Genomic DNA, 110,904 nt, shown 5'->3' with positions numbered 1-110,904 from the left:
TCTTCTTTTTTCTCTCTCATTCCTTTCCTATCTGTTCTTCCCCTGCTCCTTCCTCCACCTCCCATTTGTCACTCTGTCTATCCCTTTATCTTTTTTACTCTCTATCTTTTCTCCGTCTGTCTCTCTCTCTATTCATCTCTCTATCGGTCTTTCTTCACCTCTCTTTCTTCAACCTTTTTCTCCCTCTCTTTTGTTCTAAACCACTCTTTACCCCATTCTTCCTTTCTTTCTCATCTTTTCTCCTTTTGTCTCTTCACTTTCTCCACCTCCTGTTTTTCATCCTCTCTCTTTCTCCATCATTCTCTCTATCCACCTTTCATATTCTCCCCTTTCTTTTTTCTCTCTTGTTTCTTTTCTGCCTTTTCTTCGACCTGCTCCTCTCTCCACGCCCCCTTTGTCACTTTGTCTCTCTGTCGTTTCTCTTTCTGTCTCTCTGCCTTTCCATCTGTTTCTCCACCTTCCTTTCATCATCCTGTTTCTCTCTCCTTTTCTTTTTCTTTCTCCATCACTTTTTATCCCCATTTTCCCTCTCTTACTCTTTTCATTCTGTGTCTCTCTCCCTTTCTCTCTCTCTACCTGCTGTTTTTCACTTCTCTCGCCATCATTCTCTCTATCCCCCTTTCTCATTCTCCCTCCTTTATTCTCTCAATTCTCTTTTCTGTCTTTTCTTCCCCTGCCTTGTGTCACCTCCTCTTTCTCGCTCTGTCTTTCTCTCTCCATCTATCTCTCTGTACTTCTCTCAAGCAAACTCTTTCTCCCTTTCTTTTACTCTTTCATTGTACATCACTCTATTCTTTTCTCTTTCACCCCCTCTCTCTGATTCTCTCTCTTTATCCCTCTTCCTTTCACTCTTTCTCCACTTCCCCTCTTTTTCATGTCTCTCCTTCTCCATCTCTCTCTATCCCCATTCTTCCTTTCTCTGTGTACCCCTCTTTCTACACCTTCTTTTCACCCCCTCTTTCTCCATAATTCTCTTCATACCCCTTTCTGTCTTTTTTCTCTTTTTAATCTTTCTCTCAATCTCTTTACTCTCTCTCCATATTTTCATCCCTTTCTCTTTCTCCATCACTCCAATCTATCTCATTCTCTTCTTCTTCTCCTTTTTGCTTTCTCCACCTCCTTTTCTTTGCCCTCTCCCTCCATTTCTCTCTCTCTCCCCATTACACTCTATCCTTTTTCTTCAGTGTCCCTCTCTCTATTTTTCCTTTCTATCTTTTCTCCCCCTTTCTGTCTCTCTCGGTATTCCTCTCTTTCTACACCTTCTTTTCCACCACCTCTTTCTCCATCATTCTCTGGATCCCGTTTTCTGTCTTTTTTTCTCTTTTCAATCTTTCTCTCAACCCCCTTTCTTCACTCTTTCTTCTTGTCTCTCTCTCTCTCCATCTTTTTATCGCTTGTTCTCTTTCTCATCACTGTTTTTCATCACTTTTGCTTTGTGCTCTTCTCTTTTTTACTCTTTTTTCTTCACCTCCCCTCTCTTTCTTTTCCTCCTTTTATTCACCCTCTTTCTCCTTTTTCCTTTGTCTCCTTCTTTCTCTTTCTGTCCCTCTCTTACTCAATTTCTTTCTCTATCATTCTCCACCCCCACTCTCCTGCTTTCTTTCTCTCTTCTCCCGCTGTATGCTCTCTTTCTCCATCACTCACTCTCTCTATCGCTCTATCTTTCTTTCGCTTTCTCCTCCTCTTTTTCTCCTTTTTGCTCTTTCTCCACCTCTTTTTCTCCACTCTCTCCCTCCATTTCTTTCTCTCTCTCTCTTTACACTCTATCATATTTCCTCAGTCTCCCTGTTTTTCCTTTCTATATTTTCTCCCTCTTTTTGTCTCTCTCTGTATCCCTCTCCCTTTGTCTCTTTTTCCACCTCCTTTTGTTTGCCCCATCTCTCTCTCTCTCCCTTCATCACTGTTTGCTGACCCTCTTTCCCATCCCCTTCTCTCTATCTCTCCCTGTATCCCACCCCTTTTACTTTCTCCTCCTCCTGTTTATCACTCCCTCTCTCCATTTCCGTACTGTTGGCTGTATTTTTGGATTAGGGCGGGTTTTTGTTTGCATTACAATGTGAAGTCAAGGATAAAGTGGGTGCCGAGCCTGTGTAAATTAAGGGCGTGCAGAACGAGCGCAAGTGCAAGGACACCGCACTGAGAAAGTGTGCATAATATAAATTCGTGTCATATATGTTTGGTGCAATAATACATTTTGCATGCATATCTCTAACTCAGCCTGCACTGAAAAAAGTGATGTACTGAATGTGTTTCATTTCCACAGGAATGAAATACATCAACACTGTTACTGCCAAACAGTAGTAAACTGACAAAATTGTGTTGATTTCATTCATGTGGAAATGATGCACAGCACTGTGTAAATGTCAGAGACCACCCTTTGGTTTATTTCATTTCCAGTCAAAACAGCCATTAAGTACATTGGCATTTAATATTTAGGAGATATTTCTGAGGAGATTAGATATAAGATAATCCACTTGCATAAGGAAGGAGAAAGTCAAAGGAAAACAAGTGAAAAGACAAAAAAATAGATGTAGAAAAGCTACAGAGAAAATGGGACTAACAACTGAAAGACCTGGTAGACACCAAAACTGCCCCCATCAGATAAACAGCACTTAAAGCTTTCATCTTTGAGAGAGAGGAGAAAATCAAGCTGCTTCAGATCTGAAAACATCCATAGTGAGATGACAACTCAGCGCTATGGGTCTGAAAGGATGTGTAGCTGTCAAGAAGACCTTACTGAGAAAACGAAAAAGACAAAAACAGAAGAAAAAGTGTTTGGAATGTGAGAAGTAGAAAATCCAACCAACTTGTAGGAAGTAGTCTAAAATATACCAAGTTAGACACTCACAATCCTGAAAATGTGGTGATATATTTGATTGTTGAGGCTGTACCCATCCAGGGTGTATCCTGCCTTCCACCCAATGACTGCTTGGATAGGCCCCAGCTCCCCCCGCGACCCAGAAGGATAAGCGGCTTAGAAAATGTGTGTGTGTGTGTGTGTGTGTGTGTGTGTGTGTGTGCGTGTGCATGCGTTTGTGTGTGTTGAGGCTGTGTAATTTTCTCATAAATATCTGTTTCTGTTTTTCTTCTGACATTAAAGCTTGTACTTAATGATAATTCTAACCGTAAATGTAATAAATGAATGGTGGTCTAAGTTTTTCACAGCGCTGTATGTTTAAATTAAGTAACTATAATGCATCACTCTTTTCATTGTGCTCAACTACTAATAGATGTGTTTCCTAAAACTTCTATTTGCCACATGTTACATATACTGTGCATGGTTGAGTCAGTGCCATGAGATCGAGCTCATATTTGACTGCTGTCTCATTGTCTCACACTCCTCTTGGTGAACAGTGTTTATCGTTTTCTAGAATAGTTACAGGTATTTGTGCAAAATGCCAAAGTTTGATGTCTAAAGCTGAACATTTTTGACAGAGTTCTGTAAGTATGTGAAGAACTGTTGTAATTTTTCTAAGCCATTGGTGTCTTACCACATTTTTAAATAAAGCATGCATGTCTTGTGACGTTAGATGTGGTCAGAAGGTCTGCTTTTTGGCCCTGCTATCAGACAGTAACATTGGAGTGATTTGTTCACTCCTTGAAACCATGTCCTTATAGAAGCGCATCAGTTTCAACATTAAAAGGAAAATGTCATATGTAAAACCTGGTCCTTATTATGTATGTTTGCATTTAAATTTCCCACTCATATATGCAACGTTGAGCTCAAAATGGAAATTCAAATTCAGTACTGAAATTTTTATTTGCCATTTGGTAAATTAGTACTGACATTTCATTTCCACAAAGTAAAAATGTGTTTCCACAACTGCATATATATGCCAAATATGATTATGCAATGTTGTTAATAATTCAAATGTAATTTATATGCATTTTCACCGTCTAATAATGCATTTAAATTGCAAAGTCAAAGAGAAGTTCATTTCACCAAGCAAAATGCTGTTGGCCCTGCCCTGACGGGATGAATGACCGGTTGGGAAGTCTATGGCGCGCCCTCTAGTTTTGACACTGATGTGGCGCCATAGAAGTCCATGAAAATGAAAATGCAATCTGGTTGAATGTATTTTCAAAGGCATTTTGACACCGAATAAGCGCAGTAGGTGAGAATATATGATTGCAAAGAGGTTCTCTTTAATAATGCAATTCAAATGCATTAGTGAGTTAAAATGCATATTGGATAAATTACATTTTAATTATCATTTTGACACCATTGTTGCATAATCACATTCAGCACAAATATGCAGTTCTGGAAATAAATTTTAATTTAAATAAAGCTTTTCATAAAGCATTGAAATCTGTGCAAATTAAATATCAATACTAATATATGTATACTTGCCAAATGGCAAAATAAAATCGCAAAACTGAATTTGAATTTTCGAATTTTCTTCGCTTATACGAGTGGAAAATTTAAATGCAAACATAAAAATGCATCATGTTTATAATAATAAGTAAAAATAAGATGTACTTTTAAACATACGAGCCACTGCTCTGAGTCTTAGAAACGCCTTTTCTTAAAAGCTAGCACCTGAATGTCCTTTTTTATCATGGTCTCTTGTGTTTTTAGGCTTTCCATTTTGCCCCCTTTAGCTTTTATCATGTCTGACATTATGCTGATGAAAGTACACTGCGATGAAAGCAGGTCTGGAAAGAGAAAGTGAGGGAAAGCACCCATTTTATTTAATTATAGTATTATCCCTTGTTATCTCTTTATTCGGTAGTGTAATGTGAGGTGTGAGGTGGTGGGAGGGTGTTGAGGGGGGGGTATGAGGGGAATGCTGATTTGAAGAGAGGAAGGGTCGAGCTAAGAGAATAAGTACAGGCTATTCTCGAGCTCAGCATCAGCCGTCTGATCATCCTGGCCTGCTTTGGTCACTTTCTTCGGAAGCTTTGAACGAGGCATAAGTCTCTTGCCAGTCTGAAAGAGAAGTTACAGTCTTTTAAAGGGACAGTATGACGAAAAATAACACCTACACAGTTTTTATCTTTCCCAAAATGTAGTCGTCTAAGACATTTGTTGATGTTGTTGTTAGTGCAAAGAAAACAGATGCATTTTGATATTCCCGTTACATTCTATAGGAAACACGCTTTTCAGTGATATATGACATCATATTTGGGAGAAATATGGACGGAGATAAGCCTACATTAAAACTGGTAACATTTTAAACATACTGTTAAGACGGAAGTGGACACAAATTGGCAAAACATAGACATTTCGCTTGAGTTTGGACAATTTAAAAGAAGTAAAAGATATAATTTATCCAAAAATATGATAAATGAATGATGGGATCCACAATTGTTATTATGTTTGCCTTAAACTTGATATTTCTGTTGACAAATAAATCTTCTACTATCTACTACTGTATGCTATATTGAGGTATTTCACACTGTTGCACTCTAGCACACTGAGGGAAACAGCTGGAGGTTAAATATTACATCTGTATGTAATATGTAGAAGAGGCAGGGAGTTTTGTCAGACAGAGCTCTGTGTGTAATTAGAGTGATATATGTATGATTAGTGTGGGCTCACTGGCTTTTTAATGTCAGCCATGGCTCTGTGCATCATCTTTCTCTGGCGCTCCTCCTGGGCGAGCTTCTGTAGGTGCGCTCTCTCCTCCCTTTCTCTGGAACACGAGAAAAAGCATCCAGAAACCTCTACATAGGCCTATAGTCATTAGGCTATGGTCTCACTTATTATGTATTAGACTAAGAGTCTGGTTTTAGTTAGTTTTTGTCTTTCATATCCTGCTGAATGTGATTTATACTGATAGAAGCACTGACTTGAAATCAGAACTCTTGTTATAAGAAGCTTGGTTATATAACACTATATCACATTAGAATAAAAACAAATAAACACGAGTACTTTAAAACGTATAACTTTTTTGCTTTTTTGAAAAAATATTAAAAATTAAAAAATGTCGGTTAGAAGAATACAGTTTGAAGAACACAGGCCTGGTTCTTGCCTTTTCGATGCACTCCAGCCATTGCATGCATTCGCATTTGTTAAATTAGGTGCTTACATATATATCTATATGGGACATGTAATTATTACATATAGGTATTCACAATTTACACATATCTAATACACACACACATACACACACATACATATGTATGTATGTATGTATGTATGTATGTATGTATGAAGGAATTTGAAATCTAAAAAAAGGCCTGTTTTCCTTTACATTGTGTGTACATTTCATGAACAATGGATCAAAAGAAAAGGCCCAAAATGACTTGGAAGAAAGTCTGATTCCACTGACTCACATTAAAAGTAAAGTACGTATATATGTATGTATGTATGTATATATTTTCGGTATGTATGAGTTCACATTCTGACACTGTATAAAAACAGGTATGTTTGTGTGTGTGTTTCCTGTGTGCTCTAACCGTATTCTCCTCTCTTTGGCTTGTGCTCTCTCCACTGACATCACTTTGTCTCTTGGCAGTGTCTCGGCACGCTCCAGCAGCTCGCCCAGCCGCCACTCAATGGTTGTCAGCATTTGGAGTGTGCTCTGACCCCCATCACTCAGGCCCAAACAACTCCTGTACACCTCCGACACCTTCTTCCTCAACTTCTCCAACATTAGGTCCTAGAGAGAGAGAGAGAGAGAGAGAGAGAGAGAGAGAGAGAGAGAGAGAGAACGAGAGAGAGAGAGAGAACGAGAGAGAGTGAGAGAAAGAGAGAGAACCTGCTTCACTAACCTCAACTTCACTATTAGCCTTCACTTCTGACTGTGATAGTGTTGAGGCACTGCCCCCTAGTGGAGCCAAATATGTAGGACATTCTTCTGTGCTTGCTTCTTACTTACGTATAAAATCATTATTAAGATTTTATTGCATACATATACATATATATATATATATATATATGAGTGTGTGTGTGTGTGTGTGTGTGTATATGTATATATTAATGTATACATCTGTTTGTCTGCCCTGTGATTGACTGGCAACCTGTCAAACACAGTGTTTCCTGCCTTCTGCCCAGTGAACACTGGGATAGACTCCAGCAACCCAGAAGGAAGAGCGGCTTAGAAAATGTGTGTGTGTGTGTGTGTGTGTGTGTGTGTGTGTGTGTGTGTGTGCAAGTGTCTGCTTGTTAAATCACCATATATCATTAGAATAGATGCAAAAAAACATCTCTGCTGCCCAAAACTTCTGCACAGTGCTGTACATGTCCGTGTGTTTCACCTGGTCCTTCGCCTTGTACTCGCCAAACGAGAAGAGTCTAGATTTGAGCTTCAGATCTTCTGTTGTCTCTTTCTCTCTCTGGATGGTATGAGTGAAGATGTCGACCTGCTGAGCCAACTGAGCTATCTCCTGCTCCCTACACACACGCGCACAGACACACACACACACACACACACACACACACACACACACACACACACACACACACACACACACACACACACACACACACACCTCCTAGTGTAAAATACACAGTCAAAGACTTTACTGTTCTGTGGTGAAGGGTGTGGAAGTAGTTGCACTGATTTAACATGCAGCCAGACTCATTATAACAAATTACAGAAATAAGCATGTAGGAACTCCTCCTGACTTTACTGGAGCAATAAATCATTAAGAACATCTGTGAGCCCTGATTATAATTCAGTTTTTCTCACGTTCTCTTGCATGTGTTAGTAATTCTTACATTCTCTTGCATCTATTGTTCATGTTAATGCAGAACTCGTCCAGATCCTCATCCATCTCAGCTGTGTTTTGGATCTGAATCACGCTCTGAATCTGCAACTCCTCTAAAAGGTCCAGCAGCTGCTGGCTGTCCGTGAAGTATATCTCAGGATCCTACACACAAATACACCACAGACTTGCATAGTATAATAAAAAAATAGTAATAAAACGTTTTTCTTTTTTGTTGTTTTTCTTTTTTTTTTTACATAATTTGAAAACACCGCCTGCTTTTCAAAGTCAAACTGGTCAAACTTTCGTGAAGAATATGATGGTCCAAAATGTACATCTTGTTAAACTTCTATTCAAAGTGTCTTGTAAAGTTACTTTTTTGGTTATAAGAGGTTTTGGTCTGGCAGGGAAGATATGCATGTTGTTACTATTTAATTAAAGGGCCCATATAATGGAAAAACTAAGTTTACTCACTTTTTAAAAAATAGAATTTCTTGTAGTATGTAAACATTAGCAAAGTTTCAGAAAGTACCCAGTTCCCAGTTCATGCACTAGATATCTAAACTAAGCTTCCCAGTTTGAATTCATTGTTTGTGTGATGTCACAAAACCAACATTTACATAATCCAGGCCTATCCAGCCTACAGCAGTTTAGCCCTGCCAACTCATACTGAAGTGTTTCAGCCCAGCAGCCCAGATGAGTTCAATACAGGGCAACCAATGGGAACAGAGCTTATTAACGTATATCAGTCTTAACAGCACAGCAACAACAACAGTCTGTGAAGAAATCAGTCAGTCAGTAAATTGCAGACAGGCAATGTACTAAACACAGTCCTCTTTTTTTATTAAGATGAAAAATGCTAGTGGCCACTGTGTGAGTGGACTAGACCTGTTGTTAGCATGGCACCTATTCATTTTAAATAGACGCGTTTGGTCTGGTGTAGTTATTATGAGAGGAAGAAATGAAACAGAGCTGGAGTCTGACCTCATAGTCCTCCAGGTTCTCCATCACTTCTTCATCCAGTTTAGGCTTCCACTTCCTGCTGGGACAAGATCAGTCAGTTTAAAAAGCCCTTTTGGAACTGGATTAGTTTTATCTTCGACTGTATCTTGGACTGGGGTTTTATTCCAGTATGAATCTGCAGTGTGTGTAGTTTTACAGTCTGACAGTAATAATTGTGCAGTGATTTTAATCCAGTACGAATCTTCAGTGTGTGTAGTTTTTACAGTCTGACATGTGAATCTGCATTGTTGTTATTGTTATTGAATGTGTCCTGTGGTGTGATGCTGATGTGTGCATCCAGGCTATGACCTCACAAATTCTGTGGGAAAATTTAGGAAAATTAAACAGATACTTTATCCCACTTGATATGTACATATTACAGAAAGTCCTCTGGTGAACTAATCCAGCTCTCACAGTGTTAAAGACAGACGGCATTACAGAGACAAATAGGTATAGAATAAGAGATGTGTGTGACATCGCAATTAGTTTGCATTTACGGTTTGATGCTCTCCTTGGTGGTTATATTCTGTCCTTGGGCCTGGGTCCTTGTGGTGGTCAGTGGCTGATTGGACACAATGTCTTGGCCTGTGAGGGTTTAATCCATAGAAGTCTAGAGTTATTACAGTTGTTTCACTACACTATTTAAACAAAATTACATAATTAGACAAGCAATTAATAACATTTGCATTAAATGTACATTCTTTGAGTCTGGACTTTGGATTTTAATTGTTTGTTTTGATTAATTTCTTGTTAGCGTCAGCAATAATTGCACCAAAGGCTGATAATGAAACAAAATGTAAGAACTTAAAAGAGGGTTTCATGGTGTATACCATGGGGCATCTAGAAGGCCTTCATTTTCAGCCATTGTTTGCACAGAGAACGCTAAACTGAGCCTCCAGGAAAGTCTGTGAAACTCTGAACCTTCTCAGTTCATCGTCATGGTTCATCATAATGCTTAAATAATGTTTTTGGACAATGTACTGAAATGTTCCATAAATCACTGAGCTTTGTAGTCTTGTGTTACAGCAGAATCTATGGTGCTGCTGAATGTAGTATGTGTAATGTAGAGTTTCAGTGGTTTGGGGTTTGGTGGTCTGTTGCACTAGAATGGCACCATGAGTCCTTGTACACTGAGGAAGTGGACATACATCTGGCTGGTTGGACAGTCTGTGCTTGCTGAGTAGTGGTGTGCAGAGCCAATTTGCTTTCTTTGGCAGCTGCCTTGATCTTCTCAGCTGTCTCCTTTCGGATTCGCTGCTTCTCCTGCCACTCAGGAGGTGATAGCTTTAGCAGAAAGTCACAGTACATGCTGTACTCCTTCAGGACCTCCTCTTTCTTGGAGATGTCACTGGGGACACATTGCATAATCTCATTAAAAGTGCTGGTTCTCTTGTGTATTGTATTAAAATTCATTGTTGTTCCAGTTAAGAAATGAAAAGAAAATATCCTTTCTATTACTAATGTCAGTGAGCTAAAGTTTAAAGGGCCTATGTTTAATTTTATTTTTTTTCAAACCAATGTTTATGTACAACAGCCCTAATTCCTTTTTCATACAGCCATTTTCTGACTTCACTTTATTCCTTGGAATTCAACAGGCTGCTTTACTGTAAATGACCCTTGTTCTAAATGGCTGCTCAGTATTATGCAGGAAATATAAAGAATAAACTGTTAAATATAAATGCCAGCCACTCCTTTTGGACATGTGAATTCCTTGAAATGGAATAGTACTTTTGCTTCCTGACAGCCAGGAACAGCACAACGTTCAATTACTTTTTTCCACATTATCCACTCCAGTAACTCTGTTACAGACTGTCTGCAATGACAACATGCCTTAACGCTTGAATGTGAAAAAGCAGCGATGAACGTCCATGTGTAAATGTGTTCATGGTTGTGACACCACAACAAATACAAAATGGGCCATTTTTGCTGATTAGTTTCCATATTTGGACTGTATGGACTGGGGAGTGAATAGTTTTGAAAATTTCACAATGCTTACATACTGTATGAAAGTCTTGTCTTATTTCAAACAAAAAAGCTTTAAACCTAAAAGTATTTACTGTGACACTATGGCAGCAAACTATGTGTTTGAAGTTAGCAAGGAATTGCTAAGAAATTATTATTGTGATTTATGGGCTGTTTATGTTAAGCTATATGGTATGAAATATCAAAGCAGCAGGATTGCTAGTGCTGCTTGACCCCTCACAGTGTCCACTGCTAGGTTGACAGTGATGAATTGCTGTGTGGCCACTGAATTGCCAGGTTACCTTTTAACTGCCGTTATTTTGCCATGGATTTGCTTGATCTCTGTCATTTTCTCCAGTTTGGCTTTGACCTCGTCTTCAGCACTGCAACATCAAATTGTTTAATTGTTAAAAAAAAACCCTCGACAGTCAACATTCGCAATTATTTCCTTTCAAAGTCTTTTCTGAGTTTATTAGGTACACCTAACTTGTACTTAGCATAGCAGTGACACTGGCATGGCAGTGGCTTTAAAGCAATAAGCCACAATAGGCCTTGTGATACTGTGACTTTCTCATGTTATTAGACAAAATGGTAACACTTTACATTAAGGGTCGCTAATCAATCATTAAATATATATTAATCTATTAGTATATATTAACTATTAGTTTCCCATTATTTAGTTATTAGTTAACTCATCATTAAGCATTAGCTATTACTTAGTAATTGATTAAGCACTTATCAATTAGTAATTAGGTACACTGTTAGTTGATAAGTTAGTTTGTCATTAGTTTGTGGCTTACTTACTCGTTATCTGTGTGATAATTGCTGCTTATTACATTGTTAATTAACTAATAAGTATTTTTCTTCATATAAAGAAGTAACGCGATAACTTTCTAGCACTTATGTGTTAATCCCGCTAATTATCTGTTAATTAACTTTCCATCACCTCCATATATTCAGTTGCTTCACTTTTCTCACTTTGGTTCTTGTTCATTAAAGATGCTTATGGTCACATCTGACCGTAAGATGAGCGCACACAAATTCATGGACGGTTTTGTTATTCATCACGTTCATCTTGGCATATCTGTACTCATATCTGGTAGGAGTGCATGTAAATTTGCATAAATACTGAATATGTGGCTAATTAACCAAAACTATTATCAACATAATCTGTAATTGCAAAAATAAGAACAATAGAAAATTTCAATAAACTAATTTGTGTGCATGACAGTCCAGTACAAAAGTGGATGTACTTACTTTACATGCACATTGATATAAACAAGTGCTGCAACTATTTCATGTTCCATTTAAAGACACATTACACTGTGCTTTTGTTTCATACTACTGACTCACAAACACAGCTTCGGTCATACACTACAATAATACAGCGTTTATTTTAGGGAATTAATTACACTAAACAATCACTCTACTATGTTAACAACACTGAGTATTTTGTTTTATTTCACATTTTATTTTTTTCCAGTTGTTTTCATTTTAATACCATTAAGTTTGGTCAGCAGTGGAGGAGTGCACTCACTGCTGGACATCAAACTCCACCCACGAGCACGGCCCTTAGCTTTCATGCCAAACACTGCCGTTTTATTGGCTGGCTACTGAAACATCTGCATGAATTAGTGTGTGCTTCATGTAAATGATATGTAAATGAGGTGCTGGTCGGCTGGTTTCATGCACTGAAGCTGATTTATCATTTATGCTCAAATCTCCACTTGTTTCCACATCGTACAAAATTGTTATGAATCAGACGCAGAGCAGTTCATACCTTATAAAAGGCAAAAAAAGGTGTTCTTTTTTTTAAACTAACTTATCAACTAACAGTGTACTTAATTACTAATTGATAAGTGCTTAATCAATTACTAAGTAATAGCTAATGCTTAATGATGAGTTAACTAATAACTAAATAATGGGAAACTAATAGTTGATTATTATATATTTAATGATTGATTAGCGACCCTTAATGTAAAGTGTTACCGACAAAATAATATATGACAGACAATTTTCGGTGAAATATTTAAGTTCTGATTAGTGATCATTGCAATAAACAATTCTTTCACCAAGAATTGAGGTTTGTTTAGATTATGCACTTGATGCTGACCAGGAACTGCTGAGAGACTTTCGGTTATTGTAAACTACAGTCATTTAATTAACTTTTAAAAAAAGTCATATAATTAAAATTTCATAATAAAGGAGTGTTTCATTGAGAATTCTTTGCTTCGTTTTGTAGTTTTTTCTCACTGAATTACTACCTCAACAACAATGCTCATTTCCAATAGCATCTCAGTGTGACTTCCTATATTGTATTAGAGACAAGCTAACAGTGCCACGCATTTGTTTTCCCACACTGAGGTAAGTACTGTTAAAAATCTATCAAAAACTTGGGCATTAGAAACATGTAAGATGTTCAAGTGACATATTATTTACTTTTTTCTCAGTAATAGTAAATACAACTCAAAGCCTAACACAGAATATTAATGGAGCAGCATTTTAGCCTGTTTAGCCTGCTTTATCTTAGCAAGTTGTTAAGAAAACATGTCGCCAGCCCCTCAGTTTAAACAAAACCATGTTTTTACTTTAACGGTACACTCAGTGGTCCATATGAGTAGCGTACAGTCATATGCAAAAGTTTGGGCACCTAAATGAAAATAAGTGAACACGTCCTCTACAGAGAACACACTGCACATTTTAATACACAATTACTATTTATTTACTAAATATAACATATTAAAAAGAAATACAACACAAAAATGTGGCCTGTGCCAAAGTTCTAGCACATTTCATATTTTAATTTCTTCTTATAAATGAAAATTGTACATTGAATAACATTGAAAAATTCCATATTCATGTTCTCTGTAACTTATTTTCACAATCAACAATACAAACCATTAAAAGGTTCTGTTGGTTGTGTTTTCCTGATGGGTTGATTTCACATTGTAAAAGGTTCTAATGGTTTAACGTGTTTTGAGACTGATTCTAGATGCATTTGATAACTGCCAACAGTAAACTGGTTGTCTGTAATGGTAACCATTAGGCTACTTCCTGTTAGAAAGCAAAACCATCTGGTTTCAATCCTAATGGTTCTAATAGTCTTTTCTCAGCAGGGTTGACAGGGTGTTCAAACTTTTGCATATGACTTGTGATTTGCCTCAGTAATACAGAGTTTCGCTGCTGAGAGTCGTAGATGTGCGTATATTGAACATTTTACAAGGTTTCAGCCGCAGCTCAGCCAGTCTGCTAGGTTGAAAACGGACCGCCACCCAAAAATATCTGACCAAGAGCAGCTCTATGGTCAGAACCTGAGCACCGATGAAGGGTGAGAGGATGACTAAGATAAACTGTGTATCAACAGATGAGCTACAATACACCAGCAACTGCTGAGCTACAAGGTAGGGGTTTAAAACAAAGCGGCCAACAAGATGTAGAAACCCTAACAACACTGCTGTGCCTGATACACTTATTACAGCACATTACAACACACGCTACCACATCAGTGTCACTGCTGTGCTGAGAATGATCCACCACCCAAGCATTACATGTCAGTGGTGGTCCACTGGTGACCCATTTGCACTGAGTAGAGGGGGGCTGACAAATTGTGCAGCAACAGATGGACTACAGTCTGTAACTGTAAATCTTTAGAGTGCACCTTTATGGTACACACTTAAGGGTTCTTTAGTACAGAAAATGGTTCTGTATAGAACCATGAACACTTAAAGAACCCTTTCCAAGATTAAAGGGTTGTTTGCAATGTGAATCGTTCTTCAGATTGATGGAGAATGTGCTGTAGATGGTTCTATATCAAACCTTTTTCAAAAGTGTTCTATATAGCACTAAAAAGTATTATTATAATGTCAGGCTTGTTACAAAAGAGGAGCCCCTTTTGATGCTATATAGAACCCTTTTCAAAAAAGTTAGAAATAGAACCATCTACAGCACATAAAAGGTAAACAGTAAAAGGTAGAGGTGCCTAATAAATTGGCAATTCAGTGAATATTATTTGCTCATGCCAGAAAGAAAGATCTTCCATAGGATTCCAACTGAACTAGAGCTCATAGGATACATACATTTTTATGGACTGCTCCAAATTCCTGTCACACTCCTTGAGGAACTCATCAAACTTGCATATATCTTCGTCCAGAAGCTTCTCAGCCAGGGTCAGCCTCTTGTCCTCCAAGGCTGCTTCCTCCATCAGCGCCTCAACGGTTTCTTGCTTCGCATCCAGAGACAACTGAGGAGAGAAAGAAAGAGAGGAAAGCTGAGGCACCGATCTCTTCACAACATGACAGGAGAAGATCAATAAGGAAGACTGGAAACAGGTTTGTGGTGATTGTCAGTTGGTCAGAAGGTCAGAGAGAGATGGTGAAGGATTGAGATTGCATTTATATTTGTAGTTCATTTGTCATTGTCCTTAAGTATCATGCTGCATTTACATGTTGGCGTTAATGTTGTTGTGCACCTCATAGCAGACTCACTGTTGTGCACCTCATAGCAGACTCACTGTTGTTTCTAATCAAGTGTTTTCATTGAAATTTGGGTTTTGTTGTACATGAATAACTAGAACCACTGGGTGCTTGTGTTCCCAAAAAAATCTGGTTTATTCCACCATTTCAGCTGACTCTCAGTTGGTGAAACTTTTTTATGGTGGTGGGAGATATTCCCTCGTGGCTCCACTGAAAAAAATAGAATATTTGGTTTGTTGTCAACCATCTACTACAAACACGTAAATGCAGCATTCACAGTTTACATGTCTTTGTCAATGTAGCAAACAGTGGTGATCTGCGACAATCAGTTTGGGCCATAAATGTCAAAACTCTGTCAAAACAAGAAAAAAAAAAAAACACCTCTATAATAATGCTAATCTCTGCTAGCACCCTTATGGGATGTATGTTATGTTAGTGCTAATCTGTTTGTGAGTTCAGATCATGCCTTGAACATGGTGGTGGTAGTCTGAGGGAAGACTGATTGAGGGAGGGGGGAGAACTCTGAGAACTTGGACTGGAGTTCTCGGCAGCCTCTGCCTGTAGCTAGAAGGCCAGACCTCCCTTATAGCTGTAGTAGGACTGATGTAGGACTGAGGAACAAGGAGGAGATGGGGTGGCAGTGGGGATTGCGAACACTTAACGGAAGGTGAGCATGTGAATTTTTAGGGCATTAGATTGGAAGAGGGCGGCACAGTGGCACAGTGGGTAGCGCTGTCGCCTCACAGCAAGTAGGGCCTGGGTTCGATTCCCGGCCGGGTGACCAGGGTCGTTTCTGTGTGGAGTTTGCGTGTTCTCCCCGTGTCTGCGTGGGTTTCCTCTGGGTACTCCGGTTTCCTTCCACAGTCCAAAAACATGCAGTCAGGCCAATTGGACGTGCTAAATTGCCCCTAGGCGTGAGTGTGAGTGTGTGTGTGAATGTGTATGTCTGTCTGTCTGCCCTGTGATGGACTGGCGACCTGTCCAGGGTGTATCCTGCCTTCCACCCAGTGACAGCTGGGATAGGCTCCAGCACCCCACCGCGACCCAGAAGGATAAGTGGTTTAGATGATGGATGGATGGATGGATGGATAGATTGGAAGAAGGAAAGGTTTCTCCCCCAAACTTCAGTAATAATGTAACTACAATTAGTTCTAAGCTTCATATGATTCATAGGACCTTTCTAGATTAAACATGGACATGCTGCGTGGCAGCGAGGGCATGGTCAAGCACTGTCTGCCTGGGAGAGGTAACCAAAGTGGGAAAGCTCCAGAGGGAAAGAGACAACTCTGCAGTACTGATGAGCTGTCACCTCAAGCCTGGCGTTCTTTTGTTTTGATAATTTTTTTGAGAGAAAGAGTAAAAGATCTCTGCCCATTGGCACCACCTCCTCTGTACTCCACCTGCTTACACCCCCCAGGGTATCACAGGCTGAATTCACTGTTAGTTTCTACTTATGCAGGTATTTAATATAACGTGTAAGGCCTTCAGTTCAGCTCATGAAGTCCTAACCAATCAGAGAGCTTGCATGGCTGTATCTACCTAGATACCACAGAGAAAACAACCCTGATTGGATAATTTTCTGTTAGTTGTTTAACCCCTTGGTTTCCAACCAAATCTAACCAATGAAATAAGAGTATTACTAATAATACCTGCAGAGTTTCAATTTAACATGCATGATGATTACAATAAAAAATGATATTTCATTGTATTTTTATATAAATCATTAGGCCTTCTTTGAAAGAAGAGGCCGTTTTTGAATTTTAAGTGCCTGGAGTGAGCACAGTATGTCCACATGAAGGTCCAGCGAGACAGCTCAGAACACATTAGTCATGCTGCTAGCCACTTTGTGGATTGATGCCTTTGACTGATCCACTACCTTTAAGCGTCTACATATTCATCACGTGTTTATTTTTATTGGAAGGGAAACAACCAGACAACAACATCCAGCTCGGCCGGTTCAGCTGCTTTTATGAGGTAGCGGAAAGAAATAAGGAGAACATGTAGCCAGAATGTGGCCTTTTAAAGAGGCCCAAACAAAAACTGTTTTGTCAGAGATTGGTAATAGGTCAGACACACGATTAGCTCAGGGAAACTTTGGGCAAACATAAATGGAGAAAGGGGTGTGTGGAGAACGAGTGCTCTGTAGAAAACATGTTCCCTCCTGGAGAAAAATGAACAACATGACGATAGGGCACCTCCATGTTTCCTATTACTTCATCTCCTGTTTTATAAAACCTAATGATTTTATTCAATCAATGCTGAAACACAGTGTCTGTCAGGTTACACAAACCACAAGACTCAAATAAAGGCTCCTGAATGGCTCTTAGTTTGGATATATGGTCCTAGGAAAAACCTTTAAAGGGGAATTGCACCAATTTTTCAGAGCAGCTGAATAATTCAGAGTCATTCAGAGTGACTTGATGCAAAATGTGCCATTCTAGAGAGACTAACTGAGACAAAACACAGTGGGAGCGATAGAAACCAGATGTCCTAAGCATTTAATGCCTTTAAAAGGTTATAATTACACCGCAGATGACTGAGACATTGTTTACGAGAGTTTTGAGATAAGGTTCAGGCAAAAAATGTTTTTTATGTGTATTCATGCCGAAGAGGTACTTGCAGGGCTTTAAAAGGTGAAATAGTACCCCACTATGTTATCATTATCAACTTCTATAATGCATTTACTCTGCATAGTAAAATGTTCACTGTAGAGTCTTACCTTCAGCTGAAACATCTCTCTTTGGTTTGCAATGTAGTCATTGAAGCTCGTCTTGTCACTGTGGTCTGAAGAGAAGGGGAAGAGATTAAGGAAACATTTAGGTATGTGGGAAGTGATGGTGCTGATGGTGCTATATATATATATATATATATATATATATATATATATATATATATATATATATATATATATATATATATATATTTGCCTTGTTTGGAAATTTTATGAGGAATCGACCAAAAGAAATGGGCCAAAATTTCTGCTTCCATTGGCTTACATTAAAAGTAATTTATGTTTTTTACTTCTCTTGTAAAGTTATCATTTTAGAGATATGAAGTATATATATATATATATATATATATATATATATATATATATATATATACATGTGTGTGTGTGTGTGTGTGTGTGGGTGTGTGTAATGTATGTGATGTTTTAAAATACATGTGCTAAACATATATGAATGAGCAGTTTTTCAATATTTGAATATATGCCAACATATATATTTGATTACGTTGCATATGTGAAAGGACTGAACATTAATATAGTTTGAGCCTGCTTGTTTTAGGGAGGAGCTCTCATTAATACTTTATGTTTTCTTCATATATTTTCACAATCTGCGCTAAGTTAACAGTGCATTTTCATTACAGCAAGTCAAACGGCTTTGGCAATCTGTTGGCTGCTTTTTGGCTCTAAAACACAAACATGCTTGGCTTCTTGGTTTCTGAGTGACGTAATATTTTTTTTCAAACTTAGAAAATTCAGCTAATGAAATAAAGTCCCACACTTCGAATACATTAGCCGTAGCTTTCAACCATTACATCTCCCGCTCAGTGTACATTCTCAACATGTAGACTTTCTGTGGTTGTAGCTCAGCTCCTTTGCATAAAGTTTGTCCAGAATGAGAGAGCAGAGAAAGACTGTATGTGTGCGTTTGTGTGTGTGTGTGTGTCAGTAGTTTGGTGTGATAGTTATGTGTGTATATTTTCATTTCTCCCCATTTTATAGCACATTATGACACATTCTGTTTCATGTAAATTGTCCAAAACATTCAAACGTGCATGTTTAATATTGAACATGAGATCTAAGATAAGAAGATTTGGCCAAAAATAACATTTGCTTCTTCAGTTTTGCAGCCGAAAATGTGAACTGCCTTTAGCTTAGCACTAACTTAGTAGTAGAGCACCATAGGTATGCTAGCAGAAATTAGCCACCGTGTCATTGAGGTTGGTTTCCCAGATTTTGGCCAAATTATGACTAGTGAATAGTCAGAGAGCACTTTATAGATATTTTCACAATGGAGTTTGCATGGAGTTTGCAAACTGCTAACCTGTTACACTTCAATTATATATCAGCTGCATTAGCCTTGTGTGCCAAACTAAAGAAGCAAACATCTGTTCAACTACATTCATTGTAAAGGGGACATTCAGTAAATTGGAATTTCTCAGTCCTGATTCAGGTCATCAGGTTATTATCAGGCTCATCATAAGCTTTGAAAGAAACACATTTATGAAGAGCACACGGTGCCTTCACAAAAGATCAGATCCACGCAGCCAGTCTTTCAGCTGCTCCTTTCAGCACAGCAGTTAGGAGCTCTGGTTAAGCATTTACACTAACTTAGCAGCTTTTGGTTCCCCATCACTGTGTTGTTGTTTACTCACAATGTCTAAACACTTTTCTCAAGTTAGGGTCTCTCTGCAGTGGTTTATCCTCCTGGCTCGTGCAGGTAGTCTCCTCATCCTCCACCCACCGTCTCAGCTCCTGCTGAATGCTCTGACACTTGGCTCTAACGCGGCCCTTATAAGTCATCTTCTCATGTGGCTTCATTGTCTGCTCCTGACTTCGCTCCTGGGGCAGAACAAGTGGACAGTAATGGAGGAATGCACAAATATTTTTTACTTCTTAAGAATATGGGTAAAAAAATAAAATTAATGGCACAAAGTTTCATAAACAAAAAAACAAGTTATTTCATGTAGTAAACCCTAGTGATGAAACATAATGCAATAATAATAATAATAATAATAATAATAATAATGGTGCATCATAATAAAGCCATCTATAGGAACTTATTGTACTGCTATTATTATTATTAGTAGTAGTAGTAGTAGTAGTAATGTTAGTAGTCGTAGTATTTATATCAGTAGTAGTAGTATTAGTAGTAGTAATATTAGTAGTAGTAGTAGTATTGATATTAGTAGTAGTAGTAGTAGTAGTAGTAGTAGTAACAGCAGCAGTAATGGTAATCATAATAAAAGTATATTTGTAGAAGTAGTACAGGTGGTAGTAGTATTTATCATCATCGGTAAATATGGTCAATACTTAAGGGAAATTCCACCAATTTTTCCAATTTTTTTCATAATTTAATCCTTGATATGTAGACAACATCATTCGTGCTTTGATGTGAAATGATTCATTGTAGAAACTTACAGACTCAGATTTCTTTACAGTGACGCTGATGGGAACCAGGGGTTACAATGGCTACAACACAAATATAGCCATTTTATTTACTATTCAAAACCACCAGTGAACCTGTACATGTCTTCTGAGTTTTGTATATCGCTGCTGTCAGATCAAAACCTTGTATCTCCATTTTTCTCATTTCTCAGGTTTTGGCATAATTGGTCTGGTTCCATTGACTTACATTAAAAGTAAAGCATGTTTTTTCCTTCTCCTGTGAAGTTATCATTATGGAGATACAAGGTTTTGCTCTGAAAACAGCGATATAATGTTGATAATTGTGAAATAGTAAATCTAAAAAATATGCTTTCTTTGGGGACTATTTTGCCTTATAACACGCTGCACGTACCTCTCCACCATGAATGGTTAAAAAATACATTTTTGCCCAAAAGCTCATCTCAGACGTTTCAGACGTCTGGTTCCTATCTCCTTCACTGTGAACATTTCTGACTTGGTAAGTTTCTCTAGGACAGAGCATTTCACACCAAACCACTCTGAATGACTCTGTTTACATATTGATGTAATATGTAAATATACATAATATTACATATGAACCATTTATATGCAGAAATTTTGAAAAATCAGTGGAATTCCCCTTTAAGCCAAAGTAACGAAAATGTTCAACATAAACACGTTAGATAGAATATAGCCAAAAACTAGCATGCATTGCAGTGAGCGGTATGTGTTCTGACCAGCCTCCTTCTCTCCTCCTCCTGCTTCCTGAGCTGAAAGATGTCGATGGCGGGCAGCTTGAAGGGGTTCCTCCTGAAGGGTGGAACATCACTCTGCGGCTTTACCTCTGCATTTAATAAGGCTTACGGTTACAGGGATGTCAGAGGCCTTATCTCTTTAAGCTTTAATGCTTTTGCATTTTTATTATGCAGTCTGACCACATTTCCTGAGAACAATGAAATTAAGCAAAGAAGTTTCACATGGCCACCCGTTCTGTCTGATGAACTTTCATATGGACGTGAAATAGTCTGTTAAAACATTACCTGACTGAGGTGGCTGGGGGTTGAAGCCAAAGCTGGAAGTTTCAGTAAGCCTGAAAGCTGCCCGGTTCACTGTGGAGTACAATCACATACGGCTCATACAGGCTAATTCATCTATTCTAAGTCTCTGAAATAGTACTAGCCACATTCTGTTCTGGCTGGTTAGCACAGCTCATCCTTTTATATAATGTAATATAGAGAAATTTCTGTTGTGTTTTGCTGTTTTTGAACCATGGCAAGATCTCTCTGACCTCTCTTCTGGTCTCTAGAGTAAGGAGCAGAGGGTAAGAGGCACTATTGCCCCCCTCCACACACACACACACACACAAGCATACAGCAAATAAATAACTAAGTGCAATGACACCCACATAAGCCTTTAATGACAAGTGACATAAACCTGCATAAGTCTTTACTAAGGCTTTCTCCAACCAGCTGTGGTTGTTTTAAAGGCTACTTTTGTCCATTCTGATGTAATTTCATTTCAGCAAGTGTTATGATAACTAATGCATGTTGGAATAAGCCTTCATTAACCATGACTGTGAACAATTATGGTTTTGTAAGTTTCTCCAAAATGGTACATTTTACATCAAACCACTCTGAATGACATTCTTAATGATTTATTAATAAAAATTGGCGGAATTCTCCTTCAAAGGGACCTAATCTTTATTGAATATTACATTGCAGTGCTAAGCATGATGTTTTATCTTTTTATGCCCCACGTTTTGTGCATTAAACTACATTAAAGACATCTTATGCAAATACTTATTCATATATTAATAAGTATTACTATTACTAATTGCATTCTTCAGTTTAATTTCATTCTTTTGTGTTGGTCCAGCTTCTGTACTTCCTTGTAGTTGCTCATAACCTAAGGGACCAGCATAAGAAGAATAACAAGCTTTAGCTCCTATGCTGACAGATGTTGGATGTACTAAGGTTCCACTGCACTTCTATAAGGAAGCTGAGCAGTTTTTGGACTGGATACTTTGGTTCTCAGGTTGTTTTGCTGGGCGCTACTTTTACTTCTACTTGAGTCATTATTCAATTGAAGTAAAAGCAAAGCGTTTACCTGTGTGTGACCTCATCATCGCTGTCCTGATGAAGATCTATCGGCACTTCTGACACTTTTGTTGATATCCTGAGTACTGAGGGAAAGTAAAAAAACAACTTTACCCGATTTGCAGCCAACTATACCTACATAACTACAGATGACGCCAAAGCTTAAATTGTGTTTTCAGCTTCATTTATATTTGACTTCATATCTTTTTGAGGGTCTTCTTTTGAGGGTCTTCTTTCTGACAAATTTTATAAAATCATAGAGACATTGTGATACAAAGAATAAAAACGTTCCAAATCTGAGTCTCCACCTCAGACCTGCTTATTATGACATCATTTATGGAATCTCAGTCAAAACAGGCTTACAGAAACGTCATAAAGTGAATTAAGCCCCGCCCCCAGCGCTAGAATTTGCATTTCAGGCATCACATTATACGTCAAGCCCCGCCCTAGTCCTAGAATTGGCCTGTTGGAATGTTTTGTGCTTTAAGTTCCACTTCTTGCGCTAAAGTTTACTACAGAAACGTCTTAATGTGCATTAAGCCCCTCCCTCTGTCCTGGGATTGGCTGGTAGGATCCTGTCTCCTGCGCTAGAATTGGCTAGTATTTCTTACTCACGTCAGTCTGCTTAGAGTTAATCACTAGCCATTCCTAGCGCAGGAGGCGGGGCTTGCCGGAAAACGGGTGGGAAATGAATTACATCGCTGTCAAAACTCCACGCAAAGGGGATTTAAACAGGTGTTCTGTTTTTTGTTTTTGAGACACAGAGCTGCTCATTCATCACTCATTATCAGAACTACAGCAACAACAACAACAACAACAACAACAACAACAACTGTGTTAACTCTTTTACCTGCATGTACTAGAGTGTTTATTGTTTTCAGTAAATGTAGTGCTGGGTGGCTGCAGTGCAGACCCCTTGTCCCCCTCCTCCCCTCCCTCCTCTCCCTGAAGCTGTTTGCTGAACTCTGGACCAAGTACAGGCCTGCTTGTTGACCAAAATATGTGCAAAAAGGTTCGAGAGGACAGAGAGGGAACTGTTTAACGGTTGCCCTTTCAACTTGACAAGATGTTTTCGTGGACTAAGTACACTTTAAACACCAGGAAAAGGTAATAATAATAATAATAATAATAATAATAATAATAATAAACTACAGGTGACTTCAAATCCTTTGAGTGTAATTAATATTTTATTTAATGTATTATTTTGCAATGTAACATATTTGGCACTTATAAAATCATACAGACCTTATGAAACAAATGATAAATACTTCCCAAATTGCATTTTATTCCTCAGATGTTCCTCAATTTGTTATAATTATATATAGAGACACATAAAATGTAATAAGTAAAAAAAAAAAATCAGTTATAGTAAATACAAAAATAATTTAAAAAGTTGAGTTATTATTAATAATAATGTTGCTATATTATTGTTTCAAATTATTGTAATTTAAAACAATAATATAGCACAGTAGTAATTTGAAATAATCATAATAATAATAATAATAATAATAATAATAATAATATTGTATTATTGTTGCTAGTTGTAATACAACTGTAACAACAGAAGAATAGCAACAATAACAGCAATAATACTGATATTACTACTGCTACTAATAATACTTACAACAATATAATATAATATAATATAATATTTTTATTGATGGTGTGGGTGGTGACTGTTTTAGTAATATCAGTATTACAGCTGTTATTGTTGCTATTCTTGTGTTGTTACAGTATTATTACAACTAGTAACAATAATAATAATAAAAATAATGCCTATTAATAATCATAATGTGTGGCTGCTATGAAGTCTATGAATATTATTATATATCTATTTAAACCCAAGGCATTAACTGAGATAGTAATAAGCTAAATATATACAAAATCATAATTTATACAGTATGTTCTATAGGGAGGTGTCTGTCCCAAACCCCAACCCCTAAATTTACACTTGTATAAATGATAGTTACAATTTTTGTAATTTTTTCCAATGTTGTTTTAAAACATCTTTTAGATTTCTTTTAATGTGAAAGATTAAGAGTTAAGATTTTCGTGAGATTAATAAAAAAAATCCTGTTCCTCGTGTTCATGTCATGCACATAAAGAGTTTTACTGCATAGACAGAGTGTTATTTTAGCCACGCCCCTGCATTTTAGAGCAGGAAGTGAGACTGCATCCCTGTCCCTCATGGCCACATGGAGTTAGATCCCATTGATTTGAAGTGTCCCAAAGTCTGAAAATCAGTGTGTAACATTGTCGTATTGGAAGATATGTAGAATTGTCAGTACTGAAACACATACTTAAGTGTTTTAATAAACAATATTACGACTGTTCAATGTTGTGTTTGCTAGTCATGTACTGGCTAGTGTTTTGTTTGGAATGTGCGATTATTTGTTTTAATAAAACATAATTAATTTTGTAGGGTCACTGAAAGCAAATCGATTTTAATCATTCCAGCCAGTTAAAAGTCAGAACCAGTTCAGTAGAATGATCCTCATATTCATTTTTTGCTTGGTGCTCAGTGGAGATGCTATAAAAACCTTCACACGTTGTTGATAACTTTACTACAATAGGGAATAACATCACTTTCCACCATGACAGCTCTGACATGCTGGAAAAGGAAAGTGGCTATTGTAAGTGATATTGAGTATTATCATGCAGTCGTTGAGTTTGACCAGATAAGTAGTTCTAGTGATATTCCAGCACTACTGTAAATGACCTTGTTTGTTTTCATTCTAAATCCCATGGTCAGTGGCACTGGCCTTAAGGCAGCTTTTGGCAACTTTGCATTTGTTGTTCATCATCATGGCTGTGTTCCAGAACTCACGTCCTCATACAAAAGTTCAGTCAACAATCTTGAGAAACTCTCTGGGGTCCCTGTATTCAGTGTTCAGCAGTAAAGTGCTGTTAAAAATAGTGCTGATTTCCAGGAATCATCTACAGTTTAATCAGAGATTCTTGGCCGATGGATGAATAGATCACACACACACACACACACACACACACACACACACTAGCACACATGACCCAGTCAACTCGTTAGGGGAAGTGGGCGAAAGGCTGCATGATAATCCATTAAAGAGGATGACACTCTGGCCCGTTACAGAGACACGCTAAGCTGTCTAAGACTGTATTAAACAGAGGGGCTCTGAGCGGCGGGCTGCATCAGCAGGAGCCATGCTGTGATTTCAGTACGCTTCTGTGTTCAAAAAACATATTACATAACAGTCTCAGCGCAGGTTTAACCTGGTTTGCTTTCCTGTGTTTAGATTTGGCCTTTTACGCCACTGGAGGAGGTCCTGGTCAATGAGAGTATTAAAAGGAGGAGAAAAACATCAGCAGTGGGCCCGCTGGGATGGGTATTACAGAAGTAGGATGAGGTGCACTTGACCCCCCTTTTCTAAAATTAGATCATGTGTATCGTACTGTAAAGCTGCATCAAGTGCAAAACAAGACCTGATTCTGTTGTGAGTCCAGCTCTCCTTCACTAACTCAACACAAACCCCTGTACTGGTCCAGATGAACTCAGTTAGGTAAAGCAGATTTTTACCATTTTTTGCATAATTAAATGGTTAAGGTGTAAACAAAGTCAATCATCTAGAGTCAGAATAGAGTCAGATGACTGAAGTGTTTAAAGCCTCTAAAAGCTCCCATAAACATTAGTACATAAAATTGTTATCAGTATGCTGCCTGATGCCTAAGATGACAGTTTTGAGATAAGCTTTTATTCTAAAATGCATTTTTTAAAGCCATTCATGGCAGAGAGGCACGCACACTCTTCATTTATCACTTTTTCACTGTTGAATTTTATTCATTTATCACACTTATCACTGTTTTACCGTCATCAAAACTCAGAAGACACATGTAGGTTTACTGGTCATTGTGGATAATGAATAAATGGGTAAACTTGTGTTGTAGACATTGTGACTCCTGGTTCCCATCACCACCACTGTAAAGAAAAGAGTCGGTAAATTTCATTTTCTATAATGCACCATTTCACATTAAACCACTCTGAATGACTTTACATCTCAAGGATGTACTAATTTAGAAATAAAAAAATGGTGAAATTTCCCTTTAAAGTAAAGTTTGATAAACATCTAATTTACACAGTTTCTCCCTTTTACCCCAAATCAGCCAAGACATGTTTTGTGATTTAGTTTTAGCACTGGAGCTGCGAGGCTAATGTAGCTAACAAGTTCTAAATATTAGTACATTGTTTATATTTAACCTGTCCAGGGTGTATCCTGCCTTCCACCTGATGACCCAGTAGGATAAGCGGTTTAGATGATGTGTGTGTGTGTGTGTGTTTATATTTATACAACAGTTAGTTCTGACCACACAAGCTGATTGGTTGAGAGGCGTTCTAACCGTGCTGATATTTCGCCATAACATCATGTTTTTTTTTCACAAACACTGTATCACTCCACTGAGATGCTGTTGCTAAGCAACGACTTTGACAGCTGCAGGAGCCGCTCACGCCATTTAAACGTTTTTACTTCTTACTTTGCCACAAACATAAAATGGATACTTTTAAGATCACACTTGATCTACAGCCGATTTGGTCAGACTCTGAAGATGAGACTACACTAAATTCCCAAACCGTCATCACCACTGAGCAAGCTTTTCAGTCAGCAGCTGACAGAAGAACACCTAAACAATCTGGAATTAGCCAGAAATGAACCAAATACCATTCGCCAAACAAAATGGGCTGTAAGATGCTTTACAGACTGGCTGGAACAAAACAACATTAATACTGATCTAGCAAAATTGAACAAAACTGAGCTAAACTTGATATTGTGGCAGTTTTATGGCTCAGCCCGTACTTCAAAAGGCGAGGCTTACAGCATACTGTCCAGTGAGTGAGCGGAGTTCGTTATTCTGACGTAGCAACAGGCTGCTTGTAAAGGAACTATAATTTGGCGGAAGGAACTGCTAACTCGCCTTCGGCTTGTGCCTGTGTCCAAATCACAGCCGTTATGTTATTTTGCGATAACACACTCCCTCTTGTGTTCTATTGCTTAAAAATAAAATGCAGCACTTTTGTCAGTGTAAAAACAAAAGGAACAGTCACTGTGACACTTGGATTTTGTCCCTATTCTTGTCCATTTGTCCATGGTTTGAGGCAGTGTTACAGGCAGAGTTTCATTTTGGAGGGCTTGATTGCAGGTTGAGGGGGCCAGCAAGGAGGCATTGTGTCCCAAGATGACAACCTCCAATTATGCATTTTAGCAAGCTAAGTTTTAAAGACAATACATAATAGCTGGTCTAACATTTCATTACATAGATACTATAACAACGGGCATACCACTGTGGGTAAAATTCAATCAAGGTTCTACCTTTACTGCACTAGGTTTAGATGTTTGAGGCAAATTGTTGAAAACTGTGATTTCTTACTGTTTTTTCACAATATTTAACTTGGTTTCTTGACTACTGTCAACCTTACTGCTCACCTAGCTCGTTACTGGCCTGCACTTATGAGCCCATCTCTGCTTGTTCCCACAATCTACAGAAACAGCTGAGCAGGGTGATGATCTGTGTACATGTTGGAGTGTGCCTTAATGTAGAGTTGATTTAAAGGGCACAAAACAAATTTCCCTCACTTTTTACCCCAATTTGAATTCATTGTTTCTGTGATGTCAAGCCTGCAGCAGTTTAGTTCCATTCTTTCATACTGAAGTTGTAATGAGCGTTTCAGCTCTGAGTGATGTTTAAATGAGGCAGCTAATCACAACAGAGCTCCTGCACATATACCACACCTAAAGCCACAGTAACAAAAACAGCCTGTTTAATTCTAACAAATAAAGAGAGGTCAGAAGATAAAACCACATAAACAACACAAATGTTATGTGTGGACCACAAAGGAAAAAAAGTAGTACAAAAAAGGTAGGATACGGCCCTTTAAAACTGCGGTGTTACTGATGGAAATGTTACCATGGTAACATTATGGTGACAGCAGCTGCTGAAAACTGATGATGATCAAAGGAAAGTTTTGGAGGTCATTATAAGGGGACATTTATTTAACTGCTTAAATGGCCAGGGCCCACTAGTGGGCCCAAAGCTTTAATACATGCTTTTGTAACCTAGGAAAAGTTCAACCAGTTTGTATTTAAGACCCTATAGTTACTGAATAATAAGCCTTAGTATGTAATAAGCCTGGGGTTTTAAGGGGTTTTGGTGCAAATGAAGGCAAGAACTTGTATTAATAAATTCTATTAATAATATTTTAGAACATTTCATTGGGAATCAGAGTTTTTTTGAGCAATCAGAAATCTACAAGGCCCCCCTGTAACGACACCTCTGGTTTGAGACAAGTGCCAGTGATTTAGGCGTGCGGTTTGCACAGTACTAATTGTTGGCTTAGACCCATAAGGCTTACATTACTTGTTCGCTACATTAGCCTCCAGTGCTAAACTAAAGAAGCAAACTTCAGATACCAAACATGTCTTAGCTGATCAGCTAACTTTAAATCAAATCAAATTAAATCAAGCTTTAATGGTCACACAGCCATACACAGTATAACGTGCAGTGAAATGCTTATACGACTGTCAGTTGCCATTAAAAACGTATATAATAGAAAAATACGAGATATGAATATTAATCCCTTAACATTCCAGGCCTATTACATACTAAGGCTTATTATTCAGTAACTACAGGGACTTCATTGCAAACTAATGGAGCTTGGTAAGGAGTTAAAAAGGAAAGAAAAGTATAAAATATAAAAAAGATAGTGATGTAATAAAATACAATATTAGAAATATTTATCAAAAGAGTGCATATTGTGTATGTTGGGTTTAAGGGTGTTGTGCTGTAGTCCAGTTTCTGCCATTTGTGCAGTAGTCTCTACATAGTCTGGTAAGAAAGAAACTGTGTAAATCTGATTTGTCATTAAACTATTCCTTTACACTGTGAACTTCTGCGTTTAGTACAGTTCCACTGTGAGTTGAAGTGCTGGTTATTTGCATGTGCCACACACAGAGAAAGAAGCCTCATAACATCTCTGTGGTTTTTTGATTCGGTAGAAGAAAATGACCGACTCGTTTCTCCTTTCATTCCAGCATGTTTGTCCACATGGTACATTTGCCTGGAAACGGAGACTGCTTCCAGCGCTGACCAAACTCACTTGGCTCCCTAAAAGGGCCTTGATTAAATGGATCTGGTTTGGGAGAGCAGCAGTGGAAAGTTGGGAGAACAGTTGATCTCAGGAGCTGAGCACTAACACCACGGCTCCCAATTGCTTCACATAAATTTGCACTGCATTCAAAACTGAAGCTGACTTTCAAATTGCTTGTTGAGAGCTCACATTAATCAAAACAGACAACTTACATTCTTTGTTTTATGATTTAACTGAAAACTGTTCCATTCAGAGCTCCCTTAATTCACAGTTACCCAACCTTTAGCTCTGCTGTTTATCACAGATCTAAACAGATGGGCAAATGCTGTATTTCATACTCATGTAGTAAATCACTCTTGCTGAGTGGAGATTTGATCAGCCTGAATCAGCCTGAAATGGAGAGAGCTGTTAACTTGAGGAAAATGAATTGCATAATGTCCTCATTAACATTACAGTGGATGCCTATTATTGCAGCTTATTCTTCCCCTTTTCTGTTTCTGACAGCAGTATGTCAACATTTAGACTTAGTATCTTGAAAATATAACTTAGTCTCTAAATTTTTTGACTTATTATGCAAAAATAATAATTACTTACTTTCTTGAAATTTAATAATGCCATAAAATGGTTTTATATAATACCATAAAGTGTTATTTGGCTTGTAACAATAGTGGAACCCTTTTTGGTGCTATATGGAACCCTTTTCAAAAAGGTTCTATATAGAACCATCTACAGCACATTTTCCATCAACCTGAAAAACACTTTCATGGTGCAAAGAACCCTTTAATCATGTGTATAGTTCTTTAAGTGTCTGTGGTTCTATATACTAAAGAACGCTTGAAGAACCATCTTTTTCAAGATTGGCATATGTCAATTTTTTTCTTGATAATTCAAAATCCTGAGAAAATAAGTAATAAGTTAAAGATACTTAAAAAGAGTCAATATTTTGTAAGTCATTATTTTGAGATTCTAATTCAATACAAAGTCAGTAATTCAAGAAAATAAACCATGAGTTTTAGTCATGAAATCAGCATTTTGAGAAACTAAGTTATTATTTTGAGGCATTCTTTCACAGCAAGAAGGGCCTGGGTTCGACTCCCCGGCCGGGCGACCAGGGTCCAGGGTCCAGGGTGTGGAGTTTGCATGTTTTCCCAGTGTCTATGTGGGTTTCCTCCCCCAGTCCAAAGACAAGCAGTCAGGTGAATTGGAGATGCTAAATTGGCCCTAGGTGTGAATGTATAAGTCTGTGTATCTGCCCTGTGATGGACTGGCAGCCTTTCCAGGATGTTTCCAGGGGTTTCCAGGGTGTTTCCTTCCACCCAAAGACTGCTGGGATAGGCTCCAGCACCCCCCACGACCCAGGAGGATAAGCAGCTTAGAAAATCTGTGTGTGTGTCGTTAATTCAAGACACTAAGTCAATATTCTTAGCAAGTAAATCCTTCATTATAAATACTACAGCAATGTTTTGAGAAAATAAGTCATTAATTGAAGATACTATTTCACTATTTCAAGAAATTAAATCATTATTTCGAGATACTCAAGATTTCAAGAAAACAAGTAATTAATTTGAGATACTATATTATTATTTAAAGATAGTAAAGCAACATTTTGAGAAAATTAGTGATTACGTCAAGATATTAAGTCAAACGTGTGACATGCTCCCATAAGCAGAAAAAGAGAAAAATAAATAACATGGAAGATTTTTTCCTCTACTGAGCAGGAATGGGCTTCTACACATCCTGCTCATGAATCTGCATGCACATATTAAATATCCAGCTGTCAATATTTATAAAACACTTAATTTTAACAACTTAAATCCCACTTAATAATGATACTCATACTTTGGAGTAGAACAGCAGTCTAATTAATATGATTACATGTCAGAAACAGCTCAATCCCTAAATCCTACAGCGTCTGTTATTGCTAGTAGTTCTTTCACAAGCATTTTTATGGAGGGTTCAGAGACATCTGGCTTCAGTCCTTAGCGTAAGCCAAGTGATAGTTTAAAAGAGATGAGGTCATCCATTAGGCCGTGCATTAGTTCTCTTAAACTTTTTCTTTGGTATTTGGCTCCATGACTTTATCATAGGATAGCTGTGTTCATTAACTCATTCACTGTTCACTACAGTACAAGAGCACAAGTGCGTTTCATTCTTTAGTGTCACAAAAATATATATTTAGTTTTTCCACTCTTTGCCATTATTACAGCTTCCATTCTTTTGGGGAACTGCTTTCAGTGTTTCACTTTGTGTTGTCTTTCATTCTTTTATTTTTCCAAAAGTTCCTACTAAAATTCTGAATTTTACTCTCAGAAATATAAGGGATAATGCAGACACTCTCCCTGTAAACCAGGCCTAAATTTGCACATTTGGTGCATTATGTTGCTAACTGGATGCTAGGTGGTTGCTGTGGTATCACAGGTGTTGCTATGTGGCTGCGGTGTTGTTGCTAAGAGGTTGCTAGGTGGTAGCTATGGTGTTCTTATGGTATCCCAAGTGGTTGCTATGGTGTTGCTATATGGTTACTAGGTGGCTGCAAATGGTGTTGCTGTGGTTGCTAGGTGTTTGAAAAGTGGTTGCTATGCTGTTGCTTGGTGGTTGCTAGGGTATCCCAGGTGGTTGCTATGGTGTTGGTAAATGTTGTTAAGTAGTTGCTATGGTGTTGCTAAGTGGTTTCTATGGCATTCCAGGTGGTTGCTATGATGTTGCTATCTGGTTGCTATGGTGTTACTAGCCAGTTGCTAGGTGGTTGCTATGGTGTTGCTATGCTATCCTAGGTGGTTGCCATGGTGTTGCTATGTGATTTGTAGGTGGTTACTATCATGCTGCTAAGTGGATGCTAGGTGGTTGCTGTGGTGTTGCTATGGTATCCCAGGTGGTTGCTATGATGTTGTTATGTGGTTGCTAGGTGGCTGCTGTGGTGTTGCTAAAGGGTTGCTAGGTCATTGATATGGTGTTGCTATGGTATCAGAAGTGGTTGCTGTGGGGTTGCTATGCGGTTGCTAGGTGGTGGCTAGATGGTTGTTATGGTGTTGCTAAGTGGTTGCTAGGTATTTGCATTTTATTCTGCCTCAGGTGGGGGTATCTCAACAACTGAGGCCTTTTTTGGGAATTTGTTCCTCATACTGTGGGTAAAGCAGTTAGACAAAGACCTTTCCCCAAAGTGAATTTGAGTATTTATGTTACCCCCAATGAATAGAATAACAACGTGCATTTTCAGGAACCCCCAGAATTTAGATTTTGAGACATGCTGGGCGTCCAATAGGTTAAGTAGGAGGTCCTGGACCCCCTACTTTACACATTGATCTTATATCTAATCCCCTTACAGATATCTACAAAAAAGTGAATAACTTGTACTTAATGGCCAGTTTGACTGGAAAGTAAAAAATGAAGGGTAGTATTTGACTTTTTCACAGTACTGTACCTCACCAGTTGGCTTCCATCAACTCCACACCATCAGCCATAACTTTTGCACAGGAAATACATTTTATATTTTCGTTATTATTATTTTCTATATGTTATATTCAGCACATAAACCGTAATTGTGCATTAAAATGTGCTCTTTACAAAGCATTTGTACAGAGCCCTGCTGGTGACATCCTGTATAAATAAAAATAATGTGTGACTTCAGTAAGGCTATGAGATGAAATAATTGAGCCTTGATCACAGCTTAATAAGGCATGATCTCGTTCCTACACCTTACTAAGTTGTGACCACGACTTAGTTATCTCGTTCCCATGCCTTACTAAGTCGTGGCCACGCATTACTTTTATTTATACAGGACGTCACCAGCAGGGCTCTGTAAATTTGTCTTATTTTCTCTTAGAAAATCTACAAAAACGTGGGTGCACGAACTTTTGCATACGACTGCATGTCACTGCTTCAGGGCCTGATCTGGCAACCACTGCACTTTATATAAATAAAACTGAACTGAGCCGAAAAGATCTGAGTCACTCCAGTTTGCATTTGTTCTGCACTGACATGTTTGGCAAAGCTCGTGCCAGGCAAAAGCCCAAATGCTTTCCACTGCTGCGAAGAAAGTGTTAGCATGTGGCTCCGCGCTCATGGGGGACTGTTCAGAGTCCAGCCCCCCCAGCAGGAACACACCAATCCCGGCTAGAGAAGCAGGCGAGCCTTCCCCAGCTCTGCCTCTTATAAGGCCAGTCATGTGACAGCCCTGTAGTAATGCTGCCGCACGCGCTGGAGCTATGAGTAGTCTCGCGCTCACGGCTTTGCAATGAGAAGCTCGTCTCAAGGGCAAAGCCACGTCACTTTACTCACTGCAATAGTTTGGCCGAGAGAAAAGGGACCGGACAGCAGCAACAACTGATACACAGGATTTGAGGTGAGTCTGATCACGTGGGACTTGTTTTATTCATGTGTGCAGTTTGTAAGAGGCTGAGGTTGGTTTCCTATTCGCCACCTTCTTCGAATTTTCCCGTTCCACCTTAAATGGTGCTGCAGTTACATTCTGAGGCGCCAGAATGTAACTGCTGCACCATTTAAGGTGGAACGGGAAAATTCGAACAAGAAGCTGGCGAATAAAAAGCTGACTTTTTCCACCTTAAATGGTGCAGCACGACAATATAACAGCTGTATCATTTAAGGTGGAACGGGAACATTCAAACAAGAAGCTGGCAATTTTTTCTATTACAACAGGCAGCAGTGCAAAAGGCCAGGTGTGGCATTTGCATCCATAGTGTTACATTTGCTTCATTGAACAAATACAGCCCTGCGTTGGCACCTGTTGTACTGCATTAACAATGCAGTAATGGAGATTTTGCTAGGCCATGTGCAAGAAGAACACAGAGAGCTTCGGGGGAGTGTTCTGTGATCGAGGAGCATTAAGTCATGGGACGGATTTGGCCCAAGAACACACAACCATATGATAGTACTCATCGCTGTCCGCACACATGTTGACAGTGCTTTGCAAGTTTATTCTCGGTCGTGCAACGCGGAGGGAAACAGTAGGGGGCGCTCGTCTCAACTTTCTAATAAGCGTTCTGCACCTCTAGTTCTGAATCCTGCTCTCTGAGCCCTTGTACTGCACTCTTTGGTGTTTTTTTCTGTCCTGCTACCCCTATTTTAACCTCATGAAGGGCTTGTGAAGGAGATGTTGAGTTAAATAAGGCAGGAAAGCACTAAAATGTGCAGCCCGTGGTCTAGACCTGTTCCTGGAGGCCCACTGTCTTGGGCATTTTAGTGCTTTGCCTACTTTAACACATTTTAAATAATTCTATGCAAGGTTCGGTGGTTCTTCTCCATGATGGAAAACCTGATGTGTATTTACCTTTTTATCAATTGTGCTATACAGCACCGATGGGAGCTCCACTGTTGTTACAAATTTTGTTGATACTATATAGAACCCTTTTTGCTACGAGTGTAATTAATGCTAAAGACCTGTAGGAGAAAGATAGAAGCACTATAGCCACATTTGTGCCTGTTTCATGCAGACTTGGGCTCAGCTTACAATTAGACTTACATGCTTAACAGCAGTCAAATAAATGATTCGTCAGAGATTTTAATCAAGTTCATGTAGGCCAGGACACTTTCATGTGGTAAAGATGTTTACTTCTGGCAGCACTTTTGTCCAGTGGTTACTGAAGGCCTTACTGTTAACATTTCCAGAACTAGAACAATGCTCCTTTCACTGATTTTTCATGTTGCAGATGCTGTAGTTGATAAGCTACAGTAAATGTGCTTTATATGAAAGATTACATAACGATAACCAGCCAGACTCTGGATTTAAATGTAAAATCAGTCAGGTAATGATGCTGGTTCCTTTGATTCATGCATAGTCCCACAAAATAGTGTCATTTTATGACCTGTTCTGGCAGTTGTCCTAGTTTCCTATTGTTCATCTGTTTTCTATCATGCGTAGCACTCAAAGACTATTTGTGTATATACAGTGCTATCTTTAGTTATCATAGTTAACTGCACCACACACATTGGCTTGCAACAGTGCCATAACAGATTTTATCACTTGTTTTGGTTGCCATATGGGCAGCTTTTACAGTGAACTGCTCACCATGTGCAAGTGAGGTTGTGTCTTGCAACATCTAGATAGATGGATAGTTAGATAGAAGATAGATAAAAAGATTGAAAAAGTAATGCTTCATTCAAACGTGTACATCATTTCCACATGAATGTATGTATATATATATATATATATATATATATATATTACTATTACTATATTACTATATATTATTACTATATTAATATATATTATATTAAAATTAATATCAATACTTTTTCATAAATTATTACTAATGTATAATTTATTGGGACACTTCTGGAAGAACAGGCTCAATTCAACAGTTCAACAATAAGCAAAACTAAACCGAAAAAGTAAATCGTTCTGAATTCATTCGTTTTTTGTCTCCAGACACACTCAAGGAACGGATTCATTTGTGACGGACAGCCAAGCACGGGACGGGGTTTTCTGGACAGGTGGTGACCAGGAATGGTGGATCACTTGCTAGTGAATGAAGAAACCTTCCTTCCTTACAGTCGCTCCTTGACTGCCCACCACCACCGGTCGGATATGGTGACAGACGAGGGGGTTTACCAGGTGCTGCCTTCTCCTTTCTCAGAGGACGAGCTCAGTGACTCGTCCAGTTCGTGTTGTTGCTCTAGTCCTGAGTCCCAGGTGTTGGGCTCCAGCTGTAGCAGTGCCAGCTCCAGTGGTGAAAGCCAAGATGGTCTCCTAGATTTCCTGATCTCTCAGTCTACCCTAAGCCAAACATCTCCTTCTACGACCATAACTCCTGCCATGGTCCCTCCAGTTCTGCCCATGGGTCTGGCGTGGGAGTCTCGTAGGGACCGGGCTACCAAAGAGGAATGCTTCGAGTTCCCAATATTTCCTGGAGATCTGGAGGACCATGCTGGACTGCTGTTTCAACCCACATTGGAGGAGATCGAGGAGTTTCTTGAGGAGAACATGGAAGTCATAGCCTTGAAGGAAAAAGCAAGTGATGGGACATTGACTAGCACTACTGAACAGGTATCCTCGTCAGAATCGCAGGCGCAAAGCTTAGACCAAACAGTGCCTGTTTTCCGCGTAACAGCTGACCCTGAAACTAAAAGTGCCCATTCCTCACTGGGACCCACCACAGATGCTCAAAATGGGGTGAAAAAGGAGGAATCCTCTGAGAAGGCTTCAGTGGTGGAGAATTCAGGGGTGCCGGTCATCCTGCAAATCCAGCCCATTCAGATCAAGCAGGAGCCAGCTCAAAACACAGCGCCTACAACGCAGCCACCTGCCTCAGACATCAAAATCGCCCAGCTGCTTGTCAACATCCAGGGCCAGACGTTCGCTTTGGTTCCTCATGTCATGCCACCAGCTAGCCCTAGCAGTACATCTTCGAAGTTCGTCCGTATAGCTCCAGTACCCATTGCAGCCAAACCTGCAGAACTTGGGGAGAACGGAGCTGCTGGAGTCCATGGGGCAGAGCTCCTAGTTGGGGGTCAGAAATTCCAGAAGAACTCAGTGGCTGATCTCATCAAAATGCACAAGTGCACTTTTCCAGGCTGTGCCAAGATGTACACCAAGAGCAGCCACCTGAAGGCCCATTTGAGGAGGCATACAGGCGAAAAGCCCTTCGCTTGCACCTGGCCAGGCTGTGTCTGGAGGTAAGTTTTGGGGGACAGATGATACATCCTGTTCTACCGGTTATGTCAGTCATGCATAGAACTACAGTTACAGTTGCAGTCTCTTAGAAACCTCTAAAGCCCCCCATGGTGTTCAGTTTTGTTTTGTTATTTCTGACATGTAGCTCGCTGAACCCAGCATAGAAATTCTGTGCAGATTCTAAACTTTCAATACACACCACATTTGTATTTGTAAAAAAGATATTGTTATGTCTTTTTCTGCAGAAAGAGCATAATCCAGCCTGTCAATACATAATATAAATCAAATGTAAATGTAATTTGTTATATTATATACATAAGTAATAATTCAGTTATGTAATTAAGCATTTTACATTTATATATATATATATATATATATATATATATATATATATATACATATATATATATATATATATATATACAAAAGGTAAGAATTTTAGTCTATTAAGTGTGGAAAAGATTTGGTTACTGAAACAGCTGCACAATATATCACTTGTTAATCACTATGAACCAATCTAACTGAAGATAACTGTCCCAACCCAAATGCAACTGCAGCTGCCAAGATCTATACAAACTTGATTGCAGGCTAAAAAAAGCCCCACTGTAGCCTAACAATGTTCTGGCCCAACTTGATTGCAGCCAAACAGAATTCTGTCTGAACCTGATTTCAGTTTGACATTTTTACTTGTGAATTTTATTATTTTGTTATGTTATGGTACTAAATGAACTTCATACATGGTGTGCTTGACCAGGCGAGGAATCTAACCCCAGTCTGCGGTATTACCCACTACATTATACCAACTGCTAAAAGATAATGGGACTGAGCAGGCATGCTAGCACATACCTCATAAACCACTAATTTGGGTTTGTAGTGTGCAAAAAAAGGTTTTGCTTACTTCTTTTTGAGCTTGAGAAGCGCAATGATGGTTTATGAACAAGGTATATCACAATTGCAATATGTAGCAATATAATTGCATTTGTCCATGTCATGCAGTTACCATAACCTGTTTTGGGTTATGGTGTTATAAATGGCTGTGTAGACCCAAACACCCAGGTTAACTGTCAAGGTCTAAGTGCTTAGTTAGGGGCTCCTGAGCTGATAAGTGACTGACCGTTGCGAAAGCAGTGAGGCAGATCACTATCTCTGTTGACCATTCATGAATGAACTTCAAACAGGGGTCAGCAGGGTGCTTGAATGAAATGTCAGAGAAAGTCACAAAGTGAATTTCAAGCTGTATGTGTTTAAGTGTTATCTAACATTTTGCCAACATTTTGACTGATGGCTTTGACAAATTTGGGTTTTGCTGGTAAGACTAAAGGGATGATGAGTCTGTTGAAAGGAATATCATCTTTAATGGAAGCTATATGCCGTTTGCACTTTGCAATTTGGTCTCGTTTTTGTGTTATCTCTGTTGTTTGGAGATTAGATAACGCCTTTGAAGAGATGTCAGACTTTGCCCCATTGCCGCCACTTTTATTTGCTTTCAGTTTATATTGTGCCTTACATGACTGTAGTGGGACATAACTTGCAAAGCCAATTTCTCAATCTCTTTCAAAATGAAGTCTGCTGAGATAACATTGCTGTCTGTCAACATCTAATTGAGGTTTGACTGAATAAGGTTATCAGAGGATGAGATGAGGGCTTTTTAGTTTCTGCTAATGAGATTTTTCAGTGAAGTTAATAACCAGATTAACAAACAAATGGTTTGATGTAGACATACTGATTAAAAACCTATGCTGTCAGGCAGTCTTACATGCTTAATTTCCCCAAAATATCTGAACTTAAGACTGTCTAACGCCGCTTAAAAGGCATTAGAGCCATAATTCTCTGAGACATGTCCCAAATTTGAGCTATGCTCAGGGTCTAAGTCCCTCACTGAGTCAACAGGGTCGTCAATGATCCACCCTAGCTTGTCTGGTCTCAAGTCAAGCAGCACTTTCTCTGGCCCATGGTGCCGATCCACGTAGCCTCTGTTACACAGTTATTATTCAATACAAGAACAAACAATATCCATTGCCCCAAAGAAGGCCTCTAGTCCAGTGTGATAAGATTGGCACTGTGCTTATCACTGCCCTAGCTTGGCCTTGCTACTGAATAGCAGTTTTTTCTGCCAGTGCTTGGCCTTCAGTTGGTTGTGTTTCAAACCAAGGCCTACTGGACACTGGGCAAACCGACCGTAGCCTTACAAAATTCTGTCTGAACCCAACTATTGCCCAACAAAATTCTGTCTCAAGGTGACTGTAACCCCACAAAATTCTGTCTGAACTTGACCGTAGGTCGACAAAATTCCGTCTGAACGTAGCCAACAAAATTTTCTCTGAACCCGACTGTATCCCAACAAACTTCTGTCTGACAGTATCCCAACAAAATTCTGTCTGACTGTAGCCCAACAAAATTCTGCCTGAGCCTGACTGTAGGCAGTAAAATTCTGCCAAAGCCCGACTTTAGCCCATCAAAATTCTGTTTAAGCCCCACTGTAGCCCAACAAAATTCTGTTTGACTGCAGCCCAACAAATTCTGTCTGAACCCGACTATAGCCCGACTAAATTCTGTCTGACTTTAGCCAACAAAATTTGGTCTGACTGCAACCCCACAAAATTCTGTCTGAGCCTGACTGTAGCCCAACAAAATTCTTTCTGAACGTAGCAAACAAAAGTCTGTCTGAATGTAGCCCAACAAAATTCTGTCTGAGCCTGACTGTAGCTAACAAAATTCTGTCTGACTGTAGCCAACAAAATTCGGTCTGACTGTAGCCAACAAAATTCGGTCTGACTGTAACCCCACAAAATTCTGTCTGACCCCGACTCTAGCACAGCAAAATTCTGTTTAAGTCCGACTGCAGCCAACAAACTTCTGTCTTAACCTGAGTGTAGCCAAAAAAAATTCTGTTTGAGCCCGACTGTTTCTTGACAAAATTCTGTCACAGTCTGTCTGTATCCTGACGATATTGTATTCCAACCTGAGAGCACCCGGACAAAATTCTGTCCCAACCCGACTGTAGCCCAGCACAATTTTGGCCCAGTTTAACTGTTGCCAAAAAAAAAACAAAAACTGACCACTACTAACCAGTGACTAAATCCAACTCAACATTTCTAACCATTTGAGTTACCTTATAGCAACAACAATAGCCTCATCAGAGCATCGATACACAAAATAAAAATTAGTCTGAGCTGTGCAAAATTACAATTAACAAATTTATTTATCAGTTAACGCTATCAAACAACAGCCCAAAAAGTTTTAGTCGGAATAACCTTTTCGCAATGCGTTGTCCTCATTTTGGCCTCAGTGGACTTCACTGCCAAAAGCACGAATGACTCTGGAGTGCCAGATTAAAGTTTGCATCAATAAAAGTAGAGCTGAAGAATAAAGTATGTGAAAAAGTAAAGGGGAGCAAATGCAGGCCACAGTCATTCAAAGGTAGGAGACATGAAATCTGAACCCAAACTGAGCCCAACAAATATTTGAGAAATGATGTCCGAACCCAACCAAATTGCACAAATATTTCAAGCTCTTTCAGGAACTGGAGGAAAAGAGAGAAAAGAAAGAATGCTCTGCTTTCTGGCTGCTCGGCAGTTCTGCTTGCGAGTTTAGCATTCCTTTGGTTTTCCTCAAAGAAAAGAATCCTTTAATTAAGATACTCGCCACCGACATAGTCGCAGCCCTTTCAAGTACTCAGTGTTGACAGATTCAATATCAGCCTGAATCAGAAATGCCAAAGTGATTAACTGTATAGTCATACGTGTTTGTACATGCACTTTCACCTATAATCTTCACTCTTCATATGCCTGCGAAGTGCAAACCTGTATAACAAGTCGTGTGTGAGCAGATTGCACTTGTAGTAGCGCAAACCAGCATAGACGCGTATCAAATTTGAAAATGGGTGGAAAATATTACCACGTGTGCAGCATGCACAGTTTACAATACAAACAGATAGCCGTGCACTGTATTTCCAGAAAGAAATAAGTCTTCCCTGTTAGAAAACACAGACGCTGTGCAGGCTGCACTTAAAATTGTGTAAGCTGTTATTCTGACATTAAATGCTGTGTAATTGACACTTGTGTAATTAAATGTAATGATTCTTGTGGAATTCTGTTGAAACTACAAGCTTTTTGCTGATACAATTCCAAAATATGACTGAAGTAAATACAAAAGTATGTGGAAGTATGGGCACCCTGGTCACATGACATGTTTTTGCTTTTCTGAGCCACAGTAAGTAAACAGATACTTTACAGGAAACTTTTTTTCCTGCAAATTTATGAATATAACTATTAGAACGTAAATTGTACCAAGACTTGTTTGTTGATACGTATTCAGACAAATATGAAAATGTGCAGAAGTGTGTTCGCTGTTATTTTCATTTGGAAAATCAACAAAACATGCAATTTGATCAGCTGTTCCCAACATTTTGCATACAACTGAATGTATATGCATGTGAATACATGAGTGTGTTTAGTTTACCAGGCTGCACCATATGGACATAATATTATATAGCTGCATAAAGTGATTGCGGTGTGCTTTGTGATATACTTTTCATAATGGTGAAATGGTGACACAGTTAATGACTGGCCTGCAGTATTTTGACCATTACATACACTGCTTTGTCAGTGATCACAGCACATAGTTTAAGAAAGGTGATTGGGTAGAGGCTCATTTGCATATTCCATTTTTAATGCAGTAGATTTGTTTTCATTTGACGGATTATGCCTACATTCATTTTGCATTTGTGAGAAACATTATAGTCTATAGCTCTGCAGTTTAGGAAGTGAGTGAACGTGACCCCAGGTTAAACTAGGAGTGAAGTTCAACAGTAAACAGCTTGTTAAACTTGCCCGAAGTGTGTTCAGCATTTCTACAGTAGCAGCAGTAACAAGAGGACCTTTAGCACACAGTGGATCAAAGGGGGGTAAATTATGCTCTCTGTCAGATCCAATCAGCAATTCCATGGAAATATACCAATAATAAAGCCTGTTACTGTATTATAGATGTATAAAATACAAGTTTATCCCAGCATAGTCAATCAAGCACTTAGCAAAGCTCTGTAAAACCGTGTGTGAGATAATCTGTCAGCGTTAGTGCGTGTGAGCAGGTTTGGGTTCGGTTTCAAATTTAGCAGTATCCATGGGGCCTGGTCAATTTCATATCCGTACAGACCTTTAATCAGTATTGCAAAGGCCAGTATCACGCAAATGGCTAACAAATGATATGTTGCACAGCCTTAGTATAGTGATTAGATTACAGCTGGTGTTAAAGAGCTTGCCTGAACATAGCTCAGTGTGTGAACTTTGAAGGCTAAGCAGCTGAGGCCAGGGGTCTACCCCGCCGGCGCACACACACGCACACACGCGCACACACACACACACACACACACACACACACACACACAGCACTCTCAAACACACAAGCAATTTCCTTTTCAAAATGCAACATTTTCCCCAATGAAAATATATTCACTATATATCACAAAAAAGACCACCTTTCATTGAATTACTTTCCAATCAAAGTGGCCATTAAGTGCAAGTTATTCTCTTTCAGCATCAGAAAAAAAGTATAAAACATATTTATCAGAAACAGCAGCCTCAACAACTAAACATAATATCAAAATCTTCATTCTTTAGTTTTATTACAGCTTCAGTTCTTTTCAGCAGACTTATGTTCAGTTTTTCAGAGAAATCTGTAGGGATATTTTTCCAATATCCAAAGTTCAGTCCTAGAAGTTGGTTGTGATCCAAGTAAACCCAAATACATTTAGTGATGCTGAGATCTGGACATATGAGGTTCATAGCATAGTTAAACACTTGCTACTCCTCTTAACATACCTTTAGGGAGATACAAGTGACCATTTTCTGTAATATATTTTCAGCTTATTACTTTTTATATGGGTTGGTTACTGTTGCCACCGTCATTACACCACACCTTTTCTATAGAGAATGAGACCAGCTTGTTCACTTAAAGCCTTCAAAGTATTTAAGCTTCCGGGTTATTTGCGTCACTCAGACTCATACATTTTGCTTTTTGCCCTGCAGTTAGTTGGCTCTACAAGCAGGCGTGTCCCTGTTTGCCATCAGCAACAGCACTGTTCCTGTCTAAGCTTGTTGGCAAAGCGATAGTGAGAGAAAAGGTGAAGAGAAGGAGGAGAGTAGTTTGTTCTCATTACATTTGCAGCAGGAGATAGTACCCAGCCCGAAACCTAAAGTGAACTATAGAGAGAGGGGAAGAAAGTCTGCCATTACTCAACACTCCTGTTTTTAACCCAAATGTACACAACCCCTTAAACGCAGGTCAGAGGGAAACTAGTGTTTAAAGACTGTGTGAACTTGCTAATCATTTGCACCTTTCAGCTTGATGTATGTAAATTATTAAGGAGTCACTGATATAGTATTTCTAGGGCCATAATGATGACCTTGTTACCTTGTTGTGGCCATTATCAATACCATTAACTTATAATTTTACATTTCCACTTTAAAACAGGTTCATACAATAATTCATATATGCAGTGAGTGTATGGCAGGTTAAAACTACATAAAAAATAACTAGACAAACTGAAAGTCATAAATTACATTGGTATTGGTAATTGGTATATGGAATCCTTGAATTCATAACCAGACACTGGGTTTCTTCACTGATGTTGCTCTGCCAGGCCTTTACTGCAGCTGTCTTTAATTCTTGCTTGTTGTTAGGGCCTTTTACCTACAGTTTTGCCTTCAGTAAATGAAATACATAGTCAATTAGATTGAGGTCAGGTGACTGATGTAGCCATTGCAGAACAATCCACTTCTTTGCATTAAAAAAGTCTTGGGTTATTTTTGCATCTGCATACATGCCTGTGCCATAACACTACCTCCACTATGTTTAGCAGTTGAGGCAGATATGCTTTGGGTATGCTTTACCATGCTCTTCACCTCTTATCTTTCGGATACAAGTTGATCTTTAATAATGAGGGAATAATGCACACCTGACCATAGAACAGCTGAGCACTTACTTTTGATCCCCTAAAAATGAGGAGATCATGTATGAAAATGGATGCAATGGATGAAGGTCCTGCACCATTCATCCAACTCACTGTATGAAGAGTTTCATTCTAAAATGCAGTATATCCATTTGTAATAATATTGGATAAAATAAAGTTTGAAAAGAATAACACATTTTTTTATTTTTCGAATAAAGTTGGTATTAGTCATAGTATAGCAGTAACATTTCTTGTATGTGTAAAGCCCATTCCCAACAGCAATAAATGTGCACCCCTAGTAATTACTCCTATTCTTTTCAGACTGTAATTTCACTATGTGTGACAATTTGTTGTTTCATAGGTTTGATTCCTGAGGCTAGTGTAAGATATGACTGTGTGAAATGATCGTTTGTCTTACATAATTAGCATAAGAATAAGACTGGGGAATATGACAGTGTTTTTCATTATTGTGATAAATTACACCACTTTGCATTGCGTCACATTATGCCTTTCTTAGCATATTTTATGTAAAGAACACCAACTGCATGTTTGCATGTTAGTGTAGTATGCAAAATGTTCAATAACTGTATTCTTTATTTTTAAAAGCATTTTTTTTTAATGTGGCTCTACTGAGGATTTTTCTGTTTAAACTTTAAAAAACTTAAATATGATGCTTGAAATTAAATGAAAAATGTATTGAAGTATTATATTGTTATATTTTTTGCCGTATTGCTCCTCTGAAATGAATGAATTGGGCTGCTTATTATTTTCACTTAGGTAAATTGGACTGCCCCTCTGAGCCAGCACTAACATTTTAAAGGTTTTAAAGGTCTGTGTGCTAAAGAAATGGGTCATTCACTGAGGCTTTGAGGCTAGCCTATGGCAGAAAGCCTCTGGTGCTCACTGGCAAAGACAGCGAGCGCCTGACAGGTTTAACCGACACTGCATGTGCTCTGTGTCAGGGAACGGTCAGCCAATGCCACTTTGAGCAGATGACAGATCCAGGGGCTGCAGTAACAGCCAGATAGCATTCCTTTTGCCTCAGCGGTTTGAGGACTTTCGTTTTTCATTCTTTTTCATTTTCTTTCTTTCACTTTTGCAAAGTCTACTTTCACTACATTAATTCAGTTCTTCCTTTTTTCATTGCTTTCATTTAAAGGCTCATAATTCTATTCATTTTTACACTATTAGAAAATACCCACTGCCCTTAATATTGTGTGAACGTTTCATGATGAAGAGACCAATAGAAATAGTCCAAGATTGATAGGGATCATGCTACATTGATGTACAAAGCACACTTTGAGCTGGTTTCTTAAACACGGATGAAGCTTGGTTTTTTGCTAAATATCAATGCTAATAGTGATTCACCAATGACAAAAACCCTATTAGTCAAGGATTAAGCTTATTCTGGGGCTGGGAAACTGGCCTTACAGGTTTATTTATAGCCCAGATTGCATTACTTTGAAATGAGGTTGCTGAAGTCTTCACACTGAATTGAGATTCACTGGTTCACTGTGGTGGTGATAGGAATAAAAAATGGCTGTTTTTATTCTCCTTTTCCATTTCTGGCAGAAGTATATCAAAGGTTTGACTTATTATCTAAAATGTTTAACTTAATATGTTGAAATAACTTATTTTCTTGAAATATTTACTTTTTTGAAGTCAATTGGGATACGTGACATTGATACACAAATCACACCTAAGGCTGGTTTCTAAACATGGATTAAGCCTAATTTTGGTCTAAATAGTAATATTAATAGTGATTCACCATTGAAAAAGCCCTTTTAGTCTAGGCTTAGGCATAATCTGGGGCTGAATCTGGCCCTATGGGTATTTTATACTGCTAATCAACAAGGCTGATTTGTAACCCAGATTGCATTAACCCGAAATTAGTTGAAGTGTTCACACTGAATGGTCTGATTTGATTTTGTAATCAAATTGAATTGAAAGAATCCCAAAAAAAATGAATTGAGACAGCACATGCTGAGTGATTGCCATGTATGTGTGTGTGTCGTCCTGGCAGGTTCTCGCGATCGGACGAGCTGTCGCGCCACAGACGCTCTCACTCTGGAGTGAAGCCATACCAGTGTCCTGTCTGTGAGAAGAAATTTGCCCGCAGCGATCACCTGTCCAAACACATCAAAGTCCATCGCTTTCCAAGAAGCAGCAGGACGGCACGCTCTTCATACTGACCCCGCATAACCCCCAACACCAGGGGCATGGAGAGAGAGAGAGAGAGAGAGGGAGAGAGAGAGAGAGAGAGAGAGAGAGAGAGAGAGAGAGGAAGAGAGAGCACACAGAGTTATGAGTGAGGAAATATGTAAGAGTGACCATGTAAGAAAGGAAAGGAGAAAAGACCATAGAAAGGGAGGAAACTGGGTGACTTCTTGAAAGAGTATGTGTGCAGGAGCATGAGAAGAGAATTCTCAGTTGTGGTACTGTGATAATTTATTGGTTAAAGCTGAGAGGAACTGAAGAAGAGCGTACAAAACTGTTACTTGACACAACATCTTCAATGATGTCCTAAGCTTCTCTTAGATTGTATTTTTGTAGGGGGTTCCATGCTAGTTTTCTATTCTCTTTTTATGAACAAAGAGTTGCATTATGTTTTATGCAAAGTATTTTTTCTACTCGTGAGGTATGAACTGTTGTTGATGTCTCTGCCTATCTCTAAAAGCATCAACATTCCTTATCTATTACCATTATCATTATGCCTCTTCTTTTGCCAAGGTGAGTTATTGTGTAGTTCTGCAAAACCAAAAAGAAAACCTGGGTTGGTTTGAACTACTGATCATAGTCAGGACTGTGTCGTTTATAAGCTATTAGCAAACATGGAGCTAATTCACCCACCTTTTACTGCTCGTAAAACTGTGATAAGCTTCAACTCTGTGATCAAACGGGTTCGGAAAATTCATTATAGTCCTCAGAGTTTAAGAGGAATTCCACTGATTTTTCAACATTTCTGCGTAATTAAATTGTTACGATGTAAACAAAGTCATTCAGTGTGGTTTGGTGTGAAGTGCTCTGTTCTAGAGAAACTTACTGAGTCATAATTGTTCACAGTGGTGGTGACAGGAGCCAAAATGACCTGTTTTTTCTGTCCTTTTCTGTTTCTGGCTGAAATATGTCAACATTTTGGTCTTATTATCTCAAACTTTTTACTTACTATATTGAAATTAATTTGGGTCTCATTTGCCAATATTAATTGGGTCTCATTTGCCAATATCTTCCTACATTTTTCTTAAATTTGTTCTTGAGAAAGGTCCTCAGAAAAAGTCTACGTCAGATTCATGACGTGTTCTTAAACCGCAGAATTGTTCACACTTTTGTACCCTTGAGTGTGTGTAGATTCTGTTCTTACCTAAGAACAAATCCCAAATAAGAAACACTGGTGAATGTCTTTGTGAAAACTTAAGTGGGATTTAAGAAGAGATTTCTTCTTAAGAACGTTTCGTGAATGAGCCCATTTTCTTCTTTTGAAATTTTGACCTCATTATCTCTAAATTATGACTTATGTTCTCAAAAATTTGACATAGCATCTTGAATAATTAATCATTTTTAAAAATAATGTCTCAAAAAATGCAAGATTAAATGATGTAAGCAAAGTCATTTAGAGTGGTTTCATGCACAACTTTTTTCTCTTTTCTGTTTGTCAAAATTTTGACTTATGTCGAAGTAATAAATCTTTGACTTTTAGTATCTCAAAATAGTGACTTTTTTCTCAAAATATTGGCTTATTACAAAATAATAACGTTTTCTCAAAATTTTCACTATGTTGAGATAATGACTTCTTTGTGTAAATTTTGACTTAGTCTTGCATTTTTTAAAAATAGTTTCTCTAAATATTCATAACTAAACAGTTAAGATTCAACCCTATTTTACCGTTATCAGCATTACAGATACAAACTCTAAAGACACATTTAGGTTCACTGTTTTTTTTTTTTCATTGTAGACATTTTGACCCCTGGTAAGTTTCTCTACGATGCATCAACCCACTCTGAAAGACTTTGTTTACAGCCTCAAATGTTTAATTATGCAGAAATGCAGAAAAATCAATGGAATTAAATGCAGCAAAAGTCAAACACGCACAGTCATCGTTGTCTGTTGGCTAATATGTGAACCAGCTGGCCTTCTGATCAGTATTGAAGAAGTTTTATTTTTCATATTTTAAAAAACCTTAGTCTGTTTTATCACAATCGTTTAATTTCTGTACTTTCTTCTTTTTGTCTTCCTGTTCGGCTCTTTCTCCTGAAAACGAAGCTATTCAAGTATCAAAAAATGTGATGTATCTGTTGAGCCTTTATGTTGGACTTATTGTTTTGGGGCCAAGATATAAGTTCAGGCACTTATGGTTGTAAAATGCATTACAACAGGAATAGAACTGTTTGTTTGTTGTTCAGAATGGAGAAAATAATCAGTGTCGGTTAATAAGATTATCCTTTCTGTATGGAATGTCTATGCATTATGTCATGGTGTTCTTATATAACCGTCTGAGCAGCCTTGCACTTGGAGGTATTCACCTTCCCTGGGACAACAATGCCTATCCACACTCACGCATACACAAGATCAGGCTGGAGCGCTTCATCTCTGACCTTGGGTTCATCTCAGATATCAGACTTTCACTGTTGTGCCATAATGTGTCATAGTGGCAAATCTGGACAACAGGAAGTGGAAATATAAGGTGCTAATCTGTTTAACCTCAACCATAGCCTGCTCCATGAGGACTGGTTCTTCTGGACAAACTCTTCACCTTTGGGAAATGTAGACTGGGAAACACCTGGAGTTCAAGCTGGACATTCACAATGGGAACTCTGCTCATGGTCACAGCTGGACTAACGATATGATACGCTGACCATATCTACACTTGAGGAATGTGTGAAACGGCCAGCGAATGCTGCTGACACGAGAGCGTTTTGTTTTGAGCAAATCGATGTTTTCTGCAGCATTACTTCTGCAGCTTGATGAAGCGTTTTGGGGAGAATTTCACAGCTGCCTTTGGAAATGCAGCCTGTTTGCCAAAATAAAGCCTGAGAACGAAAGAGACACATCAGAACCACAATTTAGTTTGATTAAGAGTTCAGCAGTCAATAGGTATTTGTGTGCTAGAGGTTGCCGGTAGTAACTTAATGACAATGGAAGTCCAAATAATTACCCGTTTTTTCTTTCTCCTTTTCGTTTTTGGCAGAAGTATATCAAAATTTTGACTTGGCATCTCAAAATGCTGACTTATTTTATACATATTTTGACTTACTTTATTGAAATAATGACTTGTTTTCTCAAATTTCTCACAATTTTAAATTAATGACTTCCTTTAATTTTTGACTTTATGACTTAATTTTCTCAAATATTTTATTTACTCTGTAGAAATATTGAAAATTTTGCTTTATTGAAAGTTCAACATACTGTTTTAAAACAATGAGTTATTACATTTCAAAGAAAATTTGTCATTATTTGGGGAAAATAAGTCATTATTTCAAGACACTATGTCAAATTTTTTACATACTGCTGCCAGACACAAAGAAAGAGACACGGTTTTTTCTCCTCTATTTGGCAGGAGAGGGCTTACATACACGAAAGATTATGATACTGCCCATCAAAAGTGTAAATATTTGTGATGCAAGCTTGGGAATAATGCCAATGCCCACGCTTTTTATTCCCCTGCCAGAACTCAAACCTTTCAGATGTTAAAACCCCCTTTGGGCCAAAAGACTTTCAATATTTGCTTTTAACAACAGCTAAGCCTGCTCTTCATACCAAGGAAGAGACTCTGATAGCAAGTTCATAGCTGTTTTATGGCAACAAAACTTTACACAGGATGGTAAGGCATAGAAATATGTCCCCAAACTTTTGACGGGCAGTTTATATTCAACTGTCTGGTCAATACTCATGAAAGGAGCAGATAACGGCCGAACCACCTGTATTTCTAGATAGAATGAGCCTAAGAAACTGATAACAGATAACTGATAGTGCTGCTAATGTGCTAGAAGCACATAGCCTATCCAGAATAAACAGTATTTACAGTCAGCTATGCTGATCCTATGCAGCTGTTATGGGCAGAAACCTCTTGCACTTGTCATGCAGACAGCAAAGGAAGGCCCAAAGAGGGGATCCAGTCTTTGAATGGCCTCTTACATGCTAATTTGTTACGCTAGCACTAGTATAGTTCAGATACTGAATGCTAGCTGATTAGCAAACACTATGAATTGTGTTGATGTGGTTGCTATTATCTTACCACAGGCCAAGCACATGTGGTTTATTGTTTAGAATTCCCTTAAGTGTGCACATCAGGGTTTATGAAGACATAATGCCTGTAAAATTATAGATAATTAGGTCAGGCATGCTGAATGTCTCTCTGAACCACACTTATTGTTACGTTCATCAGGTGTCTCACAGTTACTTTCTCTTTGTGCCTGACAGACGGCGAACCTGAGGTAGTGTACTGATAGTGGTGCATTCCTTCCGATCAGTATGACAATGATTTCATTTATGGCCATCAATGAATGTATGTAAATGGAGTTTCACCAGAAAAGGGTCAGATGTGATTCTGTACATTTCCCCAGTAAAATTGTAAACATAATGTACATAAAAGCAATTCAATATGTATATTGTATTATATATATATATATATAAATATAAATATATTTTCCTGTTCTTCATGAGATGCATTTACAAATAAAATGGAAAAGAGAACTTTTATGAAGTTTGAGAAGCAGCTTCTTATTTCACCGTAAAATAAATATTAATCCAAGTGAATATCAGTCACTCTTAAAGAAATGGTTCACCAATCAAATTTACACAATTTTCTCCCTATTCAAAATGTAATCGATCGACCAAGTAGTGTTTGATGTCTGAAGTTTGCTTCTTTACATTTACACTGTAGCTACAAGGCTAATGTTGCTTACAAGTAATGCAAGTCTATATCACCTAAAAGACTATCTGCTATATTAGTCTCAGTGCAAAACTAAAGATGCAAACTTTTGGGGTATGGGGGAAGTTGTAAATTATAAATTTGAGGTTTTGGTCAAGTGTTCTTTTAGGAACTTAAATCAATCTAAATTAAATGTCACATAGTTGATTATAGGTATTCTGAGTGAAGCCCCTTTATGCATTCAAGTCAGCCTTAGTCACAAACATTGCACACTAAAGAGAATTATCAGTGAGCCACGATCCCCAGTAACTCATTTCCGGACTGCAGAACTAATCGAAAGAGTTTTAACATGGGGAGGTGGGTAATGTAATTATCATTATGGTTTGTTTTAATTATTAGTTAAATGAACTATAAAATAACCCCAGATTGTAGTAATCCTATGCAATAGAATGAACTGTACAACCTGATTTATAAACATTACAGACGTCCTGTGGTAAAATTACATTACTCCACCTCCCCATATAAAACTAATCCCATCCAAATAGTACTTAAGATCAACCTTAAATCTGAACTAGAAATGATTTTCAGTGCTGAATCAACATTGATATTGCAATTCAGTCCATGACTGGGCTAAATCCATGTCCAGGAACCTGGAGATTCATAGAGAATGCTTTATTAGGGGTTTATGCTTCACTCTCTATGCAGTATTCTTACATCTTTGGGGTCAATTTGACCCCATTCAATGTTTAACGTCTCTAAATAAATGATTGATGTTAATTTTTGCTTCAATTTTAACGACTTTTTCTAATTTAATGGGGATTTCAATGAGCTGTCCACATTTTGTATGCGCCAACATTCTTTCGGGTCAATTTGACCCCAGGCTGTTTTAGCTGTATAAAACATAAGAAATATAACATTTTAAACACACTTGTTTTAGATGATATTACTGTCACTACTGCATGCAATTTTATAATCTTCAAAAAACTTCCGTCTGGTTTAGGACCATAACCTAATATAACTACACCTGTAGTAGTGCAAGAACCACTGAAAGTTCACACACTATGGGGGAGGGGAATCATAATTCCCACCAGAACATTGATCTTTCCTGTAGCTTTAGATTGCTGGGGTCCCAAGGATAAACATGCTAGTAAACTTCATAATAACAGGATGGTTAATAAAGTCTTGAAGGGCCTATATTTCTCGTATTTTTTTTTACCTGATGTGCAATTATGACATTTGTGTGGGTTTATGTTCCAAAACAGTCACCATTCTTTTGTACATTTTCCAACCTTTCTTTATCTCTGTTTTTATTGCTGTGCTAAGGTTGATTTATGTAAAGGAGCTCTGTTCTGATTTATTGCCCTGTTTTGTGGCTCATTCAAAAAGTAGTCTGAGACACTCAGCAGGAATGGGTGGGGCTAAATTGCTGTGGGTGAATAAGTCGGTATGCAATTGCTTTAGTTTTTGTGAAATCACAAGAAAAATTCATTCAAAATAAGCTGTTTAGTTTCCATATAAGAACTGAGGAATGAGCCGTATGATTTGAAACTTTAACAGTGTTTACATACTACATCAAACTTTTATATAAAAAATGTAAGGACAATTTAATGACAATAGTGATTTAACAATGTAATCATTAAATAATGCACATATATTTACCACATCAGTTCAATGTATGTTGTTCATGCTGAATGTGCTGAGTCACGGTGCGTTAGGAGAGTTAGACAGAGAGAGTGTGAGAGAGCCACACGGCTGGGTGCTGCGGCCAACTGTGCTGATTTATGCAGCTTTCAATCACAAGCACATGTGTCCGCCATGGAGATGAGAGGGTTAGGGCGAGTAGATGAGGATGCACTTCATCTTAATGACCATCTGCTGGACAGCCTGGTAGCTGGACCATCTTCCACCCTCCAGGCCAAACACAGGCCTCTGCTAATCAGCTAGCTTCACCTAGTTTAGTCTAGCGGTTCCAGACATGATCTTGTAACAAGAACGTCTGGGGACATCAGTGAGAAGGTTTGGGGTAAATGTGGGTAATGTAGACATATTAGGGTTGTGAAGGTGGAGCCCTATAAGTAAGTAGTGATGGTGCGATAGTCAACATTGTCCGACAGACAAAGCCTTTTGCTAACCCATGGGCATAAGGTAAGTTAGCATGGCTGAAAGGTCCCCCAAAACTTAGATGTATGTGCCCATATTGACTGTTTGTAGTAGATTCCACATTACATTTGCTTAAGACAACTAGCTAGAAATTTCTAAACCAATCCTAAACCTTATGACAGCAGAGCTGAAAGTAGAGGGCAATGGTGGTGTCCAATGGACACCAAGCCCGTCGTTAGCCCATGGATGTAATGTAGGTTAGCATGGCTGAAAAGTCCCCCATGAAAACTTCAAATAAGCATGTAGATGTGCGGAGAACATACTACATGTGGTAAATACACACATTACAATTCTTGCAAGGGAAAAACAGTTACAACAGTAATGTAAAATATCAGGGGTGCGCTATTAATCTACTCACCCTGCAGAGTTGAGATCCATGCCTAATATAACACACTTGATCCACCTAATCAAGAAAGTCAACATTTGAACATTAGAGGTGGGTTGTTTAAGTAAGAGTTGGAACTGAACTTTGTAGGAATGTAAATCTCCTGTTGTAGAGATTGGCAGATGACTTAGGTGAAGATCACCTTGGACATTTTTGATATCTAGGTTTTCCTGATGGCACAGTTGATTTGGCAGCGGATTACACTTGCTGATAAGTCAGAGGTTTGGAGACGAGCTTTACTGCAAGAGCGTCTAGTCCAATATTGAGAAAATTACATGTGGCTCAATCGAGTTTGCTCTGCTGGCCCTGGTGCTTGGCACGACTGTGTGCCAGAAAGTTGTCAGGTTTATTTTTGGAGGATGGGCTATTGTTGGCCAGAGAGGTTGTACGAGCAGTTGGTGTGGAGGTAACGCTGGGTCGTTCTCATGGTAAGATAGAGATAGAGAGCAGGAGGAATAAGAGTAGTGTGATTAAATCACAAAGAAGTTGTTTATGGCAATATTAGATGCTAAGCAAAATAGAGTTCCTTTTAATCTGTGAACCACGTCAGCTCTCAGATGTTGGTCAACGTCTGTTCTCAGCATTACCATTAAATTCACATCTGGTTATTAGTTAATGAACAGAAAATAGATTTTAGTGTGAAAAAAATGCTTAGAATTTATTCAAGTCGAATGTGTACATATTTCCACATGAATAAAGTATACCATTTCCTGATCTATAAGATGCAAGTAGGTTTGTCATTGCGCACAATAACATGAAGTTTGGTCATGCTTAATTACTATAGTGTCGTGAAAAGTATTTGCTCCCCTCCTGATTCCCTCTGTTTTTGCATATTTGTCACAGCAAACGGTTTCAAATCTTCATACAAGAAAGAACATGAATTAATATGAAACAGTTCTGAAATCATCGTTTCATTTATTGAAGGAAAAAAGTTTTTCAACAAATACATCATCTATGTGAAAAAGTATTTGCCCCTCTAAAACTGTGGAGAAATTCTGGCCCACTGTTCATTGCAGAACTGCTGTAATTCATCCATTTTGGAGGGCTTTTAAGCATAAACTGCTCATTTAAGGTCCAACCACAGCGCCCCAATGCGGTTCAAGGCAGAGCTTTGACTAGGCCATTCCAAAACCTTAACTTTGTTTCTTTTGAGCTATTCAGATGCTCACGTTCTTGTGCAGCAAGATTATGTTTCTGCATAACCCAACTGGGCTTTTTTGGGGGGAGTTTTGCAACAGGTTTTCCTGTTTAGAGTTCAGATTTCCAACAATTATAGCAAGTCGCCAAATTTATCTTAAACAATTAAATGTGAAAAATATGCTAGAGTAGATGGAATCAGAAGGAGGTGAATACTTTTTCACAGCACTGGAAGTCTTTCACCTTATATGCTTATATACTTGGTTAGACAACTCATTGGCATACTGCAGTATCACTAGTGCAAAGACTTACATTGCAATAATGGTTAACAAGTTATATATTGTGTAACCCTAACGTGTGCACGTACACCGAGTTATATCGACAAATTAATCTGCAATCGAGTGGTGTTTGAAATTGAGAAATACAGCTCTCAGTTTGTACAGCTGATGAAGTATTTACAAGTGCAGAACTCAGGATTCTAGACGATAGACGAGTTTAGCAGATGTGACACATAATACGAGTGAAAAATTCTATCATATTTGGAGACAATTTAGTAGGCCTGTGCACATTGGTGATTAATCCAGTTACAATTAATCAATTAATTAATTAATTAATCCAGTTACAACTCCCAATGATACTAAATTGACACTAATTATTGATTTACTTTGGGCAAACCACAATAAGAGAGCTGTTTTCTTACATGTAAACATAAGTGAAATTTTAAACATTGGGTTATGTGACATCCTACATGAATTCCACGTTTATTGTACCTAACATAGATGAGACTGTTCTAGATCATGGATGTCAAACTCAACCACTAAAATGGCCATATTAAAAAATCATATTAAAAAGTCCACTGAGCAAAAAAAGGTCAATGTTTTTATATGAATTTTAAATAACATTTTTAAGTAACATTGTTTTTTTCAAATTATGCCAAAATACCAACAGCAAAATATAAGCACTTCTAGTGGACAAATAAATCAAATAAACAATATATATATATATATATATATATATATATATATATATATACACACACACACACAAATACGTTGCAGTGCATGCTGGGGATTGTAGTGCAGCTCATTGTGAAATGGGGTAATATAAATAGAAAATTTGTATAATTTCACAAAACACATAGGCGAGGAGATGGTGAAGGGCTAAGCTAAGCTAAGCTAAGCAGACACAAACTCTCAGACGGTAAAGTTTGTGTGACATTTGCAGTTCTGTTCTTTCTTACTAGATTGATTACAGGTGAAGATGGCATGTTATTGATGATCAAGTCAGCTATATAAATTATTAAAGCTTTAATTTTGTTATTCCGTTCACTTGTTTTCCTAGCTTGACTTTTCAAACCATCCTTAGTAGTGCAGGCTGAAGCTCAGCTGCAGCACGCTGAGTGTTTCTATGACAGAACCTACAGTTGCAGCCCTCACATTCAAATAAAGCTGAAATTACACTACAACCACAACTTTTACTAAACTGCCCTTTATTATGTCCTTTTATTTGACAAAGTTTAAGACTCGATTCACATGATCCTACTGTGTTTACTTCTGCAACCGCTTCCGTGTAGGGATGGGCAAAAATTACAGGATGAGACAGTCACAAGCAAAGAAAAACCTGCCCAACCTGATCTAATCATTTTCTGCAGCTATTCTCTACACGGTTATCTACATAAGAGTGACTGTCACAGGTCTACACTGAAGGAAGCAAACTTGAAAGATAGGTTTGCTCAGGCCGCTGGTGCTGGCACCCGTTAAACTCTCTGATGGGAACGACTGTGAACACAAAGGGGCAGTTGTTAGCTGCGAGGCTTTGTTTTTTCAGCAACAGATAATAGATTGTTGTGCGAAAAGAATACAAGAAGTAAAGCCAGTCAGAACAAGAAAACCTCAGCTGTTACATGTGGTTCTTTGGGAATGATGAAAGTAAACATGATCACATGATCACACAAACTGCTCGTTCAGGATTGTTGCACATGATGAGCTTGTTTGAGAACAAGCTGTGCTACACTTTTGCTCTAGTGAAATACAAATGCAAGAGATGGCACCCAGAGAAAGTGGTACTAGCAAGAGCGCTAGCTATCATTAGAAAGTGTGGAGTGACAGTTGGAGAGGGCAGTGGGGGAACCTTGGCACTAAACATTGCCAAAGGTTACTGCTAAAGTCTTACCACCTTGTGTGTGTGTGTGTGTGTGTGTGTGTGTTTGTGTGTTTACATCATCCATTAGAAATAGATGGCAATAGCACACATTATGCAATAGCCCTGATTAGGTGAGGATGCCAGGTAACATTGCACAACACAGTGTCACCAGCGCTCATTAAAGTGCACAATTTACAGTGACAAGTGGAATGTACTGTGCCTTGAATTACAGGGTGTCCCCAAAAAATTGACATCATTTTGTAGTCTTATAACAGCCAATTCTCCCTCAAATGATCTCAAATTTTAACAAAATGTGTAAAAACTAACCAAGTTTAATTTTTAATGTTTTTTTTCAGGTTGAAAAATGGCGTTCACTAAAAATGAAAAGGCATTTTGTGTGTTAGAATATGCTCGAACACAGTTAAACAAGAGTGCACAGCGTGCATTTTCGAGAAAATTCAATAAAAATGCACCAACTGGAAAGCAGATTTGGACATCGCACAAAAAATTCAAAGAGGAAGGCTGTCTGTGCAGGGCAAAGGGATCTGGACAACCACCAATATCAGAAGATATTACATTTGGGAAGCTTTGTGAAATTGGTTACAAAATCTACGTCCCTCTGAATTTCTTCTTTGAATTTTGATAAATAAATCTTGTATTGTTCTACATGAAGCCTATTTAATTCCGTTTGCCTAGGACATGTAGTTGCTCAGATATTCACATCTCAAATGATGTCAATTTTTTTGGAACACCCTGTACATTGCAACATTTTATTAAGGCCAAATTGTTTTAAAGGTCTTAGTAACCCAGAATGTTGAGGAGGTTTGGCTTCACATTTTGCCAAAGTAGCTATGAGAACTATGAAGTAGCAACGTGTTAGCAACTTCACTGACTCAGTGAAGAACAATGTTGAAAGTAACATAGTACAGAGTAGTGTGATTACTTTTTCTTTTAACAAAGTAGTGCAACACATTACAGTTTAAATTCTCGTATTCACATTACAGTTACTGAACTATTGGAGAATTCCACTGATATTTCACCAATTCTGCGTAATTCAGTTGTTAACATGTGAAGTCATTCAGAGTGGTTTGGTGTGAAATGCAGCATTCTAGAGAAACTTGCCCACTCAGAATTGATCACAGTGATGTGATAGGAACCAGACGTCCAAAGCATTTAAGGTCTCTAAAACACACGCTTTAAGTACATGCATGGTGGAGAGGTACACACAGGCCACTGCTGGGCAAAATTTTTTTTTTTATATTTACTATTATTTTACCATCATCAACATTACATATAAATGTAAAGGTTTACTAGTCATTTTGGATAGTAAATAAAATATCTATATTTGTGTTCTAGACATTACAATCCCTGGTTCCTATCACCATCGCTGTAAAGAAATCTACATTCTCTACATTGAATCTTTTCACATCACACCACTCTGAATGGCATTCTTTACATCTCAACAAGTAAATTATGCAAACATTTTGAAAAATCTGTCATATTCTCCTTACATATGTGTCTCTGTATGACAACAATATCAATTATGTGCTAGTACATCATTGAAAAGGGTTCTGTATAGCACCAAAAAGGGTTCTTCAATCATTACAAGCTTGAAATCATGACAATAGCAGAACCCTTTTTGTGACTATATAGAACCATATATAGAACCCCCAAAAAGCCCAAAAAGCACTAACACTAACATTTAACACTAAACAGAGCGTTACTCATCTTAAATTGGCTATAAAACAATATGCCCATAAATGTTGCGTAATCCTTTGCTGCACATTATAAATAGCTTAAGCAAATAAGAATGTAGAAATTAGGGCTGTTACAGCTGTTAGAATTAATGTGTTAATAACATGTTAACAAGAACATTTTTTTTATGCTGTTAAGATATTTTTCTAGCTTGACCATCCATAGTAGTGCAAGCTGAAGCCCACTTGCAGCATGCTGTGTGTTTCTGTGAAAGAATCAAAGCTTGTAGGCCTTACATTCAAATCCAGCTTTTAATGGCTTTTAAAGTAATACTCTCAGCACTTTAGCAGATGGTGATATGGAGCCTCCATTATAAGAATAATCTATGAGCTGTATGAACAGAAGCAAGACGCTACAAGAGGAGGAGTTGGAACCATCGACTGTATATATGTTAAATATGATATATACATTGATTGTTTGGAACATGCAACCACTGTTGCTCTCACTGGATGTTGGTGATGAAAGTTGCATGTAGTTTTCACATGTCAGCAGCAGACATTGGCTCTGAAACCAGCTGTATAATAGATTCTAAGGCTTCTAGAACCAGTTACTTCACTGCTCTTAAAATTTACCCTGGGGAAATTTGGTATTGCCAAGCATTCCATCAATTATCACTTATTCTTAGTAAAAATACAGAGCTTGCACACAACCATCTTTCTGTTGTTCAGATAAGTGTATCATTTCTGTTGTAAGACATTGGCAGGTTTCCAGCCTAGAGATGTAGACATGCAATAAAGCAATTTGAATATGAAGCATTACTAACGCAGCAGATGATTCTAATAGGACCAAAATATTTTCTGTCATGCTTTGATGCTTAAAACCTCAAAAAAGCACGTTTGCTGCATGTCTTTCATTATTTTTGGAAGAACATGAACATGCCAAGACCTAAATGCTTTTTCCATGTGTGAGAAATGAACATAATACCATTCTCCAGGCAGATTATTAACAGGCCAAACTGCTCCAGGCCTGTTTGCATAAACTCACAAACACTGTGGTTAAGATATTTTCAAACCTATAAAAAAATATGCTGAGGGTCACATGACAGGCAAACGTTAAACGGAAGAGGCCCAGAATATAGAAATATTCCAAGCAGTTTGGTCTGGCTTAAAGAAAACCCACAGGGCCTTATATAATAATGTACACAGATTCCTGGAGGCTGTTGTTTAAGTGTTCATTATTATGAGAAATGCTGGACATAAAAACGACACCTTGAAAAAAAACTACTGGAACAAAGGTGTACATACAGTTGCATGCTGTTAAACCAACTGCTTTGTTATATGGAGTGACGTGTGTGATGATAATTGCTCACTATTTGTTCATTTAAAGGAATGTGACGTCGAGGAACTGGCACCAACCAAGCCCGACTGGCACCTCACCTCATGAAAAACCAGGGGTGCACAAAGTTTTTTTCTTGGGGGTCCAAAGTGCATTAACTGTGGTCAAAATGACAAAACAATATACAAACAAAGAAGGTAGGCAACTTCCAAATCAGTAAATGCTCCAAAAACACATTTTAAAAGGAAAATAGGAATTGAATAAGTTACAGTTGTTTTAAAGGTATAGCACAAAAATATATTTATTCACATTGGGTGGGGGGTGGGTGGTTAGGGTAGCTTTTTGTTGACCTAATAAAACATCCTGATGGGCAAACTTTAGCCTGTGGACCATAATTTTGGCAGCCCTGATCAATACCAGATCAAGATGTGGCTGTAGACTTTATTAGCAATAAAAAGAAATCCAGAAGACAAAAAAACTAACCTAATTTGAGCCCATCTTTGTTCATATCAGATTCTCCTCTCTAGACTGAACAACCACTGGCCTAATTCAATTTGCTCATGTGGCCAAAGACAAACAGTAAACTGCAGATGTTCAGCCACAGGTGCCCAATGCCGGCCCAAAGCTGGCCCTTCGGCTGATGTGTGAGGGCCTGAAGAGAACAGGACCAATAACGCAAGCCTTCCAACCACAGCAATGTTACATGTACCAGCTGAAGCCTGTTACAGTTCACAACTGTTTCCTTTCAGATCTGTGAAACTGCTAATGCAGAGTTCAGTTCTGGTAGAATCACGTTTCTAAGACATTAACTAGTTGGATGAGGTGGTGGTAGATTAGGCTTCGAACTTTCTGAAGGAAAATGGATTTTCAGGAGAAGACCACCACTAAGATATGCAATACTTTGCAAAAGTCTAAGGCGTCTGAGAAATGTCAGGCCATTTATATGAGCCATAAGCATTTATTTTAAATAAATATATAAATAATAGAAATATAAACATTGGAATAAATACAAATGAACAACACATTGTCACTTTGTGGTTGTGAGTGTGTTAGCTTAACAATTTCCAAAGCTCTCCTCAAAGCAGTGCAGTATTTACAGTTATCATTCAATTAAATCATGAATTATGAATAAATTATAAACTTAAATCAGGTGCTGCTGAGGGAATTTTAAAAATTCATGCAATGGCTGGAGCACAGCATGAAGTCAGGAACCAAACTTATGTCCTTCTAACTGTACTCTTCTAACCTACATATCATCTTTTTCCAAAGAAAAATAAGCACAATTTCCAAAGTACTAACTTTACAAGAGAACACAAAAAAGTTCTTTGATTTTAATAAACGTTGAAGAGATTTTATTCCAAACAATTATGGATCATTTCTTTCGGTCTGTTCATCATGAAATTCTCACACAGTTTAAAGGACTGCTGCCATGTTCAGATGATGTAGAAAAACTAAAAATTGAGGAAAATGGAGACACCTGTGTTTTTTTGTACTTTAAAACTAACTTTTTTCTTCAAAAACTCTTGTTACATTTTACTGTAACAATCAGGTTTATTCTTATGTTCTGTAGTGTTTCTACATGCAAAAACACATTTACTGCCCAGATAAATAGTTTTAATCAGTGTTCTTGGCTGCGTAAGACTCTTGCACAGCACTGCATGTAGTACCACTCTTAGCAAACATGACGGCCTAACTGCACAGTATTACTCTCATTGCCTTTTGACCTTCTCTTGTTGACAGTATTCCCCAGTGCCAGCTGATCTCAGCAGACTTTAAAGGCTAAACCAAACTGAAAAGAGTTCAAACAAGTCTTTCATCAGCTTATGATAGACTGTGAACTGTGAATGTTAATCAAAATAGCACTTTTTTGATGATCCACGTTGGATGCTTATTTCATACTAAACTTACTAAACCTAACACTCACACAAACTCAAATGATATACAATACATACATGGGACTGCACACATATAGACCACATAACATTACATAATCATTAAGGGTAAAAACGCAACAAAGCCATTAGCTTATTTCCATTGTGGTCCTCACAAATTGTTTATCAGCTATTTCTTTGAAGCATATTTAAAACTACTGTATTCCACCAAACTGACTCTTTTCTCTTTTGCTCTTTTCGGGATTGGGAAGTAACTGTTTTTCCCTTTCAGTAAACTTTGCAGCATTTTGCTCATTTTAGAAGCAGGTAATGGGACACAGCAGGGTAACACAGCAACCAAGATGGGGTTCAGTCCCCTTAATTAACATCTTGGACCCCCTAAATGTCTCAAAATCAAAATTCTGGGTGGGTCCCTGAAAATTAAATTTGTTATGATGTTATGTTGTCCATTGGTGTAAAACAGACGCTCAAATACAAATTCAGGATAAGCTCATTGTTTAGCTACTTCACTCACAAGCAGTGAGCTTCTGTCTTCAGTATCCTTAACTAACTAGAGGTGCAGCACTGGTCTGCCTCAGGGTGGCGCTGTTGCAAATAGGTTCACCCAGTTGGACGTTCATAGCCTAGCATCTGTAACTATGCCCTGATACCCCTGAAAACCATTACATAAATCTGAAAACTTGCCCAATTTCCCAAGAGTTTGGTGGAAAGAGAGAATTGTCCTTTCCCAAACTAGAAAAGAGCATTTCCAGAAGAAGAATTGTTAAAAGAAATGTTTTGCTGCCACTAAAGCAAGGATTAGTGCTGCTATGGCAAGTGAGTTAGCAGTTAGCCAACATGGGACCCCCTGAATACCAGAGGGCATTTCACACAGTGGTAGCAACTAATTCAAAAGAAGAAAACAGATACAACAGGATCCTTTACACAAATAAAAACCCCTCTGTCAGTCAAAAGAACCTGCCCAGAGGTCAGCTAGCCTGCTGGCCTTTGTGTCAGTGACCCTTCTCCGACAGTGACGTTAGTGAATGTGACTCTCTGTCAATATTTGTTTCTGTGAATGTGGACAGAGAGGAATTTTCAGGTAGCTGTGACGTGAGTGATTTTCAAACAGCAGACATGCATGACACAATTTGGGTTGCACATTATTTTTGTCACCATGTGACAAAAGTGTGACCACTCTCATAGTCTAAAGCTTTACATCAATGCAGGCTTTATTAATCCCCACAGACACCAAAGGTCTTTGAGCCTACATAGAATATACAATGGAACATTCTGTTAGAAGTTAGTGAAGGCCTAGCTTGTTTATTAACATTGTACCTCCTTCTGCTTGCTCTATAGTGGCCATTCCTGCAGTGGAAGGGAAATGTGCACATTTTTAATTTCTATAAGCAAATCAAATACTTTTGCCCCTTAACTCTGCAATCAGATGAACTAGGACACTGTTGGCTCTTTGTGCAGGAAGCATTGTGGCTCTGTGTTGAGCTGCTAGTGGGTAATGAGGGGTAAAAGGGGAGGGGTCAGAACCCCCTGTTGTGAAAACACTTCACACCTCTAGAAAAAGATGACCATGCCGAGATAAACAGACAGCTGCAGCTTTGTTTGCATTCATACACAATAATAACAGTTTTATAAACATCGATCGCTTGCTGTCCTACCTAGAAACTATTGTGAAAAGGGGTTGATTATAGTTACATTTGTTCATTAAAAAAGTTAAATTGTCCTGTTGTACACTGCAAATAAAGTATAGTTACTTACAAAGATTCTCACAATGATTATTAATGCAGTGCTCTGGGAAAACAACAAAGAAAATATGAATGTTACATTGTAAAATATCTTTTCCATCCAGCTGTCCAGCTCCCAGTGTTCAGAACATTAGAGGCTCTTCTATGAATACTTCTCATTTCTAGATGTAGCTTTAGTATTCTGTGGTCTTTTAAATTGCATTTCCAATTGGAGAAGCGCTACCAGGACAGTGGAGCCATATGGATTGCATTGGGCACAATTGCATTCAGTCTCTGTCAGAAGTCAGACAGTGTGGGATGTGCTGGCAGTAGAACAGGCTACTAACATTTCTGAAAAAACAGCAGGTTGAAGGTCTCATTTGATCAAACATCTGCTGAACTGTCATCTCACCGGCAAAGCCTGTTTGCTTTTTCATGATGGTACAACAGGCTTCATACCTCTCAACCAACATATATTTGCGTTCAACCGCATGTGTTGTCCCAGGCCATGGACCAGGCCAGGTAGAGAATTTACTTAGCTAAAATACAGAAAGTATACAGAAATGTGTTTATTTTCCTTCGTTTATGACCTCACCAACACAGACATGGTCTAAGGTGGTCTATGCTGGTCTAGTGCTGGTTTAGCTGGTCACCCAGTATAGTTATGCTGGTTGACCAGCATACCAGCATCCAAGCAACAAAATATAAGCAGGTTTTGTTGTTGAACAGTGTATCAACTTCCATTGCTACTAACCAGAGGCATGTTGGTCTATGCTGGTTTTCTTGCAGGGCAGGAAAACTATTTTATAAAGTGTTTTTAACAGCTGTTGATTTCCATATTATTTGGTAAAAGTGATTTCATCCTGGTAAATTTGAAAACATAAAAACATTGACTATAAGCTTTTCTAAGTAATTACAAATAGTAGATAAACATTGTAAAGACAACCAAGTTTTCTATGAAAAAAACAGAGAAAATTGAAATCTTCAACCATTTGCCCCAGATATCTGCGACTAGAACTATAAAAGGAAGATTAGTTAGCCCATCAGCTATATTAGTAGGTAGTCAATTAAATGTAAAGGTATCAATAGTTTATTGTATTTAAAATTTCCTTTTTCCTCTATGGTTGTGGTAGCTACAATAAAGTAGGCTAGTTGCCTATATATATAGCGATGTCTCTAGGGACATAACACTTCCCAGACGGGCCCCCTAAAGTACAAATCTGGCTACACTATGTGTACAGGTAAACATAATGGCATCCCCACTAGAAAAACCAGCAAAGACCAGCATGGCTGGTCACCAGCAAAAGCATATGTTGTGTTTTAATGCTGGTATGCTGGTCACCCAGACCAGCACTAGACCAGCATAAACCAGCATAGACCAGCTTAGACCAGCTTGAAGTGCTTGCAGATCTGTGCTGTTTTTTACAGGTATGTGAAAATGGAAAGGAAAAAAGAGCAAATGAATAAAAATGTAGAAAACTCATTGTACAGAGATGCATTTGCCCTCTCCTTCAGTGAAATGAAACATACAAGAATGACATTTAGTATAAGCTAGCTAGTTTGAGTGCTGAGGCACTGGGCTACACATGCTCTGGGCTATGGAACGTCTGTAATCTCTTGTGTTGCTGTGGGGTGAAAGGGTTTGAAGGGAAGCCAGAAATTGTATTTTTGACAGTGCTGGTACTAACATACTGTACTTGTAGCCTCTGGGCACAACCTTCTGACGGGCTAATTGGGATTTGCGCTCCCACCCAGAGATGCAACCTCAACTGTGAGAGTGGCAGCGATCCTGTATAAGATTTTATATAAGATCTTTCAGCTCTTACTACTCTGTGGAACAACTCACTCATCTGTAATTACGCATCTTTTCATTTGCGCCGGCCAATGTGTTTGAGAATGCAGATGTCAATAGTGCTGCAGAGCTCACTGAGTTTGGTTTCAGATGCTATGTGCTCAGTATGGAGCTTTAGCAGTGGAAAAGCAGAGAGCTTCACAATGAACAAAACTAACTCTGGCACTATGCACAATATTCTTATACTTTATGCTGCGTTCCATTAAAAGAAAATGTAAACCAGAATTTCTGACCTTCACCTAGGAAAAATAGAGGGAAACACCCCCTCAACAGAGAATTCCCCACTCCAATTCCCGCTAACTCAACTTCAGGGTATGGCATGATGCCAGCATGGCTTTTCATACTATCAACAGTAAAGAACAACTTCTCTACTTTTAAATGAGATTTGCTGTAGATGCGTTACCATACATCCACAGTAGTTCTATCAAATCTATAAGACTTAACATTAAAGTAATTATTAAAATCAATGTTAGCTGGCTAGCTTGTTGCTAAAAATACCCCCTTTCCTGAAGCTGTCTACATTTTGCCACCACTTTCAAAAAAGAGGTTGAAAATTATATAATTCTTAGCTCTGACTTTCCGCTTTCCAGTCGAATGCAGCATTATACTACCCAATATACACTATGCACTATATGCTTCCTCTCAACACTATATGCACTTCTCTATCTAGTACCCGGATTGTTCAAACACATGAAACAAGTTAAACACATTTTGTACTAAATGGAAATAAAAAACTGAACCATGCCATGGACAAACAAAAATGTAACTCACAATTGAAATTTTGAAAATGTAAAAACGCTAACGTTTTGCATTGTGGTGCAGGGGCAGCACTGGCTGTGTTTGCATGCAAAAATTATTGCCAATCTGATTGAATACATTCTGATTATAGATTCCAGAGGTGTTTATATGCTCCCTCTACTCAGCAATCTTATGGAAAATCTCTGTTTATACACTACACTGCAAGTAACCCGATCCAAAATTACTTAATAAAGAAGGGCGAGAGGAAGAGCGAGATGTTCTGAGAAACTTCGTCTCCTCTGCAGACCAGTTTCTGCTCCTGTCATGTTGAAGGTTATAAACTTTCACTATGACATGATGCAAATGTGCAGAACGTACTTAAACTTTCTGATTGGGAATGTAATCAGATACAGGCGTTTAAGTGGTTATAATTCTTCTACTTAACTCATTATTTATAGGATTACCCTCCTCATTCAATCAGATATAAATTATATACTGAATGGCCTCAGTTGGACTAGTTCACTCCGACTGAGGTGTATACATGGACGTATTCTATTCCAATTGAGCTATTAGTCGGATTATTAACGGATTATCAGGCTGCATCTAAATGTGGCTACTGTTGCCTCACAGCAAGAAGGACCTGGGATCAATTGCCCAGCTGGATGACCAGGGTCCATTTTGTGTGGAGTTTGCATGTTCTCCCTCTGTCTATGTGAGTTTCTTCCCACAGTCCAAAGACATGCAGTCAGGCCAATTGGAAATACTAAATTGCTCCTAGGTGTGAATGTGTGTGTGAATGTATATGTCTCTGAGTCTGCCTTGCGATGGGCTGGCCACCTGTCCAGGGTGTTTCCTGTCTTCTGCCCAGTGACTGCTGGGATAGACTCCAGTACCCCCTGTGACCCAGAAGGATAAGTGGCTTAGAAAAAATTTGCATCTAGATTAGCATTTCCCGGCAACCTAAAGTTAGCTAGAACATAACACGTCTTTTTGAAATCCATATCTGCATCTATGAAAGACATCTTTCATTAGCTGTATTTCCACACAAAGTCCTTTAAATCACATTTGAAATGTGGCTATAATGTGGATCTGCTCAATTTGAGATACAGGTAAAGTTTTTCTAACACAGCAAAAAATGGCAGTGAAATCATTTTGAATGTAATCAATATGTCTAATACTTCTCATTATGAGATTGTTGTATGTTGAATATTAGAGGAATATTCAGCCTATTTCTATACATTTTTACTGAGTTTAAGTAATTGTATAGAATATGGAAAGCACTGGCAGATATGGGTAAGGAAACAAAACTGTCTAAGATTACTCTATGTAGGCCAAAATATCCAGAAATAGGTTGAATAATATTATAATATTCTTACATCAAATATGTTAACAAGTCAAGTCTTGTGAGTCCAAGTCAAGTCTCAAGTCTCTGGGGTGTGAGTCTGAGAGTTTAGTAAAGAATAAAGCCTATCAAGTTCAACATAACTTCAAATATTAAGCCTCTCACTATAGAAACTGAAGTGCTATGTGCAGTAAATGCAGTGTTTGAAAGAAAGAGACAAAAAAACTTCAAGCGTGTGGTTTTTGTTTATAGCACATATGCTAACTAGCTAATGCAACAGTGTTAAAGTGTTAGTAAGTTTTTTAAGGAATGGTCTCACTAAAACTTTAGCTAGGTTACCTATTTTCAGCTAAAATAGCTATTGTTAGCTAGCATACTTGCTATCCAAACTATTCAAACCCAACCTGGTTTGTTTTACCTCTTCCCTTGGCATGTAGTGCTTCATTCTGTAGTTCAGACTGAAGGTTTGTACAGAAATGACCGTAACAAAACTGACAGGCGAAGTCACATGTAAGGTTGGCAACAAAATGGCTTATTCATTTATCAGATTAAGCCTAGCAGTTCAAATTAAAGCAGTTAGTTTTGTCTCAGGCTGAATTTTTTGTTCAAATCGAGTCGTGTGCCACTGGAGTCATTATTACATTTTGCGTACATTATTAGATGCATTTATTTGCAAAGGTCTCTTTATTTCAGTGAAAACTGTTGTTGTTTCATGACATCCACACTGCTGAGAAGTCATTTAAGTAGTTCAGGAATCAGAATGTCCACCGAGAGAAGTGAGTGTCTAACTTCTGCAGACTTGTTGATAGTCAGTCAGTAAGAAACTCATGTTATCAATGTAGCTGCCATGAAACACACCAGATTTGCTCCCCAGTTTGTGCCTCCTCACACAAGCTGCACAATAACGGCCTGTCTTCATCCCCAGAATAGAACATGGACAAAAGGCAATGTGCTGAAAATGTGCTGGCGTGTTTTGATTGTAACCCAGTTTACTGGCTCTTTCAGAACTCATCAGACTTGGCACATTTCAGCAGCCTGTCACGCCTAGATTCCCAAGATTGATGAAGTGGGCCTGAGGCTGGTGTGTGTGTGTGTGTGTGTGTGTGTGTGTGTGTGTGTGTGTGTTTGCTGGCACATGGTCAGCACTGGAACAAAAAGTGTTTCTCTCCATTTGCATCAGATGATCTTCTAACTGATCAATACCACTACAGATGTTCAATTAAAGGGATATGCTGACAGTGACTGTCAACAGACTCGATAGACCTCAATAGACTTGATGTCTATGATAATGCTAATGGGTGGCATTTTCATACATCATTAGCAGCATTAGCAGCATTAGCATTATTGACTGACTGCTTTAAAAGTCACATTTATCCCTAGTGATAACAAAACATGGCGTAATTTGATACAAATTATTTCACACTACCTCATAGAAACAAGCAGAAGTCCAGATTGTAAACTTTCAGTCTATTCCACATGTTTGTAAGTGTAATGTTATTGTAATGTGAATTTGATGAAAAGAATGTGTCTTTTTCTATGCATGTTTATCCTGTTGATAAAGAATGTAAATTAAATGTAAATGTAATTCATTATATAACTAACTATGTAAACTGAAACCGAAATTCTGGACACACGTGGCCGAAAACCAAAAATAAGCTGACATCACAAAAAATCAGTTTACATAAAATAAACATACTAACATGATTACAGTATGTGGGCTATAGAATGTACAATGACGACCAACAGCCTCCACAACAGAACGCTTGGTCAAAGCAATGAATTCTATTATTTTTTGGTTATCCTTTGCACTTCGGCTGTTGTTTGTGATTATTTTCATTATGTCAAAAACCGATGGCTTGGGTGTCATAGCCCCTCATGATGTTCAGCATGAACTGAGATCCTCATAGAGACCAAGAAATAGTTCCACACAGACTACATTTTCAATGTTGATGTTTTGCCCAAACTGTTTTGAGGAGGAAAATGAAAAGAACAGTGTTTTTAGTATTTAACAGTATTTCTCAATCATTAAATTGTCCATATCCAACATTTTCTTGTATTTGATTTTTTTCCCTCTGACATAATTTGTGTGGATTTATGTACCAAAAACAGTTGAAATTCATTTTTACATGACCATTTTCCAACCTTTCTTCGTCCCTCAGCATTAAAAAGGCTGTTTTTATAACCGTGACTTTAAGAGAAATATGTAAATGAGCTCTGTTCTGATTCGCTGCCCTGTAATGTGCCTCATTCAAAAAGAAATCCAGGCTAAAACACTCCTTATGACTTCAGTGTGAGTGGGCGGGGCTAAACTGCTGTAGACTGAATAGGATGAGATATGTAAATATGTTGGTTTTTGTGACATCACAAAAACAATGATTTCAAAACAAGCTGTATTTGCAGCCTAGTTTCCTCATGTCGACTGTAGGGATTGTGGAGTAAACAGGATGTTTTGAATTTTAACATTATTTATGTACTACTTTGTACTCTTTATTTTAAAAAGTGATTTCTTGATTTTCCAAGAAAAGAGCCCTTTAAAATTATTTGTAAGGTCTCCAGTTTTGACACTTAGTTGTCAGCCTATTAAATCTGTATGTTTGGTCAAACTTTTTGGCTGTTTTTTCTGCTTCTTTTGGCCATTTTCAGACAAAATGTTCTGAAATTTCAGTACATCTCTAATTTGACAGTAGTAGTTTTGCAATAACATTACTGCTAAACTAAAGTATTAACTTTTGACTTTTAACTTCAAATCATGTTCATTATTTATGATTAAAGGGGAATTTCTTTCTTTAGTAAGGGAAAAGGTTGTATATAGAACCATGAATACTCAAAGAGCCTTTTGCATGGTGAAATGATACTTCAGATTGATGGAATTTGTGCTGATGGTTCTATATTGATCCTTTTTGAAAAGGGTTCTATATAGCACCATAAAGGGTTCATCTGTTGTTACAAGCTTGATGTCATAACAATAGAAGAACACTTTTCTAAAAGGTTCTATATAGAATCATACACAAGATATTCTCCATCAATCCAAAGAACATTTTCACGATGCAAAGAACCCTTTAGTCATGCAAAGGGTTCTTTGAGTGTTCACAATTCTTTATAGAACCAATTTCTTTTTTGCTAAAGAACCCTTGAAGAGTCATCTTTTTAAGAGTGTACTGTTACAAGCCTAACATTGTAACAACAGAAGAATGCCTTTTTGTGCTATGTAGAACCCTTTTCAAAAAGGTTCTATACAGAACCTTTTACAGCACATTCTCTGTAAAGACCTTCAATCAGGCAAAGGGTTCTTTGAGTATTCATGGTTCTAAAGAACTCTTGCACGCTCATCATTTTGTGTATATTTGTCTTGTAGACATCACAATCTCTGGTTCCCATCATCACCACTGGAAAGAAATCAAAGTTGGTCAGTTTTTCTACTGTGAACCACAAAACCTTGCATTTCCATTTTTCATTTTTTGAAAATACCAGCAGTTCTTTACATTTTCTTAACATTTCATGATGAATGGACTAATAAAAATGCTCCAAAATGACCATTACTATTAACTCCCATTCAAAGTTCAGAAGGTTTTTCCTTCTCTTATGAGGTACAGGGACATTGTGTTTATTTGAATGGGCACTGAAGACTCTTCTCCAGGGTTTTATGACATGTGTGTGTTTATGAGAAAGAGGCTGAAACAGACACAGAAAGAGACTGAACGTTCAGTCCAGTTTGTCAGTTTGTCACCAGTAACTCTCAGGCTTTTTCTTCCCGGTACACTGTGTGCCCTCTGCTCTGCCAAACACATCACGTCAAATCTGCACAGGCAATAGCAACTTCACTGTGGCCACATTTTTACATCTTCCTCCCACCCCAACTCCACCCCACGTATTTAAATATAAAACAGTGCATTGCATTGGAACATCCAGCTCTCTAAGTCATGTACTGTCAGGTAGACGTAACCCCTTTAGCACCATCAGAGCTGGATTAGTTTTACCACAGGAGGTTGTGTAATGTAAATTGAGGGATTTGACTGGCCGACTGGTGAGGGATAAAGTATTGCACAGTTTGAAATGGTTTCTTAATCGCTTTTCCTTACAATGGAAAATTATGAAAACTATGCAGCCACAGAAAACAGTGGGTACAGTTTACACATGCTGTCACTGCAGAACGGTTAGTTTAGGAACATAATTGGACCATATTCTGATGCAGTTGCACTCCATACACTCTGGCTTAACTTCAGGCCTTCTAGCTTATTTTTCTTTGGCTGTATGCAAAAGTTTAGGCTCCCATGGCCAAATGACATAAATTTGTTGACTTTACAAATAAATAAATAAACAATAAATAATACATTTTCCTGCAAATGTAAATGCACGTCTACTAAGAATATATGAAGCATTATGTACACAATTTAAAATATGCGATGAATTAGTAAAAAATTAAAAGAACTGAAGTTGTTCTTGTGGCATGTGCAAAAGTTTGCACACCCTTCCATTTGTAAAGTCTCAGAGCCTTATGAACTCGTTAGGCCTTAATTGACTCATTAGGTTTGGTTAAGCATGTCAAGAACTGTCATTAGAAATTTTCAGCTAAATAATAAATGCAATACATTCTCTGACTCTTGCAACTTTGTGAAAACACTCACTTCTTTTCACTTCAAACAGTCAACAAACTTTACAATTTCCATTCAAATCCGCAAACTTTTACATACAACTAATTAAAAGGTACAAACATGCCTCTTTCCTCTGGAAACGTTTATGTAGTACACCTTTAAACTTATTTAAGGTACATAGTTGGACCTTAAGGACCACATTGTACCTGTGAGGATAGACTTTGTTTGTACCTCAATAGGCTGAACTAAAGCGCTGTTCCTCTGACAGTGTACAGAACACTACTATAATTAAAATGGTTTTGTATGCTTTGAATGTGTTTGTCAGTTACTCTGTGACAGCACTCACATGGCACAGTGCATGATGGGTTTTTCATACCTGTTAGTGACCTGTCCCGAAGTCCACACTTGCATTTTTTCCTAACTGTACACAAACATGATGTATTTCAGAACTTAAAAGTGTGCAAGCACTCATTAAGCGTGCAGATATTTTATCATATCTTTGCAGGACAGGCAGTAGCTGACATTGTCATGATGTTAGCAGTCTTCCCTAAAATTTTCTCGAAAGCTCATCAATGCAAAGAGAAGTACATAAAACCACAACTGTGAAGGGCAAACTGGATATACACTGTTTTCAAAGAAGCTGCGAATAAACATTCCATTCACACTGAACTAAAATCACTCCACAATTATTACTGTCAGGCTGTAAAACTACACAAACTGCAGATTCATACTGGATTAAAATCTCTCTAAACAGGGCTTTAAAGAGGACTCTGCCTTGGACAGTTCTGTAGGTAGAGCAGGGAAGCCTCTTTGTTTCCTCTTGGAGTTTGCAAAGCCTTTATTGGGGCCCCTGTATTCCCATGCCCAGACACGCTCCACTACTTCTGCCTTTCCTCGCATTTCAAAGACCTGCCCAACCCAAGCATGTGCTCAATGCACACATACAGTACGCTGTATGTCAAAAGTTTGGGTGCACATAGCTTTTCAAAATGTTCCTAGTATCAGTGACAAAAACAAATGACAAATGACCATGCTGTCTTTGTCAGTCTGCAATAACATTGTGTATTAAACAATGTTATTGCAGACTGACCCTGTGCCAGGGTGTCCCTAAGCTAGTGATAAGCAGCGTACACAGCGTACTGACTCTCTAAGACCCTTTAATACCCCTATAACCTGGTAAATATTCTCACTTCTCCTCATAGCATAATACCCAAATGTACTGTATACATAACTCTAAGATATCAGAGGACCATAGAGATGATCGCAGTTTAGTAGATCACATAATGAAATACGTCTTGATTGGGTTAATGCAGCATGCAGATGGTAATCACTATCCAAACACTCCAGTGATGTCAAGCTGTTATCTACAAAACATGTCATTTAACCAGGAGTGCACAAACTTTTCTATAAGACTGTATGTATCTTTCTGAAACCAACAGAAAACCATGTATCTATCTATCTATCTATCTATAGACAAAAGTATTGGGACACCCCTTCTAATTGTTGAGTTTCGGTGTTTCAGCCACACTCATTGCTAACAGGTGAATAAAATTAAGCACATAGCCTTGCAGCCTCCATAGACAAACACTGGCAGTAGAATAGTAGAATGGGTCATACTGATGAGCTCAGTGTCTTTAAACATGGCACTGTCATAGGATGCCACCTCTGCCACAGGTCAGTTTGTAAAATTTCTGTCCTGCTAGATCTGCCCTGGACAACTGTAAGTGCTATTATTGTGAAATGGAAGCACCTTGGAGCAACAACAGCAACAACGACAGTAGACTACACAAACTCACAGAGTGGGGCTGCTGAGTGCTAAAGCACACAGTGCCTATCCTCTGTTGAATCACTCACTAAAGAGTGCCAAAAGTGTCTGGGTTTGGTGATTGCCAGGAGAACCTTACCTGCCTGACAGCACTGTGCCAACTGTAAAGTTTGGTAGAGGAGGGATAATGCTATGGGGTTGTTTTCAGGGGTTGGCCTAGACCTCTTAGTTCCAGTGAAGGGAAATTATAAGTACAAATCATAACATCTCTTAATCTCTCATAATATGTCTTGATATACCACAAATACAGTATGCATGATAATTACTATTTGAACACTCTAGTGTGGTGAAATTGTTATTCAGTCAGATCAGTGCTGAGTCTGAAAAATCATTTTCATTCACATCAGCCTGTTGCATCAGATGCATTCACATCAGACCTTTTTCCTCCATGTTTGCCCTGTTGATGGCCTCCAAGACCTCAACTACTAGGCAAAAATCCCTCACAACAGCCTCTTTCATCCACAGCTGACTGATAACCATGTCCAGCCTACTGACCTCTGTACTCAGCTGTGTCCAGCACACACAGAGCAGCACTGTAAGGCCTGACGCTCTGAGAGAGGGCAGAGTTTCTATCAGTAAACATGTAAACAAGCCTTCAAACAACACCTCCAACAGACCGCCTTACACATGCTCACTCGGGGCTTTTCCCTCAGCTCCCCCCACTTCATCAGCCCAGATAGGATCTCCCTCTGCACCAACAGGCTACTCATAGATCAGCTTTAGATAGCAACAGCCCAGCTAAACATTCAGAGAGAGGCTGTTTAAGGGCTTTTAGATTCAGATTCAGATAGGAAAACCCAGTAAGTCCCATGATAGATACACAAAAAAGAGACAAAGCAGTAAATATTCGGTCCCACTTCATATTAAGTGTCTCTAATAACTGTGTAGTTACACATGAATAACATATGCAACAACATTGTAACTACTGATGATTTAGTCAATGTTACAGATGGATTACAGAAGTACAGCCTATGTAATTACACATGTGTATCAACTTCAGTTTTGCCTCATGTAATTACACAAGTGTATCTTTGTGATAAACTACAGTTTAGAAGTCTTTTCCAACAGTTAAAAGAAGTATGTTTTGCACAACATTACATTTATGTTTTACATGATTACTGTGGAATAACTGTGTTGTAACAGGGTAACCCAATCACATCACATTGATTAATATTGTTCTGTACCTGTATAACAACTACACAGGAACTTTCCTGTAGTGAAGTGTTACAGTTACACTTTAAAATAAGTGGACAGTTCTGTGTAGATGGTATGTAAGTACTGTGTAATACTGGAGTGGTAATATAGACATTGCTTTGGGGGAAATGCAACACATTTAATTAATGTTATAAAAGTTACATTTTAAGGTAAAGGAACATCTGCTGGACTGTCACATTACAGAATAGTTTAAAGTTGAAATTGGTTGCAATGTCACAGCAATAGCAACATAAATGCTCGCTAAATGTTAGGAAAGCTGGCAGATACAGTGTAAGTAATGTCTTAATGTAAGTTATTACACACTTCCTTTTACCGCTAGAAAAAAAAAACTTCTGAAAAAAACTGCTGTTTCAGTCTGATTACAATTGTAATTACATTTATGTTATTACTCTTGTGTAATTACATGAGAGAGAATAGGCTGTTACAACTATTAAGATACACTTGCATAATTACATGAGGCAAAACCAAAGTTGACACGTGTAATTACATAAGGTGCACTTCTGTAATCCATCTGTAACAGTGACTGAAGTCATTAGTAGTTACATTGTTGTTGCATATGTTGTTCACATGTAACTACATAGTTATTAGAGACACTTAATATAAAGTGGGACCAAACATTCTAATCTGATTGAATGTTTTGCTAGACCTTTGAACTATGTTACATAGTTATTAAAATGTTATTACATATTTAAATAAGTAATAAATTAGTGTCACTGTTGGAATAACACCTTGTATCTCAGTTTTTTTATCATTTAATTTTTTTACACAATTTGAAATGGACAGCTGCCATTTACACTAAATATTCATGATGAATGGACAAATAGAAATGGTCCAAAATTACTCAAATAAAAATCTTGTTACAGTGACTTACACTGAAAGTTAAGAACAATTTTTGCTACTGTAAAGTTACTTTTGTTTGGAGATGGGAGGTTTTGATCTGATAGCGATGATAGTTAATGTGTTACATTTACACTCTCTATTGACAGGTTCAAGTCTGGACTTCTGGTGTCAAATATTGACAAAAGCATGGCAAAAATGTAAAGGATGTCTTTTGTCCCACAAAACAAGACTGCATACACAACAATAGTTTTATCAAGTTCAAAACACCAATATAATGTCTGCTCTTGATTGGCCTTTTACAGTATGCAGATCTCTATCCAGCATGATCAAACTCTTATTCAGCCAGATTGCTGAAATCAATCACATTCTTTTACATCAGCAACAAAAGGCATTGCTTAACCACTAGTTACTTCCCTGTAATTTGTCTTTAACTGTTTTTATAAATGTATAGACATGTATGTAAGGAGGCTCTTCTCTAAGAGCCTTAGTACTTATAAAATCCATTAAATTCAAACATTATAAAAATAAATGTAAACATTCAGGTACAGATCAATCAAACTATCTAACAACAATATGAATCCCTAAAAAGACACGTTGTAAGAAGAGACTAAAAGACTTCAGACTGTTTGCTGCTCAGAGGCTAACAGCAGAGGAGAAAGCTCCCATAGAACATAGCCTGATCTTACATACAGCTAGATGAACAGAATAAGGAGATAACTTTGAGATATGTAACCAGGAGCAATGTTACATAGGGTCTTAATAATGTTAGAGTTTTATAAGTAATAAGCAGTATATTTTAAGTACAAGTTGAAGTTAGGAAAGCTTAGGAAAGCTACTATGCATCCAGAATTTGCTATCCTATGAGCCACTGTTAAGTCTATACAACAAAGATGGAATATCAGGTTTTATACAAATGTACATTTGAGTGTCATCAGCATAGAAATGGTAGCCCAAGCAATACTGACAAATAATGTGACTGAGTGGGAGCACATAGACATTAAATAAAATTGGCCCAAGTACTACGCCCTGTGGAACACCATAGGTGATAGTGGTTGGGGCTGACTGCATCCTGTTAACAAACTGTCAGAAATTGATGTAGATTACTGGAATAACACTGTAACCAATACAACACAAGGCTAGCAAGACCCACAAGAGGGAACAACATTCTTAAATTTGATGTTGAATTTAATGTATGCCAACACAATTTTATTCCAGATATTTTTGGAACATTTCCATTGGTCCATTCATCAACTTCAAACAGTGTACAGGGCAGCTACCATTTTCAAATAGTGCTATAAAAGTGTGTTTTGATGTGACAGCAATAAAAAATTCAAGGCATATGCAACAAGTTGATGAAACAACAAGAAAAATCACCTTCAGTGAACATTCATTACATAAACTGCAAAAGGAACAAATTAGTTTTTGTAAATGCTATTTTTTCACTAAAGGTAGCTTAAACAGTGTCTTGGAGTTGTGTATGTTGCAAAGAAAGCAAACAAACCTCCACGAGGCAGAAATAAGACCCACATAGGGCCCAATCGAGCTCAGCACAGGATCGGCTCTGCGGGCTCAGAGGAACATGTGTGGTTGTTATTGTACACCATGTAAGAAAAAGCCTTTCTCCCAAAACTAAAGTAGGACAGAGGGAGTGAAGTGGCACGCTGTCAGTGGTGAGGGAGAAAAACCTCAGAAACTCAATCTCCCATAGGAGCTGAGTGTAGGAGCATGTCCGAAGCAAAGGGGTGGGGGCTAACAACACTGAACAGACAGAGAGAGAGAGAAAAAAGTTTGGGGGGGGCAAATGGTCAGTCACTTTGGCAACGGTAACTAACAACAACCCTGGGACTAAAGAAGCATGAGAAACCCCGCCCACTCACCCCCTCAACTTCAAAGCCTCAGAGATGCAGGATAATGTTCACTGTTATATAACAGAGAGAGAGAGAATAGAAAGAAAAAGATGGGAAAGAAAAGAGAGACAGAAAGAGTGAGAAAAAGAAAGGGTCAAGAGAGGGAGAACATGAAAGAAAGAATGAGGAAAAAATGAGGGAGTCAAATAGAAAGAAACAGAGACAGGGAGAAAGAGCGAAAGGAAGACCAAGAGAATGAATAAGGGAGTAAAATAGAGAGACAAATGTGGCAGGAAAGAAAGAAAGTGAGGGAGACAGAGAGCAAGAGAATGTGAGAGAGAGCGAGTAAGAGTGTGTGTGTACGAAAGAATAGAAAGAGATGAATAGAAAGGAGAGAGAAAAGTGAGAGAAAGAAAGAAAAAGAGACAAGGAGAGAGATAGATAAAGAGAGAAAGATAAAGCAAGAGTGATGGAGAAAGAATAGTCAGAGATGAACACAAAAAGAGAGGTTGAAAAAAGAGAGAAAAAAGAAGGAAGAGAAAGAAAAAGGAGAGTAAGAAAAAGAGAGTCAAAAAGAATGAGATAAGGAAGGAGAAAGAGAGGAAGAGAGAAACTGAGAGGAATATAGAGGGAGAGAGAGAAAGAAAGAGAGTGAGTGAGGGAAAAAGAGATAGAAAGAAACAGCAAGAGAGAGAGAGAGAGATACAGAGAGAGGGCACACTGTTAAAAATGGGAGGTCAACTCAACTTTATAATACTCTATATACTTTATAATACTATAGTAACTGATGACTCGGCTTTTCTTGAGTTGACCTGAGAGGACACGAGTTCACACAAGTCAAACCTCTTAGTTGAGTCAAAAGTTCTCTTAAATAAAATGAGCTTGTTTTTAATACTCAACTTCCCTACTAGCCATGACTCTTACCATCACACTCTTGGGCACATACGGATGGCTATGGCATTGCTGGGGCTCACACTCACAACCTCCTATTGGGGTGATGGTTTAGTCCACTGCACCACTCAGGAACACATCAAGCAGCTCAGATTGTGTGTCCATAAATGTTACTGTATTTACTATATTTGTTGTTTTAACTTTGAAGAGCAGCACAGTCTCATGTGGTGCCTCTGTCTAATAATTCTTCCCCACATCAGGAGTTTGTGAGATTGAATCCCAGCAATGCCACAGCTTTACATATCCAGAAGCCCAAGAATAAAATATGCTGGATAGGACTGTGTGATAGAAGGAGTGCCAGCTAGTGGGGAAACTAAGTAAAAAACACAAGTTCAGTTTTGTTTATCTAACTGAGACAGACCTTGAAACAGTAGCTGGAGAATATTTGACTCAACTAAGAAGTTTGAGTTGGGTAAACTCTGGTGTCCTCAAGTTGAGTAAACTCAAGAAAAGCCATGTAATCATTTTAAGTTGAGCACACTTCTCATTTTTTACAGTGCGAGAGAGAGAGAGGAGAGAGAGAGAGAGAGAGAGAGAAACTCTCATGCCTTGGTTGAATGCCTGTAAAGCATGCACTTTAAGCAATTCACTGTGCTTTAATAAGAGTGGAGTTTCTCTCTGGGTTTAAAGGGTTCACTGAGGGGCCTGTGCTGTTTATGTTATTGTTTACTCACACTTCCCCCTCCATTCCTCTTTAAACAGCAGCTCAGAGGGAGAGTGAAAACCTCACTGTACCTATAAATGTTCTCCACACTCCCCCTCACCTGCATGAATACATGTAATACAGTGTGTGAGAGGAATGTTTGTGCTGCTGCGTAAGCACTGAGATTACCTTCAGAACTGAAACAGGGAGCAGTTAAAGGTACACACAGTTTTACAGCCTGACATTTTCAATCACTGTTTAACAGGGAACTGAAACATTCAACCCTGGCAGTAAAAGAAAAGACTGTACTTGGATGCACTCGTAATAAAATGTAATTTTACAGACACTTAGGTGCTGTTTCTCTCTCTCTCCAAGAGAGTCTCCGGACAAAGATCATTGGCAAATAGCTTAGTAAGCATCTTTTCTTGCATTAACATACAGGCGCATGTTTAACCGTCAGGAAAAAACAACAAAAGTGGCTTAGTAAGGCATTGGGCACCACAAGCTGCCAGAACAGCTTCACTGTACCTTGCCGTATATTCTACGTGTGTGGAACTGTACTGGAGGAACGCCAGTTTTCCAAAAGAGATTCCCTCAGTTGGCGTTTTGATGATGGTGGCGTAGAGCGCCATTCAACCCATCTATCCAAAATCTCCCGGTTAAGTTCAGTTGAGATCTGGTGACTGTAAAGGCCAAAGCCTATGATTTACATCATTTTTTATACTCATCAAACCATCTAAGGGGACAAGTGGAGCTGAAACATGCAAAAAAAACACAGCGCAACAGAGCCCACCGGACCCCCTCACTGTAGTGCTCAGCATTCAGGCCTGCATTGTTCTCTCAGCACATGCACTCTCCGTCCACATCTCAGTAGTCCAATGCATACACTGTTAATTATTGCCATGATTCCACAAAAAATACATGGTAAAATACTATTTTTGTCATTTTATTGTGAAATCAACAGAAAATATTTCTGTAATAACACAGTGCATTACTCTGAGATTAATGTTTTGTGTCTGTAAAATGTGCATTTGCATTCAAAATGCTTACTTGAAATAATCATACACAAAACATGCTGAATAAATTTATTAACTGATTTGATTTTAGTTTATCTTTTGATTTATTTTAATTAAAAATATGTATATGTTTATTAAAAGCCTTTTTTCATGTGTAACTTTACATTAAATTACCACTGGGTTGAATTACTTCATCAAATGTTATGTAAAATACAGGAGATTACTGTATTTTAACTAGTTTATTAGTGTAAGTGTACAGCAAAATACAGCTACATCACCATAATCATATGGTTGGTGACTGTAGAGTCACAGCATACAGTTGCTATTTTGTTGTTATTTACTGTTAATATGGTACAGTAAACTACTGTGAAAGTTGCATCTAGTAGCCAGTAATATAGAGTAATTCTACAGTGAAGCAACACTGCCAAGCAACATTGAAACTACAGAAAGTGAAAAGGTTCGAAAAAGGTATGTACAGCATCTGGATTCAACCAATTGGCGAGGAACAGTACAAAAAGATTTCTGTTTTCTGTTCAGTGAATGTGGTGCCTGAAGACCTGATTTGTCAAAGGGAACATGAATTTAGGGACAGCTGAATTGGGTACACCAGCAGCGGCTTTTGTTTACAGTTTATTTTTTACAGTTTCTTACCTATTTTTTGAAGATGGCAAAGTGTGTGGAGGACGATAAGGTCTGTTTCCAAAATGTCGTAGAGACATATACATTTGAACCAGAATACACAAATGACTTGCAGCAGCTTGAAGAAGAGTGAACAAGGAAGAGAGAGAGAGAGAGGCTGAACCCACCGGTGCCAAAGCAGAAGAACCCAGGGTGAATGGAAATTGCCGATGTCAACAACAAACTACTTGCTACTCTGCTCGCTAGTTTATGGGGTAGGACAGCGAGGTACACCTGTGATCTATGGCAGCTCCTCTGATGAATAACATTTCTCACATAAACTATGAGTTTTACTGACAACATGTGACGCAGTGACACCAACCCAAACAGCACAAAAGGTGTGCAGGGTGGAGAGGTACATACAGGGCAATGTAAGGAAAAATATTATTTTATTATTTTTATTATTTTATTATTATTTTATTAAATTATCAGTGTGGCATATAAAACCATATAAGACAAGTGTAAGTTCACTGGTCACTGGATAGCAAAACAAATGGTGATATTTGTAGTGTAGACATCGTCGTCTGGTTCCTAGTACTATAATGGTGAACAATTTTGACTCTGTAAATTTCTCTAGAAAGGCGCATTTCACACCAAACCACTCTGAATGATTTTACATCTAAACGGTTGAATGATTACTTAATTTTGCAAAATCAGTGGACTTCCCCTTTAACCTTCTCCCTGTAAAGCCACTGTTTCAGAAACATGAAGTCTTGCTATGACAGCACTTTATGTGCTGAACATGTCCCCCTCAAAATGGTCTTATCTTAGATAAGTGGGCTGCTGGATGTTAGGGGGGAAATGGGATTCTAGTCCAAATGTATTAATAAAGAGCTGAATAAGTGCTTGCGTATGAGACAGTGCTTCCTTGAAGGCTCTGAAAGTTCCTGTTTGCCTGCAACAGGTTTGTGTATTCAGTGGAAAATAAAAGTGGAAACACAGACTCCTTTCATAGAGATTTTACTGCGTGTACAGTGTGTGTGATAGAGAGAGAGAGAGAGAGAGAGAGAGAGAGAGAGGAGAGAAATTGGACGTAATGGAATACATCTGGTCTCTCAAACACCTTACACTACATAATTACACCACAGCAAAACAACACAATCAAACTCGCACTTTTTACCCCTTTAACAGTGAATGTTTGTGCTGATGGTCAGTTCTCTATGCTCTTTATACTCCTCCTTCACAATCAGAATTGTATTATCAACTAAGTACAAGTTGTGCAGGGATTTTCATTTAGAGAAAGACGTAAAGCCCATTAAAACGTAGAAACAACATAAAATACACAGTGATCTGCAGGTAACATAAACAATGAGTGTTGTGTACAGGTACAGTGTTAGTACCATACACAATGCCACTTAAAAGTTTGGAATTGCTATTTAGAAAACCAGTCTGGTTGCACATAAATGTATTGTAGTAACTTGGTACTGGCTGGTGCTGACCTCTAGATGCTCGTGAGTTGTGGCCACGTTACTTGGCCACGCAAGTAAGGTATCATTTTACATTTAGTAGTGGACACAAATGGGTTAACATGCATATATGCAGCTGATTAGAGAAGAGGGAAATGGGAAAAGGTTGATATTTAGGAGGATCATGGTCTGGGATATACAGTAGATATAATATGCGCAAACTGTGCCTGAAAAGTCCATGATTTACATCATGAAGAGAAATGAAAATGCCGAATAATGTGTTATGATGAATGTAGTAGGGTTTAGTGTACCAGTCACATCATAGAATCCCTAACATCCAATGAATCTTCACTGAGAGCAGTATTACTGAGTGAAATGTGCTTTAAAAGAACTGTTTTTTTTAAAAAAAAACTCTGTATAATTCAATCCTTAAGATGTAAACAGTCATTCAGTGTGATTTGATATGAAATGGCTCATTATAAAGAAACTTACCAACTTCTTACAGTGATGATTGGAATCAGGGTCCTGATGTCTACAGCAAAAATATAGCCATTTTATTTACTCTCCAAAACCACCAGTGAACCTACACATCTTGTGAGTTTTTATATGTAATGATAATGATTCAGTAGTGGGGAATCTGAGAAATTAAGTCTTCTTTGTGGACTATTTTGCCTACTTGTATCTCTTAACCACAAATGTTTTCTTAAAAACACATTTTAGACCAAACCTTAACTCAAAACTTATCTCCTAAAGTAGAGGTGGGGAACTCTGGTACTGGAGGGCCAGATTCCTGCACAGTTTGGTGATTTTCCTGCTCAAACACACCTGATTCAACTCATCAGATAATTGCCAGGTTTGGTTGGAATGTCAGAGCAGGAAAAACACCAAACTGTGCTGGACTCCAGCCATCACTTCCCCACCCCTATCTTAAAGCAATGTCTCTAAAATCAAGCAGCTCATTCATAAACATTGTGTTAATAACTTTCTGTGCGGTAGCTTTTAGAGGCTTTTTGTGAGGTCAGGTCATGCCTTCAACATGGTAGTGGTAGTATGAGGGAAGACTGATTGAGGGAGGAGGGAGAACTCTGAGAACTTGGGCTGGAGTTCTGAGCAACTTCTGTCTGTAGCTAGAAGGCCAGACCCCCCTTATAGCTGCTGTAGGACTGAGAACTGTGAACCCTTAGTCACGGGAACGGAAGGTGAGAATGTGAATTCATATGGTCTTAGATTGGAAGAAGGAGGGGTTTTAGGTATGTTCCTCCCCCCAAACTTCAGTTATAACATAACTACATTAAACACTTTAGATGGGGTTCCTGTCACAACCACTGTGAACAATTCTGACTCTAGAATGGCGCATTTCATATCAGATCACTCTGAACGGCACTGTTTTGACAAATCAGTGTAATTCTCCTTATAGGTACACTGACTGATATATGATTAAATATCACCTAAAAACACTAATAAAGTCCCCCAGCATTGGGCTGTGGAGCAGTGGAACTACGTTCTCTGGAGCAACGGAGCTCCATCCAGTACCTCTGAGTTAGAGTGATCCAGAAATTATTCCAATACCAGTACCTGATCTCACTAATGCTCTTGTGGCTGCAATCAAATCCTCACAACAATGCTCCAAGTCTAGAATAAAGCCTTCCCAGGAGATTAGAAGCTGTTACTGCAGCAAAGCAAGAACAAACTCCCGATTAATACCCTTGATTTCAGAAGAAACACTGGGTGAACAGGTGTCTATAAACTTTTGGACATATACTGTATAAGATTTTGTCATAGAAAAACATAACAGGCATCTAAGCATGAGCCTGCAGATCAAAATGTCTTTAAGATTATAACATATATATATATTCAATCAGGCCCAGGCTTTTGGCTGATGCTGTATGTTTGAATTCCAGATAAAACATTTCAAATTAGGACCGTTATCTCATGATGCTGTCTGCCAAATTGTAGACTGATGAAAGACAAGGAGAGAAAGAGATAGAGATAGATTGCTGCCCAGTGGTGTGATGGTCAGCTGATGTGTGGAGTGATATCAGCACCCTTTTCAGTGTGGCAGGTCTTCTCCTGGCACCCAGTTCTCAGTTTCCATCAGCTCCGGGACAAACCTGGCACAGCCTGATAGACTGCTCTCTTACATCACATTAAAGTGATGATATAACCAAAAATCTCATTTGCACATTTCTCCCCTTCCTCCAAATATATTAGATCAGTCGAAACATGCTGTATGAAGTTGGCTTCTTTGGTTTTGCACTGGAGTTAAGAGGCTAAATGGAGCTAAGTAATGCAAGCTAATACCCTGCAAACTGCATACCTAACTTGCCACAAACCACGCTGAGCTGTGAAAAAATCTCAAATACACTTGTTTATGCATTTTGTGACACTGTATGGCTGACTGCTGTCTATCTTACCCTGGATATAGTGCTACCAGATTTGGGTTCCACAAGCTACATCAAAAACACAGATAATGTCATATCAGCACATGGACCATTTTATCTGCATTGATAGAGATAGTAATAAGCTAATTATGTAGAAAATCCACATGCGGCTCTTTTGCTGCCCTGTTGTGGCTCCACATCAGAATTAGATTTTTAGGTGAAAATAAAAAAAAAAAACACTTCTTTGTAGTAAAATACACTGATTAGGCATAACATTATGACCACCTCCTTGTTTCTGTGCTCATTGTCCATTTAATCAGCTCCACTTTGTAGTTCTACAATTACAGACTATAGTCCATCTGTTTCTCTGCATACTTTGTTAGCCCCCTTTTACCCTGTTCTTCAGTGGTCAGGACCCCCATGGACCCTCACAGAGCAGGTACTATTTTGGTGGTGGATCATTCTCAGCACTGCGGTAACACTGATGTGGTGGTGGCGTGTTAGTGTGTGTTGCACTGGTAAGAGTGGATCAGACACAGCAGTGCTACTGGAGTTGCACCTATATAGTAAGTGGAGCTGTTAAAATGGACAATGAGCGTAGAAACAAGGAAGTGGTCATAATGTTATGCCTGATCGGTGTATAGCTTTGCTGATCGTTTTAATGCTGGAGTTATTGTATAACTGCTAATTCACAGACCTTTGATAATGTGTCTTGGCTGATCGACTGAAACTATTCCATTAAATTAAATTTAATTCCAATCAATTTGCCTTTTTTTTCTTTATTCATGCCCCGTCCTCCAAACATGTCTGTGCATGGGCCTGCACAAACCAGATAAACAAGTCTATTTGACATTATTAACAGCTTTACACAGTTTGAGATGTTTACACTGAGGTATCGAGAGCTACTCACAACTGAATCATGTTATAGAGGTAGGCAAGGGAATCCAACCCCATCTGTTGCATAGCAGGTGGTATTACCCACTACACTATACCACCCAAAGCAAGCACTACAGTTTGCACAATGCTAATTTGTGTGGTATAAGCTTCCATTACATGTTAGACTTCATTAGCCTTGTAGCTCCAGCACAAAACTAAAGAAGCAAACATCAGACACCAAACATGTCTTGGCTGATTTATGTGAATTAGATTTATGGCAGAATCATCACTTTAAGTCTATGGCCTTTCTTTCATAAAGAACTCCTCCCATCCCAGTGGGCTGAGCAGTGCGCACAAGCAGCACCTGATTATGATGAGTTTAAATGGCGTTCATTACTGTCATTACCTCTTAGTCTGAATGAACCTGTAGACCACTTTTTCTTAGCAATATTTGCCCACAGATATCATCTAAACAGTAATCTGCTGTGTGTCCCCTGCGGCCCTCAGTATTACTCATTTCCTCCGTTCCCGTCACCGGCTGATCAGATAAAAAGAGGCACAAGGAATGCTCCAATAAAACTAAATCGACATCAAATTATCCCAATTCTCTCTCTGCTTGAGGAAAAGAGGCTACTTGATTGCACTGCAAATTTAGACTGGCATAAAGAATCTAATTAATGTTATCGCAGTTGAATAAATGAAGAGGTTGTAGCTAAATGTACTCTGTGGTCTAATATGTTAGTGCCAGCCTGTGTAAAGTGATTAACATCATAGGCCTGTATTTCAGATGCATATGAAATCATACTTAGGTTAGAAAGGAGTCCCTGTCATGTTTAGGGTCAGGGTTATTTAATGCTAGGTGGAATACAGCAAATCCATTCTTGTCTAAGGCCGGACTTCAAAGGGATAGTTTGAGAAAAAATCATATTTACACACTTTTCTTCCTCGCCAAATGTAGTCTGTCAGTCAAAACATGTTTGCTATCTGAAGTTTGCTTCTTTAGAGCTACGGGGCTAATGTAGCTAACAAGTAATGGGAGCTTACACCCAAATAATTGGGTATAAAGCAATGTGCCAAGTACCACACATGCCTAAAGCATCACACATTTGACACAAACAGTGTTGAGTTGTTTAGTAATTTCAAAGAGACTTGCTTATAGGGATTCTGACACTGTATTAAGTACAGTACTTGGGGGGGTTAAATCAGTTACTAAATCAAAAACATGAGAAGGATTGAACAGTGTGGAAGACCACATTACCACTTAAACCTGATTAAAATCACACAGAACAGGAGCGTCTGGATGAAGCTGTTTGGAAAAATTAAAAATGCAAATTGTTTCTGATTCATTTTTTTTAACAACTTTGACTTTGTTCATTTTTCTTCTTGTTTACCTTCCCTCGTGTCTCTTGTTTTAGTTTTCCTGCACCTCTCTTGCTTTGCCCTTTTGTCATTCCCTTCTCCTGTGTCTTGTCTGTTGCTTTGCCCTCTAGTTGTTTCCAAGTGTTCTTTGTTGACCCTAATGCATAGACCTCATAACCTTTGTTTCTGTTCCTTGCTTGGCTTCATCTAAACTATATTAGTGTGTCTGTTACATTGTGTTTAGCCTTGTGTTTAATGTGTGGCTGTGTGCAGCTACATCTGATAAACAGGTAGTAGCTATAGTAGCTATAATAACCCACAGTGCTTTCAATTTTGATGCTTTAACTATTTATGTGTAAATATAAATAGAAGACTTGAATACTCACAGAATATTTTACAAAGTGTCTCTTTATTTTCACTTAAGTACAGGAGTGTTTTTAGCACTGGACAAAGTTTGGACTGAAGATGGCTGCTACTACTGTTTCTAGCTGTGTGATGTACTTTTGTCCAGTGCAAAACATGTCTTGGCTGATTGACTATGTTTGGGGCTAATGTATGAATTAAGTTGTAATCCTAGCTGTACATTGCTAACGTCCTCATTTATCTTAATCATGTTCTTAACTCTGCTTTGTGAACACTGGCCATATCCTCGTATGGGTAGAAGCCGGAGCAGAGCTCTGGGGTTTGAGTCTAAAAGCATCACGTCTGCAGTGCTTTCTGCTGTTTGCTTAGCACAGTAAGGCCTGGGGCAGGACGGCTATTTTCTCAGCAGGAAGACCCACAGTTCCACAAACACAGAGACCCCCTGCCCGCTAAGAAACTCAGGAACATGACTGGGTAGACAACATCAGGAAATGGGGAGTATTTTAAAACACGTGCACAAGTCAGACCAGGGATCATGTTGAATTAATTCTGGAATTCATTTTAAATAAACGTACAGCTTGGTTGATTGGCGAAGCTCAAGGCTACACATTCATTGAAAGCATTGAAGTCCGGTCTTTAAAGGAATACTTGGGCATAAAATGTGCACAATTTTCCTCTTATCCCAAATGTAGGCATTCAGCCAAGACATGTTTGGTGTCTGAAGTCTGCATCTTTATTTTTGTACAAGACTAACAACAACTAATGTTAGCAATTAGCATCATGCAAACTGCGTGCCTAAATCACAGTTGCTTCCAACTGTGTTGTGTTATTAAAAGGGCACTCTGGGCAAAATGAAAGAATTTAACCATTGCTATATCCCTAAACATGCCTACTCGCCTTCTACAGTGGTGCCACAATAGTCTCGAGAATGAGATTTTCCAGTTTAAAGACCAGGAAATCTCCCTTCTGATAATGTATAATGAAGTTGGGAGGATATCTTGAAAAACTACAAAGGCTTTGGGGTGGATACATGAAGGCAGGCTGTTTGGACAGTTTTTCCACTAGCTGGCTAATGTAGAAGAAAGCTAGATAGCTAACTGCTAGGAAGCCAAAAGTCTACAATAATGGATTTCTTTATCCCTATGGGAGGGTTCCTCGTGCTTGTATGATGTATTTGTGTAATGCATGCTGGGTATTGTAGTGAGAGAAAATTAATGTATAAAAATACTAAAAAGGATACAAAATCATTAATTCTGCCAAAATGATGAGGCTGCTGCATTGCACAATACTACATAGCATGAAAAATAACATATTAAAAGGTAGTTATAATAATAATAGACTCGCTTGCGTGATTTCTGACTTTATGACACACTGCTGTCTATAAAAATGGACAATATTGTCACATAGTTGAAAACAGTAGTAGCAACATCTTGTAGTCTGAATTTTGTCCATACTTGTCCGTTCTAGAGTAACTTGCGGAGTCAGAATTGTTCACAGTGGTGGTGATAGGAACCAGACATTTGAAGAGTTTAAGGCCTCTAAAAGTTCCCTTACAGAAAGTTATTAACATGAAAAGATTGTGAATACACCACCTGATAGTTATATCTTAAATATATATATATATATATATATATATATATATATATATATATATATATATATATATATAGAAGGGTGGTACATACTGTAAAGTAAAACCAAAAAATGTATTTTCACTGTCAAAGTACTGTAAAAGCATACATATACTGTATTTTAACACTGCTGTGGCTAATTTGCAGAAACAGAATGTAAATTTACAAAAAACAAATTCCTTCGCCTTTATTTTACACACTTTTGTGTTTATTTTAATGGTTGTTACTGTTATTATTATGGTAAAATACAATATGTTAGAAAAACTAGTTGAACTAGTAAAACTGTTGAATTACAGCAAAAGACAGTGTTTCTAAAAATGTAAATGACCGTAATTTTACAGATTTTTACCATCACTGAGAAAACAGTATTTTACTGTTAATTAACAGGGTTTGTCTGGCACTGTTTTTCTAGATTCTTTTATAGTGTGTGTGTGGAGTGTTGGCAAAACAGTACATAAAAACACTATTTTATCATCATCAACATTACAGTTGAAAAAGGGCATGTGTAGGCTCACTGGTGGTTTTGGATAGCAAATAAAATGGCTAAGCTTGTGTTACAGACATCGTGGTTCCTATCACCACCACTGTAAAGAAATGTAAGCCCGTAAGTTTTTCTACAGCAAACCATTTCACATTATACCACTCTGAATGCCTTTGTTTACATCTCAATGATTATACAGAAATTTGGAAAAATCAGTGAAATTGCCTCTTGACCATTCTTTATAGGCAATGGAGGAATCTCATTTATTATATAGAGGGAAGGGATTTAATGCAGGCTATAATTATAACATGCTGTTCTAGAAAAAAAAATTACAGGCTAACTATTAAGCATGGCTTTCATGACTGGCATTAATCTCTGCAGCCATAGTTTGTGGCATTTGCCAGCCAAATTCTTGTATAGATTCCGCGGTTTGTATTGTTTTCTCGCTCTGTTCCTCCTCTGTTTCCTGCCCACGGTCCTGCCTGGCTCTGTGATGTGTGCAGGGCCCAAACGACAACTCTTACACGGCTATTTTTCTCTTCTGGCATTTAACCAAGGAAGGATGAACAGGGACGTTTTCAATCATCCAACACACAAAGGGCACTTTCTTCTCCTCTCTGCCAGCACCAGGCCAAACCAGCTGTACCATCACACGTTCAGAATTTCCTCCTAAACAACAGCACTTTCACTGAGGAGTACAGCATGAGGGAAAATCTACAGGCAGCCTCTACTGGGAAATGATATATGACGTCAGATGTGGTTACGATATTTATAGTACTACATTGCCTGTCAAAAGTTTGGAGACACCTTGCTGCTTTCTGAAATGTTCATGTCATGTGTCATTTTCTCTGTTAGTAGAAAGAAAATACAAGATTTTCTTGGGTTTGTCATTCCTTATTTGAAAGAAATGTCTTTAGTACCTTTAAGTATACCATATTTGTACCATATTTCTTTTCAGTTAAGTTTTTTAAGACACATTAACTCTATACACCTTGACTCCAGGCTATGAAAATGTACAAATGTGCACTTCATCTGGAAATGTGAATGTAGTGCACCTTTAAAATGTATTTAAGGGGCTCACATAGACTCTAACACCATTGTTGTACCTGCAAGGGTACATTTACATTGTTTGTCAATTGATGGACAAGACTGTACTTGTACCGTACCCTTTTGTAGCTGTGTGCCATGGTCCCTAATCTTTTTTGGGGGATTTTTACCCAATTTTCTCCCCAATTTAGTCATTTCCAATTCTAACCACTAGCCAGATCTCCTTGAAACACATAATAGTGCCAAGCTGAGAGGGTGAAGGCTACCACATGCTTCCTCCAAGACACTTAAAGCACCATCTTCTCAAACTGCTATTAACTCAACATCATTGGACAGCTCGGTGTGCTCGGAGGTAACCACTAACTGCCAATTATGTTACATTGGTTAACAGACTCCTGCACTGAATAGCATTGCACTGAGTGAAGGGGGGGCAGGGGGACCCCCCAGAGACAGCAAGGCCAATCATAAAGTGTCGCCAAATTTTTGATGGGCCGTGCACTAAATCAAACAGTCGAGCGCAATCGTTTGTATACCCACAGTTAAATTGAATGTCTTGTTTATTTTATAAGTGAAAATATGCTCTACAGAGAGCAAACTTGATTATTTGGTAGCAGTTTATTTGGAGTGGTCATTTGTAGGTGACTAAAAAACCCCCTTAACAGATTATCAGTAACACATCAACAACATATCAGCAAAGTAGCAGTAGTGAAGTGTCTGAATACACTGAAGTAAATATTTTGTAGATGTTCTGTTGAAACATGACATTAAGTAGATGTACTGTTAATGTTACTTTCATTACGCAAAACCTAACCTTACCCAACCTTACCAAAACCTAACCTTTCCCAACCTTACCAAAACCTAACCTTACCCAACCTTACCAAAACCTAACCTTACCCAACCTTACCCAACACCTAACCTTACCCAACCTTACCAAAACCTAACCTTACCCAAACATAAGCTTACCCAACCGTACCAAAACCTAACCTTACCCAACCTTACCAAAACCTAACCTTACCCAAACATAAGCTTACCCAACCGTACCAAAACCTAACCTTACCCAACCTTACCAAAACCTAACCTTACCCAAACATAAGCTTACCCAACCGTACCAAAACCTAATCTTACCCAACCTTACCAAAAGCTAGCCTTACCCAACCGTACCTAAACCTAACCTTACCCAATCTTACCAAAACCTAACCTTACCACAACCTAACCTTACCAAATCTTACCCAAAACCTAATCTTACCCAACCTTACCACAACCTAACCTTACCACAACCTAACCTTACCCAATCTTACCCAAAACCTAACCTTACCCAAATCTAACCTTACCCAACCTTACCAACACCTAACCCTGTCCCTAACCCTAACCTTAACCTCAACCCCAAACCTAATTCTAACCCTCATTCATTTTTGACGTTACTGAGAGTCTGTTGAGTGTTTGTTTCATCTAAAAAGGACAATTCAAAATAAAGTGTCACCAAACATTTAAATAAAAATAAACTTTTATGAGTGCACAAAGTCTATTAGTTTAATATATTGGAAAAAAAATAAAACATGATATAAAATATGCCTAATAACTTCTGCACAGGCCACATCTTAGTTTTTTGTTAAATTCAGCATATAAACAGTAATTGTGCACTATAATGTGCAGAAATGTGTTCACTTGTCATGCTTATATACTTATTTTCACTTAGAAAATCAACTAAACATGTCATTTGACTAGGGGCGCCAAAACTTCTGTATACGATGGAGCATTCTAGTACACTGCAAGACATTAGTTGCTTTTTTGCTAGAGGATACTCTTATGTTCAGGGTATGATCAGGCTTTGTGTCAGGAGGTCCTTTAATGGGACGTCACTCTGCATTGGCAACAGTGATGCGCTGTATGTTGTGAAAAGATGAATCAGCAGACAGATTTTCTTAATAAGTAAATCTTTGATGATATGTTGTACATGTAGCTCTGTCACAACCTCTGGTCATATACTGTTCTGTTTTCGCATGATATGCAGGTCCATGATTGGCCACATGGGGGTGCACTGATGTATAAGAGGTCACCAAGCCACCATCTTGGGAGATTTCAGGGCTTTCTCCCCTCTGATGTGACCTGGAAGAGCACCTGTCCACACCAGTCCGGCACACCTCCCGGTGAGGGTTTACCAGGCAAGGCCTACTGGGACGAGACCCAGGGGTCATCCCAGGACCTGCTGGAGGAATTATATATAAAGTTGGCCTGGGAGCAACCTGGGGTCCCCCAGAATGAGCTGGAGGAAGTTGCAGGGTACAAGGTACAGGATTCTCTGCTCTCCCAACTGCTAACCCTTCTGGATTAAGCAGTTAAAGATGATGATGATGTTTTAATAGAGGGAGTTAGGGTAGCCATCTGTATGTGGTTTCTTTCATTTTTTGTTTAGTTAGATTTGTAATTGTTTGTTGTTTTGTTCATTATTTTGGCATATGCTCATCCCTGAAGCCATCACCCCCAGTTTAGCTTAGCCTCTTGCAAACTTGCATACTTTTTAGGAACGTGTAAATAAAACCTGCAGTTTTCTGATTTAAATGGTGCCCAGTGCCTGGTCTGGCAGCCCACTCTCATTTTCTGTTATGGCCTGACCCTAGACCGGGTTCTAACAAGCTCTTCTGTTGTTATTCTCCTCAATATGTGGCTCCTCTGGGCCAGTCCACCATACATTTCTCGCCTTGTATTTTCCTTAGCTGTATTTTTTAATTATTTTTGTGTGGTGCATGGATAAGTTGTAACCCACAGCCTTCTGTGGATTTCTGATGCCCCGGACATGATTTAATCCTGGCGTCAGGCCTGGATAGGTTGACAACTGATTCTTATTAGAAGTGGAAGGAGTGCTAAATTGTATCAAATTTTCTTACTGACAGCTTCAGAATCCACATAGTATAGCCTAAAGTCTTATGTACCACTGTGAAACCACATTTCAGAGTCCTTATTCTGGAACTGGTTATATAAGGCCCTTAGTGATGAATGATAATAAATGACTGAGATTCTGTGGCTCTTACTGCCAGTCCTTGGACCCCTTGCACTACACATGGTTGTGTTTTCCCTGATCTTATTGAACTCAGCTCACTGTTGGCTTCATAATTACCTGCTAAACAGAATCAGGTACATCAGATTGGTTGAGTGGAATCAGGTGTGTTGGGGCTGCTGTAACTGGGCACAGCTGACAGGAAAGTGGTGGAAAAGAAAGTGAAATCTTTTTTTAATCATACTAAAAACACTTAAAAAGCGGGTCTAAAGATTATGCCCATCCATTACATCCCACCACAATAAGAAAGAGAAATATATTTTTAAGTCTTCACACAATGGCTTCCTCAGAAAATAACTTCTAGGAATTATTTTGTTCATAGAAAACCATTCCAAATCTCTATTAAACCACATATGCATTGTATTGTCGTTCTCTTCAACCATGTGAGAGCAGTTAAACTGGACTCACACAATCATCTCTCTTTTTTAATTCCATATTTTGTAATAGAGATCTTAATGGTCACTGCAGGGACGGGGATAAAGAATAGAATACTGTCCGAGGAAAAAACACAACACGCAACACAGTAAGAGTAGAATAAGGGCTGAAAACAGCGAGCTGAAACTGAGCCAAAAACGTCCCAGAAGAATGTCTGGGGGAGAAAGTCAACCAATACACACAAGCATTTCTCTCTCTCTCTCTCTCTCTCTCTCTCTCTCTCTCTCTCTCTCTCTCTCCTTCTCTCTCTCTCTCTCTCTCTCTCTCTCTCTCTCTCTCTCTCTCTCTCTCTCTCTCTCTCTCTCTCTCTCTCTTTGTATCATTTGTGGTAGAATCTTGAAATTGGGCTTCTTAGGAACTCAACCTCTGAATGGCTTGGAGTTTGGCCAGAGAAAAGTGGAGAGAAGACCTGAGAGGCCACGTGGAAAGACAGCATGACTGACTCAGGAGAACTGACCAAAGAACAGGCAGAAAAAAACATCAATATATACATAAATAAACTAAAAGACATGTCCTAGTGTGTCCTTCTTTTCTAGAAGTGTATGTATATTATAGTTGTATTTTACTGTATATACACCCATCAAAGTTTTAGGATATACACATGTTAATTAATGTTTTTTTTTTTTTTAATTGGGCAGTAAGCATTTATCTGCTTATACAGTTAAGTGATGTATGTCAATGTCTTCATTTAACCATTTGCAGACCTCTCCTTATGGTAGACTAGAGTTAATTGTAGTTATGATCCAATACTTGCACATACTAATCAATGTCTTATTAAGTTAAATCAGGTGTTCTGATGATGGAATTTTGCTCTACCAACTAGTTCAGAAGATATTTACGACTACTATTTTAAGAAATAAGAAACTTTTATTGCGTTTTACTGTGTTTATGTTTATTTACATCTTTTCTAACCCAACACACTTATTGGCAATCAATCAATCAATCAATATATATCATATATATATATATATATATATATATATATATATATATATATATATATACATGCATACATACATACATCATCTAAACCACCTATCCTTCTGGGTCGCGGTGGGGTGCTGGAGCCTATTCCAGCTGTCATTGGGCGGAAGGCAGGATACACCCTGGACAGGTCGCCAGTCCATCGCAGGGCTATATATATATATATATATATATATATATATATATCAATTGGAAGTTCTGGAGGAATTATTTTATACTGTAGCATCTTGGAAAAGAAGGAGAGATGGGAGAGACCAGCATTTCCGCTAAGAGTAGTGCTTTTTATTTACACCAGCAGAAGAGACACTTACACAAGCATGAAATGGTGGGGGTGGTTACCCCCAGCTATAAAACTCCATTCCATGGTGACTAAGCGCCCACACCAAAACAAGCCACAGCTCAACCCAAACACAAGTAAATACATACACACACATGTACGCATACACAACTAAATAACAACAACATTAACAACACCCAACAACTACATTTAAAGTCCCTTTGATGGAGGGGTGAGGCACGCACCGCAGATCTGCATACCATGCCTCTAGAGCCCCTTCTGCAAACCAGAGCAAGTGGTAGATACCACATAGCCTGCACCCCCAAAAGGTCAGCGGGTTCCCAGCCAGCACAAGTGCCGTGGGGAGGCACTCGCTCCTCGGCAGCAGCACCCCGAGCACCGCTATTTCATTCACTTAATTTATAAAAATACATAGCATGTAATCAGTGAACTGTCCTTCAGTTGTTTCAAATATAGTGTTGTGCTTAACAGTAGTAGTAGCCCTCAAACCCCAAAATAGGCCAAACTTACCTGAAAAACCAAACAGCTTTTATATAAGACATGAGGTGGTTGTGTCAAGTGTGGGTGGAGCTAAGCCTTCATCAATGTTACTAACTTTAATAGAAAATTCAGTTGACGTGAGTGGACGCAAATTCACAAAACACACTGAAATAAACAGATTCCAGTTGAGTCTTGACATTTTTATGATGATGGTTTAAGAAAAGATGTTGATGTAATTTTTTCAAAATCTGAAAAATGATTGTCGGGACCAAAGCTCGAATTTCTACCTGTGTTCTGTTTTAAAATATTAAAGAAAAGACTGTCAAATCATTAGTTAGACAAAATCTGCTTTTTATATAAAAAAGACACTGGTGAGTATTGAAGCTAAATATTCACATATAGCTGTTTTATGTTAAGAAAATCTTTGCTGGTACTTTTTCTTTCTTAATTAAAAAGTAACAACAGTAAATAACAGGACAATCATAACCTTTTAATTTTTTTATATATGGTGGGTCACATAAGCCAAATCTCAAATCTCACAAGCCTCAAAATCTCATCAAACTTCAAAAAATTCATTCAAATCCAAAAAGGAAAGCACAAAAAGAGTGGTCCCCTCTGTTTACATAATCACTGTGACCTCTTTCTTCAGGAAAGCTCTATAATAAAGCATAATCTAGGTAGTGTTGAAGTGTGATAACATCTCTTCCTGTGAGACGGGGGTCACTGGGGTCCATCATGGGCTAGTATAACTGTACACAGACGCTGCTAACCAGTGTGCCTCCTTTTTGGCCCTACTGTCCCTTATGTTTACCTCTCCTCCATCTGCTAGAAGTTGGCCTCAAAGTACTCCCTCATTATCATGCATCACCAAGCGTCACAAATCTAATTTGTGTTCATGAATATTTGCAAAGGGCGAGGGACGGTTAGAACACACATCCATTTTTTTCTGTAGATTTAATAGCTCTACTGTAACTATAGTGAACGCAGAAATATGACTTGCTGATGGTGGAAAAGTTACAGAATATTCTGCAATATGTGCCTATAATGAGGATGAACTGTATTTAGCATCAGTTGATGTGCTGCACTTGCACATGCACATTAATTTTGATTTTATTGCTGTAGTTAAAAATGAATGAAAGAAGTAGTATTACTGATGCAGTAGAGAAAACATATTCATAGTGTCCTTGTACTGCTGCAAGTCAGCCTGTTAGTTACTGTAGCCCAGCATGCAGAAGACTAAACATTAGTGAGAGACTAAGCAAAGAAATATGTGACTTGAATGACTGTAACAAGTTACACTTCTTTGTGAATAAGCTAAAGGTGCATTGAATGTAAACTCCCAGCTTGATGCTAATATAACATTGCAAAACACATAGGATTGATAGGTGAAAGTGGCATTTTTCAGATAAAAACTTATCATTACCTATATAAATTTTATTACTTGTATAATATTATACTGTTATACTATTATTGTAGAATTATACTTAGAATTATGTTATATAACACTTTTTCTGTATTACATTCTGGTGAGTAATGATTTGTACGACCAGCAGATGTTCATTGTGCACTGGCTGTTAAACAGACCTCCTAATTGCTGCATTGTTTGTTCATCATTTGTTCATCATTTGTTCATTGTTTACACAGAGCACAGTGCTAAGGGCCATGAAGACATATATATTAAGGTCTTTCAAATAATCTTATAACAGTGTGTTTGGCATCAGCTCAATTTCACTTTCAGTTCTTTCAGTCTTTGAAGTGTGCCACTGACTTTACAGTGCAGGTATGAAAGACAATGTAGTGAAGTTTGAAAACTCAATTCCCTGATCAGGTAGGAATGCCAGTGCTGTAAACATCCGTGGACATTTGCCTACCACTCTAAGTCGCATGTTGAATATGGAGGATAAAATTGGGTTAGAAATGCACAAATAGATAAAAACATATATACAAAAACATATGAGCAGAAATACTGAAATAAATGAATTATTATTTCATTTATTTATGCTTTTCTTTATTTCCCTATTTATTTATTTTTGTATTTCTTCTTCTAGTCCATGATAATGAGGTTAGCAACACTTATAACTCTAACAAACTATTGGTTAGGATTGGCTACTAAACAGCAGGTCGACAGAATAAATGTGAAATCCAATAAAATTCCAATATCCAACACAAGCATTCACCAATATCCATAACAACCATTGACTTGTTGATGTGTTTATTAATTTCTGTTAAATTACAGATAATGCAGTTATACAGCATAATTGTCATAGTTTTCAGGGCACAATTTCATAAAATTTCTGTCTGCCATCTCTGACACAGACTCACGTACCAAAACTGGTATTTTCCGGTTTTCTGACACCACTCTCATGCAGAATCTTCTCAGAAAAAAAATGCTCTTCTGCAAGTTGCTTGCAAGTACATATAGTCACCAGAGAGGTCTCCAAATCCCCAAATTTACATAGTGCTGCTGTAAAACAGAAACATCTCAAACAACCACTTTAGGCCAGTTTCTTAAGCACTGCTTTGCACCCCAAAAGCTCCATTACTCACCAATGTGCTGCTTTAATGAAGTGGGTTGTCTTCATTGCTCTTGGCTGCAAAGTCCACCACTCTGAACTGGCAGGAAACTGGCTGTTTTCCGCGTTTGGCTCGTGCCATACAGCATTTATGAAGCCTTTGCAGCAATTAGAGAACTAAATCAAGGGATGCCTTTATGTCATAGTAATGAAGGACATCTGTTACTTTTCATGCTCTAAACCATAACATTCATGGCTTTCAAAACATCGTAACTTCTTCTGGAAGACAACGCTTTAGCCACTTAGGAGCAATCGCAGTGAGCCATTTTATCTAAGTTTTTTTACTTTTTTGTCTTGTTTCCATACTTCATCTCCCCCTCTGTCTTCTGCCAGTGGTTCTCTCCAGCTCAGTTTGGGGATGTTGCAGAATGTTGCTCCAGACATTTGTTTGAGTTGGAATGGCCCATGCGTGTTAATTGCTCTTCTATGGCTCATAAATGAGAGCTACTCTTGCAGTTTTCAGAAGGAAAGCACAATCTTCTAGTCAAATGCCCTCACATTCCATGTCTTTCTCCATACTGTAATCTATTTTAAGGATCAAGCATTGCAAACGTGTTTTAGCTCCAGCATAAATGGACAGCTGTGTTGTCTTAATCAAGGATGGACCATGGTCTTGCGAGGCCTCTGGGCACCAGCATCTTAGGAGGCCTCGTGAGCTCTAACATTAACACTGAATAAATGAATGAATGAATAAATGTATGTAGAAAGTGACATTAAACAATAGTTTGTTTGAATGCACTATAAGCAATGCATATGTTTAGCTTTTATTAGCTTTTTTTAGCCTTATTAAATGATACGTGTGCGATATTCTACTGTGTATTGATTATACGTTTTTTGTGTAATATTTGTGTATCTAAAGACAAACTTGAATCATCTCATTTGAATGGCAGCAACAAAGTCAATGACAATATAAAACATGATCTTTTTTGATATCATTTTTTGTTTTATTTTATGTATTTAGTCATTTATATTTACATTTACAGCATTTGGCAGATGCTTTTGTCCAGAGGGACAATATGATCAGTTTACACAGGTTGGCAAAGGTAAAGTTACGAGTCTTGCCCAAGGACTCTTATTGGTATAGTGTAGGGTGCATGCCCAAGCGGGGAATTAAACCCCAGTCTACAGCAGGAGCTCCTTTTATATACATTCAGTAGCTATTTTTTCATTTAATGCTTATGTTTGCAGTGGATTGCCTCAAGTATTTGAGCCTTCTCAGGCCTTGTGACTCCCCTGAAGCCCAGTCAGTAATCCATGATGTTGTCAAAATGTTGCAAATCAGCCAAGACATGTTTGGTGACTGAAATTTGTAACTGTGCACTAATGTAGCTAACAAGTAATGGAAGCTTATAGCCAGATGTTACCACTGTGCACACTGCATACCTACATTACCACATGCTTGTATCAAACTGTGCTGAGTTAAGGATGAAAGAAGAGACCACTGAGAAAGACTGTTATGGATAGAAGTTGTAAAAAAGATTCTTCTTCAAGACGTCTAACTATGCCTATACTTTTTAATCCAATCACATATAACAGTATATCATTCACTGCCAGAAACCAAATAAGCAAGTCTATTTGACTTGATGCAGTTTGAGGAAAGCATGATCATTTAAAGATTAGCCCAATGCTAATTGGTAGAGTAAAAGCTAACTTGTAGCCCCTACCCTCATAGCTCCATTGCAAAACCAGACTTTGAGCACCAAACATGTCTTGGCTGATTGACTATATTTGTGTAACTACACTGTGTAGAATATATTTTATTTCGCATTAATATTCAGTCATTGCTAACATGTTTAAATGTGATGGATGGCACAGTGAACCAGCCAACAAACAACAGTGAAACAGTTCTTCTCTTCGGTCAATGGATCTTTTTGTTTCCCTTGTTGGTCGAGTTTTAACATCATGACGCACTGGTAGCTGGATGTCCCAGATGACATCACTCTCTAGCTTATCAAGTCCAGTTTTACTCAAGTGGCAGGATATGAGCCCCTGCCCGGGGCGGGAATTGGCATGGAGAGACCACCTTGCTGAATGGCTGGCAGCGGACGGTCCAGAAAGGCCACATTATGTGTGTGTGCATGGAGTGACTGAGAGAGAGAGAGAGAGAGAGAGAGAGAGGTAGAAGAAGAACAAGAAGAGAAAGAGAAGAGAAACAAGAAGAGAGAATGAAGAGAGAGTCAGAGAGAGAGAGATAGAAGAAGAACAGAGTGAGAAAGAAGAGAAGGAGGGAGAAAGGAGAAAAAAGAAAAAGGGGGAAGAGAGAGAGGAGGAACACGAAGAATACTAAGAGGAAGAAGAATGAGAAGAGAGAGAAGAAGAACAAGAAGAGAGAGAAAGTCAGACAGAGAGAAGGAGAAAAAAATGGAGAGGGAGAAAGAAGAGAAGGAGGGAGAGAGGAAGAAGCGACGGGGAAGAGAGAGGGAGAGAAGAGAAAGAGGGAGACAGAAGAAGATGGGAGAGAGAGAGAGAGAGAGAGAGAGAGGAGGAGGAGGAGGAGGAGGAGGGGTGTAAACACTACCACATGGGCAGCATAAGCCTATGATGGAGGCCAGATGTTATGTGAGCAGAAAGCCAGTATTAGCTGCTTTTGGACTCAAACTAGACCACATTGTGCTGTAATTTAGTTGTCCACCACTGATGGTTTGGCTCCATTACAGGGCCGATTCTAATGAGTAAGAACGCTAGGCTGTGGATCCTATTCACTAAAACTGTACACAACCCTTGAACACAGAGCCAAAGCTTCAGACCATTTCCGTGGACTCCTGTGAGTTCCTAGCAGGATATAAAATATATATCTGTAATTTATTGTTCTTTTTTAGTGAATAGAAGCAGCTCATTGTATTTGAACTCTGCAAACATTGTAATAATACTCTTATTTCATTGTTAAATACTGGTTGGACACAAACCAGTCAAATCTTGAAACACCTAGTGGAATTATCCAATCAGAATTTCTTTCTCAGTGATATCTAGGTAGATACAGCCAGAGACATTATAAAGGATGAGACCAATTTGGACCAAGATGTTAACTGGGGAGGTCTTGGACCCCTCATGACCCCCTAATCAACCTAATTAGGGGGTCCATGGGGGGTCCATGAACATAAACTTGTTATGAAGTTAATGTTGTCTGTTTAGGGAAAAACAGACGCTCAAATACAAACTCAGGAAAAGGTCATTATTTAGCTGCTTCACCCATAATTGCCGAGCTTGTGTCTTTGGGATTCTTAACTAGCTCGAGATTCCGCACAAGTCTGCCTCAGGGTGGCGCTGTTGCAAACTAGTTCACCCAGTTGGTTCTTCGTAGCCTAGCATATGTAACTATGTCCTGATACCTCTGAAAAACTTCACAATATGCCACAGCGTATCTTTAAATCTGAAAACTTGCCCAATTTCGCAAGAGTTTGGTGGAAAGAGTGAATTGTTACTCATTTCTCAAACCAAAAATAAAAGAGCAGATGTGTGAGATCTCAATAAATGAATGGAAGAGCACACTACCAAACTAGAAAAGAGCATTTCCAAAAGTAGATTTGTTACGCCAAACATTTTATTGCCACTGTTGCCACATCAGTGCTACAAGTGAGTTAGCACTTAGCCAATGCTGGAGTAGCTGGCCAACATAGGACCCCTAAATACCAGAATTATTTTGCATACTGGAAGAGACTGGTCACTGTTTATCTCCTTAAATGGCCAGGGCCTGCCAGTGGGCCCAAAGTACTATTACACCCTTCTATAGCCTAAGAATAGCTCAACCGGTTTGCATTGCGTCCCTGAAGTTACTGAACAATAAGTCTCACTATGTAATAAGCCTGAGATTTTAAGGGGTTAAAATATGAACGGAAAAGCCTGCAATGCTCAACTTGGTATGTGTTTACGAAGAAAGTCACACCAACCATAAAGAGAGCGAATCAGCTTGCTGGTTACGGTGCGAGTGGGGAAGGGTCGGTGATATTGCAGTGCTAGTGGGGAAAGCCTCCCCTCACTGTGGAGATCTGCGCAAGTGCAGTAGCTAGAACAACCAGAAAAATCACATTTGTGTATGTTATTGGGCCAAATGCTACAAACTATTTATGAGGTTGTTGTCAGATTTTACAGTGATTTCAAATAAGTTGTTTTTATAGAGTAATGTGACCTTCAGTTTTGAGTATTTCGGTCTATCCCCATTCGAAAAGAAAGGAGTCTGGTCTTGTATGGCTGGAAATAACTGCCAAGCGGCATTGCAAAGATGGCCGCCGAGTGAACAGACTTTCCTATAAGGATTTTGATACAGCAAAGTGAGCTCTAATTAGGAAATGGCAGGAATCAACCAATAACATTTTGATTAAAAATTGGTGGGACCAGTTTAGCGACCAAGTTTCAGTCATTTGTCTTTACTCAAAGAGTCAATGTAAAATATATGTTAATATCTACTGAAAGCTTCAAATAATATGTATGCAATGTCTTTCACAAGCTTCTAATGTCTACAGTGGACAAAATATTCATATGCACCAGTGTTAGCTTTATGCTAACATACATACTAGTAGAAACCCCATACCAGAGCTAGCAGACATTACATTGCAAAAAAATAGTATCTTGTCAACAAGTTATCTTAATTTTAGATAATATTTATTATTTTGACATGGTTGTGCTCTTATTGTAAGATTATCTAGCTTATTTCTAGACATTTTTACCTGTTTTAAGTATTTTTTTCAAGAAAAATTAAACCACTAAGTTGGCAGATAATTTTGCTAGTTTCAAGCACATTTCTTAAAACAGGTGAAATTATCTGCCAATATAGTGAGATATATGAGTTACTTAATAAAATCACCTAAAACTGTAAAAAATGTTTGGAAATTAGTTAAATAATCTTAAAATAGGATTACAACTATCTCAATGGGAGAAATATTAGATTTATTGACCAGATTTAAGATCATTTTACTTAACAAGATACCATTTTTTTGCAGTGCAGCGTTATCATGGTTAGGAAAATTAGAAGGACAGAGTTTTTCACAGAGTTTTGACCTTTACGGCCCAAATTGACCTGGCTCCAATAATCGTGGTTTGCCTCTGCATACCTAAATCATCACAAATAGTGTTGGACTATAATATCAGAGGCTTGTTTATGTGGTTTCCGACATGGTATGACATACTGTATCTATGAATTGGATGAAAGTTCATCCATAGCTAAAAACAACATTAGTAGCCATCTAAGTGCCCGAATTTTGTCCACACTTTTGTCCATGTTTATGAATAACAATACTTAACATATGCAATAACAAATTAACTCAGTTTGAAGCGATTGTGTGATGAATTAGTCATGAAGTTTGCACAATGCTAACTGTTGAGGTATTAGCTTCTATTACTTGTTAGCCACATTAGCCTTCTAAAGCAGCTTTAGACTGCAAACATGTCTTTGCTGATTGACTGCAGTGCAGTGAGAGGAAAATTGTGTAAATATATTTTTTGCCTATTTCTATTACATTAAAGACAACAAAGAATCACATGTTAAGTCAGATATAGTTTATAATAACCGCTGTCACTGAGGCAGATAGTTCATGGGCATGGCACAATGGCTCTGAAAGGCAGCTTATGTAATAAGCGGATGGATCCACATATGTGGCCTCCAGAGGCTGTCATCATCTTTCATGTCCTGCTTAATGTTCCTCTTTCATGAGTTGGATCTGCCTTTCTGCGATTCCTCTCTGCTTTCACAGCGTTAGAGACGAGCAGGATTTTTCCAGGAAAGCCTGTAACCAACACCACAGCATGCTTTAATGCCATAATGACTTTAGCAAATCACATCCAGAGGGCCTAGAGACACTGTGCAGTCCCATCGTACAGTATCCTGCTGGGTGAACGATTGTGTGCAAGCTGTTTTGTGTGCATATTTAAACAAAAGAAAAAAGTCATGCAGTGTCATAACATCACAATAAGTGTTTTAGTGTCTGTTGTATAGATCAAATTGAATTGAACTGAACTGAACTGAATGATATAACAGTTCTGGAGAAAAACTAAAGGAGCGCATTTCAGTTTAGCAGTTCAGGTGTCCAGTTAAATTCAAGCAAAAAGTGGAAAAATTAGGCAAAACACTTACGCAGGTGTACAGTGTAGAATTAAACAGGTTGTTTCTGTTACTGTCAGAGGTGTGGACTCAAGTCATATGACTCGGACTAGAGTCTGACTCGAGTCACAAATTTGATGACTTTAGACTCGACTCAAGAAAATCAAGAAAGACTTGGGACGTCACTTTAAAAAAAAACAAAAAAAAACAAATATATATATATATATATATATATATATATATAAGTTAATTTTTGATGACGCTCAAGTCTGAGTCAGAGCTCGCATCACTGGTGTATATATATTATATATATATATTATATATATATATATATATTTATATTATACATATATATATATATAATTAAGCTCAGTACTTTTAACATTCTTTTATATGCACTACACTATTCTTTGTGTGTACAGTATGCCTGTCATGGTTATCTGTGTACAATGGATTTTGTATTTTAGTTGGAAGGTCAAAAAAATTAATACTAATAAAAGTTTATATACAGCCATACACTGCTAACGTATGTCATTAAAAGGCTGCAGTACTGATACCATTATTCGGTGTTATGGTCTTAAATTAGCTGAAGAATTCAGACTGACTTGTTTAGGACTCGAATATTAGGACTATTGACTCAGGACTTGAATCAAGACTGGACTATCTTGACTCGGGACTTGAGGCTTACTTGTTGCTTGCAACTTAATGATTTGTTCCCGCCTCTGGTTACTGTGCCTTTAAGACTAATATATGTAAATGATATCTGATCTGAATGGCTGCCCTATATTGTGCTTCATTTGAAAAAGATTCTGGGCTGAAACACTCCTTATAACTTTGGTATGAATGGGAGGAGCTAAACTGCTGTAGCTAAATATATATATATCTACTGGTTTTCATGACATGACAAAAACAATGAATTCAAAACTGGCTGTTTTTGAGGTTTAGTTTTCATATTTTTGCTGTTTGGGTTGCAGGGGTGAATATATTTTGAAACTTTAGCATTGTTTTACATACTACATCAAACTTTTATTTCAAAGAAAAGAGGAAAAATTAATTTTCTGTAATATGAACCATTGTTTGTTACAAGCTTCAAATAAAACATGGCTTTTACAAGCTTTAGATGTCTGTGTTTAATCTAGAACAGCAATGGGATCCGCTTCAACTTAGCACTAACATACTACTAGAATCCCATAGGGGTGTTAGCAAAAGCTAGTATTAGCAAAGAGGTGCTTTTTCCATTTATTTGACATTTATGACCTGAGCTGAAGGCCTAGCTCTGGTTCACCACTAATGTACTCCATGGTTTGACTTTAATCTTGGTGAAGTCTTCCCAACTTTCTGTGTACATTTCTGAGCTGCCTCTATTGTTTATGTTAATTCGGTCTGGCGTTTTGACCTTTGCCGTGTTTTTTATTGGTTTATGGATGGATTCCCCATAGGCTGTCCCTGCCTGCCGGTATATTGACCTCTGCATGTGACGATGACTGTGAGCGCTGGATACCCGCCAATATATCTGCTTGGTGCATGTATGCATGTGTGCTTTGTCTTTTTTATCATCAAATCAAATAAATTCATTTAGTGTAAAAACCTCAGCAATATTGTGTGTTTGATACACTGTGTCAGCGCTGCACTGCAGTGCTGAGAAGGGTCCACCTGGCAAATATCTCGTCAGCGGTGGTCCTCAATTGGTCCTCTTCTATTGAAGAATGGTTTGTAGGGGTCTGATGAATTGTGCAGCAACAAATGGGCTACAGTCAGTAACTGTAAACCTATAAAGTGCAACTATTAAAGCTGGTAATCACTGTTTTCAGAAAAAAACAATACATGTACGAACTTCAGTGGTGACCAAGACTATTAGAGCTACAGTAATGCTAACTTCTGGTGGCAGGCCTTTGGTATTCTAGTGGATTCCTAAACTAAAAGCCATTCGCATTAATGTGTTTTGGCTCCTCTAGATTAAACACAGACATCTGAAGCTTCTAAAAGATGCTATATGTTTTACTTGAAGTGTGTAATAGACATATTAATACATATTTTACCTTGTAGCAGTTTCGCAGTGAATCTTTCAGTAAAGAGGTCTATTTCAGCACTGCCAGTGATGGGACACTAAATACTAAAGAAATTTGACATATTTAGTTATTGTGTCTATTAATTTCCCCTCCACTGATAAAACTGATTCGATTCAAATACGTGCATTATTTATATTATATATACATAAATAAAATATCACATCAACACAATTATTGCCTAAAGTATATAAACTGAAAGACAGAACTGTGCTAATGTAATATATTTCATTAATGTAGACCTTCTGGTTTAATTCTAATTCTATGTGTTACTCTTTTCAGTGCATAAGATGCCAGTATCCTCACTGTGTGTTCCAACACAACCCTGGCATCTGTGAGTTTAGCATTAGGCTGGAAAAGCAACTGCAGTGTTCTCACTGTTGCCTTTTTCAATCTGTCCAAATAATCTTTGTGTAATCTTTGATTTCCCCCCGCTGGTTTAAAGAACCAAGCCAGCCTGTGTGTTTATTTGCATAATGAAGAACAGGTTAGTTCTGCTCTTCTGCTGGCCTGAAGGCCGCATTGTGGCTTGAGTCTAATAATGACAGCCTGCCAGAACATAATAATAGTGCAATAATAATAATAATAATAATAATAATAAAATGTGTGCATAATAGTAATGCTTGTAAACAGGCAAACAAAATGGAGCTGGCAGAGCCAGACAGCACTGAGTTAAAGCTTGAATTGAAGTCCAGTTTGATCAGTTTGGATCAGGTTTGGATTGTAATGCACTTGGCCACAGTGCTTAATAACTACATTCATTTTTCTGTACTGTAACTTTATGCGATTGGACAGCAATGATTTTTGTTTCAACCATACCTGCTTACTTTCTTTGTAAATGTCCCAAACCTCAATTATAGTACACACTGTTAGAAATAAAGGTTCTGTGTAGGTACATTCTTCATTTATAAAGCTACAAACAATGTAAGTGTTAAGGCTCAATTGTGTACCTTAAAAAGTACATACTTGTACCTTTTCAGAACCTAATGTTTTAAAACAGAACAATAAAATAAAAAACCTGGAGACGAGACGGGGTGTGTGGAGTCAATACAACTTAGGAAATATAATTTCAATGGATTATGGTACAGTTATGTTCCCTGACTAAAGGTACTAAGGGTACCACCCCAGTGACAAGAAGTGCCCCCCATGTGACATCAGGGGCAGGTGGCTTTGGAGTACAAGCCACGTAACGTTCCTGAGTGAACAGAACAGCATGAAAAAGATGGGGAAGATTAATAAGGTCATGATTGATGAGTGCTTTCATTACAGATAGTGATGTTGGTAAATTTGCTGTTACACTAACATTTTAGTATGTCCTTAAAACTTGTGGAAAATAAGTATATGGTTGCTTAATAGTCAACAATACTCAACGTTTGATAGGCATTCAGACTGCAAGTTCAAGTCGGGGATCAAAAAACCATGAGACAATACTCTGTACAAATCAGCAGGATTTGTATACATTTGTGCATATTTGTCTTTAAATGCCAAATGCTCATTAAGTAAAAATGAAGAAAAAATAATAATTTAGATTGACTAACGTTTTTACAAATACTGCCGTATTTTCACCATTGAGTTGTATTCGCCATTTTGCAGACAATTGGGTGGCTGTCAGTGGTCGTCAGAGCTTTTGCTGCATATAAAAAACTGGAAACAAGACTTTCACTCTAGAAGACGACCTTCATAGTCCGCTACTACAATGGTGTTAGCTGAAACACTGCCTGTAATTACTGAATTCTAGCTCTGTTGTGTTCAGTAATCATGACTAATCACTCTCAAAAGTAGTTTTCCTTGCACAAGAGTGGTTTTGCTCGGTTGCGAATTTTGAATTGGATTTGACAGCATAAATATTGGCCAATGAAAGACAAGGGGACATTCACGGTGTGGGTGTTTTTGTTGTATGGAAACACTTTTCATTGCAGTTTGACACTGTTGCATTTCTAAGGCTTTGGTTCTCCAACCAACCACACTGAGAGGCATTACCTCCAAATGCAGAACATTTGGAACAGTGGAGAATCTTCCCAGAAGTGGCTGGCCTACCAAAATAACTCCATTAGCACAGTGACGACTCATCCAGTCACAAAAGAACCCAGAGAAATATCTAAAGAACTACAGGTCTTGCTTACCTCAGATAAGGTCAGCATTCAAGAGTCCACCATTAGAAAGAGACTGGGCAAAAATGGTGTCCATGAGACAGCTGCAAGGTGATAACCAGTGTTGATCTCACATTTGCCAAAAAACACAGTGATGACCTTCAAGCCTTTTGGAATAATGTTCTGTGGACTAATGAGTCGAAAGTGGACATGAGGGCTTGAACGTCTTGCCATAATTGACAGATTCATGAATTCTGATCTCTACTAGAAAATCCTGCAGAAGAATGGCTGGACATCAGTTCAACTGGGTAATGCAGCAAGACAAGGAACCAAAGCACAAGGGAAAGTCCACCTCTGAATGGCTCAAATGAGATCAAAGGTTTTTGAGCAGGCTATAATCAAAGTCCTCACTTGAACCCCCTGAGATGCTGTAAACAGGCAGTTCATATTTAAAAGCCTTCTAATGTGGCTTAATTAAAGCAATTCTGCCAAGATGAGTTTCCTCCACAGGGATGTGAAAGGCTGATCTCCAGTTATAGGAGGTGTTTGGTTGCAGTTGTTGCTGCGAAAGGTGGAACAATCAGTTAAAAACCCCTTAAATGGCCAGGGCCCCCCAGTCGGCCAACAGTTTTATTACACACTCCTATAACCAAAGAATAGCTCAGCCAGTTTGCACTGAAGTCCCTGTAGTTACTGAATAATACACCTTAGTATGTAATAAGCCTGGGATTTTAAGGGGTTTCATTACTTTTTCTCATGGGTTGCAACGTAGGTGTTGCCAAATTTTTTCCTTCAAAAGATGATCATTTCAAAACTGTGCCTTGTGTTTCCTCATGTTCTCCTTCTGTTTTATTTTGTATGAGGATCTGAAACCATTTAGTGTGACAAATATACAAAAATAGAGGGAATCAGGAGGGGGCAAATACTTTTTCATGCCACAGTAATATATTTTATTCATGTGGCAATGATGAACACATTTGAATCAAGTAAATTCAAAGCATCACTCTTTTCAGCGTAACATCATTCAGCCTGAATGTCCCATCTTCCATTTTGGCTTCTCATTGCATTTGGATTCAGATGAAAAAAGGCCTGAGTAAACAGAAAGAATGAGTTCCACTACTTAAGGCAACAACTATTACAAAAACCCCTTTTGTATTATATTGATACCATAGCAAATTATCATTGATACAATTTCTCAAATACATTTGCTTGTCTGCATGTCACAATTTTCTCTGCTCTACTTTTAGATAATGACTTCAGTCAAAGCCTGCATAAGAGCATGCACACTGAGTGAATGCTTTTCCCATTGAAATGCAAGTTGGTATTCTTTAAGATGTACACTTTAGAGCTCCACTAAATAATAATTTCCCAAATAGCCTAATACTAAAATAATAGCAAGGAATAACTGTAATATAACAGGCTAAATGATAAATGTCTTTAGTTTTGCTGATTAGTCAGTGTTTTTCTGAAATTTGGTGAGTTATTTAAAACTAAAAAGACTATTATAGTATACATTTGTACATAAATAGTGGTAGTCAGTTGCCTTAGTTGTAATAAAAAATATTCTGTAAAAGTTCATACATTTGGGTGGGTATTTATAATATATTTTAAAGTCAGTCTAAAGCATTCCTAAGTCCTTCTACCTTCATTAAAATAAAGGTGCCCAAAAAAGGTGGCATCTCTGGCATAGACATCCTGGTGGGGCACAATAAACTGTAGGAATGAAGCTACACACAAACCTGATCCAAACACAAACGCACTCCATCAATAAAATCACAAATTCACAAATTAACGTAACGTGGTGCAGGAGTTAGTGGAAGTGGAGACAGGAATATGATAACATCATTAGATTTTACAAAACCTGGTTTTACAGCATTGCATTACAAATCCAAAGTTATCTAGCAGTACATACGATCATTGTGGTCTGCAAATACATATCCAAAGCAACATTTCAGAGCAGGGAAACACATTGCTTTCTGGGCTTTAGGAATAACACACCTTGTAAAAATGCAGAATGACTTAGCAGTGACGTTCACTGCTTGAAAAGAAAAGCTGCACGATGATCTTTCATCTGGGCAAACTTGTCAAAACCTTCAGTCCACTAATCCATGAATGAATTCAAGTGATAGCAGAGCAAGAGCAGGCAAGGAAAGCAGAAGAGTGTTTTTTAGCTACACTCGCTGTTAGCCATGTTTTTCTTTTGAACCTCTCTGGATTGAAGGAGCAGTTTTTGTGTTTTCCGGACTGAATGATGTTGAAATCCTCTGGCTGGTGAGGTCCCAAACATTTAGTCTCTAATTTCTGCTTTAATGGCAGCATACCAAATTTAACCTTTATTACATTTTACTTGACTCATTATATTGCCTTGCCTTAGATGAACCAATCAGTGCATGGTTCTTGAGGTTGTTGCACAAGTGTGAAGAATGACAACATCCTCTTGTCCAATCTTGGAATCACTGACTCGG

At 38.2% G+C, this 110,904-nt stretch overlaps 2 protein-coding genes across 3 annotated transcripts; one reads left to right on the top strand and one right to left on the bottom strand.

Moving 5' to 3' along the window:
- Positions 1-4,738: 4,738 nt before the first annotated feature.
- On the bottom strand, positions 4,739-98,291 carry LOC118823097 (cilia- and flagella-associated protein 100-like). The gene is made up of 16 exons (XM_036592490.1): positions 98,224-98,291; positions 22,327-22,402; positions 21,261-21,329; positions 20,958-21,064; positions 19,470-19,656; positions 17,809-17,873; positions 14,694-14,857; positions 10,920-11,000; positions 9,804-10,003; positions 9,153-9,240; positions 8,638-8,692; positions 7,667-7,818; positions 7,204-7,339; positions 6,403-6,605; positions 5,543-5,636; positions 4,739-4,930 (listed from the first exon to the last, which is right to left on the bottom strand). Exons 2-16 carry the CDS (start codon positions 22,343-22,345, stop codon positions 4,817-4,819), a joined length of 1,734 nt encoding a protein of 577 aa, XP_036448383.1. The 5' UTR covers positions 22,346-22,402; positions 98,224-98,291; the 3' UTR covers positions 4,739-4,816.
- On the top strand, positions 23,321-50,711 carry klf15 (Kruppel-like factor 15). 2 transcript variants are annotated; one of them, XM_036592493.1, is made up of 3 exons: positions 23,321-23,423; positions 35,813-37,059; positions 46,030-50,711. In XM_036592493.1, exons 2-3 carry the CDS (start codon positions 35,891-35,893, stop codon positions 46,196-46,198), a joined length of 1,338 nt encoding a protein of 445 aa, XP_036448386.1. In that variant the 5' UTR covers positions 23,321-23,423; positions 35,813-35,890; the 3' UTR covers positions 46,199-50,711. The 2 variants fall into 2 exon arrangements, with proteins under 2 accessions (XP_036448386.1, XP_036448384.1); XM_036592491.1 differs by lacking the exon at positions 23,321-23,423 and adding an exon at positions 33,582-33,769.
- Positions 98,292-110,904: the final 12,613 nt, after the last annotated feature.

This window comes from Colossoma macropomum, unplaced genomic scaffold (assembly GCF_904425465.1).
Source record: "Colossoma macropomum unplaced genomic scaffold, Colossoma_macropomum, whole genome shotgun sequence".
NCBI classification, from domain to species: Eukaryota; Metazoa; Chordata; class Actinopteri; order Characiformes; family Serrasalmidae; genus Colossoma; species Colossoma macropomum.
The sequence above is the reverse complement of the archived record's forward strand: the minus strand, read 5'-3'. Positions and strand labels throughout refer to the sequence as shown.

Excerpts from the sequence above, each read along its gene's own strand:
- LOC118823097 (XM_036592490.1), bottom strand. Across the intron at positions 11,001-14,693 it reads TTGGAGCAGTCCATAAAAAT|TGCTGAAGACGAGGTCAAAG; the intron begins GTATGTATCCTA and ends TTGATGTTGCAG. Across the intron at positions 7,819-8,637 it reads AGAACCTGGAGGACTATGAG|GATCCTGAGATATACTTCAC; the intron begins GTCAGACTCCAG and ends ATTTGTGTGTAG.
- klf15 (XM_036592493.1), top strand. The coding sequence starts at position 35,891 with ATGGTGGATCACTTGCTAGTGAATGAAGAAACCTTCCTTCCTTACAGT. Across the intron at positions 37,060-46,029 it reads TGGCCAGGCTGTGTCTGGAG|GTTCTCGCGATCGGACGAGC; the intron begins GTAAGTTTTGGG and ends TCGTCCTGGCAG.